The 143324-nt window shown below is 52.4% G+C and overlaps 1 protein-coding gene and 1 pseudogene across 1 annotated transcript; one reads left to right on the top strand and one right to left on the bottom strand.

The window, feature by feature from the left end:
- Positions 1–16587: 16587 nt before the first annotated feature.
- Positions 16588–82661, bottom strand: LOC144953763 (beta-1,4-galactosyltransferase 2-like). The gene is made up of 3 exons (XM_078884354.1): positions 82472–82661; positions 22388–22565; positions 16588–16684 (listed from the first exon to the last, which is right to left on the bottom strand). Exons 1-3 carry the CDS (start codon positions 82659–82661, stop codon positions 16588–16590), a joined length of 465 nt encoding a protein of 154 aa, XP_078740480.1.
- Positions 82662–135877: 53216 nt separating this feature from the next.
- Positions 135878–136004, top strand: LOC144953766 (5.8S ribosomal RNA; annotated as a pseudogene).
- Positions 136005–143324: the final 7320 nt, after the last annotated feature.

A 143324-nucleotide genomic window follows, 5' to 3' on the forward strand; every position in this document is an offset into this window, starting at 1 on the left:
TAGAGTGCGTGAGAGAGAGTGAGAGTGTGTCAGAGTGAGTGAGAGTGAGTGAGAATGTGTCAGAGTAAGTGAGAGTGAGTGAGAGTGCGTGAGAGTGCGTGAGAGTGAGTGAGTGAGAGTGAGAAAGAGTGAGTGAGAGTGCGTGAGTGAGAGTGTGTCAGAGTGAGTGAGAGTGTCAGAGTGAGTGAGAGTGTGTCAGAGTGAGTGAGAGTGTGTCAGAGTGAGTGAGAGTGTGTCAGAGTGTGTCAGAGTGTGTCAGAGTGTGTGAGAGTGAGTGAGAGGGAGTGAGAGTGTGTCAGAGTGAGTGAGAGTGCGTGAGAGTGTGTCAGAGTGTGTCAGTGAGTGAGTGAGAGTGTGTCAGAGTGAGTGAGAGTGTGTCAGAGTGAGTGAGAGTGTCAGTGAGTGAGTGAGAGTGTGTCAGAGTGAGTGAGAGTGTGTCAGAGTGAGTGAGAGTGCGTGAGAGTGAGTGAGTGAGAGTGAGAAAGAGTGAGTGAGAGTGCGTGAGTGAGAGTGTGTCAGAGTGAGTGAGAGTGTGTCAGAGTGAGTGAGAGTGTGTCAGAGGGAGTGAGAGTGTGTCAGAGTGAGTGAGAGTGTGTCAGAGTGTGTGAGAGTGAGTGAGAGTGTCAGAGTGAGTGAGAGTGAGTGAGAGTGAGTCAGAGTGCGTGAGAGTGAGTGAGTGAGAGTGAGAAAGAGTGAGTGAGAGTGCGTGAGTGAGAGTGTGTCAGAGTGAGTGAGAGTGTGTCAGAGTGAGTGAGAGTGTGTCAGAGTGAGTGAGAGTGAGTGAGAGTGCGTGAGAGTGTGTCAGAGTGTGTCAGTGAGTGAGTGAGAGTGTGTCAGAGTGCATGAGAGTGCGTGAGAGTGCGTGAGAGTGTGTCAGAGTGAGTGAGAGTGAGTGAGAGTGTGTCAGAGTGTGTGAGAGTGAGTGAGAGTGAGTGAGAGTGTCAGAGTGAGTGAGAGTGTGTCAGAGTGAGTGAGAGTGTGTCAGAGTGAGTGAGAGTGTGTCAGAGTGTGTGAGAGTGAGTGAGAGTGTCAGAGTGAGTGAGAGTGCGTGAGAGTGCGTGAGAGTGCGTGAGAGTGAGTGAGAGTGAGTGAGAGTGAGTGAGAGTGTGTGAGAGTGAGTCAGAGTGCGTGAGAGTGCGTGAGTAAGTGTGTCAGAGTGAGTGAGTGAGTGAGAGTGAGTGAGTGAGAGTAAGTGAGAGTGTGTCAGAGTGTGAGAGTGAGTGAGTGTGTCAGAGTGTGAGAGTGAGTGAGAGTGAGTCAGAGTGAGTCAGTGCGTGAGCGTGAGTGAGAGTTTGTCGGAGTGAGTGAGAGTGTGTGAGTGAGAGTGTGTCAGAGTGAGTGAGAGTGTGTCAGAGTGAGTGAAAGTGTGTCAGAGTGAGTGAGAGTGTGTCAGAGTGTGTCAGAGTGTGTCAGAGTGTGTCAGAGTGTGTCAGAGTGTGTGAGAGTGAGTGAGAGGGAGTGAGAGTGTGTCAGAGTGAGTGAGAGTGCGTGAGTGTGTGTCAGAGTGTGTCAGTGAGTGAGTGAGAGTGTGTCAGAGTGAGTGAGAGTGCGTGAGAGTGCGTGAGAGTGTATCAGAGTGTGTGAGAGTGTCAGAGTGAGTGAGAGTGTGTCAGAGTGAGTGAGAGTGCGTTAGAGTGCGTGAGAGAGAGTGAGAGTGTGTCAGAGTGAGTGAGAGTGAGTGAGAATGTGTCAGAGTAAGTGAGAGTGAGTGAGAGTGCGTGAGAGTGCGTGAGAGTGAGTGAGAGTGTCAGAGTGAGTGAGAGTGTGTCAGAGTGTGAGAGTGCGTGAGAGTGAGTGAGTGAGAGTGAGAAAGAGTGAGTGAGAGTGCGTGAGTGAGAGTGTGTCAGAGTGAGTGAGAGTGTGTCAGAGTGAGTGAGAGTGTGTCAGAGTGAGTGAGAGTGTGTCAGAGTGAGTGAGAGTGAGTGAGAGTGTCAGAGTGAGTGAGAGTGAGTGAGAGTGTGTCAGAGTGAGTGAGAGTGAGTGAGAGTGAGTGAGTGTGAGTGAGAGTGCGTGAGTGAGAGTGTGTCTGAGTGAGAGTGAGTGAGAGTGAGTGAGAGTGAGTGAGAGTGAGTGAGAGTGCGTGAGAGTGCGTGAGAGTGTGTCAGAGTGTGTCAGTGAGTGAGTGAGAGTGTGTCAGAGTGCATGAGAGTGCGTGATAGTGCGTGAGAGTGTGTCAGAGTGAGTGAGAGTGCGTGAGTGTGTGTCAGAGTGTGTCAGTGAGTGAGTGAGAGTGTGTCAGAGTGAGTGAGAGTGCGTGAGAGTGCGTGAGAGTGTGTCAGAGTGTGTGAGAGTGTCAGAGTGAGTGAGAGTGTGTCAGAGTGAGTGAGAGTGTGTCAGAGTGAGTGAGAGTGCGTTAGAGTGCGTGAGAGAGAGTGAGAGTGTGTCAGAGTGAGTGAGAGTGAGTGAGAATGTGTCAGAGTAAGTGAGAGTGAGTGAGAGTGCGTGAGAGTGCGTGAGAGTGAGTGAGTGAGAGTGAGAAAGAGTGAGTGAGAGTGCGTGAGTGAGAGTGTGTCAGAGTGAGTGAGAGTGTGTCAGAGTGAGCGAGAGTGTGTCAGAGTGAGTGAGAGTGTGTCAGAGTGAGTGAGAGTGAGTGAGAGTGTCAGAATGAGTGAGAGTGTGTCAGAGTGAGTGAGAGTGAGTGAGAGTGAGTGAGTGTGAGTGAGAGTGCGTGAGTGAGAGTGTGTCAGAGTGAGTGAGAGTGTGTCAGAGTGAGTGAGAGTGTGTCAGAGTGAGTGAGAGTGAGTGAGAGTGAGTGAGAGTGAGTGAGAGTGAGTGAGAGTGAGTGAGAGTGCGTGAGAGTGTGTCAGATTGTGTCAGTGAGTGAGTGAGAGTGTGTCAGAGTGCATGAGAGTGCGTGATAGTGCGTGAGAGTGTGTCAGAGTGAGTGAGAGTGAGTGAGAGTGTGTCAGAGTGTGTGAGAGTGAGTGAGAGTGAGTGAGAGTGTCAGAGTGAGTCAGAGTGAGTGAGAGTGTGTCAGAGTGTGTGAGAGTGAGTGAGTGAGAGTGCGTGAGAGTGCGTGAGAGTGAGTGAGAGTGCTTCAGAGTGCGTGAGAGTGAGTGAGAGTGAGTGAGAGTGTGTGAGAGTGAGTGAGAGTGCGTGAGAGTGAGTGCGTGAGAGTGCGTGAGAGTGTGTGAGAGTGTGTCAGAGTGTGTGAGAGTGTGTCAGAGTGTGTGAGAGTGAGTGAGAGGGAGTGAGAGTGTGTCAGAGTGAGTGAGAGTGCGTGAAAGTGTGTCAGAGTGTGTCAGTGAGTGAGTGAGAGTGTGTCAGAGTGAGTGAGAGTGCGTGAGAGTGCGTGATAGTCTGTCAGAGTGAGTGAGAGTGTCAGAGTGAGTGAGAGTGTGCCAGAGTGAGTGAGAGTGTGTCAGAGTGAGTGAGAGTGCGTGAGAGTGAGTGAGTGAGAGTGAGAAAGAGTGAGTGAGAGTGCGTGAGTGAGAGTGTGTCAGAGTGAGTGAGAGTGTGTCAGAGTGAGTGAGAGTGTGTCAGAGTGAGTGAGAGTGAGTGAGAGTGAGTCAGAGTGCGTGAGAGTGAGTGAGTGAGAGTGAGAAAGAGTGAGTGAGAGTGCGTGAGTGAGAGTGTGTCAGAGTGAGTGAGAGTGTGTCAGAGTGAGTGAGAGTGTGTCAGAGTGAGTGAGAGTGTGTCAGAGTGAGTGAGAGTGAGTGAGAGTGTGTGAGAGTGTGTCAGAGTGTGTCAGTGAGTGAGTGAGAGTGTGTCAGAGTGCATGAGAGTGCGTGAGAGTGCGTTAGAGTGTGTCAGAGTGAGTGAGAGTGAGTGAGAGTGTGTCAGAGTGTGTGAGAGTGTGTCAGAGTGTGTGAGAGTGAGTGAGAGTGTGTCAGAGTGAGTGAGAGTGAGTGAGAGTGTGTCAGAGTGAGTGAGAGTATGTGAGAGTGAGTGAGAGTGCGTGAGAGTGAGTCAGAGTGCGTGAGAGTGAGTGAGAGTGCGTGAGTAAGTGTGTCAGAGTGAGTGAGAGTGAGTGAGAGTAAGTGAGAGTGTGTCAGAGTGTGAGAGTGAGTGTGTCAGAGTGTGAGAGTGAGTGAGAGTGAGTCAGAGTGAGTCAGTGCGTGAGCGTGAGTGAGAGTTCGTCGGAGTGAGTGAGAGTGTGTCAGAGTGAGTGAGAGTGTCAGAGTGAGTGAGAGTGTGTCAGAGTGAGTGAGAGTGTGTCAGAGTGAGTGAGAGTGTGTCAGAGTGAGTGAGAGTGCGTGAGAGTGTGTCAGAGTGAGTGAGAGTGTCAGAGTGAGTGAGAGTGTGTCAGAGTGAGTGAGAGTGCGTGAGAGAGAGTGAGTGAGAGTTTGTCAGAGTGAGTGAGAGTGTGTCAGAGTGAGTGAGAGTGTGTCAGAGTGAGTGAGAGTGTGTCAGAGTGAGTGAGAGTGTCAGAGTGAGTGAGAGTGTGTCAGAGTGAGTGAGAGTGTGTCAGTGTGTGAGAGTGAGTGAGAGTGTCAGAGTGAGTGAGAGTGAGTGAGAGTGTGTCAGAGTGAGTGAGAGTGAGTGAGAGTGAGTGAGAGTGAGTCAGAGTGCGTGAGAGTGAGTGAGAGTGAGTCAGAGTGCGTGAGAGTGAGTGAGTGTGAGTGAGAGTGCGTGAGTGAGAGTGTGTCAGAGTGAGTGAGAGTGTGTCAGAGTGAGTGAGAGTGAGTGAGAGTGAGTGAGAGTGAGTGAGAGTGCGTGAGAGTGTGTCAGAGTGTGTCAGTGAGTGAGTGAGAGTGTGTCAGAGTGCATGAGAGTGCGTGAGAGTGCGTGAGAGTGTGTCAGAGTGAGTGAGAGTGAGTAAGAGTGTGTCAGAGTGTGTGAGAGTGAGTGAGAGTGTCAAAATGAGTGAGAGTGTGTCAGAGTGTGTGAGAGTGAGTGAGTGAGAGTGAGTGAGAGTGCGTGAGAGTGCGTGAGAGTGCGTGAGAGTGAGTGAGAGTGCTTCAGAGTGCGTGAGAGTGAGTGAGAGTGAGTGAGAGTGAGTGCGTGAGAGTGCGTGAGAGTGTGTGAGAGTGTGTCAGAGTGTGTGAGAGTGAGTGAGAGGGAGTAAGAGTGTGTCAGAGTGAGTGAGAGTGCGTGAAAGTGTGTCAGAGTGTGTCAGTGAGTGAGTGAGAGTGTGTCAGAGTGAGTGAGAGTGCGTGAGAGTGCGTGATAGTGTGTCAGAGTGAGTGAGAGTGTCCGAGTGAGTGAGAGTGTGCCAGAGTGAGTGAGAGTGTGTCAGAGTGAGTGAGAGTGCGTGAGAGTGAGTGAGTGAGAGTGAGAAAGAGTGAGTGAGAGTGCGTGAGTGAGAGTGTGTCAGAGTGAGTGAGAGTGTGTCAGAGTGAGTGAGAGTGTGTCAGAGTGAGTGAGAGTGAGTGAGAGTGAGTGAGAATGAGTGAGAGTGCGTGAGAGTGTGTCAGAGTGTGTCAGTGAGTGAGTGAGAGTGTGTCAGAGTGAGTGAGAGTGCGTGAGAGTGAGTGAGTGAGAGTGAGAAAGAGTGAGTGAGAGTGCGTGAGTGAGAGTGTGTCAGAGTGAGTGAGAGTGTGTCAGAGTGAGTGAGAGTGTGTCAGAGTGAGTGAGAGTGCGTGAGAGTGCGTGAGAGTGAGTGAGAGTGCTTCAGAGTGCGTGAGAGTGAGTGAGAGTGAGTGAGAGTGTGTGAGAGTGAGTGAGAGTGAGTGCGTGAGAGTGCGTGAGAGTGTGTGAGAGTGTGTCAGAGTGTGTGAGAGTGAGTGAGAGGGAGTGAGAGTGTGTCAGAGTGAGTGAGAGTGCGTGAAAGTGTGTCAGAGTGTGTCAGTGAGTGAGTGAGAGTGTGTCAGAGTGAGTGAGAGTGCGTGAGAGTGCGTGATAGTGTGTCAGAGTGAGTGAGAGTGTCAGAGTGAGTGAGAGTGTGCCAGAGTGAGTGAGAGTGTGTCAGAGTGAGTGAGTGAAAGTGAGAGAGTGAGTGAGAGTGCGTGAGTGAGAGTGTGTCAGAGTGAGTGAGAGTGTGTCAGAGTGAGTGAGAGTGTGTCAGAGTGAGTGAGAGTGAGTGAGAGTGCGTGAGAGTGTGTCAGAGTGTGTCAGTGAGTGAGTGAGAGTGTGTCAGAGTGCATGAGAGTGCGTGAGAGTGCGTTAGAGTGTGTCAGAGTGAGTGAGAGTGAGTGAGAGTGTGTCAGAGTGTGTGAGAGTGAGTGAGAGTGAGTGAGAGTGTCAGAGTGAGTGAGAGTGTGTCAGAGTGAGTGAGAGTGTGTCAGAGTGTGTGAGAGTGAGTGAGAGTGTCAGAGTGTGTGAGAGTGAGTGAGAGTGTCAGAGTGCGTGAGAGTGCGTGAGAGTGCGTGAGAGTGCGTGAGAGTGAGTGAGAGTGAGTGAGAGTGTGTGAGAGTGAGTGAGAGCGCGTGAAAGTGAGTCAGAGTGCGTGAGAGTGAGTGAGAGTGCGTGAGTAAGTGTGTCAGAGTGAGTGAGTGAGTGAGAGTGAGTGAGAGTAAGTGAGTGTGTCAGTGTGAGAGTGAGTGATTGTGTCAGAGTGTGAGAGTGAGTGAGAGTGAGTCAGAGTGAGTCAGTGCGTGAGCGTGAGTGAGAGTTTGTCGGAGTGAGTGAGAGTGTGTCAGAGTGAGTGAGAGTGTCAGAGTGAGTGAGAGTGTGTCAGAGTGAGTGAGAGTGTGTCAGAGTGAGTGAGAGTGTGTCAGAGTGTGTCAGAGTGTGTCAGAGTGTGTGAGAGTGTGTCAGAGTGAGTGAGAGTGTGTCAGAGTGAGTGAGAGTGCGTGAGAGTGAGTGAGTGAGAGTGAGAAAGAGTGAGTGAGAGTGCGTGAGTGAGAGTGTGTCAGAGTGAGTGAGAGTGTGTCAGAGTGAGTGAGAGTGTGTCAGAGTGAGTGAGAGTGAGTGAGAGTGAGTGAGAATGAGTGAGAGTGCGTGAGAGTGTGTCAGAGTGTGTCAGTGAGTGAGTGAGAGTGTGTCAGAGTGAGTGAGAGTGCGTGAGAGTGAGTGAGTGAGAGTGAGAAAGAGTGAGTGAGAGTGCGTGAGTGAGAGTGTGTCAGAGTGAGTGAGAGTGTGTCAGAGTGAGTGAGAGTGTGTCAGAGTGAGTGAGAGTGCGTGAGAGTGCGTGAGAGTGAGTGAGAGTGCTTCAGAGTGCGTGAGAGTGAGTGAGAGTGAGTGAGAGTGTGTGAGAGTGAGTGAGAGTGAGTGCGTGAGAGTGCGTGAGAGTGTGTGAGAGTGTGTCAGAGTGTGTGAGAGTGAGTGAGAGGGAGTGAGAGTGTGTCAGAGTGAGTGAGAGTGCGTGAAAGTGTGTCAGAGTGTGTCAGTGAGTGAGTGAGAGTGTGTCAGAGTGAGTGAGAGTGCGTGAGAGTGCGTGATAGTGTGTCAGAGTGAGTGAGAGTGTCAGAGTGAGTGAGAGTGTGCCAGAGTGAGTGAGAGTGTGTCAGAGTGAGTGAGTGAAAGTGAGAGAGTGAGTGAGAGTGCGTGAGTGAGAGTGTGTCAGAGTGAGTGAGAGTGTGTCAGAGTGAGTGAGAGTGTGTCAGAGTGAGTGAGAGTGAGTGAGAGTGCGTGAGAGTGTGTCAGAGTGTGTCAGTGAGTGAGTGAGAGTGTGTCAGAGTGCATGAGAGTGCGTGAGAGTGCGTTAGAGTGTGTCAGAGTGAGTGAGAGTGAGTGAGAGTGTGTCAGAGTGTGTGAGAGTGAGTGAGAGTGAGTGAGAGTGTCAGAGTGAGTGAGAGTGTGTCAGAGTGAGTGAGAGTGTGTCAGAGTGTGTGAGAGTGAGTGAGAGTGTCAGAGTGTGTGAGAGTGAGTGAGAGTGTCAGAGTGCGTGAGAGTGCGTGAGAGTGCGTGAGAGTGCGTGAGAGTGAGTGAGAGTGAGTGAGAGTGTGTGAGAGTGAGTGAGAGCGCGTGAAAGTGAGTCAGAGTGCGTGAGAGTGAGTGAGAGTGCGTGAGTAAGTGTGTCAGAGTGAGTGAGTGAGTGAGAGTGAGTGAGAGTAAGTGAGTGTGTCAGTGTGAGAGTGAGTGATTGTGTCAGAGTGTGAGAGTGAGTGAGAGTGAGTCAGAGTGAGTCAGTGCGTGAGCGTGAGTGAGAGTTTGTCGGAGTGAGTGAGAGTGTGTCAGAGTGAGTGAGAGTGTCAGAGTGAGTGAGAGTGTGTCAGAGTGAGTGAGAGTGTGTCAGAGTGAGTGAGAGTGTGTCAGAGTGTGTCAGAGTGTGTCAGAGTGTGTGAGAGTGTGTCAGAGTGTGTGAGAGTGAGTGAGAGGGAGTGAGAGTGTGTCAGAGTGAGTGAGAGTGCGTGAGAGTGTGTCAGAGTGTGTCAGTGAGTGAGTGAGAGTGTGTCAGAGTGAGTGAGAGTGTGTCAGAGTGAGAGTGTGTCAGAGTGAGTGAGAGTGCGTGAGAGTGAGTGAGTGAGAGTGAGAAAGAGTGAGTGAGAGTGCGTGAGTGAGAGTGTGTCAGAGTGAGTGAGAGTGTGTCAGAGTGAGTGAGAGTGTGTCAGAGTGAGTTAGAGTGTGTCAGAGTGTGTGCGAGTGAGTGAGAGTGTCAGAGTGAGTGAGAGTGATTGAGAGTGTGTCAGAGTGAGTGAGAGTGAGTGAGAGTGAGTCAGAGTGCGTGAGAGTGAGTGAGTGAGAGTGAGAAAGAGTGAGTGAGAGTGCGTGAGTGAGAGTGTGTCAGAGTGAGTGAGAGTGTGTCAGAGTGAGTGAGAGTGTGTCAGAGTGAGTGAGAGTGAGTGAGAGTGCGTGAGAGTGTGTCAGAGTGTGTCAGTGAGTGAGTGAGAGTGTGTCAGAGTGAATGAGAGTGCGTGAGAGTGCGTGAGAGTGTGTCAGAGTGAGTGAGAGTGAGTGAGAGTGTGTCAGAGTGTGTGAGAGTGAGTGAGAGTGAGTGAGAGTGTCAGAGTGAGTGAGAGTGTGTCAGAGTGAGTGAGAGTGTGTCAGAGTGTGTGAGAGTGAGTGAGAGGGTCAGAGTGAGTGAGAGTGCGTGAGAGTGCGTGAGAGTGCGTGAGAGTGAGTGAGAGTGCTTCAGAGTGCGTGAGAGTGAGTGAGAGTGAGTGAGAGTGTGTGAGAGTGAGTGAGAGTGCGTGAGAGTGAGTCAGAGTGCGTGAGAGTGAGTGAGAGTGCGTGAGTAAGTGTGTAGTGACAGAACGGTCACTACTGTGTTGGCCTGTACGAAGGCTGGGGGCCCCAAGGGGGTGCCTGGGGGGTCACGTGGTGGAGGGATCCGGACCTTCCCAGAGGTGGGGGAAGCGAGGCGTGTCCAGGGAAGGGAGGCGTGGCCTGAAGAGAGCCAGCCACGCCGGGGCGGAGCCAGCCACGCCAAACCAGATATAAGCGTGGTGTGAAAGGAGAGCGAGGCTGTTGTACTGTACTCCGAAGTGAAGACATCACGAGTCGTCAAGTCCCGAGTCGTCGTCCTGGGCCAGGCAGGCCGTTGCCTGCCTGGTCCAGTCTGTGTCGTGTTCCAGAGTGTTAGTGAGTTGAGGAAGGTGGTCACCACCTCATGTACAGCGTTATGTTATTTACCGTTTAATAAATAGTGTTGCCTCCAAGTTGCGTGTGTGTGCACCTAATTCGAACCTACTACATCTGGCGTCAGAAGGTGGAAAAATAAATATTGCTAGGTGTTATCCTAGGGAAGTAAAATGGGCACACGAAAAACAAATATAAAACTCATCTGGACGTCTTCGTACGACGGGGACGGTGTGACGACTATCCTTCGGACAGCCCCGGGGATGGCAGCCCCGGTGAGAGAGAGAGAGAGATGGCGCTGCACGTGGAGCGGCGGGACTGGCATCGCACCGCTGCTTCGCCGCCATCGGGAACGGAGCGACGGAGCCGCGGGGAGAGGACACCATCGTCGCTGCAGGGGCTGGCGGCGGAGGCCCGGGCATGCGGGCCACGCGGTGGGCCCGCCATTTCGGCGGCTCGTCGGGGCGCGGTTCCCGCCAAAGCGCCGCTCCCGCCATTTCGGCGGCGGGTCGGGGCGCTGTTCCCGCCAAAACGCCGCTCCTGCTGCCGAAATGCCGCTCCCGCCGACATCAACGCCTGCGGAGGGGGAGTTCCACACGTTCGGGTGGCGCCCCCGTCTTCTGCTCGAGCGCGAGAGGGTGGATGGGTTCGCAAGAGCAGGCCATATTCACCATGCAAGATTCTTCGGGCCGTCCCATTGCTCCACCTTGCCGCCCTCCGCTATTCACAGTTTGCCAGGCGAGTCGTGACATGACAAGCACCCGTCCCCAAGAAAAATAATAATAACTTGACCCATTTTGCGTGTGCGGGGTTGCGATCGCGGGTGTTTTTTTACTCGCTGGTTTGCGGAGCGTGTTCGTCCATTGTGTGCGTGATAAATTGACGCGGCTTCCATGCGGGTGTCTGCTTGTAACAAGTGTTGTTGTTAATTACGGCGTCGAGATCGGTATCTTCTGGGTGTAGTTAATGATTAATTCGTTGTTGGGTGTCCCGAGCTCTGTTGATATCCTGTTGGTTGCCGTGTTAATGACTCGTGTTGTTACATCGTTTTGTTGCGAAATCACCATTGTTATTGTGTATACTGTATGGAGTTTCGCTCGTGATTGTCACGTGTAACTGTAAGAAACTTTGATCGTCATTGTTGCCAAGGTACAGACCGTATGGAGCTTTGCTTGGAATTGTTAACAGTGTATGGACTGTTGGGTACTTGCTTGTGATTATTTACTATGTACGGATTGTCTGGAGTATTGATTGTGTGTGTTGCCATGTGGGGACTGGATGGAGCATTGCGCCAAATGATTGACTGTACGAATTTCATATACTGCATATACTGTATTAATCAATTCGGCGATTCTTGGGGTTTGTGTATAGTTTTTTTGCTCTCAAAATTCGAATGCCCTTAGTCCCATGATTAATGTTGAAGGGGTTTTTGAAATGACAGGTTCCGTGTGTTTCAACCTCACTGGTTGGCTCCTGTCCGTTGTTGCACAGATGATGTCGATTGTGCGGGAATGCCTCTTGTGTTCTACATCGATCGGGGGTGCGTTTCCGTTAATTGCTGTCAAATTGCGTTGCTCTCTCCATTCGGTTGGTACAGCTGCATGCTGCAATGCGAGTCTCGGAGATGATGTGTACGGATACGGGATGTGAGGTGTATTGTTGTGACCATTGAATATTCGGGATCGTCACAAATTGTGCATACCTGTTCGGCATTGGATCAGTTCTGTGGGGGATCATAATTCAAATTGTATGTGTTGTGATGGTGTTAAATTGCGATGGTGACATGCTGCCAGGGATTTGGAATTGTGGTGCTGGCTGTCACTTATCTTGGGGCGCAGATCCTGACCATGATGGCCCAGTGAGAGTTGCGTGTCTAACACGAACATTGTGGTCCCGTCATGCTGTGTCTGACGGCTTGACCTGACAGCCCGGAGATCGAGACACTCCGTGGCTTGTCTAGCCTAGTGGGCTGTGCGCTCACATGGCTCAGAGAGTGTGGTCCCGTCATGCTGTGTCTGACGGCTTGACCTGACAGCCCGGAGATCGAGACACTCCGTGGTTTGTCGAGCCTAGTGGGCTGTGTGCTCACATGGCTCAGAGAGTGTGGTCCCGTCATGCTGTGTCTGACAGCTTGACCTGACAGCCCGGAGATCGAGACACTCCGTGGCTTGTCTAGCCTAGTGGGCTGTGCGCTCACATGGCTCAGAGAGTGTGGTCCCATCATGCTGTGTCTGATGGCTTGACCTGATTGCCCGGAGAGTGAGACACTCCGAGGTGCGTTGAAACAGTGGGCTGGAGATTCGTAAGGTTCAGGTGGAGTTGTCCTGTTACGTTGGGACTGTATCCCTCAGTTGTTAGGGTGCATGTTGTGCAGTGAGTGAACGATGGGTCGTCTCAGCTCGGTCGGTACAGCTATATGCTGCGATGCGAGTCTTGGAGAGAGACTGGGTCGTCTCAGCTCGGTCGGTACAGCTATATGCTGCGATGCGAGTCTTGGAGAGAGACTGGGTCGTCTCAGCTCGGTCGGTACAGCTATATGCTGCGATGCGAGTCTTGGAGAGAGACTGGGTCGTCTCAGCTCGGTCGGTACAGCTATATGCTGCGATGCGAGTCTTGGAGAGAGACTGGGTCTCAGCTCGGTCGGTACAGCTATATGCTGCGATGCGAGTCTTGGAGAGAGACTGGGTTAAAATCCCCCCGATATGGCCAATGCGTGCTACTGGTTGTGACGCCGCGTCGGAAAGGCGGTGGGGTGGTAACATGGAAATTCCCCAACCGATATGGCCGACGCGTGCTACTGGTTGTGACGCCGCGTCGGAAAGGCGGTGGGGTGGTAACATGGAAATTCTTCCCCCCGATATGGCCGCCGCGTGCTACTGGTTGTGACGCCACGTCGGAAAGGCGGGGGGGGGGGGGGTGCTAACGGGTGACTGTCATGTCCGAAGAGCGGAGGCGAGTGTTCGTTGAGTGATGCCTCAGGAGGGTTTGGTTCTTGTCACAGGAGGCAGTATCTACCTGGCACCTTGGAGTCGCCGGTTATGCCGACCGGCTATGGACTGGGGGGGGGGGGGAGTGGAGCATGCGTCAGCTACTCCTGTTCTGACTCCTGGGGGGAGGGGCCGTGCCCTTTGGGCCGCTTCTGGTTCCCCAGGCCCGGCCACATGGACTCGTTGAAGACTGGCTGCACTACATGCCTCTCAGACTCCTTGCTCATTGCCTACGCCGTCGTTCCAATGGCCACACTCACATGTCAGTGCATGCGTGATTCTCACGGGGGGGGGGGGGGGGGGCTGTGCTGGAGCGTAAGTGGGTTAGCCAGTTTTCATGTATATTTGTTGTTAATTCCCCGTTTTCTATGCAGTTCCCTTTTACCCTCGTCGATTCTGTATATATTATGTGATTGTATTTCTTATCGGTCGCCGGTCATTTATTGATGTTGCTGGTTCAGAGGCACACCTTTTCGATGTTTCACAGTTGTGTTACAGCCGGGGACGGCTGTGTGTTTATACAGGGGGGGGGGGGGGGGGTGATGTAGTGACATAGAACGGTCACTACTGTGTCTGGGGGGTCACGTGGTGGAGGGATCCGGACCTTCCCAGAGGTGGGGGAAGTGAGGCGTGTCCTGGGAAGGGAGGCGTGGCCTGAAGAGAGCCAGCCACGCCGGGGCGGAGCCAGCCACGCCAAAGCAGATATAAGCGTGGTGTGAACGCAGAGCGAGGCTGTTGTACTCTACTCCGAAGTGAAGACATCATGGGTCGTCGTCCTGGGCCAGGCAGGCCGTTGCCTGCCTGGTCCAGTCTTTGTCGCGTTCCAGAGTGTTAGTGAGTTGAGGAAGGTGGTCACCACCTCATGTACAGCGTTATGTTACTTACCGTTAATAAATAGTGTTGCCTCCAAGCTGCGTGTGTGTGCACCTAATTCGAACCCACTACACGAGTACTGCCGTACACCGCAGTTACCCTTTTCCACCAGCAGCCAGCGCTATACCCCTACATATACATAACATGCGGCCATCGTTGTCGTGAAGCCATATTCAATGTACAGGTGCCAGTGTCAATCTGGTACCTGAAGGGCGTCTGTCATCAACGTACAACACGATGCACTGTCTGCCATCAAGTCGCCTTCTTTCAGTGACGATACTTGTGTAGTGAGTTCAACTGAGTCGCAGACGTACTCTTTTGAGGCAACACATTGATTTGTACCAACACACTTAACACAAAGGGGTAACTGCCCCTTTATCAGATAATAGCCTCTGGTGGTGGATCACCAGGCTAACCACACTAATTACACTGGGAGTAGCTACAATGGACAGGACCCCGGCTTGGGTCCAGGTCCACGTGTTGGTGACTCTTCTCGGATGTAGATGACAACAGCAACGCTGAACCCCGGTCCCTCTGGGGACCTGGTTCAAATGATCACTGGTCGTGGCTGGCCCCGCCCTTGGCCACGACAACCTCCTTGAATCCTCTAGGAGGATCTTACCCTGACACGTGACCACCCAGTGCCCCCACCGGGGGCCCCTGTGTAGACTTTACCCGTCACGTGTCTTCTAGGGTCAACCAGAGTGCCATGGCCTTTATTAACCCCCTTCATGGCTGACAATCACACACCCCATCCTGTAGGGGTCGGCACTGTACGCCGAGCTTGGTACCACTCAGCGCTTTGACTAAGCGCTCACCAAGCCCCTCTAGGGCTGGTACTACACCCACATGTACGGGGTGTCCGTGATGTCGAGACATCGCACGGCGTGCCTCACTAGAGCCGGCATTACCCAGTGAAATCCACGATGTGACTACACACGTGATGTCCGCGATGTGACTAAATCGCACGCCGTGCCTCTCTAGGGCCGGCACCACACAGTGACATTTGCGATGTCACTACACTTGGACTGCCACTGTCCCTTCACTTGCTGTCGCTTATGTTATGGTTAATGCGCACCGCAGTAGTAACCAGGGCATATTTTTGGGCTTGAACCATGAACCTCTGCAACAAGCGGCGCACGGGATACCACAAAAATGTCTCCGATTTCTATAGAAAACTGATCAGGTGACTGAAAAATACCGTTTAGGCTCACTCCAGCTGATGAGAAAGGGTTGGGGTTGAGGTGGGGGGGGTTAGAAAACTGAGTAGGCGTGTGTCAACTTTACAACCATATCCCTCGCGATTAAAACTGGGGCACGTTGTGCTCAACTTGGCTTTAGCGCATTTGTCAACTCTTCGTGAAGCAGCGCTCCTGTCTAGTCAATCATTACTCTTATTCGCAGGAAGCAAAATTATACATACATTTTCTTGTTTCTTTCGGTAAAGTCACGTAGAATGGAAATAATAAAATAATAAAAATTTAACATAATAAAATAATTCTCACGACGTTTCGGCCACAACGCAAGCAGCCGTCCTCAGGTGAAGACCAGGTCTGTCGGGGAGACAGCGTCTGAATGAAACACCACCACGCTTGGAGCGTATATTTAAGCTGGGTTGGAAGGGGGGAAGGGCGCCTTGACAAAATAATTTGCATATCAAGAGGAATTTAGCATATTTATGGGAAATGCAGGAATGTGATTAGTACTACTTGTGAAATGCGTAGGAGGTGGGGGGGGGGGTTCAAAGTCATATTATGCCCGTGCATTATGCAGTATGCAGGATTAGCAGCATCAAAAAATATACTCTCCAATAAGCTGAGCTACTAACAGTAAGTCATACATTACAATTCTACGTCGCAAAAAATATAATATGCCTCCAGCTAAACTTTTTTCTCTTACATCACACGGGTCTACCCTGTACTATATACTGCCATAGACAAACCCAACATTAAATGATATACTGCATTACTATACACCACCTTAGACTATACATTGTAATATTACACTATGTATTATTCTACCCACTATACAATTACGATACTATATATTACCTTATACATTATATTAAACATTACACTTTTATACTATTTATTATTATTATACAATCTGCTATACACTATACCATTGACCGTCGCGTGAAAGGTACTAAGAGGAAGCAATTGACAAGCATCTGCTGAAGCAGTCACACTGCCGCACACCATTGTTCCAAGACATTTTGTTAAATGCATAATCTTACCGATGAATTCATTGACGTATACTTTTGCCTCCGGGATATGTTTCTTTATTGCCGTTCGTATGAATATCTTCGCATGCATGTTTAAGGACTTTTTCCTATCGCCGTGTATGCTCGCGTTACTCCGAGGAATTAATCGATTTTTCTGTTACCCAGTTTAACAACGTAATCATTGAGGGTTAAATGTATGGATCAATGAGGAGAACATCGCCAGGAATACTGTGTTGACAATTCCAAGTGTTATGTTTTTGTTTAGAAATTAAAGTTGCTTAACACAGAAGTGTCTGAGTGGTTCCTTCCTGAGTTCATGCATAATAATCTTAATTATGAGAACTGTATCCTGCGGTGAGATCTGAATTTGGAGACCTGACATAAAACACACTAAGACATAATCAGTAAATGTTAAAGAGAGAATAATTGTATCATCCCGATTGATAATACAACCTTAGACAACGAGGCAGAGGCTAATGATCATAACGGCATGCATTAGCATAACCGAATGCATTTGTATAACGTAATACAATTACACCTTCATAACTAGCATAATTTATGCGCATAATTACACAAATCAGTATACATTTGAATAATTACGCTTTTTTTCTTTCATTTTTTAAAATAAAAATTTCAAAACCCGACATATACAACAGTAGTTTATAGTGTAGTGTATAGTGTAGTGTATAGTGTAGTGTAGAGTGTAGTGTAGTGTATAGTGTAGAGTATAGTGTAGTGTAGAGAGTAGTGTAGAGTGTATTGTATAGTGTATTGTATAGTGTAGTGTAGAGTGTAGTGTATAGTGTAGTGTAGAGTGGAGTGTAGAGTGTATTGTATAGTGTATTGTATAGTGTATTGTATAGTGTAGTGTAGAGTGTAGTGTATAGTGTAGTGTAGAGTGTAGTGTATAGTGTAGTGTATAGTGTAGTGTATAGTGTAGTGTAGAGTGTAGTGTAGAGTGTAGTGTATAGTGTAGTGTGTAGTGTGAGTAGTAGTGGTGGTGAGTAGTAGCGGTGAGTCGTAGTGGTGAGTAGTAGCGGTGAGTAGTAGTGGTGAGTAGTAGTGGTGAGTAGTAGTGGTGAGTAGTAGTGGTGAGTCGTAGTGGTGAGTAGTAGCGGTGAATGTTGCTCACCTCGTGTAGAAGTCGTCATCCCCACCGCCTCAGCTCCAGTAGAGGTTTGAGAATCCGTTCACTTTCTCAAACTGAGCCCTCGTTAGGGCAGAACCCCCCCCCCCAAAGCACTGCAGATACGGCAGCCTGTGGGCAGATACATCACGACCACTACCACTAAACAAGTACCATTACCACTACTACTATAACTACTATAACTACTTCAACTACTACTACTACCACTATCACTACTACAACTACCACTACTACAACTACCACTAACACTATCACTACTACTACCACTACTACTCATACAACTACCACTACTACTATAACTACTAGAACTACTTCAACTATCACTACTACAACTACCACTATCACTACAACAACTAACACTACCACTCATACAACTACTATAACTACTTCAACTACCACTACAACTACCACTGTCACTACTACAACTATTACTCACCCACTCAACCACCCACCCACCCACACAGTGACCCACCCACACAGTGACCCACCCACTCAACCACCCACCCACCCACTCAACCACCCACCCACTCACACAGTGACCCACCCACTCAAACATTCACCCACCCACTCACACAGTAATCTACCTATTAAACCATTTACCCACCCACCCACCCACACAGTGACCCACCCACTCAACCATTCACCCACTCACCCACACAGTGACCAACCCACTGAACCATTCACCCACCCACACATTCACACAGTGACCCACCCACTCAACCATTCACCCACCGACCTACACAGTCACCCACCCACTCAACCATTCACCCACCCACACAGTGACCCACCCACTCAACCATTCACCCACCGACCCACACAGTGACCAACCCACTCAACCATTCACCCACCCACACACTCACACAGTGACACACCCACTCAACCATTCACCCACCCACACAGTGACCCATCCACTCAACCATTCACGCACCCACCCACACAGTGACCCACCCACTCAGTGACCCACCCACTCAACCATTCACCCACCCACCTACACAGTGACTCACCCACTCAACCATTCACCCACCCACCCACACAATGACCCACCCACTCAACCATTCACCCACTCACACAATGACCCACCCACTCAACCATTCACCCACTCACCTACACAGTGACCCACCCACTCAACCATTCAACCACTCACCCACTCACTCAGTCACCCACATAGTGATCTACCCACTCAACCATTCACCCACTCACACAGTGACCCACACACTCAACCATTTACCAACTCACACAGTGACCAACCCACTCAACCATTCACACACTCACCCACTCACCCACATAGTGATCTACCCACTCACCCATTCACCCACTTACTCACACAGTGACCTACCCACTCAATCATTCACAAATTCTCCCACCCACTCACCCACCCACCCACACAGTGACCCACCGACTCGACCATTCACCAACTCACTAACCCACCCACTCACTCACCCACACAGTGACCCACTCACTCAGTCATTCACCCACCCACAGTGACACACCCACTCAACCATTCACCCACTCACTCACACAATGACCCACCCACTCAACCATTCACCCACCCACCTACACAGTGACCCACCCACTCAACCATTTGTTGTATCTATGCCCTGTTTTCCGTTATTAATATAAAGAATAATTAGGCCAAAAAAAATGTTTTTATATCTATATATTTTTAAAACTACTCCTCACAAGCACACCAGGAATATGTGAAACGGGGAGGGCCATTAAATGGCAAGATTTCAGAGCACAGAGAGGTCAGAGACATCCAGATGGACAAAAGGTCGATGGCCTAACCTTCCCAAGACGTCTGGAGATGCACAGAAAAGGTGCAGAGCAGAGAAAAACAACTATTGCAACTCGCGTTTTCTTTAACGTTTTCCTTAACGAAAAGTAGAAACTTAACAAAAAGAATTAACCAGCAAACAATAGGGGCTTGTTATTAGATATTCCCTTATATTACTCGTATTCACCACTCATATATTATCTTGTATTGTATGTTTCTATCTACATGACCTTCCTAAAAAACTAAAGAATACGAATTCCAGAAAGCTTAAGTGGAAACTTAGTTACACTTAACCTCAGGACATTAAAATATAACTCAGAATAAAACACCAATCCCTGGAGACAAACGCATAACCAAACTTGGCAAAGCCCTCAAAATAATGATGTAACGAGGATCATTACGAATATTCATTAAACATAGACCGAATAATGACCATGAGATACTAAGACCGAGGGAACTCATAAGAAATATCAAGAATAAATGTAACACACAGGACCACATAAATGTATTGCATAAATCTCCTCGGCCACTTTTGTCTTCCAACGATTTGGCACAAACACATACCAGCCTGAATACGTATTGGGGGTCTGGCCTCGGAATGACCCACTCAGAGGGAGGAGGGGTCAAAGGGTCGCGAGGGGGGGGGGGGTCTGTGCTGGCATAGCTGGGACGTCTGTTTTTCGGTTGTTGTTTTCTCTCGCAAGAGACGCGCAGAGAGGAGAGGGTGTTCACGTTTTGAGTTTAAGCACAAGCGCACATCACGAATGAGCAGTCTGGTTCGAGTCGCGCTCAGTCTTGCAACTCGTCTTGCGACGCGGCGTTGCGACGGGGCTCGCAAGGGAGCTGGGGCGGATCGTGCCTCGAGGAGAGATGGGACGACGAGGGGTCGTTAGAGTGACAGTCTGAGAGCAGTCTGGTTCGAGTCGTGCTCAGTCTCGCAACTCGGCTTGCGACGCAGCGTTGCGACGGGGCTCGCAAGGAAGCTGGGGCGAGTCGTGCCTCGAAGAGAGATGGAACGAGGAGGGGTCGTTCGAGTCGCAGAAATCTGAGTTCAGCCTAGGTCGAGGCTGGGTTCAGCCGTGCTCCGGCTGGCGGAGCGTCGTGAGGGAGCAAACACCGATACCGATGGCAGGTGTCGCTTCTCGCAGAACGAAGTGATGATGTGTGGTTAAGTGCGAGTGAAGCTGGCAGCTGCGCGAACAAAGGAAAGCACGGAGAAGAGAGAGTGACGAGTGACAAGCAATCAACCTGTAGAAAGGGCGGAAATCGCCAAGCGTCGACCAAGCGAGCATCGAAAAGGACGAGCAGCAGCGGATGAGCAACAAGAGCCATCGTTCATCGCCAGAGCGCTCCAAGCCGGTGAGCGCGCACAGCCGCGTCGTCCAGAGCCTGAGCCAACACAGCCCGAAGTAAGGGCGAGTGTCCGTGTGAAGTTGGCAGCGATCAAGGAGAGAGCGACGACAATATCATCGCACACCGCCGAAGGCGAGCATCGTGCCGACTCAACAATCATCCAGCAGTGGAGAAGCCTGGAGCTGCCACCAAGAGAGAGAGAGCGCCATCGAATGCGCCGTGTGTTTGATACACACACACCGACCAACACCCAGTGAAAACAGACAAGACGTCCAGCAGCGACGACGGAATCATCGCGCGCCACGACGGCGAGCGTCGTGCCAACGCCGCTCAATCGAGCAGTGGAGAGAGAAAGCAAGACGGGCTCGCTGCGGCCACGCCCAAGCGAGAAGGAATCTCTGGCCGCTGGTTGTATCCTCCCCCACCCCACAAGCTCCGACACAGCGCCCTGCCTCTACTTAAAATATTAATCATCAAGGGAACAATACAACGCACACACAACACGCACACGAATAAGACTTTCAAAAAGTTATCTTGTGTTTCAAAAATGGTTGCCATTTCAAGGTGGTGCGTTCAATATCAACTGATCATGCAAAGCAGTTGCTGCCATCGAGTTACATGAATAAGAAGTGTTTTAGTCATTCATTTTCGTTAATTGCATAATCTTGCTCATGAATCTATTGACGTATTGTTTTGCCTTTGCATGTTAGAGTATCACATGTTTGTTTAGAATAAAATTGTTAACACAGAAGTATCTCGAGTGTTTCTTTCCAAGTCCATGCAAAACTGTCTTATTCATAAGAACTGTTACCTGCGATGAGATATGAATTTGGAGACCTAACATAACACAAACACACTAAGATAATCAGTAAATGTTTAATCAAAGATAATCGTTTTATCCCGATTGATACAACTCTGGATAACGAAGCTAAGCCTAATTATCATAACTGCAAACATTAACATAATCGCAAACATTCACATAAATGACTACAATTATCTACGCGATTATCATAATTATGCATATAATTTTTATATTTCATTATTTTTTTTATTATTTTTTCAAAATTTCAAAATCCGGCTTATACAACACATTCAACCCACCCACCTACACAGTGACCCACTGACTCAAACATTCACCCACCCACTCACACAGTGACCCACCCACTCAACCATTCACTCACCCACACAGTTATCCACCCACCCACTCACCCATTCACCCACTCGCTCACACAGTAACCCACCCACTCAACCATTCACCCACTCAACCATTCACCCACTCACCCACACAGTGACCTACCCACTCAACCATTCACTCACTCACAAAGTGACACACCCACTCAACCATTCACCCACTCACACAGAGACACACCCACTCAACCATTCACCCACCCACTCACACAGTGACACACTCACTCAACCATTCTTCCACTCACCAACACAGTCACCCACCCACTCAACCATTCACCCACTCACTCACACAGTGATCCACCCACTCTACCATTCACTCACCCACACAGTGAACCACCCACCCACTCACCCATTCACCCACTCACTCACACAGTAACCCACCCACTCAACCATTCACCCACTCACCCACACAGTGACCTACCCACTCAACCATTCACCCACTCACACAGTGACACACCCACTCAGCCATTCACCCACTCACACAGTGACACACCCACTCAACCATCCACCCACCCACTCACACAGTGACACACTCACTCAACCATTCATCCACTCACCCACACAGTGACCCACCCACTCAACTATTCACCCACCCACCCAAACTGTGACCCACCCACCCACTGAACCACCCACACAGTGTCCCAACCACTCAACCATTCACCCACCCACTCACACAGTGACCCACCCACTCAACCATTCACTCACTCACACAGTGATCCACCCACTCAACCATTCACACACTCACCCACTCACTCACTCACCCACACAGTGATCTACCGACTCAACCATTCACCCACTCACTCACACAGTGACCAACCCACTCAACCATTCACCCACCCACTCACACAATGACCAACCCACTCAACCATTCACCCACCCACTTACACAGTGACCCACCCACTCAACCATTCACCCACCAACTCACACAGTGACCCACCCACTCAACCATTCACCCACCTACATAGTGACCCATCCACTCAACCATTCACCCACTTACTCACACAATGACCCACCGACTCAGCCAACCACCCACCCACACAGTGACCCACCCACTCAACCATTCACACACTCACACATACAGTGACCAACCCACTCAACCATTCACCCACCCACACTGACCAACCCACTCAACTATTCAGCCACTCACTCACACAGTGACCCACCCACTCAACCATTCACCCACCCACCTACACAGTGACCCACCCACTCAACCATTCACCCACTCACTCACCCACACAGTGACCCACCCACTCAACCATTCACACATTCACACACTCACCCACTCACCCATATAGTGATCTACCCACTCAATCATTCACCAATTATCCCACCAACTCACCAACCCACCCACCCACTCACTCACACAGTGACCCACTCACTCAGTCATTCACCCACCCACCCACTCACACAGTGACACTCCCACTCAACCATTCACCCACCCACTCACACAGTGACCCACCCACTCACTAACCCACCCACCCACACAGTGACCCAGCCACCTGAAGTTGAACTTATCCACGGCAACTGAGAGGTGCCTTGGCTGGCTGCCACAGCGGTAGAGGTTGCGGTCGTCCAGGGACAGGAGATCGACATCCGAGAAGACGAAGCAGTCAAAGGGCGCCTCCCTCAGCGCCTCCACGAAGCCCACGTTCATGAGCTTGGCCCGGTTAAACTTGCCTAGTCCAGCCTGGTGGTGGTGGAGGTGGTGGTGGATGTGGAGGTGGTGGTGGGTGTGGGTGGTGGGGGTGGGGTGGAGGTGGTGGTGGTGGTGGTGGTGATGGGGGTGGTGGTGCAGTGGTTGTCGCACTGTATGTGTGTGTTAGTGGGGAGTGGTGGTGCAGTGGTTAGCGCACTGTGTGTGTTGGGAGTGGTGGTGCATTGGTTAGCGCACTGTGCGTGTGAGTGAGTGGAGAGTGGTGGTGCAGTGGTTGTCGCACTGTATGTGTGTTAGTGGGGAGTGGTGGTGCAGTGGTTAGCGCACTGTGTGTGTGTTGGGAGTGGTGGTGCAGTGGTTAGCGCACTGTGTGTGTGAGTGGGGAGTGGTGGTGCAGTGGTTAGCGCACTGTGTGTGGGGGGGAGTGGTGGTGCAGTGGTTAGCGCACTGTGTGTTTGTGGGGAGTGGTGGTGCAGTGGTTAGCGCACTGTGTGTGTGGGGGGAGTGGTGGTGCAGTGGTAAGCGCACTGTGTGTGTGTGGGGAGTGATGGTGCAGTGGTTAGCGCACTGTGTGTGTGTGAGTGGGGAGTGGTGGTGTAGTGGTTAGCGCACTGTGTGTGAGTGGGGAGTGGTGGTGCAGTGGTTAGCGCACTGTGTGTGTGAGTGGGGAGTGGTGGTGCAGTGGTTAGCGCACTGTGTGTGTGAGTGGGGAGTGGTTGTGCAGTGGTTAGCGCACTGTGTGTGTGTGGGGAGTGGTGGTGCAGTGGTTAGCGCACTGTGTGTGTGGGGAGTGGTGGTGCAGTGGTTAGCGCACTGTGTGTGTGTGAGTGGGGAGTGGTGGTGCAGTGGTTAGCGCTCTGTGTGTGTGGGGAGTGGTGGTGCAGTGGTTAGCGCACTGTGTGTGTGTGGGGAGTGGTGGTGCAGTGGTTAGCGCACTGTGTGTGTGGGGAGTGGTGGTGCAGTGGTTAGCGCACTGTGTGTGTGTGAGTGGGGAGTGGTGGTGCAGTGGTTAGCGCTCTGTGTGTGTGGGGAGTGGTGGTGCAGTGGTTAGCGCACTGTGTGTTTGTGGGGAGTGGTGGTGCAGTGGTTAGCGCACTGTGTGTGTGTGAGTGGGGAGTGGTGGTGCAGTGGTTAGCGCTCTGTGTGTGTGGGGAGTGGTGGTGCAGTGGTTAACGCACTGTGTGTGTGTGGGGAGTGGTGGTGCAGTGGTTAGCGCACTGTGTGTGTGGGGAGTGGTGGTGCAGTGGTTAGCGCACTGTGTGTGTGTGAGTGGGGAGTGGTGGTGCAGTGGTTAGCGCTCTGTGTGTGTGGGGAGTGGTGGTGCAGTGGTTAGCGCACTGTGTGTTTGTGGGGAGTGGTGGTGCAGTGGTTAGCGCACTGTGTGTGTGGGGGGAGTGGTGGTGCAGTGGTAAGCGCACTGTGTGTGTGTGGGGAGTGATGGTGCAGTGGTTAGCGCACTGTGTGTGTGTGAGTGGGGAGTGGTGGTGTAGTGGTTAGCGCACTGTGTGTGAGTGGGGAGTGGTGGTGCAGTGGTTAGCGCACTGTGTGTGTGAGTGGGGAGTGGTGGTGCAGTGGTTAGCGCACTGTGTGTGTGAGTGGGGAGTGGTTGTGCAGTGGTTAGCGCACTGTGTGTGTGTGGGGAGTGGTGGTGCAGTGGTTAGCGCACTGTGTGTGTGGGGAGTGGTGGTGCAGTGGTTAGCGCACTGTGTGTGTGTGAGTGGGGAGTGGTGGTGCAGTGGTTAGCGCTCTGTGTGTGTGGGGAGTGGTGGTGCAGTGGTTAGCGCACTGTGTGTGTGTGGGGAGTGGTGGTGCAGTGGTTAGCGCACTGTGTGTGTGGGGAGTGGTGGTGCAGTGGTTAGCGCACTGTGTGTGTGTGAGTGGGGAGTGGTGGTGCAGTGGTTAGCGCTCTGTGTGTGTGGGGAGTGGTGGTGCAGTGGTTAGCGCACTGTGTGTGAGTGGGGAGTGGTGGTGCAGTGGCTAGCGCAATGTGTGCGTGTGAGTGGGGAATGGTGGTGCAATGGTTAGCGGACTGTGTGTGTGTGAGTGGGGAGTGGTGGTGCAGTGGTTAGCGCACTGTGTGTGTGAGTGGGGAGTGGTGGTGCAGTGGTTAGCGCACTGTGTGTGAGTGGGGAGTGGTTGTGCAGTGGTTAGCGCACTGTGTGTGTGTGAGTGGGGAGTGGTGGTGCATTGGTTAGCGCACTGTGTGTGTGTGGGGAGTGGTGGGGCAGTGGTTAGCGCACTGTGTGTGTGTGAGTGGGAAATGGTGGTGCAATGGTTAGCGGACTGTGTGTGTGAGTGGGGAGTGGTGGTGCAGTGGTTAGCGCACTGTGTGTGTGAGTGGGGAGTGGTTGTGCAGTGGTTAGCGCACTGTGTGTGTGTGGGGAGTGGTGGTGCAGTGGTTAGCGCACTGTGTGTGTGGGGAGTGGTGGTGCAGTGGTTAGCGCACTGTGTGTGTGTGAGTGGGGAGTGGTGGTGCAGTGGTTAGCGCTCTGTGTGTGTGGGGAGTGGTGGTGCAGTGGTTAGCGCACTGTGTGTGAGTGGGGAGTGGTGGTGCAGTGGCTAGCGCAATGTGTGCGTGTGAGTGGGGAATGGTGGTGCAATGGTTAGCGGACTGTGTGTGTGTGAGTGGGGAGTGGTGGTGCAGTGGTTAGCGCACTGTGTGTGTGAGTGGGGAGTGGTGGTGCAGTGGTTAGCGCACTGTGTGTGAGTGGGGAGTGGTTGTGCAGTGGTTAGCGCACTGTGTGTGTGTGAGTGGGGAGTGGTGGTGCATTGGTTAGCGCACTGTGTATGTGTGGGGAGTGGTGGGGCAGTGGTTAGCGCACTGTGTGTGTGTGAGTGGGAAATGGTGGTGCAATGGTTAGCGGACTGTGTGTGTGAGTGGGGAGTGGTGGTGCAGTGGTTAGCGCACTGTGTGTGTGAGTGGGGAGTGGTGGTGCAGTGGTTAGCGCACTGTGTGTGTGACTGGGGAGTGGTGGTGCAGTGGTTAGCGCACTGTGTGTGTGTGAGTGGGGAGTGGTGGTGCAGTGGTTAGCGCACTGTGTGTGTGAGTGGGGAGTGGTGGTGCAGTGGTTAGCGCACTGTGTGTGTGAGTGGGGAGTGGTGGTGCAGTGGTTAGCGCACTGTGTGTGAGTGGGGAGTGGTGGTGCAGTGGTTAGCGCACTGTGTGTGTGAGTGGCGAGTGGTGGTGCAGTGGTTAGCGCACTGTGTGTGTGTGAGTGGGGAGTCGTGGTGCAGTGGTTAGGGCACTGTGTGTGTATGAGTGGGGAGTGGTGGTGCAGTGGTTAGCGCACTGTGTGTGTGAGTGGGGAGTGGTGGTGCAGTGGTTAGCGCACTTTGTGTGCGTGAGTGAGGAGTGGTGGTGCAGTGGTTAGGGCACTGTGTGTATGTGAGTGATGAGTGGTGGTGCAGTGATTATCGCACTGTGTGTGTGTGAGTGGGGTGTGGTGGGGCAGTGGTTAGCGCACTTTGTGTGTGTGAGTGGGGTGTGGTGGTGCAGTGGTTAGCGCACTGTGTGTGTGAGTGGGGAGTGGTGGTGCAGTGGTTAGCACACTGTGTGTGAGGGGAGTGGTGGTGCAGTGGTTAGCGCCCTGTGTGTGTGTGTGTTGGGAGTGGTGGTGCAGTGTTTAGCGCACTGTGTGTGTGTGAGTGGGGAGTGGCGGTGCAGTGGTTAACGCACTGTGTGTGTGAGTGGGGAGTGGTGGTGTAGTGGTTAGCGCATTGTGTGTGTGTGTGTGTGGGGAGTGGTGGTGCAGTGGTTAGCACACTGTATGTGTGGGGAGTGGTGGGGCAGTGGTTTGCGCACTGTGTGTGTGTGAGTGGGTAGTGGTGGTACAGTGGTTAGCGCACTTTGTGTGTGTGAGTGGGGAGTGGTGGTGCAGTGATTATCGCACTGTGTGTGTGTGAGTGGGGAGTGGTGGTGCAGTGGTTAGCGCACTGTGTGTGTGAGTGGGGAATGGTGGTGCAGTGGTTAGCACACTGTGTGTGAGGGGAGTGGTGGTGCAGTGGTTAGCGCCCTGTGTGTGTGTGTGTTGGGAGTGGTGGTGCAGTGGTTAACGCACTGTGTGTGTGAGTGGGGAGTGGTGGTGTAGTGGTTAGCGCATTGTGTGTGTGTGTTGGGAGATGGTGGTGCAGTGGTTAGCGCACTGTGTGTGTGGGGAGTGGTGGTGCAGTGGTTAGCGCACTGTGTGTGTGTGAGTGGGGAGTGGTGGTGCATTGGTTAGCGCACTGTGTGTGTGTGGGGAGTGGTGGGGCAGTGGTTAGCGCACTGTGTGTGTGTGAGTGGGGAATGGTGGTGCAATGGTTAGCGGTCTGTGTGTGTGTGTGTGAGTGGGGAGTGGTGGTGCAGTGGTTAGCGCACTGTGTGTGAGTGGGGAGTGGTGGTGCAGTGGTTAGCGCACTGTGTGTGGGGGGGAGTGTTGGTGCAGTGGTTAGCGCACTGTCTGTTTGTGGGGAGTGGTGGTGCAGTGGTTAGCGCACTGTGTGTGTGGGGGGAGTGGTGGTGCAGTGGTAAGCGCACTGTGTGTGTGTGGGGAGTGATGGTGCAGTGGGTAGCGCTCTGTGTGTGTGTGAGTGGGGAGTGGTGGTGCAGTGGTTAGCGCACTGTGTGTGAGTGGGGAGTGGTGGTGCAGTGGTTAGCGCACTGTGTGTGTGAGTGGGGAGTGGTGGTGCAGTGGTTAGCGCACTGTGTGTGTGAGTGGGGAGTGGTTGTGCAGTGGTTAGCGCACTGTGTGTGTGTGGGGAGTGGTGGTGCAGTGGTTAGCGCACTGTGTGTGTGGGGAGTGGTGGTGCAGTGATTAGCGCACTGTGTGTGAGTGGGGAGTGGTGGTGCAGTGGCTAGCGCAATGTGTGCGTGTGAGTGGGGAATGGTGGTGCAATGGTTAGCGGACTGTGTGTGTGTGAGTGGGGAGTGGTGGTGCAGTGGTTAGCGCACTGTGTGTGTGAGTGGGGAGTGGTGGTGCAGTGGTTAGCGCACTGTGTGTGTGAGTGGGGAGTGGTGGTGCAGTGGTTAGCGCACTGTATGTGAGTGGGGAGTGGTGGTGCAGTGGTTAGCGCACTGTGTGTGTGTGAGTGGGGAGTGGTGGTGCAGTGGTTAGCGCACTGTGTGTGTGTGAGTGGGGAGTCGTGGTGCAGTGGTTAGGGCACTGTGTGTGTATGAGTGGGGAGTGGTGGTGCAGTGGTTAGCGCATTGTGTGTGTGTGAGTGGGGAGTGGTGGTGCATTGGTTAGCGCACTGTGTGTGTGTGGGGAGTGGTGGGGCAGTGGTTAGCGCACTGTGTGTGTGTGAGTGGGGAATGGTGGTGCAATGGTTAGCGGACTGTGTGTGTGTGTGAGTGGGGAGTGGTGGTGCAGTGGTTAGCGCACTGTGTGTGAGTGGGGAATGGTGGTGCAGTGGTTAGCGCACTGTGTGTGGGGGGGAGTGGTGGTGCAGTGGTTAGCGCACTGTGTGTTTGTGGGGAGTGGTGGTGCAGTGGTTAGCGCACTGTGTGTGTGGGGGGAGTGGTGGTGCAGTGGTAAGCGCACTGTGTGTGTGTGGGGAGTGATGGTGCAGTGGTTAGCGCTCTGTGTGTGTGTGAGTGGGGAGTGGTGGTGCAGTGGTTAGCGCACTGTGTGTGAGTGGGGAGTGGTGGTGCAGTGGTTAGCGCACTGTGTGTGTGAGTGGGGAGTGGTTGTGCAGTGGTTAGCGCACTGTGTGTGTGTGGGGAGTGATGGTGCAGTGGTTAGCGCTCTGTGTGTGTGTGAGTGGGGAGTGGTGGTGCAGTGGTTAGCGCACTGTGTGTGAGTGGGGAGTGGTGGTGCAGTGGTTAGCGCACTGTGTGTGTGAGTGGGGAGTGGTTGTGCAGTGGTTAGCGCACTGTGTGTGTGTGGGGAGTGGTGGTGCAGTGGTTAGCGCACTGTGTGTGTGGGGAGTGGTGGTGCAGTGGTTAGCGCACTGTGTGTGTGTGAGTGGGGAGTGGTGGTGCAGTGGTTAGCGCTCTGTGTGTGTGGGGAGTGGTGGTGCAGTGGTTAGCACACTGTGTGTGAGTGGGGAGTGGTGGTGCAGTGGCTAGCGCAATGTGTGTGTAGTGGTGGTATTGACGTGCGCCGACTGTGACAGTGATGGATCACGGGGCGGCGCTGGGTGCGGGGTTGGGCACGCGTTGTGGGCGTGGTGTGGACGCGCGCGCCGGGAGTGACAGATGACGGGGCGGCGCGGCGTGGGTGGTGAGGCACGATGCGATGTGGGAAAAGAGGATCGTAGCCAGCGCCCAGCGATTGGTCGAATAAGTGGGTGCTCGCAGCGACGTCCGCAGGTGGGGTATAAAGGGGGACGCGCGAGAGCACTCGGGGAGAGTTACCCAGTTGAAGACCCGAAGACGGAGCTGAAGACCTAGTGCCCCGAGACCCCTAGTCCCGCCGTCCTTGTGGGGACCGGGGCCCTGTGTGGCTCGGAGGCGAGGCTGTGGGACCCGGGGTCCGACGCCCCCGTGGGTCGGGCTGGGGACCCACAGTCGAGACGGATACCCCGGGCAGGGAGTGTCCCGAGTAGCTCAGTGGCGTTAGTCGCCGAGTAGCTAAGTGGATGTTGGTCATCCGAGTAGCTCAGTGGCGTTAGTCGCCGAGTAGCTAAGTGGGTGGTTGTCACCCGAGATACTAAGTGGATGTTGGTCATCCGAGTAGCTCAGTGGGCGTTAGTCGCCAAGTAGCTAAGTGGGTGGTTGTCACCCGAGATACTAAGTGGGTGTTTGTCACCCGAGATACTAAGTGGGTGTTTGTCACCCGAGATACAAAGTAGGTGTTAGTCCCCTGTGAACGAGTTTGATAAAATAAAGAGTGTGTTACCCGTGAAGTCGTCTCCCGCCGAGTTACTACATTACAACTGGCGTCAGAAGTGAACCTGTCTTCAAGAAGTATGGACACGAGGAAGACTACCCGTACCCACGAGCGAGGTCGGGACGACGACGGCGTACCGGGGACACCAACCTCGGGAGGAGAGGACGAGGAGTGGCCGCCGATGCAGCACCTCGCGGTGATGGCCGATGCTCTGCTTGCCTCCGACACCAGCCTCCAAGACACACACTCCCGGTTGGCGGAGTTGCTGCTCGCCGCCGCTGCAATCTTGGCGGAGATCTCCGTTCCAGCGGGCGAGAAAACGGCTGCGGGGTTGGAGGAAGGAGCGAGGCTGGCGGGATCCCGCCAAAAGGCGCTTCGCGCCAAAAGTCTGGAAGTTCCCGCCGTTTTTGAGGGGCCGCCATTGATTGGCGGGAAACACGGACACCACGTGACCGGAGACCTCCGCTCAGCGCAGCCCACATCATCAGCGCGCACCGGAGCTCTCCATTTTGCGCCTGACAACCGAGCCGACATTTTACACAACTACAGCGGAGCGCGGGAAAATCTCTCCGACGTCGACGACGATCGGGTCCTCCAGCAAAGATTGCCCGCGCTGTCGGCGTTCAAGGCGGATGGGGGCGACTGGGGAGCCTTCCAACGAAGGTTCCTCGCTCATCAGGAGATGTCGGGGTGGTCCGACACCACTGCCCTGCGTGCGTTGCCAGCGATGCTCGACGACGACACGCTTGCAGCCTTCACATCTGCTGCAAGGTCGTCCCGCTCTACGCTCCAGGCCACACTACACCTGATGGCGAAGGTGTTCGGGCCGCCCTCCACGTGTCGCCACCAGTTCTACGATCGGCGGAAGGTGGCTGGAGAAACGACGCTCGCCTATCGCACGGCACTACTCGCCTTGGCGGACGCAGCTTTTCCCCGCATGGATAAGGAGGGGAAGGACGCCATGGTGACGGAGCAGCTGCTGGTGTTGGCCCACGAGTTGGGGGTCCCCATCAACGTGGCGGACGAGATGGATATCTGCTCCCTGGCGATCGCCACGAGCATTCACGCGTACGAGGTCCTCAAACGCAGGCCGGGGGTCGTCTGCAATTTGGCGGGGAACGCGGTACTGGCAGCCACGATCGCCGAACCTCAGCCAGCTGCGGATCAGGAGCAGGCCTTCGCTGCATCGCGTCCGGGGGAGTGGAGAACGGGAGGTCGTTCGCCCACACGTTCACCCCGCAAGCTGGAGCAACCGAAACCAACGACGTCCGTCGTCTGCTACAACTGCGGCCTTCGGGGTCACGTCGCAGCCGGGTGCCGGGCCCCGCGTCAGCGCGCCACAGGACCACGTCGGGACGACGACCAGGCCCACAAGTCATCCCAACAAAACCCGGCAAGTCGCGGCACCTCACACGTTCGGTCCACAAACACGGCACATTCGGGTCGCCGCTTGGAGGTGGGGGGTTCGCGGCTGGGTGCCGGGGGTTCATTTCGGCGAGGGGGGTCCGTACGCGGCCCGCAAGCAGTCGAGTGGTCCGAATTGGCCCACAGGATCGTGGCTGCGTCGGCCGGGTCGTCCGTGGTAACGGGCTTCATTGACGGGGTTGAGGTCCGGGTGCTTGTTGACACGGGTGCGTCGGCCACCATCATCTCGGACCTTATTTATAACATTCTTCCCGTCCAAAGTAGACCCCTTCTGCCAGTAGACGTGCCATTTAATGCGGCGAATGGGGGATCCCTGGGGATCATCGGCCAGATTCGGGCGACTATTTGCATTGGTGACATCAAATTGGCGGGCCCTATTTTTGTATCATCATCGCTGGCCGTTCCCTGTTTGCTAGGTACGGACTTTTTGTCCAAAATGCCCATCAAAATTCTCATAGATCAGGCCTGCATTGAGCTTCCGTCAGGTCGGCGGCTTGCGTTCTTGACGAGCCCTACCAAAATACGCACGGTTTGTGCGACGGTGCAGGCGCTGGCAACTCAGACTGTAAGGGTGCCCCCGGGATCGAAAATGTTGGTACCCCGTCGGTTGAGGAAGCCACTCGAGGTGGGCGCGGTGGCACAGGGGGTGCCGTTGGGGCCGTCTAACAGGGCCAGAAGGGGCCTCGACTTAGCGGTTGCTCAAACCATGGTGAGAGGGGACAGTGAGCCGTTCGTAAGGGTCCTGAATACGGGGGCGCGGCCGGCCAAAATTGCGCAGGGAACGGTGCTGGCTCACGCCGCGCCGCTACCCGTTGAGGAACGGCTCGTGTCTCAAGCGGATTTCACTGTCGAGTCGCATCCTCCAAGTGATAAGGGGACAGAGTGGTTGGACTCGTTGTGTGCCGGTTCTGCTAACTTGTCCAAAGTGCAATTGGGAGTCGACGCTCCCACGGGGAGGGATTCGCTGTTGTCATTGCCCCTCATTGAGTGGGGCCGTCTCCAAATGTCCGACAGCTCCCTACTTACGCTACGTCGAAAAGTTGGCGCTCCCGAGGTAGGGGATGCGCGGGTCGGTTCCTGGGTGTGCAGACAGGGCCTTTTGATGAAGTGGGACAACATGTCCCGGGGTCACGTGCTCGTTGTGCCTGTTGCTATGCGGGGTAAGGTCGTTCATGAACGGCTCATGCATCTGGGTTTTCAAAAAACGCTCGCCCTAATCCAGCGAGACTATTATTGGCCGGGGATGGGTAACGACGTGGCGAACATTCTTAAGGGATGCGTAGGGTGCGCCGAAAGAAAACCGCCACCATTGGCAGCTAATCCACCGCTGCAATCCATTCAAGTTTCGCGCACAAACGAATTGGTTGCGTTGGACATCTTGGGGCCCTTTCCTGCTACACCGAGGGGAAATAGGTTCCTGCTGGTTGGCGTAGAATACTTCACCCGATGGCCCATGGCATGGCCACTCGCCAACCAGTCGGCTGCAGCGGTGGCGGACGCCTTCGTCCAGGGTTATGTTTTGGACAAGGGCGCCCCCGAACGCTTGCTGACGGATCAAGGAAATAATTTTTCGAGCGGTTTGTTGCGCGAGGTGTGCGACCTGTTGGGTACAATGAAAGTGCGTACTTCCCCCTACCACCCGCAGACTGACGGGATGGTTGAGCGTCTGAACAGGACGATTACGTCTATGTTGTGCCAACAGGTCTGCGACGATCAGGTTGATTGGGACTTACAGGTGCCGGGGGTACTCGCGGCCTATCGAATGGCCCCTCATGCGGCGACGGGGTTTTCCCCATTTTTTCTTATGTATGGGCGGGAGGCCGATCCGGCCATGGACGTCCAACTGGGGATTTCCCAGCCACGTGCAAAATCTTAATTGGCAGACCACATCAAATTTAATATCGCAAAATTGACTGAAGCACGGGAGGCGGCGAGGTTGAATTCGCGGTCGCGGCAAATTGCGAACGAGAGATTGCATGAGCGGAGGGTGCATACGCATGATTGGAAACCAGGCGATAAGGCCTGGCTGCATTGTCGACATGCACCGTTGGCTACGTCCCCCAAGTTGTTGAGACCTTGGAGGGGACCGGTGGAAATTGTGCGGGTTGCACGACCCCAGAGTATACAGATTAAATGGGAAAAACGCCGTTGGTACGTGCACCCCTCCCGACTGAAGCCCTATACGGCACCGTGTGACCCCGTTCTGTGCCGTAACGACCGGGCGTGTGATGTGACCGTCGACTCGGGGAGGGAGGTGTCGCAGGCTGCTCCTCACGTGTTTCCACCTGACCCACCCCCAGGTGCCTCGGGCTTGACGGCTGCTAACCGTCGGGAGCCTGAACCCCGCGGCACGCACGGGTCCTCGGTGCCTGGCCGATGTCTTTCTGAACCGCTGGCACCACCGGACGTTCAACCGCGTCTGGTGCCGTACGACGGACCAGCAAGGCGGACTCGGGCTAGGGCACAACAATTTTCATGAAGACGTTTTTTTTCTCAACACCGAGCTCGCCCGGTGTTCCCCTCTGCCGGGGTAATGTCCCGTTGTAGGGACGCTCGGAAAGGATGGGACACTGCACGAGTCGAAAGAAAAAAAAAAATTTTCCATTTATTTTCCTTTCGGCATACACATTGCTATTGTCACTCGCCGGTGTGTATATATTGTTCTATTGTCGCGGTGGCATTGGTTGATGGTAGTGTTCGCGTCGTGTTGTGTTGTTACGTTAGTTGTTGTGTTGTGTTACGGGGCACACAGGGCGGTTTGTATATTTTATAGCAGCCGGGTCGGCTGCGAGCTATGTGGTAGGGGGTGATGTAGTGGTGGTATTGACGTGCGCCGACTGTGACAGTGATGGATCACGGGGCGGCGCGGGGTGCGGGGTTGGGCACGCGTTGTGGGCGTGGTGTGGACGCGCGCGCCGGGAGTGACAGATGACGGGGCGGCGCGGCGTGGGTGGTGAGGCACGATGCGATGTGGGAAAAGAGGATCGTAGCCAGCGCCCAGCGATTGGTCGAATAAGTGGGTGCTCGCAGCGACGTCCGCAGGTGGGGTATAAAGGGGGACGCGCGAGAGCACTCGGGGAGAGTTACCCAGTTGAAGACCCGAAGACGGAGCTGAAGACCTAGTGCCCCGAGACCCCTAGTCCCGCCGTCCTTGTGGGGACCGGGGCCCTGTGTGGCTCGGAGGCGAGGCTGTGGGACCCGGGGTCCGACGCCCCCGTGGGTCGGGCTGGGGACCCACAGTCGAGACGGATACCCCGGGCAGGGAGTGTCCCGAGTAGCTCAGTGGCGTTAGTCGCCGAGTAGCTAAGTGGATGTTGGTCATCCGAGTAGCTCAGTGGCGTTAGTCGCCGAGTAGCTAAGTGGGTGGTTGTCACCCGAGATACTAAGTGGATGTTGGTCATCCGAGTAGCTCAGTGGGCGTTAGTCGCCAAGTAGCTAAGTGGGTGGTTGTCACCCGAGATACTAAGTGGGTGTTTGTCACCCGAGATACTAAGTGGGTGTTTGTCACCCGAGATACAAAGTAGGTGTTAGTCCCCTGTGAACGAGTTTGATAAAATAAAGAGTGTGTTACCCGTGAAGTCGTCTCCCGCCGAGTTACTACATTACATGTGCGTGTGAGTGGGGAATGGTGGTGCAATGGTTAGCGGACTGTGTGTGTGTGAGTGGGGAGTGGTGGTGCAGTGGTTAGCGCACTGTGTGTGTGAGTGGGGAGTGGTGGTGCAGTGGTTAGCGCACTGTGTGTGTGAGTGGGGAGTGGTGGTGCAGTGGTTAGCGCACTGTATGTGAGTGGGGAGTGGTGGTGCAGTGGTTAGCGCACTGTGTGTGTGTGAGTGGGGAGTGGTGGTGCAGTGGTTAGCGCACTGTGTGTGTGTGAGTGGGGAGTGGTGGTGCAGTGGTTAGCGCACTGTGTGTGTGAGTGGGGAGTGGTGGTGCAGTGGTTAGCGCACTGTGTGTGTGAGTGGGGAGTGGTGGTGCAGTGGTTAGCGCACTGTATGTGAGTGGGGAGTGGTGGTGCAGTGGTTAGCGCACTGTGTGTGTGTGAGTGGGGAGTGGTGGTGCAGTGGTTAGCGCACTGTGTGTGTGAGTGGGGAGTGGTGGTGCAGTGGTTAGCGCACTTTGTGTGCGTGAGTGAGGAGTGGTGGTGCAGTGGTTAGGGCACTGTGTGTATGTGAGTGATGAGTGGTGGTGCAGTGATTATCGCACTGTGTGTGTGTGAGTGGGGTGTGGTGGGGCAGTGGTTAGCGCACTGTGTGTGAGTGGGGAGTGGTGGTACAGTGGTTAGCGCACTTTGTGTGTGTGAGTGGGGAGTGGTGGTGCAGTGATTATCGCAATGTGTGTGTGTGAGTGGGGTGTGGTGGTGCAGTGGTTAGCGCACTGTGTGTGTGAGTGGGGAGTGGTGGTGCAGTGGTTAGCACACTGTGTGTGAGGGGAGTGGTGGTGCAGTGGTTAGCGCCCTGTGTGTGTGTGTGTTGGGAGTGGTGGTGCAGTGTTTAGCGTACTGTGTGTGTGTGAGTGGGGAGTGGCGGTGCAGTGGTTAACGCACTGTGTGTGTGAGTGGGGAGTGGTGGTGTAGTGGTTAGCGCATTGTGTGTGTGTGTGGGGAGTGGTGGTGCAGTGGTTAGCACACTGTATGTGTGGGGAGTGGTGGGGCAGTGGTTTGCGCACTGTGTGTGTGTGAGTGGGGAGTGGTGGTACAGTGGTTAGCGCACTTTGTGTGTGTGAGTGGGGAGTGGTGGTGCAGTGATTATCGCACTGTGTGTGTGTGAGTGGGGAGTGGTGGTGCAGTGGTTAGCGCACTGTGTGTGTGAGTGGGGATTGGTGGTGCAGTGGTTAGCACACTGTGTGTGAGGGGAGTGGTGGTGCAGTGGTTAGCGCCCTGTGTGTGTGTGTGTGTTGGGAGTGGTGGTGCAGTGGTTAACGCACTGTGTGTGTGAGTGGGGAGTGGTGGTGTAGTGGTTAGCGCATTGTGTGTGTGTGTTGGGAGATGGTGGTGCAGTGGTTAGCGCACTGTGTGTGTGGGGAGTGGTGGTGCAGTGGTTAGCGCACTGTGTGTGTGTGAGTGGAGAGTGGTGGTGCAGTGGTTAGCGCACTGTGTGTGAGTAGGGAGTGGTGGTGCAGTGGTTAGCGCACTGTGTGTGTGAGTGGGGAGTGGTGGTGCAGTGGTTAGCGCACTGTATGTGAGTGGGGAGTGGTGGTGCAGTGGTTAGCGCACTGTGTGTGTGTGAGTGGGGAGTGGTGGTGCAGTGGTTAGCGCACTGTGTGTGTGTGAGTGGGGAGTGGTGGTGCAGTGGTTAGCGCACTGTGTGTGTGAGTGGGGAGTGGTGGTGCAGTGGTTAGCGCACTGTGTGTGTGAGTGGGGAGTGGTGGTGCAGTGGTTAGCGCACTGTATGTGAGTGGGGAGTGGTGGTGCAGTGGTTAGCGCACTGTGTGTGTGTGAGTGGGGAGTGGTGGTGCAGTGGTTAGCGCACTGTGTGTGTGAGTGGGGAGTGGTGGTGCAGTGGTTAGCGCACTTTGTGTGCGTGAGTGAGGAGTGGTGGTGCAGTGGTTAGGGCACTGTGTGTATGTGAGTGATGAGTGGTGGTGCAGTGATTATCGCACTGTGTGTGTGTGAGTGGGGTGTGGTGGGGCAGTGGTTAGCGCACTGTGTGTGAGTGGGGAGTGGTGGTACAGAGGTTAGCGCACTTTGTGTGTGTGAGTGGGGAGTGGTGGTGCAGTGATTATCGCACTGTGTGTGTGTGAGTGGGGTGTGGTGGTGCAGTGGTTAGCGCACTGTGTGTGTGAGTGGGGAGTGGTGGTGCAGTGGTTAGCACACTGTGTGTGAGGGGAGTGGTGGTGCAGTGGTTAGCGCCCTGTGTGTGTGTGTGTGTTGGGAGTGGTGGTGCAGTGTTTAGCGCACTGTGTGTGTGTGAGTGGGGAGTGGCGGTGCAGTGGTTAACGCACTGTGTGTGTGAGTGGGGAGTGGTGGTGTAGTGGTTAGCGCATTGTGTGTGTGTGTGGGGAGTGGTGGTGCAGTGGTTAGCACACTGTATGTGTGGGGAGTGGTGGGGCAGTGGTTTGCGCACTGTGTGTGTGTGAGTGGGGAGTGGTGGTACAGTGGTTAGCGCACTTTGTGTGTGTGAGTGGGGAGTGGTGGTGCAGTGATTATCGCACTGTGTGTGTGTGAGTGGGGAGTGGTGGTGCAGTGGTTAGCGCACTGTGTGTGTGAGTGGGGATTGGTGGTGCAGTGGTTAGCACACTGTGTGTGAGGGGAGTGGTGGTGCAGTGGTTAGCGCCCTGTGTGTGTGTGTGTTGGGAGTGGTGGTGCAGTGGTTAACGCACTGTGTGTGTGAGTGGGGAGTGGTGGTGTAGTGGTTAGCGCATTGTGTGTGTGTGTTGGGAGATGGTGGTGCAGTGGTTAGCGCACTGTGTGTGTGGGGAGTGGTGGTGCAGTGGTTAGCGCACTGTGTGTGTGTGAGTGGGGAGTGGTGGTGCATTGGTTAGCGCACTGTGTGTGTGTGGGGAGTGGTGGGGCAGTGGTTAGCGCACTGTGTGTGTGTGAGTGGGGAATGGTGGTGCAATGGTTAGCGGACTGTGTGTGTGTGTGTGAGTGGGGAGTGGTGGTGCAGTGGTTAGCGCACTGTGTGTGAGTGGGGAGTGGTGGTGCAGTGGTTAGCGCACTGTGTGTGGGGGGGAGTGTTGGTGCAGTGGTTAGCGCACTGTCTGTTTGTGGGGAGTGGTGGTGCAGTGGTTAGCGCACTGTGTGTGTGGGGGGAGTGGTGGTGCAGTGGTAAGCGCACTGTGTGTGTGTGGGGAGTGATGGTGCAGTGGTTAGCGCTCTGTGTGTGTGTGAGTGGGGAGTGGTGGTGCAGTGGTTACCGCACTGTGTGTGAGTGGGGAGTGGTGGTGCAGTGGTTAGCGCACTGTGTGTGTGAGTGGGGAGTGGTGGTGCAGTGGTTAGCGCACTGTGTGTGTGAGTGGGGAGTGGTTGTGCAGTGGTTAGCGCACTGTGTGTGTGTGGGGAGTGGTGGTGCAGTGGTTAGCGCACTGTGTGTGTGGGGAGTGGTGGTGCAGTGGTTAGCGCACTGTGTGTGAGTGGGGAGTGGTGGTGCAGTGGCTAGCGCAATGTGTGCGTGTGAGTGGGGAATGGTGGTGCAAAGGTTAGCGGACTGTGTGTGTGTGAGTGGGGAGTGGTGGTGCAGTGGTTAGCGCACTGTGTGTGTGAGTGGGGAGTGGTGGTGCAGTGGTTAGCGCACTGTGTGTGTGAGTGGGGAGTGGTGGTGCAGTGGTTAGCGCACTGTATGTGAGTGGGGAGTGGTGGTGCAGTGGTTAGCGCACTGTGTGTGTGTGAGTGGGGAGTGGTGGTGCAGTGGTTAGCGCACTGTGTGTGTGTGAGTGGGGAGTCGTGGTGCAGTGGTTAGGGCACTGTGTGTGTATGAGTGGGGAGTGGTGGTGCAGTGGTTAGCGCATTGTGTGTGTGTGAGTGGGGAGTGGTGGTGCATTGGTTAGCGCACTGTGTGTGTGTGGGGAGTGGTGGGGCAGTGGTTAGCGCACTGTGTGTGTGTGAGTGGGGAATGGTGGTGCAATGGTTAGCGGACTGTGTGTGTGTGTGAGTGGGGAGTGGTGGTGCAGTGGTTAGCGCACTGTGTGTGAGTGGGGAGTGGTGGTGCAGTGGTTAGCGCACTGTGTGTGGGGGGGAGTGGTGGTGCAGTGGTTAGCGCACTGTGTGTTTGTGGGGAGTGGTGGTGCAGTGGTTAGCGCACTGTGTGTGTGGGGGGAGTGGTGGTGCAGTGGTAAGCACACTGTGTGTGTGTGGGGAGTGATGGTGCAGTGGTTAGCGCTCTGTGTGTGTGTGAGTGGGGAGTGGTGGTGCAGTGGTTAGCGCACTGTGTGTGAGTGGGGAGTGGTGGTGCAGTGGTTAGCGCACTGTGTGTGTGAGTGGGGAGTGGTGGTGCAGTGGTTAGCGCACTGTGTGTGTGAGTGGGGAGTGGTTGTGCAGTGGTTAGCGCACTGTGTGTGTGTGGGGAGTGGTGGTGCAGTGGTTAGCGCACTGTGTGTGTGGGGAGTGGTGGTGCAGTGGTTAGCGCACTGTGTGTGTGTGAGTGGGGAGTGGTGGTGCAGTGTTTAGCGCTCTGTGTGTGTGGGGAGTGGTGGTGCAGTGGTTAGCGCACTGTGTGTGAGTGGGGAGTGGTGGTGCAGTGGCTAGCGCAATGTGTGCGTGTGAGTGGGGAATGGTGGTGCAATGGTTAGCGGACTGTGTGTGTGTGAGTGGGGAGTGGTGGTGCAGTGGTTAGCGCACTGTGTGTGTGAGTGGGGAGTGGTGGTGCAGTGGTTAGCGCACTGTGTGTGTGAGTGGGGAGTGGTGGTGCAGTGGTTAGCGCACTGTATGTGAGTGGGGAGTGGTGGTGCAGTGGTTAGCGCACTGTGTGTGAGTGGGGAGTGGTGGTGCAGTGGTTAGCGCACTGTGTGTGTGTGAGTGGGGATTCGTGGTGCAGTGGTTAGGGCACTGTGTGTGTATGAGTGGGGAGTGGTGGTGCAGTGGTTAGCGCACTGTGTGTGTGAGTGGGGAGTGGTGGTGCAGTGGTTAGCGCACTTTGTGTGCGTGAGTGAGGAGTGGTGGGGCAGTGGTTAGGGCACTGTGTGTGTGTGAGTGGGGAGTGGTGGTGCAGTGGTTAGCGCACTTTGTGTGCGTGAGTGAGGAGTGGTGGGGCAGTGGTTAGCGCACTGTGTGTGTGAGTGGGGAGTGGTGGTACAGTGGTTAGCGCACTTTGTGTGTGTGAGTGGGGAGTGGTGGTGCAGTGATTATCGCACTGTGTGTGTGTGAGTGGGGAGTGGTGGTGCAGTGGTTAGCGCACTGTGTGTGTGAGTGGGGATTGGTGGTGCAGTGGTTAGCACACTGTGTGTGAGGGGAGTGGTGGTGCAGTGGTTAGCGCCCTGTGTGTGTGTGTGTGTTGGGAGTGGTGGTGCAGTGGTTAACGCACTGTGTGTGTGAGTGGGGAGTGGTGGTGTAGTGGTTAGCGCATTGTGTGTGTGTGGGGAGTGGTGGTGCAGTGGTTAGCGCACTGTGTGTGTGGGGAGTGGTGGTGCAGTGGTTAGCGCACTGTGTGTGTGTGAGTGGGGAGTGGTGGTGCATTGGTTAGCGCACTGTGTGTGTGTGGGGAGTGGTGGGGCAGTGGTTAGCGCACGGTGTGTGTGTGAGTGGGGAATGGTGGTGCAATGGTTAGCGGACTGTGTGTGTGTGTGAGTGGGGAGTGGTTGTGCAGTGGTTAGCGCACTGTGTGTGTGAGTGGGGAGTGGTGGTGCAGTTGTTAGCGCACTGTGTGTGTGAGTGGGGAGTGGTGGTGCAGTGGTTAGCGCACTGTGTGTGTGTGAGTGGGGAGTGGTGGTGCAGTGGTTAGCGCACTGTGTGTGTGAGTGGGGAGTGGTGGTGCAGTGGTTAGCGCACTGTGTGTGTGAGTGGGGAGTGGTGGTGCAGTGGTTAGCGCACTGTGTGTGAGTGGGGAGTGGTGGTGCAGTGGTTAGCACACTGTGTGTGTGTGAGTGGGGAGTGGTGGTGCAGTGGTTAGGGCACTGTGTGTATGTGAGTGGGGAGTGGTGGTGCAGTGATTATCGCACTGTGTGTGTGTGAGTGGGGAGTGGTGGTACAGTGGTTAGCGCACTTTGTGTGTGGGGAGTGGTGGTGCAGTGGTTAGCGCCCTGTGTGTGTGTGAGTGGGGAGTGGCGGTGCAGTGGTTAACGCACTGTGTGTGTGTTGGGAGTGGTGGTGCAGTGGTTAGCGCACTGTGTGTGTGGGGAGTGGTGGTGCAGTGGTTAGCGCACTGTGTGTGAGTGGGGAGTGGTGGTGCAGTGGCTAGCGCAATGTGTGCGTGTGAGTGGGGAATGGTGGTGCAATGGTTAGCGGACTGTGTGTGTGTGAGTGGGGAGTGGTGGTGCAGTGGTTAGCGCACTGTGTGTGTGAGTGGGGAGTGGTGGTGCAGTGGTTAGCGCACTGTGTGTGTGAGTGGGGAGTGGTGGTGCAGTGGTTAGCGCACTGTATGTGAGTGGGGAGTGGTGGTGCAGTGGTTAGCGCACTGTGTGTGTGTGAGTGGGGAGTGGTGGTGCAGTGGTTAGCGCACTGTGTGTGTGTGAGTGGGGAGTCGTGGTGCAGTGGTTAGGGCACTGTGTGTGTATGAGTGGGGAGTGGTGGTGCAGTGGTTAGCGCATTGTGTGTGTGTGAGTGGGGAGTGGTGGTGCATTGGTTAGCGCACTGTGTGTGTGTGGGGAGTGGTGGGGCAGTGGTTAGCGCACTGTGTGTGTGTGAGTGGGGAATGGTGGTGCAATGGTTAGCGGACTGTGTGTGTGTGTGAGTGGGGAGTGGTGGTGCAGTGGTTAGCGCACTGTGTGTGAGTGGGGAGTGGTGGTGCAGTGGTTAGCGCACTGTGTGTGGGGGGGAGTGGTGGTGCAGTGGTTAGCGCACTGTGTGTTTGTGGGGAGTGGTGGTGCAGTGGTTAGCGCACTGTGTGTGTGGGGAGAGTGGTGGTGCAGTGGTAAGCACACTGTGTGTGTGTGGGGAGTGATGGTGCAGTGGTTAGCGCTCTGTGTGTGTGTGAGTGGGGAGTGGTGGTGCAGTGGTTAGCGCATTGTGTGTGAGTGGGGAGTGGTGGTGCAGTGGTTAGCGCACTGTGTGTGTGAGTGGGGAGTGGTGGTGCAGTGGTTAGCGCACTGTGTGTGTGAGTGGGGAGTGGTTGTGCAGTGGTTAGCGCACTGTGTGTGTGTGGGGAGTGGTGGTGCAGTGGTTAGCGCACTGTGTGTGTGGGGAGTGGTGGTGCAGTGGTTAGCGCACTGTGTGTGTGTGAGTGGGGAGTGGTGGTGCAGTGGTTAGCGCTCTGTGTGTGTGGGGAGTGGTGGTGCAGTGGTTAGCGCACTGTGTGTGAGTGGGGAGTGGTGGTGCAGTGGCTAGCGCAATGTGTGCGTGTGAGTGGGGAATGGTGGTGCAATGGTTAGCGGACTGTGTGTGTGTGAGTGGGGAGTGGTGGTGCAGTGGTTAGCGCACTGTGTGTGTGAGTGGGGAGTGGTGGTGCAGTGGTTAGCGCACTGTGTGTGGGGGGGAGTGGTGGTGCAGTGGTTAGCGCACTGTGTGTTTGTGGGGAGTGGTGGTGCAGTGGTTAGCGCACTGTGTGTGTGGGGGGAGTGGTGGTGCAGTGGTAAGCACACTGTGTGTGTGTGGGGAGTGATGGTGCAGTGGTTAGCGCTCTGTGTGTGTGTGAGTGGGGAGTGGTGGTGCAGTGGTTAGCGCACTGTGTGTGAGTGGGGAGTGGTGGTGCAGTGGTTAGCGCACTGTGTGTGTGAGTGGGGAGTGGTGGTGCAGTGGTTAGCGCACTGTGTGTGTGAGTGGGGAGTGGTTGTGCAGTGGTTAGCGCACTGTGTGTGTGTGGGGAGTGGTGGTGCAGTGGTTAGCGCACTGTGTGTGTGGGGAGTGGTGGTGCAGTGGTTAGCGCACTGTGTGTGTGTGAGTGGGGAGTGGTGGTGCAGTGGTTAGCGCTCTGTGTGTGTGGGGAGTGGTGGTGCAGTGGTTAGCGCACTGTGTGTGAGTGGGGAGTGGTGGTGCAGTGGCTAGCGCAATGTGTGCGTGTGAGTGGGGAATGGTGGTGCAATGGTTAGCGGACTGTGTGTGTGTGAGTGGGGAGTGGTGGTGCAGTGGTTAGCGCACTGTGTGTGTGAGTGGGGAGTGGTGGTGCAGTGGTTAGCGCACTGTGTGTATGAGTGGGGAGTGGTGGTGCAGTGGTTAGCGCACTGTATGTGAGTGGGGAGTGGTGGTGCAGTGGTTAGCGCACTGTGTGTGTGTGAGTGGGGAGTGGTGGTGCAGTGGTTAGCGCACTGTGTGTGTGTGAGTGGGGAGTCGTGGTGCAGTGGTTAGGGCACTGTGTGTGTATGAGTGGGGAGTGGTGGTGCAGTGGTTAGCGCACTGTGTGTGTGAGTGGGGAGTGGTGGTGCAGTGGTTAGCGCACTTTGTGTGCGTGAGTGAGGAGTGGTGGGGCAGTGGTTAGGGCACTGTGTGTGTGTGAGTGGGGAGTGGTGGTGCAGTGGTTAGCGCACTTTGTGTGCGTGAGTGAGGAGTGGTGGGGCAGTGGTTAGCGCACTGTGTGTGTGAGTGGGGAGTGGTGGTACAGTGGTTAGCGCACTTTGTGTGTGTGAGTGGGGAGTGGTGGTGCAGTGATTATCGCACTGTGTGTGTGTGAGTGGGGAGTGGTGGTGCAGTGGTTAGCGCACTGTGTGTGTGAGTGGGGATTGGTGGTGCAGTGGTTAGCACACTGTGTGTGAGGGGAGTGGTGGTGCAGTGGTTAGCGCCCTGTGTGTGTGTGTGTGTTGGGAGTGGTGGTGCAGTGGTTAACGCACTGTGTGTGTGAGTGGGGAGTGGTGGTGTAGTGGTTAGCGCATTGTGTGTGTGTGGGGAGTGGTGGTGCAGTGGTTAGCGCACTGTGTGTGTGGGGAGTGGTGGTGCAGTTGTTAGCGCACTGTGTGTGTGTGAGTGGGGAGTGGTGGTGCATTGGTTAGCGCACTGTGTGTGTGTGGGGAGTGGTGGGGCAGTGGTTAGCGCACGGTGTGTGTGTGAGTGGGGAATGGTGGTGCAATGGTTAGCGGACTGTGTGTGTGTGTGAGTGGGAAGTGGTTGTGCAGTGGTTAGCGCACTGTGTGTGTGAGTGGGGAGTGGTGGTGCAGTGGTTAGCGCACTGTGTGTGTGTGAGTGGGGAGTGGTGGTGCAGTGGTTAGCGCACTGTGTGTGTGAGTGGGGAGTGGTGGTGCAGTGGTTAGCGCACTGTGTGTGTGAGTGGGGAGTGGTGGTGCAGTGGTTAGCGCACTGTGTGTGAGTGGGGAGTGGTGGTGCAGTGGTTAGCGCACTGTGTGTGTGTGAGTGGGGAGTGGTGGTGCAGTGGTTAGCGCACTGTGTGTGTGTGAGTGGGGAGTCGTGGTGCAGTGGTTAGGGCACTGTGTGTGTATGAGTAGGGAGTGGTGGTGCAGTGGTTAGCGCACTGTGTGTGTGAGTGGGGAGTGGTGGTGCAGTGGTTAGCGCACTTTGTGTGCGTGAGTGAGGAGTGGTGGTGCAGTGGTTAGGGCACTGTGTGTATGTGAGTGGGGAGTGGTGGTGCAGTGATTATCGCACTGTGTGTGTGTGAGTGGGGAGTGGTGGTACAGTGGTTAGCGCACTTTGTGTGAGGGGAGTGGTGGTGCAGTGGTTAGCGCCCTGTGTGTGTGTGAGTGGGGATTGGTTGTGCAGTGGTTAGCGCACTGTGTGTGTGTGGGGAGTGGTGGTGCAGTGGTTAGCGCACTGTGTGTGTGGGGAGTGGTGGTGCAGTGGTTAGCGCACTGTGTGTGTGTGAGTGGGGAGTGGTGGTGCAGTGGTTAGCGCTCTGTGTGTGTGGGGAGTGGTGGTGCAGTGGTTAGCGCACTGTGTGTGAGTGGGGAGTGGTGGTGCAGTGGCTAGCGCAATGTGTGCGTGTGAGTGGGGAATGGTGGTGCAATGGTTAGCGGACTGTGTGTGTGTGAGTGGGGAGTGGTGGTGCAGTGGTTAGCGCCCTGTGTGTGTGAGTGGGGAGTGGTGGTGCAGTGGTTAGCGCACTGTGTGTGTGAGTGGGGAGTGGTGGTGCAGTGGTTAGCGCACTGTATGTGAGTGGGGAGTGGTGGTGCAGTGGTTAGCGCACTGTGTGTGTGTGAGTGGGGAGTGGTGGTGCAGTGGTTAGCGCACTGTGTGTGTGTGAGTGGGGAGTGGTGGTGCAGTGGTTAGCGCACTGTGTGTGTGAGTGGGGAGTGGTGGTGCAGTGGTTAGCGCACTGTGTGTATGAGTGGGGAGTGGTGGTGCAGTGGTTAGCGCACTGTATGTGAGTGGGGAGTGGTGGTGCAGTGGTTAGCGCACTGTGTGTGTGTGAGTGGGGAGTGGTGGTGCAGTGGTTAGCGCACTGTGTGTGTGAGTGGGGAGTGGTGGTGCAGTGGTTAGCGCACTTTGTGTGCGTGAGTGAGGAGTGGTGGTGCAGTGGTTAGGGCACTGTGTGTATGTGAGTGATGAGTGGTGGTGCAGTGATTATCGCACTGTGTGTGTGTGAGTGGGGTGTGGTGGGGCAGTGGTTAGCGCACTGTGTGTGAGTGGGGAGTGGTGGTACAGTGGTTAGCGCACTTTGTGTGTGTGAGTGGGGAGTGGTGGTGCAGTGGTTAGCGCACTGTGTGTGTGTGAGTGGGGTGTGGTGGTGCAGTGGTTAGCGCAATGTGTGTGTGTGAGTGGGGAGTGGTGGTGCAGTGGTTAGCGCACTGTGTGTGTGTGAGTGGGGAGTGGTGGTACAGTGATTATCGCAATGTGTGTGTGTGAGTGGGGTGTGGTGGTGCAGTGGTTAGCGCACTGTGTGTGTGAGTGGGGAGTGGTGGTGCAGTGGTTAGCACACTGTGTGTGAGGGGAGTGGTGGTGCAGTGGTTAGCGCCCTGTGTGTGTGTGTGTTGGGAGTGGTGGTGCAGTGTTTAGCGCACTGTGTGTGTGTGAGTGGGGAGTGGCGGTGCAGTGGTTAACGCACTGTGTGTGTGAGTAACGAGTGGTGGTGTAGTGGTTAGCGCATTGTGTGTGTGTGTGGGGAGTGGTGGTGCAGTGGTTAGCACACTGTATGTGTGGGGAGTGGTGGGGCAGTGGTTTGCGCACTGTGTGTGTGTGAGTGGGGAGTGGTGGTACAGTGGTTAGCGCACTTTGTGTGTGTGAGTGGGGAGTGGTGGTGCAGTGATTATCGCACTGTGTGTGTGTGAGTGGGGAGTGGTGGTGCAGTGGTTAGCGCACTGTGTGTGTGAGTGGGGATTGGTGGTGCAGTGGTTAGCACACTGTGTGTGAGGGGAGTGGTGGTGCAGTGGTTAGCGCCCTGTGTGTGTGTGTGTTGGGAGTGGTGGTGCAGTGGTTAACGCACTGTGTGTGTGAGTGGGGAGTGGTGGTGTAGTAGTTAGCGCATTGTGTGTGTGTGTTGGGAGATGGTGGTGCAGTGGTTAGCGCACTGTGTGTGTGGGGAGTGGTGGTGCAGTGGTTAGCGCACTGTGTGTGTGTGAGTGGAGAGTGGTGGTGCAGTGGTTAGCGCACTGTGTGTGAGTGGGGAGTGGTGGTGCAGTGGTTAGCGCACTGTGTGTGTTAGTGGGGAGTGGTGGTGCAGTGGTTAGCGCACTGTATGTGAGTGGGGAGTGGTGGTGCAGTGGTTAGCGCACTGTGTGTGTGTGAGTGGGGAGTGGTGGTGCAGTGGTTAGCGCACTGTGTGTGTGTGAGTGGGGAGTGGTGGTGCAGTGGTTAGCGCACTGTGTGTGTGAGTGGGGAGTGGTGGTGCAGTGGTTAGCGCACTGTGTGTGTGAGTGGGGAGTGGTGGTGCAGTGGTTAGCGCACTGTATGTGAGTGGGGAGTGGTGGTGCAGTGGTTAGCGCACTGTGTGTGTGTGAGTGGGGATTGGTGGTGCAGTGGTTAGCGCACTGTCTGTGTGAGTGGGGAGTGGTGGTGCAGTGGTTAGCGCACTTTGTGTGCGTGAGTGAGGAGTGGTGGTGCAGTGGTTAGGGCACTGTGTGTATGTGAGTGATGAGTGGTGGTGCAGTGATTATCGCACTGTGTGTGTGTGAGTGGGGTGTGGTGGGGCAGTGGTTAGCGCACTGTGTGTGAGTGGGGAGTGGTGGTACAGTGGTTAGCGCACTTTGTGTGTGTGAGTGGGGAGTGGCGGTGCAGTGATTATCGCACTGTGTGTGTGTGAGTGGGGTGTGGTGGTGCAGTGGTTAGCGCACTGTGTGTGTGAGTGGGGAGTGGTGGTGCAGTGGTTAGCACACTGTGTGTGAGGGGAGTGGTGGTGCAGTGGTTAGCGCCCTGTGTGTGTGTGTGTGTTGGGAGTGGTGGTGCAGTGTTTAGCGCACTGTGTGTGTGTGAGTGGGGAGTGGCGGTGCAGTGGTTAGCGCATTGTGTGTGTGTGTGGGGAGTGGTGGTGCAGTGGTTAGCACACTGTATGTGTGGGGAGTGGTGGGGCAGTGGTTTGCGCACTGTGTGTGTGTGAGTGGGGAGTGGTGGTACAGTGGTTAGCGCACTTTGTGTGTGTGAGTGGGGAGTGGTGGTGCAGTGATTATCGCACTGTGTGTGTGTGAGTGGGGAGTGGTGGTGCAGTGGTTAGCGCACTGTGTGTGTGAGTGGGGATTGGTGGTGCAGTGGTTAGCACACTGTGTGTGAGGGGAGTGGTGGTGCAGTGGTTAGCGCCCTGTGTGTGTGTGTGTTGGGAGTGGTGGTGCAGTGGTTAACGCACTGTGTGTGTGAGTGGGGAGTGGTGGTGTAGTGGTTAGCGCATTGTGTGTGTGTGTTGGGAGATGGTGGTGCAGTGGTTAGCGCACTGTGTGTGTGGGGAGTGGTGGTGCAGTGGTTAGCGCACTGTGTGTGTGCGAGTGGGGAGTGGTGGTGCATTGGTTAGCGCACTGTGTGTGTGTGGGGAGTGGTGGGGCAGTGGTTAGCGCACTGTGTGTGTGTGAGTGGGGAATGGTGGTGCAATGGTTAGCGGACTGTGTGTGTGTGTGTGAGTGGGGAGTGGTGGTGCAGTGGTTAGCGCACTGTGTGTGAGTGGGGAGTGGTGGTGCAGTGGTTAGCGCACTGTGTGTGGGGGGGAGTGTTGGTGCAGTGGTTAGCGCACTGTCTGTTTGTGGGGAGTGGTGGTGCAGTGGTTAGCGCACTGTGTGTGTGGGGGGAGTGGTGGTGCAGTGGTAAGCGCACTGTGTGTGTGTGGGGAGTGATGGTGCAGTGGTTAGCGCTCTGTGTGTGTGTGAGTGGGGAGTGGTGGTGCAGTGGTTAGCGCACTGTGTGTGAGTGGAGAGTGGTGGTGCAGTGGTTAGCGCACTGTGTGTGTGAGTGGGGAGTGGTGGTGCAGTGGTTAGCGCACTGTGTGTGTGAGTGGGGAGTGGTTGTGCAGTGGTTAGCGCACTGTGTGTGTGTGTGGGGAGTGGTGGTGCAGTGGTTAGCGCACTGTGTGTGTGGGGAGTGGTGGTGCAGTGGTTAGCGCACTGTGTGTGAGTGGGGAGTGGTGGTGCAGTGGTTAGCGCACTGTGTGTGTGTGAGTGGGGAGTCGTGGTGCAGTGGTTAGGGCACTGTGTGTGTATGAGTGGGGAGTGGTGGTGCAGTGGTTAGCGCATTGTGTGTGTGTGAGTGGGGAGTGGTGGTGCATTGGTTAGCGCACTGTGTGTGTGTGGGGAGTGGTGGGGCAGTGGTTAGCGCACTGTGTGTGTGTGAGTGGGGAATGGTGGTGCAATGGTTAGCGGACTGTGTGTGTGTGTGAGTGGGGAGTGGTGGTGCAGTGGTTAGCGCACTGTGTGTGAGTGGGGAGTGGTGGTGCAGTGGTTAGCGCACTGTGTGTGGGGGGGAGTGGTGGTGCAGTGGTTAGCGCACTGTGTGTTTGTGGGGAGTGGTGGTGCAGTGGTTAGCGCACTGTGTGTGTGGGGGGAGTGGTGGTGCAGTGGTAAGCACACTGTGTGTGTGTGGGGAGTGATGGTGCAGTGGTTAGCGCTCTGTGTGTGTGTGAGTGGGGAGTGGTGGTGCAGTGGTTAGCGCACTGTGTGTGAGTGGGGAGTGGTGGTGCAGTGGTTAGCGCACTGTGTGTGTGAGTGGGGAGTGGTGGTGCAGTGGTTAGCGCACTGTGTGTGTGAGTGGGGAGTGGTTGTGCAGTGGTTAGCGCACTGTGTGTGTGTGGGGAGTGGTGGTGCAGTGGTTAGCGCACTGTGTGTGTGGGGAGTGGTGGTGCAGTGGTTAGCGCACTGTGTGTGTGTGAGTGGGGAGTGGTGGTGCAGTGGTTAGCGCTCTGTGTGTGTGGGGAGTGGTGGTGCAGTGGTTAGCGCACTGTGTGTGAGTGGGGAGTGGTGGTGCAGTGGCTAGCGCAATGTGTGCGTGTGAGTGGGGAATGGTGGTGCAATGGTTAGCGGACTGTGTGTGTGTGAGTGGGGAGTGGTGGTGCAGTGGTTAGCGCACTGTGTGTGTGAGTGGGGAGTGGTGGTGCAGTGGTTAGCGCACTGTGTGTGTGAGTGGGGAGTGGTGGTGCAGTGGTTAGCGCACTGTATGTGAGTGGGGAGTGGTGGTGCAGTGGTTAGCGCACTGTGTGTGTGTGAGTGGGGAGTGGTGGTGCAGTGGTTAGCGCACTGTGTGTGTGTGAGTGGGGAGTCGTGGTGCAGTGGTTAGGGCACTGTGTGTGTATGAGTGGGGAGTGGTGGTGCAGTGGTTAGCGCACTGTGTGTGTGAGTGGGGAGTGGTGGTGCAGTGGTTAGCGCACTTTGTGTGCGTGAGTGAGGAGTGGTGGGGCAGTGGTTAGGGCACTGTGTGTGTGTGAGTGGGGAGTGGTGGTGCAGTGGTTAGCGCACTTTGTGTGCGTGAGTGAGGAGTGGTGGGGCAGTGGTTAGCGCACTGTGTGTGTGAGTGGGGAGTGGTGGTACAGTGGTTAGCGCACTTTGTGTGTGTGAGTGGGGAGTGGTGGTGCAGTGATTATCGCACTGTGTGTGTGTGAGTGGGGAGTGGTGGTGCAGTGGTTAGCGCACTGTGTGTGTGAGTGGGGATTGGTGGTGCAGTGGTTAGCACACTGTGTGTGAGGGGAGTGGTGGTGCAGTGGTTAGCGCCCTGTGTGTGTGTGTGTGTGTTGGGAGTGGTGGTGCAGTGGTTAACGCACTGTGTGTGTGAGTGGGGAGTGGTGGTGTAGTGGTTAGCGCATTGTGTGTGTGTGGGGAGTGGTGGTGCAGTGGTTAGCGCACTGTGTGTGTGGGGAGTGGTGGTGCAGTGGTTAGCGCACTGTGTGTGTGTGAGTGGGGAGTGGTGGTGCATTGGTTAGCGCACTGTGTGTGTGTGGGGAGTGGTGGGGCAGTGGTTAGCGCACGGTGTGTGTGTGAGTGGGGAATGGTGGTGCAATGGTTAGCGGACTGTGTGTGTGTGTGAGTGGGGAGTGGTTGTGCAGTGGTTAGCGCACTGTGTGTGTGAGTGGGGAGTGGTGGTGCAGTTGTTAGCGCACTGTGTGTGTGAGTGGGGAGTGGTGGTGCAGTGGTTAGCGCACTGTGTGTGTGTGAGTGGGGAGTGGTGGTGCAGTGGTTAGCGCACTGTGTGTGTGAGTGGGGAGTGGTGGTGCAGTGGTTAGCGCACTGTGTGTGTGAGTGGGGAGTGGTGGTGCAGTGGTTAGCGCACTGTGTGTGAGTGGGGAGTGGTGGTGCAGTGGTTAGCGCACTGTGTGTGTGTGAGTGGGGAGTGGTGGTGCAGTGGTTAGCGCACTGTGTGTGTGTGAGTGGGGAGTCGTGGTGCAGTGGTTAGGGCACTGTGTGTGTATGAGTAGGGAGTGGTGGTGCAGTGGTTAGCGCACTGTGTGTGTGAGTGGGGAGTGGTGGTGCAGTGGTTAGCGCACTTTGTGTGCGTGAGTGAGGAGTGGTGGTGCAGTGGTTAGGGCACTGTGTGTATGTGAGTGGGGAGTGGTGGTGCAGTGATTATCGCACTGTGTGTGTGTGAGTGGGGAGTGGTGGTACAGTGGTTAGCGCACTTTGTGTGAGGGGAGTGGTGGTGCAGTGGTTAGCGCCCTGTGTGTGTGTGAGTGGGGAGTGGCGGTGCAGTGGTTAGCGCCCTGTGTGTGTGTGTGTGTGTTGGGAGTGGTGGTGCAGTGGTTAACGCACTGTGTGTGTGAGTGGGGAGTGGTGGTGTAGTGGTTAGCGCATTGTGTGTGTGTGGGGAGTGGTGGTGCAGTGGTTAGCGCACTGTGTGTGTGGGGAGTGGTGGTGCAGTGGTTAGCGCACTGTGTGTGTGTGAGTGGGGAGTGGTGGTGCATTGGTTAGCGCACTGTGTGTGTGTGGGGAGTGGTGGGGCAGTGGTTAGCGCACGGTGTGTGTGTGAGTGGGGAATGGTGGTGCAATGGTTAGCGGACTGTGTGTGTGTGTGAGTGGGGAGTGGTTGTGCAGTGGTTAGCGCACTGTGTGTGTGAGTGGGGAGTGGTGGTGCAGTTGTTAGCGCACTGTGTGTGTGAGTGGGGAGTGGTGGTGCAGTGGTTAGCGCACTGTGTGTGTGTGAGTGGGGAGTGGTGGTGCAGTGGTTAGCGCACTGTGTGTGTGAGTGGGGAGTGGTGGTGCAGTGGTTAGCGCACTGTGTGTGTGAGTGGGGAGTGGTGGTGCAGTGGTTAGCGCACTGTGTGTGAGTGGGGAGTGGTGGTGCAGTGGTTAGCGCACTGTGTGTGTGTGAGTGGGGAGTGGTGGTGCAGTGGTTAGCGCACTGTGTGTGTGTGAGTGGGGAGTCGTGGTGCAGTGGTTAGGGCACTGTGTGTGTATGAGTAGGGAGTGGTGGTGCAGTGGTTAGCGCACTGTGTGTGTGAGTGGGGAGTGGTGGTGCAGTGGTTAGCGCACTTTGTGTGCGTGAGTGAGGAGTGGTGGTGCAGTGGTTAGGGCACTGTGTGTATGTGAGTGGGGAGTGGTGGTGCAGTGATTATCGCACTGTGTGTGTGTGAGTGGGGAGTGGTGGTACAGTGGTTAGCGCACTTTGTGTGAGGGGAGTGGTGGTGCAGTGGTTAGCGCCCTGTGTGTGTGTGAGTGGGGAGTGGCGGTGCAGTGGTTAACGCACTGTGTGTGTGTTGGGAGTGGTGGTGCAGTGGTTAGCGCACTGTGTGTGTGGGGAGTGGTGGTGCAGTGGTTAGCGCACTGTGTGTGAGTGGGGAGTGGTGGTGCAGTGGCTAGCGCAATGTGTGCGTGTGAGTGGGGAATGGTGGTGCAATGGTTAGCGGACTGTGTGTGTGTGAGTGGGGAGTGGTGGTGCAGTGGTTAGCGCACTGTGTGTGTGAGTGGGGAGTGGTGGTGCAGTGGTTAGCGCACTGTGTGTGTGAGTGGGGAGTGGTGGTGCAGTGGTTAGCGCACTGTATGTGAGTGGGGAGTGGTGGTGCAGTGGTTAGCGCACTGTGTGTGTGTGAGTGGGGAGTGGTGGTGCAGTGGTTAGCGCACTGTGTGTGTGTGAGTGGGGAGTCGTGGTGCAGTGGTTAGGGCACTGTGTGTGTATGAGTGGGGAGTGGTGGTGCAGTGGTTAGCGCATTGTGTGTGTGTGAGTGGGGAGTGGTGGTGCATTGGTTAGCGCACTGTGTGTGTGTGGGGAGTGGTGGGGCAGTGGTTAGCGCACTGTGTGTGTGTGAGTGGGGAATGGTGGTGCAATGGTTAGCGGACTGTGTGTGTGTGTGAGTGGGGAGTGGTGGTGCAGTGGTTAGCGCACTGTGTGTGAGTGGGGAGTGGTGGTGCAGTGGTTAGCGCACTGTGTGTGGGGGGGAGTGGTGGTGCAGTGGTTAGCGCACTGTGTGTTTGTGGGGAGTGGTGGTGCAGTGGTTAGCGCACTGTGTGTGTGGGGGGAGTGGTGGTGCAGTGGTAAGCACACTGTGTGTGTGTGGGGAGTGATGGTGCAGTGGTTAGCGCTCTGTGTGTGTGTGAGTGGGGAGTGGTGGTGCAGTGGTTAGCGCACTGTGTGTGAGTGGGGAGTGGTGGTGCAGTGGTTAGCGCACTGTGTGTGTGAGTGGGGAGTGGTGGTGCAGTGGTTAGCGCACTGTGTGTGTGAGTGGGGAGTGGTTGTGCAGTGGTTAGCGCACTGTGTGTGTGTGGGGAGTGGTGGTGCAGTGGTTAGCGCACTGTGTGTGTGGGGAGTGGTGGTGCAGTGGTTAGCGCACTGTGTGTGTGTGAGTGGGGAGTGGTGGTGCAGTGGTTAGCGCTCTGTGTGTGTGGGGAGTGGTGGTGCAGTGGTTAGCGCACTGTGTGTGAGTGGGGAGTGGTGGTGCAGTGGCTAGCGCAATGTGTGCGTGTGAGTGGGGAATGGTGGTGCAATGGTTAGCGGACTGTGTGTGTGTGAGTGGGGAGTGGTGGTGCAGTGGTTAGCGCACTGTGTGTGTGAGTGGGGAGTGGTGGTGCAGTGGTTAGCGCACTGTGTGTGTGAGTGGGGAGTGGTGGTGCAGTGGTTAGCGCACTGTATGTGAGTGGGGAGTGGTGGTGCAGTGGTTAGCGCACTGTGTGTGTGTGAGTGGGGAGTGGTGGTGCAGTGGTTAGCGCACTGTGTGTGTGTGAGTGGGGAGTCGTGGTGCAGTGGTTAGGGCACTGTGTGTGTATGAGTGGGGAGTGGTGGTGCAGTGGTTAGCGCACTGTGTGTGTGAGTGGGGAGTGGTGGTGCAGTGGTTAGCGCACTTTGTGTGCGTGAGTGAGGAGTGGTGGGGCAGTGGTTAGGGCACTGTGTGTGTGTGAGTGGGGAGTGGTGGTGCAGTGGTTAGCGCACTTTGTGTGCGTGAGTGAGGAGTGGTGGGGCAGTGGTTAGCGCACTGTGTGTGTGAGTGGGGAGTGGTGGTACAGTGGTTAGCGCACTTTGTGTGTGTGAGTGGGGAGTGGTGGTGCAGTGATTATCGCACTGTGTGTGTGTGAGTGGGGAGTGGTGGTGCAGTGGTTAGCGCACTGTGTGTGTGAGTGGGGATTGGTGGTGCAGTGGTTAGCACACTGTGTGTGAGGGGAGTGGTGGTGCAGTGGTTAGCGCCCTGTGTGTGTGTGTGTGTTGGGAGTGGTGGTGCAGTGGTTAACGCACTGTGTGTGTGAGTGGGGAGTGGTGGTGTAGTGGTTAGCGCATTGTGTGTGTGTGGGGAGTGGTGGTGCAGTGGTTAGCGCACTGTGTGTGTGGGGAGTGGTGGTGCAGTGGTTAGCGCACTGTGTGTGTGTGAGTGGGGAGTGGTGGTGCATTGGTTAGCGCACTGTGTGTGTGTGGGGAGTGGTGGGGCAGTGGTTAGCGCACGGTGTGTGTGTGAGTGGGGAATGGTGGTGCAATGGTTAGCGGACTGTGTGTGTGTGTGAGTGGGAAGTGGTTGTGCAGTGGTTAGCGCACTGTGTGTGTGAGTGGGGAGTGGTGGTGCAGTTGTTAGCGCACTGTGTGTGTGAGTGGGGAGTGGTGGTGTAGTGGTTAGCGCACTGTGTGTGTGTGAGTGGGGAGTGGTGGTGCAGTGGTTAGCGCACTGTGTGTGTGAGTGTGGAGTGGTGGTGCAGTGGTTAGCGCACTGTGTGTGTGAGTGGGGAGTGGTGGTGCAGTGGTTAGCGCACTGTGTGTGAGTGGGGAGTGGTGGTGCAGTGGTTAGCGCACTGTGTGTGTGTGAGTGGGGAGTGGTGGTGCAGTGGTTAGCGCACTGTGTGTGTGTGAGTGGGGAGTCGTGGTGCAGTGGTTAGGGCACTGTGTGTGTATGAGTAGGGAGTGGTGGTGCAGTGGTTAGCGCACTGTGTGTGTGAGTGGGGAGTGGTGGTGCAGTGGTTAGCGCACTTTGTGTGCGTGAGTGAGGAGTGGTGGTGCAGTGGTTAGGGCACTGTGTGTATGTGAGTGGGGAGTGGTGGTGCAGTGATTATCGCACTGTGTGTGTGTGAGTGGGGAGTGGTGGTACAGTGGTTAGCGCACTTTGTGTGAGGGGAGTGGTGGTGCAGTGGTTAGCGCCCTGTGTGTGTGTGAGTGGGGAGTGGCGGTGCAGTGGTTAACGCACTGTGTGTGTGTTGGGAGTGGTGGTGCAGTGGTTAGCACACTGTGTGTGTGGGGAGTGGTGGTGCAGTGGTTAGCGCACTGTGTGTGAGTGGGGAGTGGTGGTGTAGTGGCTAGCGCAATGTGTGCGTGTGAGTGGGGAATGGTGGTGCAATGGTTAGCGGACTGTGTGTGTGTGAGTGGGGAGTGGTGGTGCAGTGGTTGTCGCACTGTATGTGTGTGTTAGTGGGGAGTGGTGGTGCAGTGGTTAGCGCACTGTGTGTGTGTTGGGAGTGGTGGTGCAGTGGTTAGCGCACTGTGTGTGTGAGTGAGTGGAGAGTGGTGGTGCAGTGGTTGTCGCTCTGTATGTGTGTGTTAGTGGGGAGTGGTTGTGCAGTGGTTAGCGCACTGTGTGTGTGTGTTGGGAGTGGTGGTGCAGTGGTTAGCGCACTGTGTGTGTGAGTGGGGAGTGGTGGTGCAGTGGTTAGCGCATTGTGTGTGTGTGTGGGGAGTGGTGGAGCAGTGGTTAGCACACTGTATGTGTGGGGAGTGGTGGGGCAGTGGTTAGCGCACTGTGTGTGTGTGAGTGGGGAGTGGTGGTACAGTGGTTAGCGCACTTTGTGTGTGTGAGTGGGGAGTGGTGGTGCAGTGATTATCGCACTGTGTGTGTGTGAGTGGAAAGTGGTGGTGCAGTGGTTAGCGCACTGTGTGTGTGAGTGGTGGTGCAGTGGTTAGCACACTGTGTGTGAGGGGAGTGGTGGTGAAGTGGTTAGCGCCCTGTGTGTGTGTGTGTTGGGAGTGGTGGTGCAGTGTTTAGCGCACTGTGTGTGTGTGAGTGGGGAGTGGCGGTGCAGTGGTTAACGCACTGTGTGTGTGAATGGGGAGTGGTGGTGTAGTGGTTAGCGCATTGTGTGTGTGTTGGGAGATGGTGGTGCAGTGGTTAGCACACTGTGTGTGTGGGGAGTGGTGGTGCAGTGGTTAGAGCACTGTGTTTATGGGGAGTGGTGGTGCAGTGGTTAGCGCACTATGTGTGAGTGGGGAGTGGTGGTGCAGTGGTTATCGCACTGTGTGTGTGTGGGTGGGAGTGGTGGTGCAGTGGTTAGCATACTGTGTGTGTGAGTGGAGAGTGGTGGTGCAGTGGTTGTCGCACTGTATGTGTGTGTTAGTGGGGAGTGGTGGTGCAGTGGTTAGCGCACTGTGTGTGTGTTGGGAGTGGTGGTGCAGTGGTTAGCGCACTGTGTGTGTGAGTGAGTGGAGAGTGGTGGTGCAGTGGTTGTCGCACTGTATGTGTGTGTTAGTGGGGAGTGGTTGTGCAGTGGATAGCGCACTGTGTGTGTGTGTGTTGGGAGTGGTGGTGCAGTGGTTAGCGCACTGTGTGTGTGAGTGGGGAGTGGTGGTGCAGTGGTTAGCGCACTGTGTGTGGGGGGGAGTGGTGGTGCAGTGGTTAGCGCACTGTGTGTGTGTGAGTGGAGAGTGGTTGTGCATTGGTTAGCGCACTGCGTGTATGTGTGTGTGTTTTTTGGGAGTGGTGGTGCAGTGGTTAGCGCACTGTGTGTGTGTGTGTGTAAGAGTGCGGAGTGGTGGTGCAGTGATTATCGCACTGTGTGTGTGTGTGAGTGGGGAGTGGTGGTGCAGTGGTTAGCGCACTGTGTGTGTGAGTGGGGAGTGGTGGTGCAGTGGTTATCACACTATGTGTGAGAGGAGTGGTGGTGCAGTGGTTAGCGCCCTGTGTGTGTGTGTGTTGGGAGTGGTGGTGCAGTGTTTAGCGCACTGTGTGTGTGTGAGTGGGGAGTGGCGGTGCAGTGGTTAACGCACTGTGTGTGTGAGTGGGGAGTGGTGGTGTAGTGGTTAGCGCATTGTGTGTGTGTGTGGGGAGTGGTGGTGCAGTGGTTAGCACACTGTATGTGTGGGGAGTGGTGGGGCAGTGGTTAGCGCACTGTGTGTGTGTGAGTGGGGAGTGGTGGTACAGTGGTTAGCGCACTTTGTGTGTGTGAGTGGGGAGTGGTGGTGCAGTGATTATCGCACTGTGTGTGTGTGAGTGGGGAGTGGTGGTGCAGTGGTTAGCGCACTGTGTGTGTGAGTGGGGAGTGGTGGTGCAGTGGTTAGCACACTGTGTGTGAGGGGAGTGGTGGTGCAGTGGTTAGCGCCCTGTGTGTGTGTGTGTTGGGAGTGGTGGTGCAGTGTTTAGCGCACTGTGTGTGTGTGAGTGGGGAGTGTCGGTGCAGTGGTTAGCGCCCTGTGTGTGTGTGTGTTGGGAGTGGTGGTGCAGTGTTTAGCGCACTTTGTGTGTGTGAGTGGGGAGTGGCGGTGCAGTGGTTAACGCACTGTGTGTGTGAGTGGGGAGTGGTGGTGTAGTGGTTAGCGCATTGTGTGTGTGTGTTGGGAGATGGTGGTGCAGTGGTTAGCACACTGTGTGTGTGTGTTGGGAGTGGTGGTGCAGTGGTTAGCGCACTGTGTGTGTGTTGGGAGTGGTGGTGCAGTGTTTTGCGCACTGTGTGTGTGTGAGTGGGGAGTGGCGGTGCAGTGGTTAACGCACTGTGTGTGTGAGTGGGGAGTGGTGGTGTAGTGGTTAGCGCATTGTGTGTGTGTTGGGAGATGGTGGTGCAGTGGTTAGCACACTGTGTGTGTGGGGAGTGGTGGTGCAGTGGTTAGAGCACTGTGTTTATGGGGAGTGGTGGTGCAGTGGTTAGCGCACTATGTGTGAGTGGGGAGTGGTGGTGCAGTGGTTATCGCACTGTGTGTGTGTGGGTGGGAGTGGTGGTGCAGTGGTTAGCATACTGTGTGTGTGAGTGGAGAGTGGTGGTGCAGTGGTTGTCGCACTGTATGTGTGTGTTAGTGGGGAGTGGTGGTGCAGTGGTTAGCGCACTGTGTGTGTGTTGGGAGTGGTGGTGCAGTGGTTAGCGCACTGTGTGTGTGAGTGAGTGGAGAGTGGTGGTGCAGTGGTTGTCGCACTGTATGTGTGTGTTAGTGGGGAGTGGTTGTGCAGTGGATAGCGCACTGTGTGTGTGTTGGGAGTGGTGGTGCAGTGGTTAGCGCGCTGTGTGTGTGAGTGGGGAGTGGTGGTGCAGTGGTTAGCGCACTGTGTGTGGGGGGGAGTGGTGGTGCATTGGTTAGCGCACTGCGTGTATGTGTGTGTGTTTTTTGGGAGTGGTGGTGCAGTGGTTAGCGCACTGTGTGTGTGTGTAAGAGTGCGGAGTGGTGGTGCAGTGATTATCGCACTGTGTGTGTGTGTGTGAGTGGGGAGTGGTGGTGTAGTGGTTAGCGCATTGTGTGTGTGTGTGGGGAGTGGTGGTGCAGTGGTTAGCACACTGTATGTGTGGGGAGTGGTGGGGCAGTGGTTAGCGCACTGTGTGTGTGTGAGTGGGGAGTGGTGGTACAGTGGTTAGCGCACTTTGTGTGTGTGAGTGGGGAGTGGTGGTGCAGTGATTATCGCACTGTGTGTGTGTGAGTGGGGAGTGGTGGTGCAGTGGTTAGCGCACTGTGTGTGTGAGTGGGGAGTGGTGGTGCAGTGGTTAGCACACTGTGTGTGAGGGGAGTGGTGGTGCAGTGGTTAGCGCCCTGTGTGTGTGTGTGTTGGGAGTGGTGGTGCAGTGTTTAGCGCACTGTGTGTGTGTGAGTGGGGAGTGGCGGTGCAGTGGTTAACGCACTGTGTGTGTGAGTGGGGAGTGGTGGTGTAGTGGTTAGCGCATTGTGTGTGTGTGTTGGGAGATGGTGGTGCAGTGGTTAGCACACTGTGTGTGTGTGTTGGGAGTGGTGGTGCAGTGGTTAGCGCACTGTGTGTGTGAGTGGAAAGTGGTGGTGCAGTGGTTAGCGCACTGTGTGTGGGGGGAGTGGTGGTGCAGTGGTTAGCGCACTGTGTGTGTGTGAGTGGAGAGTGGTTGTGCATTGGTTAGCGCACTGTGTGTATGTGTGTTTGTTTTTGGGAGTGGTGGTGCAGTGGTTAGCGCACTGTGTGTGTGTAAGAGTGGGGAGTGGTGGTGCAGTGGTGAACGCACTGTGTGTGAGTGAGTGGGGAGTGGTGGTGCAGTGGTTAGCGCACTGTGTGTGTGAGTGGGGAGTGGTGGTGCAGTGGTTAGCGCACTATGTGTGTGTGAGTGGGGAGTGGTGGTGCAGTGGTTAGCGCATTGTGTGTGTGAGTGGGGAGTGGTGGTGCAGTGGTTAGCGCACTGTGTGTGGGGGGGGGGAGTGGTGGTGCAGTTGTAATGTAGTAACTCGGCGGGAGACGACTTCACGGGTAACACACTCTTTATTTTATCAAACTCGTTCACAGGTGACTAACACCTACTTTGTATCTCGGGTGACAAACACCCACTTAGTATCTCGGGTGACAAACACCCACTTAGTATCTCGGGTGACAAACACCCACTTAGCTACTTGGCGACTAACGCCCACTGAGCTACTCGGATGACCAACATCCACTTAGTATCTCGGGTGACAAACACCCACTTAGCTACTCGGCGACTAACGCCACTGAGCTACTCGGATGACCAACATCCACTTAGCTACTCGGCGACTAACGCCACTGAGCTACTCGGGACACTCCCTGCCCGGGGTATCCGTCTCGACTGTGGGTCCCCAGCCCGACCCACGGGGGCGTCGGACCCCGGGTCCCACAGCCTCGCCTCCGAGCCACACAGGGCCCCGGTCCCCACAAGGACGGCGGGACTAGGGGTCTCGGGGCACTAGGTCTTCAGCTCCGTCTTCGGGTCTTCAACTGGGTAACTCTCCCCGAGTGCTCTCGCGCGTCCCCCTTTATACCCCACCTGCGGACGTCGCTGCGAGCACCCACTTATTCGACCAATCGCCGGGCGCTGGCTACGATCCTGTTTTCCCACATCTCATCGTGCCTCACCACCCACGCCGCGCCGCCCCGTCATCTGTCACTCCCGGCGCGCGCGTCCACACCACGCCCACAACGCGTGCCCAACCCCGCACCCCGCGCCGCCCCGTGATCCATCACTGTCACAGTCGGCGCACGTCAATACCACCACTACATCACCCCCTACCACATAGCTCGCAGCCGACCCGGCTGCTATAAAAATATACAAACTGCCCTGTGTGCCCCGTAACACAACACAACAACAAGAACAACAACTAACTTAACAACACAACACGACGCGAACACTACCATCCGCAACCCTCAACCAATGCCACCGCGACAATAGAACAATATATACAAACCGGCGAGTGACAATAGCAATGTGTATGCAGAAAGGAAAAGAAATGGACAAAATTTTTTTTTTTTTCTTTCGACTCGTGCGGTGTCCCCTCCTTTCCGAGCGTCCCTACAACGGGACAATACCCCGGCAGAGGGGAACACCGGGCGAGCTCGGTGTAGAGAAAAAAACGTCTTCATGAAAATTGTTGAGCCCTAGCCCGAGTCCGCCTTGCCGGTCCGTCGTACGGCACCAGACGCGGTTGAACGTCCGGTGGTGCCGGCGGTTCAGAAAGACATCGGCCAGGCACCGAGGACCCGTGCGTGCCGCGGGGTTCAGGCTCCCGACGGTCAGCAGCCGTCAAGCCCGAGGCACCTGGGGGTGGGTCAGGTGGAAACACGTGAGGAGCAGCCTGCGACACCTCCCTCCCCGAGTCGACGGTCACATCACACGTCCGGTCGTTACGGCACAGAACGGGGTCACACGGTGCCGTATAGGGCTTCAGTCGGGAGGGGTGCACGTACCAACGGCGTTTTTCCCATTTAATCTGTATACTCTGGGGTCGTGCAACCCGCACAATTTCCACCGGTCCCCTCCAAGGTCTCAACAACTTGGGGGACGTAGCCAACAGTGCATGTGGACAATGCAGCCAGGCCTTATCGCCCGGTTTCCAATCATGCGTATGCACCCTCCGCTCATGCAATTTCTCGTTCGCAATTTGCCGCGACCGCGAATTCAACCTTGCCGCCTCCCGCGCTTCAGTCAATTTTGCGATATTAAATTTGATGTGGTCTGCCAATTTAGATTTTGCACGTGGCTGGGAAATCCCCAGTTGGACGTCCATGGCCGGATCGGCCTCCCGCCCATACATAAGAAAAAATGGGGAAAACCCCGTCGCCGCATGAGGGGCCATTCGATAGGCCGCGAGTACCCCCGGCACCTGTAAGTCCCAATCAACCTGATCGTCGCAGACCTGTTGGCACAACATAGACGTAATCGTCCTGTTCAGACGCTCAACCATCCCGTCAGTCTGCGGGTGGTAGGGGGAAGTACGCACTTTCTTTGTACCCAACAGGTCGCACACCTCGCGCAACAAAACGCTCGAAAAATTCTTTCCTTGATCCGTCAGCAAGCGTTCGGGGGCGCCCTTGTCCAAAACATAACCCTGGACAAAGGCGTCCGCCACCGCCGCAGCCGACTGGTTGGCGAGCGGCCATGCCATAGGCCATCGGGTGAAGTATTCCACGCCAACCAGCAGGAACCTATTTCCCCTTGGTGTAGCCGGAAAGGGCCCCAAGATGTCCAACGCTACCAATTCGTTTATACGCGAAACCTGAATGGATTGCAGCGGTGGATTAGCTGCCAATGGTGGCGGTTTCCTTTTGGCGCACCCTACGCATCCCTTAAGAATATTCGCCACGTCGTTACCCATCCCCGGCCAATAATAGTCTCGCTGGATTAGGGCGAGCGTTTTGTGAAAACCCAGATGCATGAGCCGTTCATGAGCTGCCAGAACAACCCTACCCCGCATAGCAACAGGCACAACGAGCACGTGACGCCGGGACATGTTGTCCCACTTCATCAAAAGGCCCTGTCTGCACACCCAGGAACCGACCCGCGCCTCCCCTACCTCGGGAGCGCCAACTTTCCGACGTAGCGTAAGTAGGGAGCTGTCGGACATCTGGAGGCGGCCCCACTCAATGAGGGGCAACGACAACAGCGAATCCCTCCCCGTGGGGGCGTCCTCTCCCGGGGTGTCAGTGGCGGCGAGCGCAACTCCCGGGGTGCCGGCGACCGGGGGTTTGCACCGCGCCGATCCCAACAAACATGTGCAGTCCGTGCACGGAGGCAACCGCGACAAGGCGTCCGCATTTGAGTGTCGCAACCCCTTGCGGTAAATCGTCGTGAATTGGTAGTCTTGAAGGACCTCCAACCATCGGGACAATTGGCCCGATGGCTGTGCCACGCGCATAGCGTATTGTAGAGCCGCGTGGTCCGTACGGACCGTAAAATGACGGCCGTAAAGATACGGCCTGAATTGCTGTGTAAAAAACACAATGGCTAACAATTCACGACGAGTTACGCAATAGCGTTGTTCGGCGGGGGAAAGAACTCTACTACCGTAGGCGACCACCCGTTCAACCCCCCCGACCACCTGTGAGAGCACCCCCCCGATACCCGTATTGCTGGCGTCTGTGTCAAGCAAAAACGGTTGTGTGAAATCGGGGTAACACAAGGGGGGAGCCTGCACCAAGGCGTCACGGAGGGAGCAGAACGCAGCCTCCTCTTCCGCCCCCCAGTGAAACCTCACACCCTTAGCCGTCAAAGCGTGCAGGGGCCTGGCTATGGTGGCAAATTGCTTGACAAAACGACGGTAATAGGAGGCGAAACCAATGAAACTACGAACCTCCGTGACCGAGGTTGGCGTTGGCCATGAGCTGACGCAATGCGTCTTAGCAGGGTCCGTCGAGATCCCTGAACGACTCACGATATGGCCCAAATACCTGACCGATTCCCGAAGCAGAAAACATTTAGCCGGTTTAAATTTAAGCTTAGCGGAACGCATCCTGAGGAACACCGCTCTCAGTCGCTGGAGGTGCTCCTCGAAAGTCCGACTAAAGACGATGATATCGTCGAGATAAATCAAACAGGTATCCCATTGGAGGCCCGACAAAACCAATTCCATGAGTCTCTGGAACGTGGCGGGAGCGGAATGTAAGCCCATGGGCAAACGGTTGAATTCAAATAGGCCCCCAGGTGTCCGGAAAGCAGTTTTAGGTTTAGACTCGTTATCGAGTGGCAATTGCCAAAATCCAGAAAGCAGATCGAGTGTGGAAAAAAACTGCGCTCCCGCCAAGGCATCCAGCGACTCATCCATCCTGGGGAGCGGATACGCATCCGCCATCGAGATTTTGTTTAAGCGGCGGAAATCGACACAAAACCGCAAGGACCCGTCCTGTTTCTTTACTAGGACAATAGGAGCACCCCACGGACTAGAAGAGGGCGAAATGATATCGGCCGCCAACATATCATTAACCGCCGATTGCACATGTTCCTTCTCGGCTGGGCTGAGCCGGAAGGGATTCTGACGAATAGGGGCCGCGTCCCCTGTAGCTATGTGGTGGCGCAACAGGTCAGTGCAGCCGATATCGTACTTATGTTTGCTGAACACGTCAGCAAACTCGATTAGCAAACCCCTCAATGCTCCCAATTGCACCGCGGACAAGTTAGCAGAACCGGCACACAACGAGTCCAACCACTCAGTCCCCTCATCACTTGGAGGATGCGACTTAACAGTGAAATCTGCTTGAGCCACGAGCCGTTCCTCAACGGGTAGCGGCGCGGCGTGAGCCAGCACCGTTCCCTGCGCAATTACGGCCGGCCGCGACCCCGTATTCAGGACCATTACGAACGGCTCACTGTCCCCTCTCACCATGGTTTGAGCAACCGCTAAGTCGAGGCCCCTACTGGCTCTGTTAGACGGCCCCAACAGCACCCCCTGTGCCTCCGCACCCACCTCGAGTGGCTTCCTGAACCGAAGGGGTACTAACATTTGCGATCCCGGGGGCACCCGTACAGTGTGAGTCGTCAGCGCCTGCACCGTCGCACAAACCGTGCGCATTTTGGTAGGGCTCGACAAGAACGCAACCCGCCGACCTGACGGAAGCTCTATGCAGGCCTGATCTATAAGAATTTTGATGGGCATTTTGGACAAAAAGTCCGTACCTAGCAAACAGGGAACGGCCAGCGATGATGATACAAAAATAGGGCCCGCCAATTTGATGTCACCAATGCAAATAGTCGCCCGAATCTGGCCGATGATCCCCAGGGATCCCCCATTCGCCGCATAAAATGGCACGTCTACTGGCAGAAGGGGTCTACTTTGGACGGGAAGAATGTTATAAATAAGGTCCGAGATGATGGTGGCCGACGCACCCGTGTCAACAAGCACCCGGACCTCAACCCCGTCAATGAACCCCGTTACCACGGACGACCCGGCCGACGCAGCCACGATCCTGTGGGCCAATTCGGACCACTCGACTGCTTGCGGGCCGCGTACGGACCCCCCTCGCCGAAATGAACCCCCGGCACCCAGCCGCGAACCCCCCACCGCGAAGCGGCGACCCGAATGTGCCGTGTTTGTGGACCGAACGTGTGAGGTGCCGCGACTTGCCGGGTTTTGTTGGGATGACTTGTGGCCCTGGTCGTCGACCCGACGTGGTCCTGTGGCGCGCTGACGCGGGGCCCGGCACCCGGCTGCGACGTGACCCCGAAGGCCGCAGTTGTAGCAGACGACGGACGTCGTAGGTTTCGGTTGCTCCAGCTTGCGGGGCGAACGTGTGGGCGAACGACCTCCCGTTCTCCACTCCCCCGGACGCGATGCAGCGAAGGCCTGCTCCTGCACCGCAGCTGGCTGAGGTTCGGCGATCGTGGCGGCCAGTGCCGCGTTCCCCGCCCATTTGCAGACGACCCCCGGCTTGCGTTTGAGGACCTCGTACGCGTGGATGCTCGTGGCGATCGCCAGGGAGCAGATATCCATCTCGTCCGCCACGTTGATGGGGACCCCCAACTCGTGGGCCAACACCAGCAGCTGCTCCGTCACCATGGCGTCCTTCCCCTCCTTATCCATGCGGGGAAAAGCTGCGTCCGCCAAGGCGAGTAGTGCCGTGCGATAGGCGAGCGTCGTTTCTCCAGCCACCTTCCGCCGATCGTAGAACTGGTGGCGACACGTGGAGGGCGGCCCGAACACCTTCGCCATCAGGTGTAGTGCGGCCTGGAGCGTAGAGCGGGACGACCTTGCAGCAGATGTGAAGGCTGCAAGCGCGTCGTCGTCAAGCATCGCTGGCAACGCACGCAGGGCAGTGGTGTCGGACCACCCCGACATCTCCTGATGAGCGAGGAACCTTCGTTGGAAGGCTCCCCAGTCGCCCCCATCCGCCTTGAACGCCGACAGCGCGGGCAATCTTTGCTGGAGGACCCGATCGTCGTCGACGTCGGAGAGATTTTCCCGCGCTCCGCTGTAGTTGTGTAAAATGTCGGCTCGGTTGTCAGGCGCAAAATGGAGAGCTCCGGTGCGCGCTGATGATGTGGGCTGCGCTGAGCGGAGGTCTCCGGTCACGTGGTGTCCGTGTTTCCCGCCAATCAATGGCGGCCCCTCAAAAACGGCGGGAACTCCCAGACTTTTGGCGCGAAGCGCCTTTTGGCGGGATCCCGCCAGCCTCGCTCCTTCCTCCAACCCCGCAGCCGTTTTCCCGCCCGCTGGAACGGAGATCTCGGCCAAGATTGCAGCGGCGGCGAGCAGCAACTCCGCCAACCGGGAGTGTGCGTCTTGGAGGCTGGTGTCGGAGGCAAGCAGAGCGTCGGCCATCACCGCGAGGTGCTGCATCGGCGGCCACTCCTCGTCCTCTCCTCCCGAGGTTGGTGTCCCCGGTACGCCGTCGTCGTCCCGACCTCGCTCGTGGGTACGGGTAGTCTTCCTTGTGTCCATACTTCTTGAAGACAGGTTCACTTCTGACGCCAGTTGTAATGTAGTAACTCGGCGGGAGACGACTTCATGGGTAACACACTCTTTATTTTATCAAACTCGTTCACAGGTGACTAACACCTACTTTGTATCTCGGGTGACAAACACCCACTTAGTATCTCGGGTGACAAACACCCACTTAGTATCTCGGGTGACAAACACCCACTTAGCTACTTGGCGACTAACGCCCACTGAGCTACTCGGATGACCAACATCCACTTAGTATCTCGGGTGACAAACACCCACTTAGCTACTCGGCGACTAACGCCACTGAGCTACTCGGATGACCAACATCCACTTAGCTACTCGGCGACTAACGCCACTGAGCTACTCGGGACACTCCCTGCCCGGGGTATCCGTCTCGACTGTGGGTCCCCAGCCCGACCCACGGGGGCGTCGGACCCCGGGTCCCACAGCCTCGCCTCCGAGCCACACAGGGCCCCGGTCCCCACAAGGACGGCGGGACTAGGGGTCTCGGGGCACTAGGTCTTCAGCTCCGTCTTCGGGTCTTCAACTGGGTAACTCTCCCCGAGTGCTATCGCGCGTCCCCCTTTATACCCCACCTGCGGACGTCGCTGCGAGCACCCACTTATTCGACCAATCGCCGGGCGCTGGCTACGATCCTGTTTTCCCACATCTCATCGTGCCTCACCACCCACGCCGCGCCGCCCCGTCATCTGTCACTCCCGGCGCGCGCGTCCACACCACGCCCACAACGCGTGCCCAACCCCGCACCCCGCGCCGCCCCGTGATCCATCACTGTCACAGTCGGCGCACGTCAATACCACCACTACACAGTGGTTAGCGCACTGTATGTGTGTGTGTGAGGAATGGTGGTGCAGTGGTTAGCGCACTGAGGTTGCTCTCTCTCCGCAGGTTCGCTCTCCTGCAGGGAGCGGCACAGCGGATGTCCCGTGACGGCCTCAGCTCCCTGAGCCGCACCGCCAACCCCCTCTACACCAACCTCACGGTCGACATGGACAGTGCTGATCCCTAGAACTACCACTCAGACCCCCTTGATGATCCCCTGGACGCGGCGTTGATGATATTCACTAAGTATTTCTCAACTGAACTATTTAAAATATGAGATAAAAACTTTTTTTTTCATATTTCTTTTACCAGCTGCAGGTCTCCACTGAGCTATCATATCAAGTTGATTTGTATTTTTTTCACAAGCCACCCTCTGGCGATCACACCACGCCGTGTCGACTGGGTGTTTAAGGTTAGCGATGTGCCATACTGGTAGGAATCTCCTGGTTACACCAGCCTACAGGGGATTGTTGTGTCCGTCCGTTGTGCATTCAAAAATGGGAGGGGTGGGGCTGAGTGGAGAGGGGAGGGTGGGGATAAGCTGGATGGGGAGGGTGGTGAGGGGCTGGGTGGGGATGGTGGGGCTCGGTGGGGGGTGGGAGTGGTGGGGCTGGGTGGGGAGGGGCTGGTCACCCCGTGGTGCCCTTATAAAACTCAACGTTTAACCTACTCACGCCGGCTTGTGCCCGCCCTCACAGTGGGGCATATTTGCGGAATACACCACGCCGCCGTTGACCCTGGCCATTGACCGAGCAACCCAACGTTACTACCAGCTCCCTCCGCAGGAATGTGTTATTATCTGGCTGTATTGCTCATGAAACAATAAAATTATTTTACTATGAAATTAAGTTTAAACCTTTTTTTTAGTTTAGGGACCCATAATAACATAAACTACAGGCCCTCCACTCGCTTAATCCGGCACTGGGTGAGTGGTTGAGTGGGTGAGTGATTGAGTGGGTGAGTGATTGGTTGATTGATTGGGTGAGTGGGTGAGTGGTTGAGTGATTGAGTGGGTGAGTGATTGAGTGGATAAGTGATTGGTTGATTGATTGGGTGAGTGAGTGATTGAGTGGGCGAGTGAATGATTGATTGATTGGGTGAGTGGGTGAATGATTGAGTGATTGAGTGGGTGAGTGATTGAGTGGATCAGTGGGTTAGTTATTGATTTGTCTTTGTGCACCTAGCCTGGCACCGGGTAATATGGGTGCATTCTATTGTTGTTCAGTCTTTAAATATGTATATTTGTGTGTGCGTGTCTGTTATGTGTGTCTGTGTCAGTTGACGTTCCTGTGTGTGTAGCTGTGTGTCTGTCTGTTAGTTTATGATGGGTGGTGTTGATGATGGGTGGTGGTTATGACGATGGGTGGTGGTGATGATGATGGGTGGTGGTCATTATGATGGGTGATAATGATTATGATAGCTGATGATAATGATGATGATGGGTGGGTGGTTGTGGTTATGATGGGTTGTGGTTATGATGGGTGGTGGTGATGATCGGTGGTGATGACAATGATAAGGGGTGATGATGTGATGGATGGTGGTGATGACGATGATAATGGGTTACCATGTGATTGGCGGTGGTGATGATAGGTGGTGGTGATGATGGGTAATGATGGTGATGATGGTTAATGATGGTGCTGATGGTGATGGATGGATGGTGATGATGATCCGTGGTCATGATGATGATTATGATGGGTGTGTGATGGTGATGAGTGGTGATGATGGATGCTGATGATTATGATAGCTGATGATGATGGGTGGGTGGTTGTGATTATGATGGGTGGGTGGTGATGATGGGTGATGATGGTTGATGATGGTTCATGATGGGTGGTAGTGATTATGATGAGTAGTGATGATGGGTAGATGATTATGTTGGGTGCTGATGATGATAGGTGATGTGATGCGTTGTAAAAATGGGTGGTGGTGGTGATGATGGTTGGTGATTATGATAGCTGATAATAATGATGGTGGGTGATGATAATCGGTGATGTTGTGATGGGTGGTGGTGACAATGGGTGGTAATTGATGGCTGATGATAACGATAATGATGGGTGATGATCCATAAGAGGTTTTTTTTGGGTTAGATCGCGTAAATATCTAAATGTGTCGTTAAACCCGCCTTCACCCGACACAGCCAACTAGTCAGGGTTGTCACGTAAACAGAACGTGCCAATTCGTCACTAGTACAGCACTAGTGCATAGTGTAGTGTATAGTAGTGTAGTATATAGTGTAGTGTATAGTGTAGTGTATAGTGTAGTGTATAGTGTAGTGTATAGTGTAGTGTTCAGTGTAGTGTATAGTGTAGTGTAAATTAGTGTAGTGTATAGTGTAGTGTATAGCAGTGTAGTGTATAGTGTAGTGTATAGTGTGTTGTGTATAGTGTAGTGTATAGTGTGTCGTGTATCGTATAGTGTATAGTGTGTAGTGTATAGTGTGTAGTGTAGTTTATAGTAGTGTAGCGTATAGTGTATAGTGTAGTGTATAGTATATAGTAGTGTAGTGTATAGTGTAGTTTATAGTGTGTTGTGTTTAGTGTAGTGTATAGTGTAGTGTATAGTGTAGTGTATAGTGTGTAGTGTATAGTGTATAGTATATAGTAGTGTAGTGTATAGTGTAGTGTATAGTGTAGTGTATAGTGTAGTTTATAGTGTGTTGTGTTTAGTGTAGTGTATAGTGTAGTGTATAGTGTAATATACTAGTACAGCATGCCAGTGTGTTGGAGAGCCAAGCCACAACATTTACAATCTGAGTGACGAATTGGCCACGTTCTGTTTACGTGACAACCCTTACTAGTTGGCTGTGTCGGGTGGTGTCGTGTTTAAAGACGCAACATTTATATATTTACGCGATCTCACTCAAAAAAAACCTCTTATGGATCATATTGGTCGTGAAGCCTACGTGCTAAAATGTGTAATGATGATCGGTGATGATGTGATGGGTGGTGGTGTTGATGGTTGTTTGATGATGGGTTGTGCTGATATTGGATTGTCGTGGTGATGATGATGGGTGCTAGTGATAATGATGATGATGATGAGTGCTTAGGATGATGGGTGTTGAGTATGATGATAACGATGACGATGGGTGGTGGTGATAATTCTGGTGATGATGGGTGGTGGTGGTGGTGATGATGGGTGGTGGTGGTGGTGGTGGTGATAATGATGAGTGGTGAGGATGATGGGTGGTGAGCATGGTGGGTGGTTATGATGGCTGATGATGATAAGTGGTGATGAAGATAAGTGTTGATGATTGTTGGTTGATGATCATGGGTGGTGGTGATGTCCCTTGACCTGGGCATTGACGTTCAATACTCTGGCTCGGCAGCAGAATGCAGTCCAGAAAAGTGTGGACTGATATAAATATATCCCTTCTGTCAGGGATAGAGTGTTTCCCCCTCGCATGCATGGCTTTTCACTGGCAGCTCTGGTTTATAAAGAACTGCATTGCAATTATTGGTGGCCACCCACCACCTGGCAGCCTACCAGCTTGGTATGTAGCTCCGCAGCGGTTGTGAGATTCAATTATTCACGAAGGATGCAACGTTAAACGAATCATTAGAACTTGGTTTTTTTCAGATCAGAGAATTCACCAACTGACCCCAGGGAGTGCACTAACGACAGAGGCATGAGACTGACTTTTACAGGTGAATAAAGTCTAAAATAGCTTTCCGATGTGATTTCGAGTTGCACCACGTGTTGCACGACACGATGTCCGACGTTTACCTCCACTCACTGGGAGCTTCTTCAGGAACTGAATTTTTGTCAATCGACACAAACTACAATCCGAAAACACGTTGAAGAGCTACACAGGATACATGCCAAAACACATGCAATGATATGTCATAAGTGTTACATTCATTGTCGCTATTGTGTGTGGTAAATACGTTTGCCAGACTATGTGAAGACCACGGTGGAGACAATTATGCAAAATTCACAGCGATAACCTGAACTGAATGTGAACACACTCCATGTTAAGGATTCGTGAGAGTGTGACAGAGTGCTTGAGAGTGTGACAGTGACTGAGAGTGTGGCAGAGTGATAGAGAGTGAGTTAGTGAGAGTGATGATTGGTGGTGATCATAAGAAGTGATCGTGATGGTGATGATGCGTGAGTGGGCGGTGGGTGGTGGTGGTGATGGGTTTGTAGTGATGATGATGGTTGGTGATAATAATGATGGGTAGTGATCATGATGGGTGGTTGAGGATTTTTGTTAACTTTTTCGGCCAGTTTAATAATGCTTGTTCACGTGCATGTGGGAGGAAACCAGAGTGCCTAGAGAAACCCCACCTGTGATAGAGGATGAGACAAACACACCCTGTACAGATGGGTCAGCAACCTACTCCACACTTCTTTCTCCCGACAACCTTGCAGCCATGCAGCATTGGAGCATCACAAAAATCTGTTCGATCCACAAACCCTGCCACCATGCCCCCATTGTGCGCTTGCAGGCTCGCCAGCGGCATCAGTCTGCGGTGGAAGGGGGACTTTGTGTGGTGGTGCTGGACGTGTTTGAGGCATTCGTCAAGGCGAGCTCTCACTGCCGCTATTCACAGCGTGCCCTCGTCATGGGCCTATATACACACTCGGGACTAGGCCTCGGCAAGGTAAGGTAAATGTGGTATCGACTGCAAACTTGGTATACTTATGTCATACTGATGACAACACTATATTCTATCATAAAAACATTTTTTAGATGTTATGTTTCGGCTTGGGTCAAATTGTCCACGGTCAACTGACGTTGGCTGTAAATCACCACGGCCCCTTACGTTATGGCAAGCTTCGGGGCCACTTCCTGGAGTCGTGGAGTTCTGCCATTACTAGTACATTTAATAAAAGCGTGTTTTTAAGAAAGTTTGTTTAAATATTACTTATTAAATGGAGGCCACGGACTGCGCCACGGAGCTTTTAGTGGTAAACAAGGTACCGTATTTACCAGAGGTGTGGACTCGAGTCATGTGACTTGGACTCGAGTCAGACTCGAGTCATGAATTTGATGACTTGCGACTCGACTTGGACTTGCATAACAATGACTTTGTCCCACCTATGAGATGTGGACTCGAGTCATGTGACTTGGACTCGAGTCAGACTCGAGTCATGAATTTGATGACTTGCGACTCGACTTGGACTTGCATAACAATGACTTTGTCCCACCTCTGGTATTTACCGGGTAATACTTCGCGCTACCTTTACCCTACCGGGGTAATTCTTCCGAGCTACCTTTACCCTACCATTTACCTTACCTCTTGGCATTTCGACACCTTTACCCTTTACCTTTACCCTTTTACCCGGTAAAAAGGGTAAATTACCTTACCTTGCCGAGGCCTACTTGGGACGCAGCTTGTGTTTGTCCTGCAGGAGTGATGGCTGCATGACATTTAGAATGTGTCCAGGCTTTTATGAGCAGAATCTAGAGAATATGACGTGTGTAGTGGTGGATTCAACTGAGTCGCAGACGTTCTTCTTGGAGGCACCACATTTATTTGTACCAACACACTAACACAAAGGGGTAGCTGCCCCTCTACCAGATAACAACCTACGGTGGTGGACCACCAGGTTAACTACACTAACTACACTAACTACACTAACTACACTATTTACACAAACTATACTAACACACTAATTACACGAACTACACTAGTTACACTAACTACACAAACACACTAACTATACTAATTACACAAACTACACTAACTACACTAACTACACTAACTAAACAAACTACACTAACTACACAACACACTAACTACACTAATTACACTAACTACACTATCTACACTAACACACTAACTACACTAACACACTAACACACTAACTACACTAACACACTAACTACACTAACTACACTAACACACTAACTACACTAACTACACTAACTACACTAATCACACTGGGAGTAGCTACCATGGACAAGACCCCGACTGGGTTCCAGGTCCACATGTTGGTGATTCTTCTTGGACGTAGAACGTCACTCTTCAGATGACGGCAGCAACGCTGAACCCCGTTCCCTGTGGGGACCCGGGTTTATATGCTCCTGGGTCATGGCTGGCTCCGCCCTTGGCCACGCCCTTGGCCACGCCCACCTTCGAGAGAGCTTCAACCATCTCTCGGCCCTTCCCGTAGGATCTTTCCCCAGACACGTGACCACCCCCCCCTAGCCCCCACCTGGGGGCCCCATGGAGACTTTACTGGTCACATGTCCGTTGGGGAGTCAACCAAAGTGCCATGGCACATTAATTCTAGATTTACTCTTCAGTTTTTTCGGTAAAGTCACGTAGGTAAAAAATAAAAGTAAAAATAATAAAAGTAAAAGAAAAAAATATTTATATTTTGTATTTATTTTTATTTATTTATTCTTATTATTTATATATATATATATTTTTTACTTTTATTCATTTTAATTTTAATTTTTACCTACCTGACTTTACCGACAAAACCTAAGAGTATGAATCCTTGCAGTCACGAAAGCTTAAAATCTAGAATTCTAGATTCGGTTTTTTCTATAAAGTCACGTAGGTAAAAAATAAAATTAAAATTCATCAAAGTAATAATAGAAACAAAATAAAATAATAAATCACGACGTTTCGGAGGCAACACAAGTCTCCGTCATCAGGTGGGACCGTCACAGCTAGATTTACTGTATCAAGTGAGGCAAAAAATTCCAAGATACAAGTTCTTAAATACAGTAACCTCGTTCCGGTGGCCTGCACTCTCACGCCCTACCCTGTAGGGGTCGGTGGTGCCACTCAACGCTGTAGCCCAGCGCTTACCGAGCCCCCTCCAGGGCCGGTACTACACCCACATGTACGGGGTGTCCGCGATGTCAGTACATCGCACTGCGTGCCTCACTAGAGCCGGCATTACCCAGTGACATCCACGATGTGACTACACAGGTGCTGTCTGCGATGTGACGACATCGCACGCCATGCCCGTCTAGGGCCGGCACCACTCAATGACTTCCGAAATGTCAATAAATATGTAATGTGTTTCGATTTGAAGCTTTCGTGACTGCAGGGATTCATCTTCTTGGTTCTTTCGGTAAAGTCACGTAGAAGGGAAATAATAAAATAATAAAAATAAAACATAATAAAATACAATTCTCACAATTGTCACGTAGAAGGGAAATAATAAAATAATAAAAATAAAACATAATAAAATACAATTCTCACAATTGTATTTTATTGTTTTATTTTTATTATTTTATTATTTCCCTTCTACGTGACTTTACCGAAAGAACCAAGAAGATGTAATGTGTTGTTGAAAAATTATGAAATAAAAAAAAAGTTCAATAATGGACATTTCTGAAATTATGCACATTTACGAAATTGCATGTAATTGTAATAAAGGACTCCTTCACACGATGTCACTCTCCATTGGTCCTTTATTTATGTTCTTCTCCTCCGCACCCCGCTGGCCTCCTCCTCGGCCCAGCGTCGTCTCTCCTCGCGCCCCACGCACTCTGCAGCCACCCCGCTGCTCCATGTGCTCCCGCACACTCTGCAGCCACTCTGCTGCCCGTGCACTCCGCACGCTCGCTAGCCCTCTGCCAGCCCCGTGCAACCCGCACGGTCCCGCTAGCCACTCTGCTAGCCCCGTGCAACCTCGCACGCCCTGTGCGCCCCGCACACTCCGCTCTCTCTCCGCACACCGCTAGCTGGCGGTGTGCCAGCCCTATCAGCCACGTGGCTGATGGCACGGCGGCCACCCAACGTGGTCTCGCCTCTTTACTCCATCGACTGCCCCTGATCTCTTCCGGGCTCCTTCCTATAACCTCTCTCCCACGTGACCCTGACTCCTCCCTCTCACATGACCCTGACTCCGCCCCCACTCACCCCGACGACCAGGCTCCGCCTCCCTTATACTCCGGCCCGTGTGAGTGGTGCGGAGGCAGCGCCCACCCTGTCCTTGCTCGTGTAGGGGTGTTACGGAGGGGCTGTTATACAGTGGTATCAGACGGTAAACAAACACAGTGGGCGGGGCTATGTCTGTGCACAGGGGGGTGCTCACAGCGACGTCCGCACCGGGCAGCCTGGGGGGCTGACTCGGAGCTGGGATCCCCCGGGGCCCCACCCCTCAGCGGGGGAGTTGGTATATAAGGGGGTGAGCCGGAGGGCTCGGGGCAGAAGGTATGAAGCTTAACCAGTGAAGAAGGAAGATCTGCTAGATAGAGCCCTGGACTCCCCTGGATCGCCGCCCTTGTCAGGGCCGACCAGGACCGAGCCAGTGGCGTGGCCCCGAGAGCCAGAGCCGGTGCTCTTGTCAGAGCTGGTCTGGGGACTCCGGGCGCCGTAAGCCCAGTTGGCCAGTGCTGGGCTAGCTAGCCTCCCCTAGCCCGATAGTGGAGGACCGAGAGGTAGGCTAGGGGTAGCCTAGAGTGTGTCTCCCCAGTTAGACGGGTGAAGGGGCCGACACCCCTTCCAGTGTTGTATGTCCCGGTCTGTATTGCGCCTTGTACGGAATAAATAAGTGTGCCTCCAACCCCGGCGTCCAAGTCCTCCTGAACGTTATTACACTCGCATTACATCATTATGAAAATTATGTAAAGTTAATTAAATAAATGCGTGTGTATTTCATGTCAATTGATGTAAATTGAGTAAGTGTAATGTGATTCATCGTATGTGTGATTAAATGTGTATAAAATATTACATGAAAATGTATGTATATGATATATGTGTGTGTGTGTGTATAGGAGTATTATGAATGTGTGTGTGTTAGTTTGTTTTATGATCAATAGGTGTGCATGTAGTTGTTTGTATTATTATTATTATTGGCTCAGCTTCGTTGTCTAGGGGTGTATTCGGTGTGTGTAGTTATTTGTGATTGATGTTGTCTAGGGGTGTATTACCAATCGTGATAAAACAATAATTCTCACTTTCACTTTTACTTATCATGATTTTTACACGCTTTTTATTTAACTCACTTCGTCTGTTGTATCCTCAAAAAATAAATCTTGTAATTCAATTTTTACACACTTCACAATGTGCTATCGACTGCAAACTTCGTATAGCTATGTCATACTGATGACAACACGATATTCTATCATTAAAACAAATCCAAAACATCTATTTTACAACTTTTTACACACTTTTATTTAACTTACTGTATGTGTTGTATCCAAAAATCTTGTAACTCAATTTCAATCGTATTCCCAATGTCGTATCGACTGCAAACTTGGTATAGGTGTGTCATACTGATGACAATACTATATTCTATCATTGAAATTTTAAAATATATATATTTTTAAACAATCTTTTTATTGGCTCTAAATGTCCACGCTCAACTGACGTTGCCTGTAAATCACCGCGGTCCCTTACGTCACGGCAAGCCTCGGGGAGCCACGCCCAGGGGGGGCGGGGGATGTGGAAGGAGGGGGGAGGGGCGATAGGGGCAGGGGGGGGGCAGCTCGGACAGGACATTTGGTTAAAGCGTGTTTTTAAAATATTTTATAGTGTGATTATGTCCGGTCTCAGGATTCAGAACTCGCCACAGGATACAGTTCTTATAATTAAGATTATTTTGCATGAAATAGGAATGAACCACTCAGACTCTTCTGTGTTAAGCAACTTTAATATCTAAAAACACTCTAATAAGCAAACACACTTACGATCGGAATTGCCACAATAGTACTCCCGCAGATATCCTCCTCATCGATACGTCCAATTAAACCTCAATGGTTACGTTGTTAACCTGGTCAATAGTACATTAGGCTAGCTCCTTATAGTAGCACGACAATCAATACACGATGCTAGGAAAGTCCTTAAAAATTACAACATTCATATGGAACCGTGTTAAAGAATGTGCCCAATGGCAAAAGTTGGCATCAATGAATTAATTGTGGACGTGTAGGTTGCGCTAATATATGCTTATCAGTTGGCAAGTAGGGCATCAATGAATTCGCAGGCAAGATAGTGTGCTAATTCTACTTCCTCCATTTATTACTGCTAATCCTACATAATGCACGGGCATGATATGAATTTGAGACCCCCCCCCCCACACACATTCCACAAGTAGTGACTAATCCCATATCTGCATTTTCCATAAATATGCTAAATTCATTTGTTGATATGGAAATTCCTTTGTCAAGGCTCTCTCCTCCTCTAACCCAGCTTAAATATACGCTGCCAAGCCTGGTGGTGTTCATTCAGACGCTGTCTTTCCGACAGCCCTGTTCTTCACCTGAGGACGGCTGCTTGCGTTGTGGCCAAAACGTCGTGAGAATTGTATTTTATTATATTTTATGTTTTATTATTTTATTATTTCCCTTCTACGTGACGACTTTACCGAAAGAACCAGGAAGAAGATAGTGTGATTAAGATATCTCCAAACAATAATATTCATGCGAGTGTGTATACTTGTAACGTAGATGCTTATAAATGTTTAGTGTGACAACAATTAATTCATCGTAAAGATTATGCAATTAAAGCAATATCCCAAAACACATTGTACATTCGAGTGTGTTGGTTTGGCTAATAGATGCTTATAAATGTTTAACGTGACATCAATTAATTAATTGGTAAGATTACGTGATGAAAAGAAAACGAATGACTAAAACACTTCTAAACGGCCGTAACATTCAACTCAAGAGACAGAACAATGCTTTTCACGACCAACTAATAGTTAACACACCACCTTGGAATGGCAACCCTTTGCGAAACACGCAAAAAACCTCTTGGAACAATCTTATTCGTACCGATATGCACGTTGTGTGTGTGTGTTGGATGGCAATCACGACGTCCAATTACACTGGTCAACAAAAAAAACATTCTGGCCTGGACTTTTGCAGCTGTTCTAGACTAATTTCAGTGTGCTGATTCCAAATGTGATCTCAGATTTGCTCTATCACATCTCATTTTTATGCTATCAGCATACCCCATTTTCATTGATTTTACCCGAAATTAACTCTGTCACTTATGATTGCAAGTTGTTGCGAGTCAGTGACTGCTTTAGTGTTAAAATATGGTGCTGTATTTTTAGGATAGTGTGTTTATAATATCATTTATGTAGAAATCCACATTTATTTAATATTTTTCTTCTGCAGTTTTTATTGAAAATGCAATATTTGATATCCGTTGGAATACCTCATGCCAGAAAAAGTGTGTTGACAAGTGTAATTATAGCAGGCAGTATGGTTTGAAGTTGTCCATGGACTATCTCTGCTAGTTGTGGCTTTGGGCGCCAGATGGCGCAACGCCGTAATGCAGCGTTTTTCCTTGTTCCGAAAATACCTCAGGTCCCCAGCAGGGGACGCTGGGTCGGCGGGTGTGTGTGTCGATCACACGGCAGAGGTCGCAAACGGGTTTTGATTCCTTACCCGTACCCGGCCGCACCAGGGTCGCAAACGGGTACCCGTACCCTACCCAATACCCAGCTACCCGTACCCGGCCGGGTATCGGGTAGGGTACGGGTACGAGTACCCGATTGCGACCTCTGGGATGAAGCAATGTTGCAGGCGCGGGTGGGTTGATTCTAGGAACTTGAATTGTGAGAAGAGACAAGACGTTGGGAAATGAGTGACAAACGGTGACTCACCAGTGACTCACGGTCTACCCGTCCCCGTACCCGGCCGCACCAGGGTCGCAAACGGGTACCCGTACCCAGCCGGGTACGGGTAGCCAGGTATCGGGTAGGGTACGGGTATCGGGTACCCGGTTGCGACCTCTGTCACACGGCGCTCTCGGTTGCAACGTCAGGCTCTGTCCACCGCTGTAGTGGTTTCCGTGTTGTGAACCGCACCTACATTCTAGCACCTACCCAATAACGAGCAACAGCAACAACCATCATTCACCACTAAGTGACAGTGACATCACCTTGCGCCAGGCTATCTGCACTTGTAGGCCATGAGAAGAGCCAAACACCTGCTGGCACAGGCATGTCCACGTACACGTGCACCTCGTGTTCTCTTTTAGCCCCGCCCCCCCCTTCCAATACGTTCCATTCATTGGCTACCACATTCTGATAAGCTCCTCCCCCCCTCTCCTCCCCCTTAACTTGTATTTAAGAACTTGCATCTTGGAATCCCTGCCTCACTTGATACAGCAAATCTGGCTGTGACGGTCCCACCTGATGACGGAGACTTGTGTTGCCTCCGAAACGTCGTGATTTTTTATTATTTTATTTTTTATTATTTTTACTTTCATTTTTTACCTACGTGACTTTACCGAAAAAACTAAGAGTATGGCAGGAGGTTGTCAGCATCGCTCATCCGCCCTCCGTTGATGTTGGAGGGCGACTGCCTTCAACTGCCCAGCAGCAGCGTCCTTCACTAGCCTCCTCGACAGAGGCCGATTTGACACCGCTGGTACCAGTCATCGGCAAGTCCACTCAGCCCCACATCCTCCTGTACCACATCACCCCATCTCTTCTCTAGCCCGTGCCGCGCCCAGTTTAGCTCCCTTGAATCCAGCTGAACAAAAGGCATGCAGTGGCTCAGCATGTCCAGATCTTTCAAAGATGGGTGAGCTCCTCGCACAATCCAGCCTGGTTGAACTCAGGATGGGTCATAGGCAGGCCAGCCTAAATGTTTCTAACCAACATTAGGGGGCTCCACGTTTCGCCTGTCCCCCCGGGGCCTCCGACACAAGCTCAATTACGTATGCATCACAGGTCGCAACTGGGTACCCATACCCTACCCGATACCCGGCTACCCGTACCCGGCCGGGTACGGGTACGGGTAGGCCGTGAGTCACCGGTCAGTAACCGTTTGTCACTAATTTCCCAACGTCTTGTCTCTTCTCACAATTCAAGTTCCTAGAATCAACCCACCCGCGCCTGCAACATGGCTTGATCCCAGAGGTCGCAATCAGGTCGCAATCAGGTATCCGATACCCGTACCCTACCCGTACCCGGCCGGGTAGGGTACGGGTACGGCCGGGTACGGGTACCCGTTTGCGACCCTGGTGCGGCCGGGTACGGGTACGGGTAATACCACAATTCCTGCAGTCATAATGCAAACAAAAAACAAAACTCTGATAATGTATGCACTGTCCTTGAAGTTGATTGGTCCACACCCGAGACAGTTTTCTTTAGAGCCTAGTCTCACATGGTGTTGGACCAGATGATGCCAAAAGGCAGTACATACATTATCATAATTATGTTTTTTTTTCCATTATGACTGCAGGTATTGTGGTCTATGTAAACATGACTCCTTGTAAAAAAGGTGTCAGTTTTGTTGCTAGATAAAAGGGTAATAACCAATTATCATATTTTTTACTGGCAAATGAGGTTCCAACACTTTCTCTGCAACACCGCCTTCTAGGTCTTAGTAAAAGCCCACTTCATGACAACCTTGGGTCCCCTAGAATTTACTCGAAAAACTAACTCTGGATTGCAAGTCTGGTTTGTTAACCATTTAGACCGCGATTCCAGCTCACTTAATATCTCAGTTAAAACATTAAACGTGTTGTTTACATTACACTTATATACGTGCGGCAAAATGGTGACCTTGAAATTATCCCGTTTTGCATTTGGTTCATGGTAATGTAAAAGAGAGGTATTAACAATATGAGAATTGGGATGGGCAGCGGATTAACTCTGACCTCTAGATTTGGCACTCCCAGATTGCTCCAGTATTGGTCACAAGCAGAAGTGTGGAGCCGGTTATGGAAATTGAGAGAAATAATCTTCCAGGGAAAAGCTCAATCCAGGCGGTAATGTTGATATTGCTGAAAACCATAACACACGCAGACGCAGACAAAACACTTAATTGTAAAGTAATTTTAAAAAATATAATTCTGGTCAGGCACACTCACTCTGCAAAACATGGAGAGAACATATCAACTATACAAAGACAGGCACGCGGGTTACTCAAGAACGAGTCTTTACAAATCCGTCTTCTTTCGTTTAAGCATGTATCCAAGGTGGTCCAGAGAGGCTACAGCTGACGTAGGGAATTGTTTTATGGCATTCAGAATAGGAGTTCATGGGATTTCCACGTGTTCAGTTTCGTAATATATGCCACTACATAACATGCTTGGAGTAATGCGTTTTGACTTAGATTGCAGTTTAATATTTAGAAGTTAAGCATCTGGTTAACAGTGATATTTAATATCTAGAAGTGATGCTTCTCGTTGGCAGTGATGTTTGTATTGTTAATTTTGTGGTGATGAATGGGGGGGGGGGGGCGGGGGTGGGTGGTTGGCTGATAAGTCTCTATCTTTGTTGATTGCACTTGTGGTTTGTAGGTATCTGAAAAAAGTTGAGTCGGGCACATTGTGTTTGGCTCTGATGCGTTAAAAATACTTATCTTAGTTTATCCCATGAGTTAGTCTCCAAACTTCATGGGTAATTGCATTCATCCAGGAGGGCCAGTTCAGACATTTGTTGTGGAAGGATAGATTTCCCCAATTAGCCGAGTGTGGCTGGATGCTAGTGGGGGACATTGTTGGTCTGGGTGTTCACATCAATAACACTGGTCAACACACGTTTTCTGGCATAAGGTATTCCAACGGGTTTAAGGTAATTTTGGGGTGCTGATTCCAAATTTAGCATCAGTTTGTGTCTATCACATCAGGTTTTTGAGATATAAAATATAGCATTTTCAATCAAAACTGCAAAGAAAAAATATTAAATAAATGTGATATCTACATTAAATGATATTATAAACACACTATCCTAAAAATACAGCACCATACTTTAATTCTAAAGCAGTCACTGACTCGCAACAACTTGCAATCATAAGTGACAGAGTTAATTTCGGGTAAAATAAATGAAAATGGGGTATGCCGATAGCATAAAAATGAGATGTGATAGAGCAAATCTGAGATCAGATTTGGAATCAGCACCCTGAAATTAGTCTAACACAGCTGCAAAAGTCCAGGCCAGAATGCCACAGTGATTTGGGGTGGGAAAAAAAGGTTATTCATGCCAAGGTCCAGGGGACTATTAAAATGTGTTCCCATTCCTCCCAAGTGCCTGAGACTGCTGGATTCAATGACTTTTATTACACGCTTTCTATTAACTCACTCTGTCTGTTGTTGTATCCTCAAATCTTGTAACTCACTTCCCAATGTGGTATCGACTGAAAACTTGGTATACTTATGTCATGCTGATGACAATACTATATTCTATCATAAAAAATACATATTTCTAAACAATATTTTTTACATGTTATTTTTTCGGCTAGGGCTCTAATTGTCCATGCTCAACTGACGTTGGCTGTAAATCACCACGGTCCCTTACGTCATGGCAAGCTTCGGGGCCACTTCCTGGAGTCGTGGAGTTCTTCCATTACTAGTGGGGTACATTTAATTAAAGCGTGTTAAAAAACGTTTCTTTGAATATATATTTTTTTATAATGAGAATTCCTATAGCCAAGTAATATTTATACAAGTCAGATGCCATAAGACCTCTTCTTCTCTTTGCTGAGGACATAGTCTATTAGTCTGTTCTGGAAAGGTTTTGGCCCCACATGAATGAAAAACATGTGACAGTGTAGTTATTTTAAAGAACGTCTTAGGGGTTCCTGTGGGAATTATTTTCAGCGTACAGGTTGATGTTATGTTCTTTCGCACCAAATGCAATTCCCCTGATCTATTTTGTGGCTCTAATAATTGCTGCAGGGGGTTGAATTGCTTTTGCAATCAATTCCCTTGTCATTGCTTCTATTTTCGACGTAATTAATAAAAAAACAATTCTTATCTGGCATTGGCTTTAAGCTCCACTCTGGATGTGTTTCTTTGAATGTTTGTTTTGCACGCTTCACCACTGTCTGCCTGCACGTGTTTTCCATTACACTTATTTAAATTCCCCTACACTGTGCACAATTCGTATGAGCTCATTTTAACCCTTCATAACTGGTAACTACATATCGATGGTGCGCCGTGCTGACCTGAGCATTTGCTTGCTAGCAGTCTGTTGAAAAGGTTATATGGGGCATATTTTTCTTTGTCTATTTGTAAAAGTGCATGTCCGTGTGATTGTGCATGTGTTGGGTGTTTGTGAGAGTGTAGCATCGTGTGAATGCGTGTCTCTTGCTCTGGTTCCAGTTAATGTGACTGGAGCCAGAGCTAGTCCACCGGACCTCCTGAATGCGGCAGAGAACCAGTCGGTACCAGTCCAGCTCCCGACAAGGGAGTATAGAAAATGGCTATTATTCCCCATAAACTTTGCTTTTGTGACCAGAGCTTTAAGTGAAGGAATGACACAAATGTGCACGTCTTCTCATTGAAAATTGGTAAATTTCAAAATATCACTGTCCTGGTCACAAAATCAAAGTTTGTTTGGAATAAAAACCATTTTCTGTACCTTTGAGGCATTAGCAATTGTGTAGTGACAGAGAAAGGTCACTACTGTGTCGGCCCGTACGAAGGCTGGGGGCCCCAAGGGGGTGCCTGGGGGGTCACGTGGTGGAGGGATCCGGACCCTCCCAGAGGTGGGGGAAGTGAGGCGTGTCCTGGGAAGGGAGGCGTGGCCTGAAGAGAGCCAGCCACGCCGGGGCGGAGCCAGCCACGCCAAACCAAATATAAGCGTGGTGTGAACGCAGAGCGAGGCGGCTGTTGTACTGTACTCCAAGGTGAAGACATCTTCGGTCGTCAAGTCCCGAGTCGTCGTCCTGGGCCAGGCAGGCCGTTGCCTGCCTGGTCCAGTCTGTGTCGTGTTCCAGAGTGTTAGTGAGTTGAGGAAGGTGGTCACCACCTCATGTAGAGTGTTATATTATTTACCGTTTAATAAATAGTGTTGCCTCCAAGTTGCGTGTGTGTGCACCTAATTCGGTCTTACTACATTTGGTGTAGAAGTGGTCATCGAACTTTCGCTGATTAATTTGAAGAAGCTGTACCCTTCGCTGCCATGGTGTAAAAGCTGGCAGCGGAGTGCAAGACCCAACCGAAGGTGCGGATGGACGGTGTGGGTTGCACCTGGCCTCTCCCTGCGACGACCACGGAGTCTGGGGCCCCGGGGATGTGCCCCGGGGGATGGGCGACTGCAGCCTGCATGGGAGGAGGCTGCGAGCCCGGGCTGGTCGCCATCGACGGCGAGTTGGAGCGACGTCGCTCGTCAACTCGACCAGCTGCTGGTGGCAAGGGAGTGGCCGGGTGTTGGTGAGTGATGGCGAAATTGCAAGATAACGCAGCTGTGGCGTTCGCGCCGTTTCGGCGGTGCCGGCGTTCCCGCCAGTTTCACAGCGCCGGCGTTCCCGCCATTTGCACCATGCCGGGGGTTTCCCGCCACTTCAACGTGCCGGCGTTCCCGCCATTTTTTTTTTACGTGCCAGCGTTCCCGCGGCGACGGCGTTCCCGCCATTTCAACGTGTGGGCGTTCCCGCACTTCCCACAGCGGCGTTCCCGCCATTTTCACCGCGGCAGTGTTTTCGCGATGGCGGCGTTCCCGCCTTTTGCGCCTTGTGCGCTGCGCCGGCCTGGCGGCGCGCCGCTGCAGCCCTGTGATTACGGGCCTCCCTCCCCACATTGAAGTAAGAAGAGCGGGGGAGGGCATCGGTGGTGAAAGCGAGAGGGGCCCGTGATTGAAAAGAGGGTTTCGACGTTGGAGACACTGCTGGGAGGGACTTTTTCAGTTTGACTCTCCGGTTTTGTGTTCCTCGCGGACGGTTTTTCCCTCTGTTCTTTTTGCATTTTGGCTTGTGCGAGTGTTATGTGGTGTTATATTGTTATTGTGTATACTGTATGGAGTTTCGCTCGTGATTGTCACGTGTAACTGTCAGAAACTTTGATCGTCATTGTTGCCAAGGTACAGACCGTATGGAGCTTTGCTTGGAATTGTTAACAGTGTAGGGACTGTTGGGTACTTGCTTGTGATTATTTACTATGTACGGATTGTCTGGAGTATTGATTGTGTGTGTTGCCATGTGGGGACTGGATGGAGCATTGCGCCAAATGATTCACTGTACGAATTTCATATACTGCATATACTGTATTAATCAATTTGGCGATTCTTGGGGTTTGTGTATAGTTTTTTTGCTCTCAAAATTCGAATGCCCTGAGTCCCATGGTTAATGTTGAAGGAGATTTTGAAATGACAGGTTCGATTTGTTTCAAACTCACTGGTTGGTTCCTGTCCGTTGTTGCACAGATGATGTATTTTGTGCGAGAATGCTCCTTGTGTTCTACATGGATCGGGGGTGCGTTTCCGTTAATTGCCGTCAAATTGCGTTGCTCTCCACTCGGTTGGTACAGCTGCATGCTGCAATGCGAGTCTCGGAGATGATGTGTACGGATACGGGATGTGAGGTGTATTGTTGTGACCCATTGAATATTCGGGATCGTCACAAATTGTGCGTACCTGTTCGGCATTGGATCAGTTCTGTGGGGGATCATAATTCAAATTGTATGTGTTGTGATGGTGTTAAATTGCGATGGTGACATGCGGCCAGGGATTTGGAATTGTGCTGCTGGCTGTCACCTATCTTGGGGCGCAGGTCCTGACCAGGATGGCCCAGTGAGTGTTGCGTGTCTAACATGAACGTTGTGGTCCCGTCATGCAATGGCTGACGGCTTGACCTGACAGCCCGGAGATTGAAACACTCCGTGGCATGTCTAGCCTAGTGGGCTGTGCGCTCACATGGCTCGGAGAGTGTGGTCCCGTCATGCAATGGCTGACGGCTTGACCTGACAGCCCGGAGATTGAAACACTCCGTGGTATGTCTAGCCTAGTGGGCTGTGCGCTCACAGGGCTCGGAGAGTGTGGTCCCGTCATGCAATGGCTGACGGCTTGACCTGACAGCCCGGAGATTGAAACACTCCGTGGCATGTCTAGCCTAGTGGGCTGTGCGCTCACAGGGCTCGGAGAGTGTGGTCCCGTCATGCAATGGCTGACGGCTTGACCTGACAGCCCGGAGATTGAAACACTCCGTGTGTAATGCGGGCGAAAGCGACCTTCCGGATGTGACGTCACGAAGAGGCGGAGCCAGGTGACGTGGGTGAAAGGTTGGGGTCCTTAAGCGGGTAAACCGGAAAGAGAAGTCAGTCGGGTTGTGAATGGAAAAGGGTGAGGCCACGAGGGCGAATGAGAGGAGGGGGGCACCGCCGGCGAGCGGGAGCCGACCCCAGAGTACAGCCAGGAAGGCTGTGTGTTAGAGGCAGCGGTGTGGCTGCAGAGAGTCGCAGGAGCGACGAAGAGAGAGAAGAGTACAGCCAGGAAGGCTGTGTGTTAGAGGCAGCGGTGTGGCTGCAGAGAGTCGCAGGAGCGACGAAGAGAGAGAGACAGCACGAGTCTGTCAGAGCGCTGCGGAGTAAGCAAGAGCGAGAAGAGCAGCAGCGATTACAGCCAAGGGGGCTGAGAGTGAGTAACAGCAGCGGAGCTGCTGTGGGGCTGCAAGAGCGACAAAGAACAGCAGCGGGGCTGCTGATGGTGACTGGAGTGACATCGGAACCAGCACTGAGAGAATAAGAGAGACAGCCGTGTGGGAATGCAGTACGGACCAAATAAAGGACACTGAGCCAGAGATCGTGGTCAAGTCTTTTATTACACTGGTGTCAGAAGTGAAACGGCTTGTCAAGACGGCTCGGAAGAAAGAATATTCCTGTGCCATCATCTGCTACATCATCCGACTTACGATTGAGACAGATGGCGCAGCTGGAGACCTGGAAAATCGTGCTGGCGAAACCGTGTGAGCTCACCACGCCGACGACGGCAGTGGGGAGAGCCGATGGTGGTCTGCAGGCCGACGCCTTGCCTGCGCTGCCAGCGCCATCTGCCACGCGGCACGAAGACGCCATCTTGGGCGTGGCAGGGGAGAAACGGCGGGAAGCCGCCATCTTGTCTTCACCGCGGCGGGGAGACGCCGCCATCTTCAACATCGCGGCGGAGAGGCAGCCTTGTGCTGCCATCTGGAGGTGCCGCGGGGAGAGCAGCCTGCTGTGAGCTGCTGTTTTGCGAGGGGGAGCTGCGAGGAGAGGACGACGACGCTACAGCTGCTGGGGCGGGAGTTCTCCCGTCCTGGCTCGGGTGCGTGACAACGGAGCAGTCAAGTCGCCGAACGAGTTCTGCGAGACGACTCAAGTTGCCGCCCTGCCGTCCTCTTCTTGCTGCAGCCCCGGGCGGGTCGTAACAATACGCACCCGGCCTTTACACACACCTCACCCATCTTTCGAGGGCCGGGTGGGGCCGATTTTGTTTTCTCTCATGACTCGATTGTGCGGAGCGCGGTTCGGACTGTGGGTATGTCTGTGTAATAACGATGAACGCGCTATCTGCTTGTTGCTCGGTGTCAATTAAAGTGTGTACGTGTGTTGAGAATGGACGGAGAGTATGCTGTGCTTGCTGAGTGTTAAATTGTGTGTGTGCGCTGCGGTGTGGAGTTGTTATATTGATGGCGAAGTTAATTATTAACTCGGGAGCGTCGGGTATCTTGCGCTGTATCATCTCGTGGGTTACCTTGTGCGATGTGCTTAATTGGAAAATATATATATATTTTTTGGTGTATTGTGCTGCGAGGTGCTATGTGCGATGTGGTTGTTGCAAGAGAGAGAATATTTGTGTTGTTGCTGCAATGTTACGACTGGATTAATGGTGTGTTGGTTACCTGCAGATCGGCTTGCTATTGTGCTTAAATGTGCGCGTGTGATCGCGATATGCTGACTGTATGTGCTGTTACACCGTTCTGTACGGTTATGGGGTGCGATGCATTGATTGACTATTGGGGTTGGGATGTTATTAATTGTGCGTACCTGTTTGGAAATTGGTAACAAATTCGAGGGGGACCCTATTATTTGGTCGTATGGATGTTATGTACACGCGATTTTGTGTATATTATGGGTAACGGCGCTTTGTGAGAGAGAGAGCGCGCTTTGAGGGTGCGTGATGACGCCGTTGTGGGTGTCTCAAGGGTTAATGCTAATGGGACCGTAAATTGGCGCCAAGTTGCGGCGCGTATTCGGTTGGTCGCATACAGCCACGAGTTGCTTTGCGAGTTGGGTTGTGTAACCAATGTGGTTGGTAAAATATTGGTTAAAAATTCCCCGATATGACTGCTGCGCGCAGCAAGCTGGGGCTGTGCGTCTATCGTTGTTGGGATTGTTACAATAAGACGGGGGAAGCAATTTGTGACCCCCAGCAAAGGGAAGCTGGGGTGCACGAATGGAGAAAACTGGCCACGTGTTCGCACGTTGGGCCGCCATTTTGCGCACACGCGGGGTATGGCGTCGATGCGCTTTGCGGAAAGGGCCGCCATTTTGAGTGCGCGCGAGATATTGCGCGAACGCGCTGAGCGAAGGGGGCCGCCATTTTGAGCGCGCGGGAAAAACCTCGGTGGGGCAAATATTCCATCTGTTATGCCTGCCATTGTTGATTGGGTGATGCACGAGTGGTGGTCACGTCGGCCTATGGCTGATGGCTGACCTGACAGCCCGGGGCGAAACCTCCGTGGTATGTCTTAAACTAATGGGCCGTGTGCTCATATGGCTCGGGGAGTCATGGTTCAGTTGTGCGGTGGCAGACTGAACCTGGTGTGCCGGGGGCTCACGGGTTTTGGGTTAGGGCGTTATTGTCTCTATAAGAGAACATTACCCCGTGGGGGGGGTCGTTGATATCTGGCCTTGCCGAGGGATTGATCTTCCCTTGGCTATGAAGCACATTTCAAAGATTGATGGAGCTCGTCTGACGGGGTTGCAGTGGCAGACGTGTCTTATATATTTGGACGATATCATTGTCTTCAGCCGCACATTTGAGGAACATTTAACACGGCTGGAGACAGTGTTCACGAGGATGCGCTCTGCGAATTTAAAATTTAAACCAAAGAAATGCCACCTACTGCAACGGTCCGTCCGTTATCTGGGGCACATTGTGAGTGCTGAGGGGGTGTCCACGGATCCGGAAAAGACGGCGTGCGTCCGGGATTGGCCGACTCCGGCCACCGTGGGGGATGTTCGGCGGTTTTTGGGATTTGCCTCGTATTACCGAAGATTTGTGCCGGGTTTTGCGACGATTGCGAGGCCCTTGCATCTCCTTACGGGTAAAGGACGGAAATTTGTTTGGGGACAGCCGGAAGAGGCGGCCTTTCGGAGTCTGCGTGATCTATTGGCTACGGCTCCGACATTGGATTATCCCGATTTTGATCGCCCTTTCATTCTTGATACGGACGCGAGTGACACAGGTAATGGGGCGGTATTATCACAGTCTAAAGGGGGCGTAGAGCGCGTCGTGGCGTATGGTAGCCGAGTCTTGTCGCCTGCGGAAACACGCTACTGTGTCACTCGTACAGAACTTTTGGCGGTTGGTTTTTCCTACGGCAATTTCGACCGTACCTTTACGGTCGTTCTTTTATTGTGCGTACGGATCATGCGGCCTTGCAATATGCACTTAAAATGGACCAGCCATCGGGACAGTGGGCACGTTGGTTGGACACGCTACAGGCATTTTCCTTCCAAATTCAACATCGAAAGGGAGTGCGCCATGCGAACGCTGACGCACTTTCCAGATTACCAGGGCGCGCCCCTTGTAAATGTGCGTCGGGGACGCATAGGTGTTCGCCGATTCTAAACCCCCCTCAGCCGCTTACGTTGGCCGTCGAGAAGTCGGATACTCCGATGGAACCGGGACCGACTGACGGGGTTTTGAATCTGCCGCGGTCTGTCTGGATTCGGGAACAAATGATGGATGAGTTGTTGTTGTCCATGCGGAAGCGGTCTATGAGGGACAATGGGAGTCCGAGTACGGCTGTGGGGCCGCGAACCGCTCTCCGAGATGGTCTGCTTATGTGGCGAGAAGGGTTCCAGGAAAGCTGGCGTGTGGTGCTACCAACGTCCTTGCGATTCGAGTTGATGAGAACTCTCCATTGTGACACACTATTGCATTTAGGGGTGCAGAAGACTTTGTTGACGTTGCAACGTCATTATTTTTGGCAAGGCTGGTGTGTGTCCATCGCTGATGGGATAGTAAGGGAGGAGCATGGCCGAGTGCTGCTCATCCCCGAAATGGCACTAGCTGAGAGTATGGTAAATGGATGTTGCCGTGGGTTGACGACCACGGTGAGGGTTACGGCGAATTAAACGTTACCGCTGGGGAGCGTGGCTCTCTCCACGCGAGGGTGTGCGATTAGGGGTTTTGTTGGTTTGTTGAGAGTGACTGTGGGTACATGCTGTGTACGTCTGAGGTCTGTGCTGGTCCTCAAGGGAGGACTGCTGGTGGGTAAGAGCAGAAATTTTTTTGTTGTTGTTGTTTTCACGTGTAAATAATATTGCTGTTAAAATGTAAATACTGGGGCGTCCATCGCGGTTATTTGGGTAATTATTGGGGTTTTCTTAAGCGGCCCGGAATTACATCATCTCCACTACCCTGGGGCCGGGTGGCTGTCGTGTACGACATGCGGATGTGCGTTGTTGTGCTTTGTGCTGTTGTTGTTCTTGTTGTTATATTATATGCTTAGTGTCCTTTAAGGGGGAAGGTCGGTTCACCGCATTACGCTTTGGTATTGTTCAGCCGAGGTCGGCTGGGTTTTTTCTATGGGGGAGGGTGGTGTAATGCGGGTGAAAGCGACCTTCCGGATGTGACGTCACGAAGAGGCGGAGCCAGGTGACGTGGGTGAAAGGTTGGGGTCCTTAAGCGGGTAAACCGGAAAGAGAAGTCAGTCGGGTTGTGAATGGAAAAGGGTGAGGCCACGAGGGCGAATGAGAGGAGGGGGGCACCGCCGGCGAGCGGGAGCCGACCCCAGAGTACAGCCAGGAAGGCTGTGTGTTAGAGGCAGCGGTGTGGCTGCAGAGAGTCGCAGGAGCGACGAAGAGAGAGAAGAGTACAGCCAGGAAGGCTGTGTGTTAGAGGCAGCGGTGTGGCTGCAGAGAGTCGCAGGAGCGACGAAGAGAGAGAGACAGCACGAGTCTGTCAGAGCGCTGCGGAGTAAGCAAGAGCGAGAAGAGCAGCAGCGATTACAGCCAAGGGGGCTGAGAGTGAGTAACAGCAGCGGAGCTGCTGTGGGGCTGCAAGAGCGACAAAGAACAGCAGCGGGGCTGCTGATGGTGACTGGAGTGACATCGGAACCAGCACTGAGAGAATAAGAGAGACAGCCGTGTGGGAATGCAGTACGGACCAAATAAAGGACACTGAGCCAGAGATCGTGGTCAAGTCTTTTATTACACGTGGTATGTCTAGCCTAGTGGGCTGTGCGCTCACATGGCTCTGAGAGTGTGGTCCCGTCATGCAATGGCTGACGGCTTGACCTGACAGCCCGGAGATCGAGACACTCTGTGGCTTGTCTAGCCTTGTGGGCTGTGCGCTCACATGGCTCAGAGAGTGTGGTCCCGTCATGCTATGGCTGACAGCTTGACCTGACGGCTCGGAGGTTGAGACCCTCCGAGGCGCGTTGAAACAGTGGGCTGGAGATTCGTAAGGTTCAGGTGGAGTTGTCCTGTTACGTTGAGACTGTATCCCTCAGTTGTTAGGGTGCATGTTGTGCAATGAGTGAACGATGGGTCGTCTCAGCTCGGTCGGTACAGTTATATGCTGCGATGCGAGTCTTCGAGAGAGACTGGCTCGTCTCAGCTTGGTCGGTACAGCTATATGCTGCGATGCGAGTCTTGGAGAGAGACTGGGTCGTCTCAGCTCGGTCGGTACAGCTATATGCTGCGATGCGAGTCTTGGAGAGAGACTGGGTCGTCTCAGCTCGGTCGGTACAGCTATATGCTGCGATGCGAGTCTTGGAGAGAGACTGGGTCTCAGCTCGGTCGGTACAGCTATATGCTGCGATGCGAGTCTTGGAGAGAGACTGGGTTAAAATCCCACCGATATGGCCGACGTGTGCTACTGGTTGTGACGCCGCGTCGGAAAGGCGGTGGGGTGGTAACATGGAAATCCCCCCCCCCCGATATGGCCGACGCGTGCTACTGGTTGTGACGCCGCGTCGGAAAGGCGGTGGGGTGGTAACATGGAAATTCCCCCCCCGATATGGCCGACGCGTGCTACTAGTTGTGACGCCACGTCGGAAAGGTGGGGGGGTGCTAACGGGTGACTGTCATTGCATGCGTGATTCTAACGGGGGGGGGGGGCTGTGCTGGAGCGTAAGTGGGTTAGCCAGTTTTCATGTATATTTGTTGTTAATTCCCCATTTTCTATGCGGTTCCCTTTTACCCTCGTCGATTCTGTATATATTACGTGATTGTATTTCTTATCGGTCGCCGGTCATTTATTGATGTTGTTGGTTCGGAGGCACACCTTTTCGATGTTTCACAGTTGTGTTACAGCCGGGGACGGCTGTGTGTTTATACAGGGGGGGGTGATGTAGTGACAGAGAAAGGTCACTACTGTGTCGGCCCGTACAAAGGCTGGGGCCCCAAGGGGGTGCCTGGGGGGTCACGTGGTGGAGGGATCCGGACCCTCCCAGAGGTGGGGGAAGTGAGGCGTGTCCTGGGAAGGGAGGCGTGGCCTGAAGAGAGCCAGCCACGCCGGGGCGGAGCCAGCCACGCCAAACCAAATATAAGCGTGGTGTGAACGCAGAGCGAGGCGGCTGTTGTACTGTACTCCAAGGTGAAGACATCTTCGGTCGTCAAGTCCCGAGTCGTCGTCCTGGGCCAGGCAGGCCGTTGCCTGCCTGGTCCAGTCTGTGTCGTGTTCCAGAGTGTTAGTGAGTTGAGGAAGGTGGTCACCACCTCATGTAGAGTGTTATATTATTTACCGTTTAATAAATAGTGTTGCCTCCAAGTTGCGTGTGTGTGCACCTAATTCAGTCTTACTACAATTGGAAAATAACACTACCCAGGAACATTTTTTTCGTGTAACACATGGACCCCGTTGTCGAACCCATGAAATTGAAGACGTCCATATAATTGCCTTTTAACTATCCCAAGAACAAGAATTAGAATGAGTGAGACGACCTTTGCCATTGCAGCACCAACGTTTCGGAGCAGCCATTTTCCTCTCTTAACGTCGTAAATCTTCCTTTAAAAATATTTGAAGCAGAAAATTAGCGCTGGTTACAACCACATTTGCCAATGTGATTTGTAACTTTGATCCTCACCCATGAATCGATAGTTACATTTTAATGTGCAATTTTATTTAGGTACTGTGTGATATCGTGGTGTGGTCGGGAAGCTTGTGTTGCCTCCGAAACGTCGTGATTTTTATTTTTATTTTTATTTTATTTTACTTTTATTAATTTTATTTTTTACCTACATGACTTTACCGAAAAAAACCTAAGAATATTAATCCTTGCAGTCACGAAAGCTTCAAATCTGGAGTTTTTGTTTGTGTTTTTCTGCCTTGCCCAAGATTGCATTTGGTGTTGACAAATCGCCAGAAATTGATGTACTTATGCAATTTGTACATGCAACTTAAAAAAATTAATATTTGGTGACTTGTAAGAATAGGTTAGACCCTTTCTGACTTGTTTATCTAGCCTATATTTTGCATTCCTATTTGTGTTTGTTGTTTCAACTTTTTGTCCTTTGGTTGTTAACTAAATTGTCTTATGGTTGTTATTGTTTGACTTGCATCCGACTGGGATTTTTGCACACAGCGTTGAAATACGCCGTTTTTTCTGGAAGATTTTGCTGTTTTTTCCTGGACTTTTCTGTTGCGTGTAGTCACTTTAAGATGTTTCTTGTTCATGTTTTTGTTTGTTGCGGTTGCACCCGAGTCAAGAGCCGCATGGCTCACAGGGTTACACCTAATAAATGATACTGAAAACTTTCTGCTGCGCACCTACTGAACATGTGTGAAAACTATCTAAACAGCTCATCGGGTTCTTCTCGTCTAAATAAAGATTGTGAATCTGCAATTTTTTAGGAGGGTCCTGTCAAATTTTCGTAGTAGGCGTTGATGCTGCTATGTAATCCCAATTGACCAACTTTTGGTGAATGTTTTTCCCCCCGTGATATTGGCACACAATAGCGTACTCTTTGCAAATTAGATCACAGGATCTTTACCATCCTATGTGAAGCAGATGGCGCAAATTTTATGGTGAGCATATGTGCAAGTATTAACCAGGGAAACTGCCGAATTCAAACCGTAAATACGTGATACAAGCAGATAATTCGATACAGCTATACCATGTCCCCAAGATAGGATCATTAAAGTGTACAATCGGACTCGGGCTTTTGTGTGACGAGACGAAAATTACGGTAAAATTTAGGTAAAATTGATGTATTTTATCACCGATACTTTATTTTAATGTCGTGTTTGACTGCACACTATCATCTCTACCTTGTCAAAAGCTAAGGCAGAGATGGAAAAAAACAGGGATCACAATGGATAATACGACCGCACGTTCATATTTTCATTTAGTGGTTTAGACAATTAGAACATTCAAAGATTAACCAAAAGCCACATTTATTTTTTTCTGTAAAATCTCAAAAGTACTTACATGTACAGCAAAACGAGATTATTGCTGATGACATAAAGTCCTTGAGAATCGTCCACTGCCATCTTGATGGGGACTCCAGGAAATGTCGGGAGAGCTGTAATTACCCAATCAGTGCTGGAGCAGTGAATGTCAGCTTTATATAAAGTTTTCAAATTTCCGTCAATAGCCCAACAACCCGTGCCTGTGCAATGGACGATGTGCATCGTGTATGGGTTAGTCCACAGGTTTCTCGTTAGTGTGAATGAGGCTAGATCACTCGGATCGATCAGGCCACAGGTCACTCTCCACATTTTATTCAGAGATTTAATGGCGTACAGGTCGTCGGTCACTCCACTTGACATTTTCACAACTTGATCTGTCAGTACAAGACGTGTGAGAATTAGTATTTTAAAAACTTGGAGCCATATCGGTCATTAACTCTGTGTAAGATTCGAGATAACATTTTCAAATATATTATTTCTGTTGGTGGGGAAATACATCGTGTTGGATTGTATGGCTATTGACAAGTGTTTTGAACTGGGGGGTGGGGGGGGGGGGGACATTGGAATATTTAGTTAAGAGAGAGCTGGGGCAGTAATATGGCCACGCTTCAGAGCGTGTAAAACTTGTTACCGAACTTCGTGGTCCAGTGGGTGCCTGTCACTGTGGGTCTATTAACCTCAACACTGCGTGCTGTCTGCTTCACAGTGATTGTTACAGATCGTGTGACATCATTCACAAGACTAGGCCATTGTGTCTCCACGTCATGGCCCAAAGTATAACACACATTTGATAATTACCTGCGAATTTCTGAATTGAAAGGAACAAAGCAATGACGATCCCTTACTAAAAACACCTACCAGGAACCTCCTTACACATTCCTGCGGAAGGAGCTGGAAGGAACGTTGGGTTGCTCGGTCAATGGCCAGGGTCAACAGCGGCGTGGTGTATTCCGCAAATATGCCCGACTGTGAGGGCGGGCACAAGCCGGCGTGAGTAGGTTAAACGTTGAGTTTTATAAGGGCACCACGGGGTGACCAGCCCCTGCCCACCCAGACCCACCCCTCCCACTCCCCACCCAGCCCCTCCCCACTCTCCCCACCCAGCCCCTCCCCATCCTCCCCACCCAGCCCCTCCCCACCCTCTCCACCCAGCCCCTCCCCACCCTCCCCACCCAGCCCCTCCCCACCCTCTTCACCCAGCCCCACCCAACTCTCCCCACCCTCCCCACCCAGCCCCTCCCCACTCTCCCCACCCTCCCCACCCAGCCCCTCCCCACTCTCCTCACCCAGCCCCTCCCCACCCAGCCCCTCCCCACCCTCCCCACCCAGCCCCTCCCCACCCTCTTCACCCAGCCCCACCCCACCTTCCCCACCCAGCCCCTCCCCACCCTCCCCACCCAGCCTCTCCCCACTCTACTCACCCAGCCCCTCCCCACCCTCCCCACCCAGCCCCTCCCCACCCTCCCCACTCTCCCCACCCAGCCCCTCCCCACCCTCCCAACCCAGCCCCTCCCCACCCTCTCCACCCAGCCCCACCCCTCCCATTTTTGGATGCACGACGGATGGACACAATAATCCCCTGTGGGCTGGTGTAACCAGGAGGTTACTATCAGTAAAAAAGTCACAATAATCCGTGAGGCTTTCCTGGATAAACAATTGCCGCGGTGGGGAAATGTTATCTCCTTCTCCGGGTCTACAGGAGGTCGTGGATTGGATCCCTACCCTGACACCTGTATATTTGGAATATTTTAATCTTCTCTCTCCCCGTGGTCGGGTGGATTTTTCTCCGGGTCCTCAGTGATTTTCCCTCCACATTTATAAACATGCGTTTAGAGCAATTTGGCTCCTATAGATTTCCAAAGGATAATACGCAGTCATTGAGCTATCATTTGTGGCCACGTCGCTTCTCAAAAAGGACGAATAGCTCAGTGGCCGTACCTGGTAAAAAAAAAATAGACTTTCTGATTAGTTTACAAGCGTGATAATCTTCTTTTTATTATTTTATTATTTTCATTCTACGTGATTTTACCGAAAGAACCAAGAAGATGAATCCCTGCTGTCACGAAAGCTTTAAATCGAAATTTAAGCGTGATAATAATATCACTGAGAGCAACGCACAGGGGGGAGGAGAGCGATTGAGAGACAGACGTGGTGAAAAGTGGAATCAGAGACGCGTCGAGTGATATACATGTGTATGGGACTGCATAGAGAAACGTTAAGAATGTATAAAAGTGTAATAAAGGTCGTTGAGGCGACTTCTGGAATCCGTTTTTTATTCAACTTGTATTACAGCTTTCCTTCACACTGCTAGCAGGCAGCGTGAGAGGGATAGATAGAGAGAGACGCACCGCCACGTGGCAACCTGTAGCCCCGCTCCCGCGTGGCCCCCTTCCTCTGTTCGTTCCCGTTCTGACCACGTGTCGTTCGTCTCCACCCCTATTTAATACCCGGGTCACATGGTACGTTTCCACCAATCCTGGTTAGCCTCCATGGAATATTCCAGGACCCCTCGTAAGCTGCTGGGACCACGCCCCTGACTCATCTCCCCATTGGCTGTGGCCAAAGCCAGCAGAACCAATCCCCTACTTACAGCTGTCACCTTTCCATTACGTCAGGGCCACGCCCCTAGGCTTCCCCCCATTGGCTATGGACCAGGACCAGCAAAGCCAATCATCGTGACGAGTTGTAATCCGTCAACGACCCGGATATAACCTCACATTACAGATGTATAGACTGTTTTGAGGTGTGAGATATGCTAAACGGGAGAGCGAAGCCATCTACACCGACGCAAATTAAACTTGCCAACCTCTTTAGGGACGTCTCCAGGGAGCTTCATTACACATGTGCAGGGGTGTTACAGGAGAGCAAACAAACACACAGGGTGTCTACATCCACACACAGGGGTGTCTACATCCACACACACAGGGGTGTCTACACCCACACACAGGGTGTCTACACACACACACAGGGGTGTCTACATCCACACACAGGGTGTCTACACACACACACAGGGGTGTCTACACACACACACAGGGGTGTCTACATCCACACACACAGGGGTGTCTACACCCACACACACAGGGGTGTCTACATCCACACACAGGGGTGTCTACATCAACGTCACGTAGGTAAAAAATTAAAATTAATAAAAGTAAAATATAAATCAAAATCACGACGTTTCGGAGGCAACACAAGCTTCCGTCTTCATGTGGAACCGTCACAGCACGATAGCTGTATCAAGTAAGATAAATTCCAAGAAAACAGTCCTTAACAACTCTTGGAACCTCCCATTTCAACCAGTCTACACAACAAAGGCTCATTCCTAGCAGCGTGCTTCAGCCGAACCTCACCTCACAATAATAATATCCAGGTGTCTGCCTTGGCTCCTCCCACCCTCAACCAGTATATATACAAGGACTGTTTTCTTGGAATTTCTCTTACTTGATGCAGCAATCGTGCTGTGACGGTTCCACCTGAAGACAGAAGCTTGTGTTTCCTCCGAAACGTCGTGATTTTTTTTATTTTTTTTATTTTACTTTTATTAATTTAAAATTTTTACCTACGTGACTTTACCGAAAAAACCTCACTGTCTCTTGACCCCCCTCCTACCTGGCTCCCTCACTAGCAGTTGTCTCGCTCTGTCAACTGACCCCCCTCCTACCTGGCTCCCTCACTAGCAGTTGTCTTGCTCTGTCTACTGACCCCCCTACTAGTTGGCTCCCTCACTAGCAGACGTCTCACTCTGTCTACTGACCCCCCTCCTACCTGGCTCCCCCACCAGCAGTCGTCTCACTCTGTCTACTGACCCCCCCCCCCTCCTACCTGGCTCCCTCACTAGCAGACGTCTCGCTCTGTCTACTGACCCCCCTACGACCTGGCTCCCTCACTAGCAGACGTCTCACTCTGTCTACTGACCCCCCTCCTACCTGGCTCCCTCACTAGCAGACGTCTCACACTGTCTACTGACCCCCCTCCTACCTGGCTCCCTCACTAGCAGACGTCTCACTCTGTCTACTGACCCCCCTACTAGTTGGCTCCCTCACTAGCAGACGTCTCACTCTGTCTACTGACCCCCCTCCTACCTGGCTCCCCCACCAGCAGTCGTCTCACTCTGTCTACTGACCCCCCCCCCTCCTACCTGGCTCCCTCACTAGCAGACGTCTCGCTCTGTCTACTGACCCCCCTACGACCTGGCTCCCTCACTAGCAGACGTCTCACTCTGTCTACTGACCCCCCTCCTACCTGGCTCCCTCACTAGCAGACGTCTCACACTGTCTACTGACCCCCCTCCTACCTGGCTCCCTCACTAGCAGACGTCTCACTCTGTCTAATGACCCCCCTACTACCTGGCTCCCTCACTAGCAGACGTCTCACTCTGTCTACTGACCCCCCTCCTACCTGGCTCCCTCACTAGCAGACGTCTCACTCTGTCTACTGACCCCCCTACGACCTGGCTCTCTCACTAGCAGACGTCTCACTCTGTCTACTGACCCCCCTACGACCTGGCTCCCTCACTAGCAGACGTCTCACTCTGTCTACTGACCCCCCTACGACCTGGCTCCCCCACTAGCAGTCGTCTCACTCTGTCTACTGACCCCCCTCCTACCTGGCTCCCCCACCACTAGCAGACGTCTCACTCTGTCTACTGACCCCCCTACTACCTGGCTCCCCCACCAGCAGTCGTCTCACTCTGTCTACTGACCTCCCTCCTACCTGGCTCCCTCACTAGCAGACGTCTCGCTCTGTCTACTGACCCCCCTACGACCTGGCTCCCTCACTAGCAGACGTCTCACTCTGTCTACTGACCCCCCTCCTACCTGGCTCCCTCACTAGCAGACGTCTCACTCTGTCTACTGACCCCCCTCCTACCTGGCTCCCCCACTAGCAGACGTCTCGCTCTGTCTACTGACACCCCTACTACCTGGCTCCCTCACTAGCAGACGTCTCGCTCTGTCTACTGACCCCCCTCCTACCTGGCTCCCCCACTAGCAGACGTCTCACTCTGTCTACTGACCCCCCTACTACCTGGCTCCCCCACTAGCAGTCGTCTCACTGTCTACTGACCCCCCTCCTACCTGGCTCCCCCACTAGCAGACGTCTCACTCTGTCTACTGACCCCCCTCCTACCTGGCTCCCTCATTAGAGGACGTCTCACTCTGTCTACTGACCCCCTCCTACCTGGCTCCCTCACTAGCAGTCGTCTCACTCTGTCTACTGACCCCCCTACTACCTGGCTCCCCCACCAGCAGTCGTCTCAGTCTCTCTACTGACCCTCCTCTCTCGCCCTTCTGGCACTCCTCTTTTTGCTTGGACCCCTTTCCGTGGTTGCCGCTCGTTGGGTCCCCGCAGTACTCCTCTACGTCTGTAATGAAACGACTTCCGAGACACAACTTGTAGAGGGTTTCTTATTTATATCTCGTTACTTTAAGGACAGGGTCACGGAATAACATAAGCACTGAGTTACTTCTAGCTTAGTCACCCATACAGCCACATTGGCGACGTACACTATATTGCTGACTGACTATATAGCGACGACGACGATGAATACTGTAAAGCCAGCTAGCTATGCAGCAACAATGATGACGTAGAGATGGCAGCGATGACAGTGACGAGAGCCAGGACCCGATACCACACGACCGCCCCAAAACCCCGTTTGCCTTTCCCTTATATCCCTCCAGAGTGACCAGGCCCCGTTCTATAACGCACCTATACCCGTAGTTAACCCCCATGGTCAGCAGATGGCACCCTGTCACTACATTACCCCCCTATGTTTAAAAGAGAGCCGTCCCGGCTAATACCAACAATAACACTGGTCAACACACTTTTTCTGGCTTGAGGTATTCCAACGGTTTTGAGGTAATTTTGGGGTGCTGATTCCAAATCTGGCATCAGTTTTTGTCTATCACATCAGGTTTTTGAGATATCAAATATTGCATTTTCAATAAAAACTGCGGAAGAAAAATATTAAATAAATTTGGATATCTACAAAAAATGATATTATAAACACACTATCCTAAAAATACAGCACCATATTTTAACACTAAAGCAGTCACTGACTCGCAACAACTTGCAATCATTAGTGATAAAGTTAATTTCTGCTAAAATCAATGAAAATGGGGTATGCCGATAGCATAAAAATGAGATGTGATAGAGCAAATCTGAGATCAGATTTGTAATCAGCACCCTGAAATTAGTCTAAAACAGCTGCAAAAGTCAGGCCAGAGAAACTCTTTTTTGTTGTTGTTGACCAGTGGAATTTATTTCACATCGTATGTATCCAACTGTGCTAATGGGAGGTGCGTGTGGATTACCTTGAACAAAGATCCATTGTTGCTTGTAAGAAAAATATAATTTTCTGTCACTGTTGAGTCCCCAAACACGATTGCCCGTGATTGCAATTTCTCTGAGACGTCCGAACATTCGATTCCATGTGCAATTGCACCAGGCATACACAATGCTCTCATTCTTCACTGCAAGTGACAAGGAGGAGTTGGATGCTATGTGTGTGAAATCTGACCACTGCTCAGCTGAACACTGCAGACCTGCATCGATATGAAAAAGCAATTGATTAAATTACATGATAGAATGGAGCTTACAATACGTATTTTTAAATATAATTTTACAAAGTAATTTACGAAAATATAAAATATGTAAATGACGAGAAAATTAGTGCAGAGTATAAACAAATAGCTTATCAAAACACAAGTGTGCCTTGCATGTGCAATTCTCTCAGCCGTATTCAAACCACCAACTTCCCAGAAGTAATGTTGTGACCATTTGTCATTTATATTGGATGCAACGCTGATGACTAAACTTCCTAGTGAACCCTACTGAGGACAAACGCAGTATAAAGTTGCGTCTTTGTTTCACTGCTGCCTGTTGATGAAAGCTTCACCTTTACCTCGCCATAGCCTAACATTCATTTCACTGAATGAACGCCTCACTTTTACATGAAACATAGTTTTATTATTAAGTGATCGAAATACCTTTTCCATTTGTAGGTGAATATAGAATGTACCTCCTTTTGGAACACATTTGTTTGCATAACACATTTGGTTTATAATAACAATGCTAATCTGTGTAGAGAAGTCCCGACGGACGCACTCGGAGACTGCGATATGTTAAGGGCTTTCACCAGGGTTTATTAAAGGTGAACAATAACACACAAGGGTACACAATTCCCAGGGGCTAGGGGTCCTACTCTGAGTCCTGGTCCCTGCCCGGCTAGCTCCGGTCTCTCTCTCTCTCGTGTCGGATCGTGAACTCTGCCGACTCCACCGACCGGAGAGAGAAGCACCTCTACGGCTACCACCGGCTTCTCTCCAGACTCACAACTCGATCCCTCTCTCTACCCCTGGTCCCCTCTTCACCCTGCTCACTCTACCCGTTCCCACAGTGACCCCGCTTACGTCACGGGGTCTCCCTTAAGTACCCCAAGAGACGTGACGTCATCGCACTGAACGGCACACCTAACGTCACGTCCACATTTTACTCCTCTACATCTGTAACGTGCACAGTTTCCACTTGCCCGAAGGCAAGTGACCCTGAGGCGCGGAGCCCAGCTCAGAGATCCGCTCAGTAAAAGTCGAATAAAAAGATGTTGTAGTAATAGATTTTTACCCTTTCAACTGGTACAAAACTGACACCTTTATACAAGGCATCATGTTTGCAATAACCACAACACAAGCAGTCAAAATGCAAACAAAAATAAACAACTCTGATGATGATGATGATGATAATGATATGCACTGCCCTTGAAGTTGATTGATCCACACCCGAGACAGCTTTTCTTAGAGCCTAGTCTCCATTGGTGTTGGACCAAATGACGCCAAAAGGCATACAACTCAAAGACAGCGCACTATCAGAGTATTGAGAGCACGGGGTAAGAATTTACACTATGAGACATCTCCTTTACCAGTGGCAAAATATAGTAGTTGGTTTTTACCCTTTCAACTGGTACTAAAATTTCTGGCGGTGGTTTGGGAGAAAGGCGTCAGGAGGTCCGAGTGTTATGGAGGGCAACCGGTCCTTTAGGCAGTGTAACAGAGGCAGGCGATTTTTAAGGTGATTCTGATGGGGATTGGGAGCTAGTGGAGTGGCTATGGGGGGAAGTCGGAGGTCAGACCCAGTTAGTGGGAGGTGGGTACAGTGTGTGCGAGGTGGTTGTGTAGACGCTGGAGTTTCTTTAGGTTGTTTTGTGGAGACTGAGTGAGTACTGAGTTGCAGTAGTCAATGCGTGAACCGATGATGCTGCATGCTAGTGTGTTTGTGGTGATGAGTCGGTGAAGATGACGAAGGGCTCTAAGGAGGTAGTTGCAGTTTCTGATGACCAGGTTGGTGTGAGTATTGAACATCAAGGTGGAGTCCATCGTGACACCGAGAAATGTGAGATGCTCAATGAATTTAACAGCAGACCCAGCGAATATGATGGTTGTATATTCTTAGGTTTTTTCGGTAAAGTCACGTAGGTAAAAATTTCAAATTAAGATTAATAAAAGTTAAATAAAAAATAAAATAAGAAATCACGACGTTTCGGAGGCAACACAAGCTTCCGTCTTCAGGTGGAACCGTCACAGCACGATTGCTGTATCAAGTGAGAGAAATTCCAAGAAAACAGTTCTTGTATATATACTGGTTGAGGGTGGGAGGAGCCAAGATAGGCCCTGAATATTATTTTTGTGAGGTTCGGTGCGGCTGAAATCGCTGCCAGGAATGAGTCTTTGTTGTGTAGAATGTTTGAACTGGGAGGTTCTAAGAGTTGTTAATGTTTTACCTACGTGACTTTACCGAAAAAACCTAAGCATATGAATCCTTGCAGTCACAAAAGCTTCAAATCTAGAATGATGGTTGTAGGTGGTGAAACGCTTTTGTCTGGTACTGATGCGGATGGCTTAAAATTTCGAAGGGTTGAGTGAGAGAGCGTGATACCAGAACCAGTGCTGGAGTGCGATAGATCAGTCAGACAGGTGCGCAGGGCCAGAGGTACCAGATGGGGTGAAATCGGCAAAAATAAGGGTGTCGTCGGCGTGTGAGTGATGGTGCATTCCAAAACTATCGCTGAGCCATCCGATGGGTCATGTGAATTCACAGAAAAAAATGGTCCGAGAACGGATCCCTGACGGACGCCACAGCCTGTCGTGAAATAAGGGAATGAAAAGTTGCCAAACTTAGTGGTGGAATACTTGTCAGAAATGAAAGATTTTAACTGTACCAGTGATGCCGAAATCGGAGGTAAAAATGTCTATTAGGGTGTTGTAGTTCATGGTGTCGAAAACGGATGAGATGTCGAGGGCAATGACAGCGACTATTGAACCAGAGTTAATTATGTGCAGAATGCGGTCGAGTCGAGGTTGCAAGTGAGGGCGGTCTCAGCAGAGTATGTTTTGCAATAAGCTGATTGATGAGGACAGAAGTTTGGAGATGAGGTGTTGTGGGGTGTTAGCTGTGCGAGCGCTTGGCGCTCGAGGAGCTTGAAGGAAGTGGACAGGTTCGTGATGGGACGATAATTTAATAAAGATGGTTACCGCATCGCTCACTTTCAGGTATGCTTCTGCGGCAATTGTGAATGCTCTTTCTTCAAATATTTAAAAAACTATTGGAGCTATGCACTTTTACATCTAGATTCAAAACTAATTTCTTTAGCACTGCTTTTGGAGTTTAGTTTGTTTTCATTCCCCGCACCTCCGATTAGCATGGTTGGCTACGTACAGTTTGAAAGAAGTTCAACAAACATACGTACATACACTAATGTAACCATTCACATGCCAATGTTAAAGCTGTACTTTCCGGGAAAGTATCGAAATGTAAATCTAATCAGGCCTCATGGTGTACAGAGCATTCTCCATCTCTTACACTGGTCAACAAAAAAAATAAAAAAAATGTATGGCCTGGACTTTTGCAGCTGTTCTAGTCTAATTTCAGGGTGCTGATTTCAAATCTGATCTCAGATTTGCTCTATCGCATCTAATTTTTATGCTATCGGCATACCCCATTTTCATTGATTTTACCCGAAATTAACTCTGTCACTTATGATTGCAAGTTGTTGCGAGTCAGTGACTGCTTTAGTGTTAAAATATGGTGCTGTATTTTTAAGATAGTGTGTTTATAATGTCATTTTATGTAGATATCCACATTTATTTAATATTTTTCTTCTGCAGTTATTTTTTTAAAATGCAATATTTGATATCTCAAATGTGATAGACAAAAACTGATGCCAGATTTGGAATCAGCACCCCAAAATTATCTTAAGACCGTTGGAATAACTCATGCCAGAAAAAGTGTGTTGACCAGTGTTATCCTTTCTATTTCTTTGTCCACTCAATGTGTGTGCAATAAAGAAGGGTCACTGCCCTAAACGTCACTGATTATATACTTTTCCTTTTAAGGCCATGGTATTATTTATGAAGAGTTGAGTTTGTTTTGTTCATGATCTAAACAGACATTCAGCAACATCATCTAAATATGTGATTGGCGTCTCTTCAATGTTTTTGTTTCTTGAACCACTAAGAACTTCAACAATACAAAGGAGCCGCCGAAGCAATTCAAAGCAAATCAACTGAGGCAATTTCCTGGCTTATCTGGAGACAGATGTTATATTTATCCACACAAATTCAACGACATCGGTCATCCATGCCTCCAGTTTAGGTGGGAACAATTCCTAAAATTATGAATGGTGACATGGCCCAGCAGAAACACATTCACCGTTTGTTGCAGGGATCCACAGTTAGAATCCAGCAGGCCAATTTGATTAATACTGCGGTGTATATAAAATTGGATTACACTTACTCTTTGGTTATTTCGGTAAAGTCACGTATAAAGAGAAAGTAATAAATTAAATACTAGCATACGACGTTTCGATTGCAACACAAGCAATCATCATCAGGTATAAATGAAATAGAAACACAAATCTAGTATACTTAGAAATGTAATGTAATAACAACAGAGAGTCGGATAACATAACAGTCAACACCCTACCTGATTACGTTCTTCCTGAGAATGCTACATTTGAGAGAGAGATAAAACACAGAACCAGATACATATAGACAGACATATAAGCAGAGACAGATATCACAGAGATACATAGAGAGAGAAAGACGTACATAGGCACACAGAGAAACCACGCCTCTGTCTCGAGGCCTGGTTGATTACGTTCTTCCTGAGAATGCTAAATTTGAGAGAAAGATAAAACACAGAACCAGAGACATAGACAGATATTTATGCAGACAGATATCACAGAGATACATAGAGAGAGACAAACATAGGCATACATTATTTATCTTTATACGTGACTTTACCGAAAAAACCAAATAGTAATTCCTGCAGTCACGAAAGCTACAAATTAAGGGATTACACTTAGCAACCATCATCCCTGTGTAATAAACGACTGGACCACGATGTCTGGCTCAGTGTCCTTTATTATTCGGTTCGTGCTGTACACCCACACGGCTGTCTTTACTCTGTAGCTTCTCCACGGTGCTGACTCCAATGTCGGCCCGATCCACAACAGCAGCTCCGCTGCTGTTTCTCTCACACAGCCCCCCTTGGCTGTACTCGCTGCTGCTCTTCTCCCTCCGCAGCTCTCACAGCTTCTTGCTCTCTCTCTCTCTCTCTGCAGCTCCTCCTGGCAGCCACACCGCTGCCTCTAACAAGCAGCCCCCTCTCTCTCTCTCTCTCCGCAGCTAATCCTGGCAGCCACACCGCTGCCTCTAACACGCAGCCCTCCTGGCTGTCTCCTCTGCAGCTGCACACCACTCCGCAGCTTCCTCTTATCTTCGGGGTTGGCTCCCGATGGCCGTCGGCGCCCCCCCTCTCCACACTTGCCCGCGTGGCCTCACTCTTTTCCGCTCACACCCCGACTGCCTTCCCCTTCCGGTTTACCCGCTTAAGGCCCCGAACCTTCCCCCCACGTCACATGACTCCACCCCCCGTGACGTCACATCCGGAAGGTCGCTTACGCCCGCATTACACCACCCTCCCCCGTAGAAAAATCCCAGCCGACCTCGGCTGACCAATAGCAAATCGTAATGCGGCGAACCGAGCTTCCCCCCCTAAAGGACACTAAGCATACAATGTAACAGCAAGAACAACAACAACAACGCAATTAACATCATCGAACGTACAAAAAGCATGCAATAAATACAACTGTAAGAAGAAAATAACAAGACAACAACAATCAACGAAACGTAAGCGATTTGGAACGTGTGCGGGTCGCCGGCCCGTCCCGGACGGTCGGCGGCCCACTCGCAGAACGGGAACGCGATGAAAGTCGAGGAACGACAGGGGGTAATCCCCCTGTCGCAGCTGGAAGTCCACCGCCGTCCCGTGTCTCTAAAGAGTTAGTCTTGGGCTTGTCCTGTGACCGTGCCCGCAGCTGGGTCGGAAGGGCTGCAGGGCTCGAAGGTCCCGCAGACCTGGCAGGCGTCCTCCGAGCAGGGCCCCTCGTCCCCCGCAATGTCACGGCCGGCCTGTCTGGAACAGGTACGACAGGCGCTCTAGCAAAATCAATGGACGCAGGCAGGGGAGAGTCAGCAGCAACAGACCCCGGCAAGGCAACATTGGGGGATGACGCATCATGTAAGGGAGCAACATATGGTTTCAAGCGCGACGTATGCACAACCCAGCGACGAGACCCAATCTGGACGCGTGCCGACTGTGGGTTGGGACCCGCAATGAGGCGTACGGGACCATGCCAGGGTTTGTGCAATTTCGGCGAGGTCCCCGGACGTACCTGTGGACAATGAAGCCAGGCTAGGTCCCCAACCTTCCAAGGGCACTCCCCCGCAGACCGTCGCGCATATCGCTCGTTCCGGGCCTGGGCTTTGGCCGTAGCCACGCGGGCATTCTCCCGCGCCTCCGTGACTCGGCGAACCGTGTCCTGAATGTATTCAGGAAGTGGTTTCCGAGGTCCCTTCACCCCAGTTCCCAATTGCACATCCACCGGCGGCACGTTTTCCCGACCATACATAAGGTAAAACGGCGAATATCCTGTAGCCGCATGAGGCGTCATCCTGTACGCCGAAAGCACCCCGGGGATGTGCAGATCCCAATCCGATTGTTGTTCACTCACGGTATGGCAAAGCATGGCAGACAATGTCCTGTTCAGCCGTTCAACCATACCATCCGTCTGCGGATGGTATGGGGATGTCCGTACTTTCTTAGTCCCAAGGCCCGCGCACACTTCCGCCAATAATTTAGAAGAGAAATTCCTGCCCTGGTCCGTGAGGAGTCTCTCAGGCGCCCCCTTATCCATAATATACCCAAACAAAAAGGCGTCGGTAATGGCCGCGGCCGACTGATCGGGCAACGGCCAGGCCATCGGCCAACAGGAGAGGTACTCAACCCCTACCAGCAAATATTTATTACCCCTCGCCGATGGTGGAAAAGGTCCCAATATGTCCAGCGCCACCAATTCATTGACTCGAGACACCTGAATCGACTGGAGAGGCGGCACGTAAGGATGTTTCGGCGGCTTACGTTGTGCACACGCAGGGCACGCACGCACGTGCCCTACGACATCTGTCGCCATGCCGTGCCAAAAATAATGACGTTGCAACGTCAACAAGGTCTTCTGCACCCCTAAATGTAAGAGAGTGTCACAATGGAGGGTTCTAATCAACTCGAACCGCAAGGACGTTGGTACCACCAGGCGCCAACGTTCCTGGAATTCCTCCCGCCACATAAGCAGACCATCTCGGAGAGCGGTTTGCGGCCCCACAGCCGTACTCGGACTCCCATTGTCCTTAGCAGACCGCTTCCGCAAGGACACCAATGACTCATCCATCATCTGTTCCCGGATCCAGACAGACCGCGGCAGATTCAAAACCCCGTCAGCCGGTCCCGGTTCCATCGGAGTGTCCGACTTCTCGACGGCCAACGTGAGCGGCTGAGGGGGGTTTGGAATCGGCGAACACCTATGCGTCCCCGACTCACATTTACAAGGGGCGCGCCGCGGTAATCTGGAAAGTGCGTCAGCGTTCGCATGGCGCACTCCCTTCCGATGTTGAATTTGGAAGGAAAATTCCTGTAGCGTGTCCAACCAACGTGCCAACTGTCCGGATGGCTGGTCAATTTTAAGGGCATATTGCAAGGCCGCATGATCCGTACGCACAATAAAAGAACGACCATAGAGGTATGGTCGAAATTGCCGTAGGAAAAAAACAACCGCCAATAGTTCTCTGCGAGTGACACAGTAGCGGGTTTCCGCAGGAGACAAGACTCGGCTACCATACGCCACGACACGCTCTACACCCCCTTTAGACTGTGATAACACCGCCCCAATACCTGTGTCACTCGCGTCCGTATCAAGAATGAATGGGTGATCGAAATCGGGATAATCCAATGTTGGGGCCGTGGCCAATAGATCACGCAGACTCCGAAAGGCCGCCTCCTCCGGCTGTCCCCAAACAAACTTCCGTCCTTTACCCGTAAGGAGATGCAAAGGCCTCGCAATCGTCGCAAAACCCGGCACGAATCTTCGGTAATACGAGGCAAATCCCAAAAACCGCCGAACATCCCCCACGGTGGCCGGAGTCGGCCAATCCCGGACGCACGCCGTCTTTTCCGGATCCGTGGACACTCCCTCAGCGCTCACAATGTGGCCCAAATAGCGGACGGACCGTTGCAGTAGGTGACATTTCTTTGGTTTGAATTTCAATTTGGCAGAACGCATCCTCGTGAACACTGTCTCCAGCCGCGTCAAATGTTCATCAAACGTGCGGCTGAAGACAATGATATCGTCCAAATATATAAGACATGTCTCCCACTGCAACCCCGTCAAAACGAGCTCCATCAATCTTTGAAATGTAGCAGGGGCCGCATTCAATCCCATCGGGAGACAGTTGAATTGAAATAACCCCTGCGGCGTACGGAATGCGGTTTTCTCCCGTGAGGACTCGTCAAGGGGAAGCTGCCAAAATCCCGAAGAGAGGTCCAGTGTGGAAAAGAACTTAGCCCCCGACAATGCGTCGAGGGAGTCATCCATACGCGGCAGGGGGTACGCATCTGCCACCGATATCTTATTCAATTTGCGGAAATCAACACAAAATCGCAATTTGCCATCCTTCTTCTTAACCAAGACGACTGGAGCGCCCCATGGGCTGTTAGATGGCGATATAATGTCCGCAGCCAACATGTCTTCCACTGCCCCCCGTACGTGGTCTCGCTCCGCAGGACTCATCCGATGCGAATTTAATCGAATAGGGGCAGCATCGCCCGTCTCAATGTGATGGTAAAGCAAGGAAGTGCGGCCCAAATCCAAATCATCGGAGCTGAACACATCGGAATATGTCAACAACAATTTACGCAGCGCACCACGTTGCTCCATGGACAGGGAAGAATTTTCGTCACATAATTGAGCAACCCAACGATCATCCGAACTCCTTGGCTCGGAAACCCCAGCAACAACTCCCCGGCTATGTGGACAATCATGGGTCGCAAACGCCGTAGTGGCATGTGCCACAACCGTACCGGCCGGGACACGGACGTTTTCTCCCCCCGCATTAAGCACCTGTAAAAACGGTAATTGATCCGGCCGGACGATGGTCTGTGCCCCCACTAACGCCAACCCGGTTGTTATCGTGGCGGACGGTGACAACAAGACCCCTACTGCTCCTAGCCGATCAGGCAGGGGCTTCCGATACCGCAAGGGTATAAGCATCTGTGTACCAGGTGGGATGTCCACAGATGCGACGGACAGCGCCTGCACTTGTACGGCCGAAGCAGGTCGCCCCCAGGGCGACGGCAGAAACGAGATTTGACGGCCCCCCGGCAGTTCAATACAATTCTCATTGATTTTGATCAAAATGGGCATCTTAGCCAAAAAATCGGTGCCTAACAAACAAGGAACCGCCAAAGATCTCGATATCAACACAACACCCGAGGCCGACACATCCCCAATAGATATCTTAGCATCCACCTGACCCACGATACCCATGCTACCCCCGTTCGCAGCGACGCACGACCCATAAACCGGACGCACAGCCCCCGACGGAATGCCCAACAGATGGAAAATGACATCCGATATAATAGTCGCAGACGCCCCCGAGTCGACCAAAATGCGCACGTCCACACCTTGTATGGACCCCGGTACAGTGGACGAACCCGTAGCGGCCGCGACAACTCTCCGTGCCAATTTGCGCCACTGCGTAACTGAATGACAAGGCCCCGTCGATGGCCTTTCTTTAACAACAACAATAGGATCGCGCAACACAGGTGGTGGGTGAGGTGGAAAGCCTTGCCGAGTGTCTGGTGCGTGCCGACATGCCTGTTTCGGAGGATCTTTAGCCGACTTGACCGGTGCCGAGGCCTCCTGCTGCGGCGGAGCCGGGAAGCGGGCCCAGCAGTCTCTGGCGTAGTGGCCCCTACGCCCGCAGCGGAAACATTCGGCCTCGTTGCGCCGAAGCGCAGGCCTCGCCTCCTGATGGCCCCGTTCTGGTAGCACCGCGCGCGGTCTCGGCCCGCCGCGTCCCGTCCATGGAGCGGAGGCGGCCGTCAGTTGTTGAGGGCCCCGGTCATCCGGAACATAGACGGCCTGCGCCGGGTTCCACCCCAGCGCATCCCCTTCTTTGACGGGCCCCCCCGTCCACGCCGTCACTTGTTTCCAGCGACGGAGGTTGAATTGCGCATCGAGACACTTAGCAGCCGTCCGGGAAGTTAGCTTCTCATGCCCACACACAGGCATGGGGATCCCTAGATCCCGAGACAGCTCCAACATTTTCCCTAATATGAGAGGCTCGAGCAGGTCCTGTGGCGTCTCAGGATAAGCTGCCATGGCCAGCTCCAGCACCGCACCCCTGAACGCCACGGGCGACTCCTCTGGTGCTCGTTGTCGTTGAGCGAATCGCCGATGCGCATCATCTGGTGGCTCATAAGCATCGGCCATTTCTTGAAAAACACCACATAAAGTTGCCTTCTTATCGGTCGTTATGGAACGGAAGAATCGGACAGATTCGTCGTCCAGGAGAGTCGGCAACACCTCCAAAGCCTCCGCATCGGTCCATCTTGCTGTGCGTACCGCCGCCAAGAAACGGCAGGCGAACGCGCTCCAGTCCCCACCGACGGAAAATTCTTTAACCGTTGTAAGGTGGCGACTCCGACTCCTCTTCCCGCCGTCTTCCAATGGTGGTGGTTGTGATGGCAAATTCAAAATGGCGTCGGCCCGCGGCGTGGCCAAGATGGCGGTTTGGCGCCACGGAGCGCGCAAAATGGCGGCCTCTTGCCGCGTGGGCAATGGCGGCGGCAGGACAGGCAACGTGGCGGCCCGCGGAGCACCACTTGCATCATCCATCGTCCCTGGCGCGACGAGATGGCATAGATGCGCCAGGACGTCCTTAAGTGCCTCCAGTTGTACCGCCATCGCTTGCCATCGTTGATCCGCGTCTGATGATGTCGACGGACCCGCCACCGCGCCAACATCCTCCACTCCCGTTCCCGTGGTCGCCTCAGCCGGGCTCTCCTCCACCACCCCAACAGGATCCGTGGTTGGGGGGAGTTCGTCGTCGTCGGACGAAGAAGCCGATGCAGGCGCCGGATTAACTTTCTTCCTCACTTGTTTCGACATGCCGTTGCACTTCCGACACCAGTGTAATAAACGACTGGACCACGATGTCTGGCTCAGTGTCCTTTATTATTCGGTTCGTGCTGTACACCCACACGGCTGTCTTTACTCTGTAGCTTCTCCACGGTGCTGACTCCAATGTCGGCCCGATCCACAACAGCAGCTCCGCTGCTGTTTCTCTCACACAGCCCCCCTTGGCTGTACTCGCTGCTGCTCTTCTCCCTCCGCAGCTCTCACAGCTTCTTGCTCTCTCTCTCTCTCTCTGCAGCTCCTCCTGGCAGCCACACCGCTGCCTCTAACAAGCAGCCCCCTCTCTCTCTCTCTCTCCGCAGCTAATCCTGGCAGCCACACCGCTGCCTCTAACACGCAGCCCTCCTGGCTGTCTCCTCTGCAGCTGCACACCACTCCGCAGCTTCCTCTTATCTTCGGGGTTGGCTCCCGATGGCCGTCGGCGCCCCCCCTCTCCACACTTGCCCGCGTGGCCTCACTCTTTTCCGCTCACACCCCGACTGCCTTCCCCTTCCGGTTTACCCGCTTAAGGCCCCGAACCTTCCCCCCACGTCACATGACTCCACCCCCCGTGACGTCACATCCGGAAGGTCGCTTACGCCCGCATTACACCTGTACTGCATAAACTTTGGCAGGACCCTCAAGAAAAAATGGCATAAGACTCGGTGAGGTTTTACTGAGTAAACGGCGTAATAACAATCACGATAACGGGCAAGGAAACTGCTGCTAATCCACAGATAATTTTGAAATAGCTGCAAAATTTCAGTGCCTTTAGCGATTTTCACATTTATATTTAACCCATAGTTCTACAACTGCACAGTTTCCTCTCTGATCGTTTAAACAATTTGTTTGAATAGTTGAACAGACTTTACGTTTAAAACAGGACAAATTATGTAACGTTTTTCTGGAACTTAATGCAGCAGCCTAGATACAACATACGTATTGAAGCATTTCAAGTGCAATATGAATCATTTATCGTTTGACCAGAATAAGCAACAGTAAACAACAGTGTTTGTCATCAATTTGAAACTATTAAGCAGTGCTATGCAACACAGTGATGCATACATACATACTTACTATAAATGCCAGCAACATGTGTAAATAGCACCAAAACAATGATGCAAACTGACTGCATCATTAATATAAATGTTTTTAAAATATTACTACAATGTTTGTATAATTTTGGTTCCTGCGAATAAGAGTAATGTTTAACTAGACAGGAGCGCTGCGTCATGAAGAGTTGACAAATGCGCTTAAGCCAAGTTGAGCACAGCGTACCCCAGTTTTATTCGCGAGGGATATGGGTTGTAAAGTTGACACACGCCTACTCAGTTTTCCACCCCCCCCACCTCAACCCCAACCCTTTTTCATCAGCTGGAGTGAGCCTAAACGGTATTTTCAGTCACCTGATCAGTTTTCTATAGAAATCGGAAACATTTCGGTGGTATCGCGTTCGCCGCTTGTTTCAGAGGTTCGTGGTTCAAGCCCAAAAGGATGTCCTGGTTACTACTGCGGTGCGCATTAACCATAACATAAGCGACAGTAAGTGAAGGGACAGTGGCAGTCCAAGTGTAGCGACATCGCGGATGTCACTGTGTGGTGCCGGCTCTAGTGAGGCACGCCGTGCGATGTACTCACATCGCAGACACCCCGTACATGTGGGTGTAGTGCCAGCCCTAGAGGGGCTTGGTGAGAGCTGAGTCAAAGCGCTGATTGGCACCACGCTCGGCGTGCAGTGCCGACCCCTACAGGATGGGGTGTGTGATTGTCAGCCATGAAGGGGGTTAATAAAGGGCATGGCACTCTGGTTGACCCTGGAAGACACGTGACGGGTGAAGTCTACACAGAGGCCCAGGTGGGGGCTAGGGGTGGTCACGTGTCAGGGTGAGATACTCGTAGAGGATTCGAGAAGGTGGTCGGGGCCAAGGGCGGGGACAGCCACGACCAGTGAGTATTCACCCACGTAAGGTGTGTGTATATCCCGCTCGTGCTCGTTAAATAGAGAAGTGTCTCCAGCATTCTGACTGCGAATTCCGTCACTACATATGTGCAGTGAAACACAATATTTCACGTATGAAGAAATTGAAAGGCTATACAGTATGATAAATGGGGCAATTGAGGGAGTAAGGGAATAGACATAAAAAGGGGATAAATATTAGTAGGAGTTGAGATAAGCCTGGAGAGGAGAGGGAGAGGGTGGGTTGTGAGAGATTTATAGAAAACTAGCGGAAGTACCCGGCTTTGCCCGGGTGAAAAATATATTTCTTAAAAACCTTACATATATATGTAGTGGTGGTGTTGACGTGCGCCGACTGTGACAGTGATGGATCACGGGGCGGCGCGGGGTGCGGGGTTGGGCACGCGTTGTGGGCGTGGTGTGGACGCGCGCGCCGGGAGTGACAGATGACGGGGCGGCGCGGCGTGGGTGGTGAGGCACGCTGAGATGTGGGAAAACAGGATCGTAGCCAGCGCCCAGTGATTGGTCGAATAGGATGGGTGCTCGCAGCGACGTCCGCAGGTGGGGTATAAAGGGGGACGCGCGAGAGCACTCGGGGAGAGTTACCCAGTTGAAGACCAGAAGACGGAGCTGAAGACCTAGTGCCCCGAGACCCCTAGTCCCGCCGTCCTTGTAGGGACCGGGGCCCTGTGTGGCTCGGAGGCGAGACTGTGGGACCCGGGGTCCGACGCCCACGTGGGTCGGGCTGGGGACCCACAGACAAGACGGACACCCCGGGCAGGGAGTGTCCCGAGTAGCTCAGTGGGCGTTAGTCGCCAGGGTAGCTAAGTGGGTGTTGGTCACCCGAGTAGCTCAGGGGCGTTAGTCGCCGAGTAGCTAAGTGGGTGTTGGTCACCCGAGTAGCTCAGTGGGCGTTAGTCGCCGAGTAGCTAAGTGGGTGTTGGTCACCCGAGTAGCTCAGTGGGCGTTAGTCGCCAGGGTAGCTAAGTGGGTGTTGGTCACCCGAGTAGCTCAGTGGGCGTTAGTCGCCAGGGTAGCTAAGTGGGTGTTTGTCACCCGAGATACTAAGTGGGTGTTTGTCACCCGAGATACTAAGTGGGTGTTTGTCACCCGAGATACTAAGTGGGTGTTAGTCACCTGTGAACGAGTTTGGTAAAATAAAGAGTGTGTTACCCGTGAAGTCGTCTCCCGCCGAGTTACTACATTACAACTGGCGTCAGAAGTAAACCTGTCTTCAAGAAGAATGGACACGAGGAAGACTACCCGTACCCACGAGCGAGGTCGGGACGACGACGGCGTACCGGGGACACCAACCTCGGGAGGAGAGGACGAGGAGTTGCCGCCGATGCAGCACTTCGCGGTGATGGCCGACGCTCCGCTCGCCTCCGACACCAGCCTCCAAGACGCACACTCCCGGTTGGCGGAGTTGCTACTCGCCGCCGCCGCTGTCTTGGCGGACATCTTTGTTCCGGCGAGGGGAAAAACGGCTGCGGGGTTGGTGGAGAAAGCGACGTTGGAGGGATCCCGCCAAAAGGCGCTTCGCGCCAAAAGTCTGGAAGTTGCCGCCGTTTTTGAGGGGCCGCCATCGATCGGCGGGAAGCACGGACACCACGTGGCCGGAGACCTCCGCTCAGCGCAGCCCACGTCATCAGCGCGCGCCGGAGCTCTCCATTTTGCGCCTGACAACCGAGCCGACATTTTACACAACTACAGCGGAGCGCGGGAAAATCTCTCCGACGTCGACGACGATCGGGTCCTCCAGCAAAGATTGCCCGCGCTGTCGGCGTTCAAGGCGGATGGGGGCGACTGGGGAGCCTTCCAACGAAGGTTCCTCGCTCATCAGGAAATGTCGGGGTGGTCCGACACCACTGCCCTGCGTGCGTTGCCAGCGATGCTCGACGACGACGCGCTTGCAGCCTTCACATCTGCTGCAAGGTCGTCCCGCTCTACGCTCCAGGCCGCACTACACCTGATGGCGAAGGTGTTCGGACCGCCCTCCACCTGTCGCCACCAGTTCTACGATCGGCGGAAGGTGGCTGGAGAAACGACGCTCGCCTATCGCACGGCACTGCTCGCCTTGGCGGACGCAGCGTTTCCCCGCATGGACAAGGAGGGGAAGGACGCCATGGTGACGGAGCAGCTGCTGGCGTTGGCCCACGAGTTGGGGGTCCCCATCAATGTGGCGGACGAAATGGATATCTGCTCCCTGGCGATCGCCACGAGCATTCACGCGTACGAGGTCCTCAAACGCAAGCCGGGGGTCGTCTGCAAATGGGCGGGGAACGCGGCACTGGCCGCCACGATCGCCGAACCTCAGCCAGCTGCGGATCAGGAGCAGGCCTTCGCTGCATCGCGTCCGGGGGAGTGGAGAACGGGAGGTCGTTCGCCCACACGTTCATCCCGCAAGCTGGAGCAACCGAAACCTACGACGTCCCTCGTCGTCTGCTACAACTGCGGCCTTCGGGGTCACGTCGCAGCCGGGTGCCGGGCCCCGCGTCAGCGCGCCACAGGACCACGTCGGGACGACGACCAGGCCCACAAGTCATCCCAACAAAACCCGGTGCCTCGGGCTTGACGGCTGCTGACCGTCGGGAACCTGAACCCTGCGGCACGCACGGGTCCTCGATGCCTGGCCAATGTCTTCCTGAACTGCCGGCACCACCGGACGTTCAACCGCGTCTGGTGCCGTACGACGGACCAGCAAGGCGGACTCGGGCTAGGGCACAACAATTTTCATGAAGACATTTTTTTTCGACACCGAGCTCGCCCGGTGTTCCCCTCTGCCGGGGTAATGTCCCGTTGTAGGGACGCTTGGAAAGAATGGGACGCTGCACGAGTCGAGAGAAAAAAAAAAAAAAAAATTTCCATTTATTTTTCTTTCTGCATACACATTGCTATTGTCACTCGCCGGATTGTATATATTGTTCTATTGTCGCGGTGGCATTGGTTGATGGTTGCGGATGGTAGTGTTCGCGTCGTGTTGTGTTGTTACGTTAGTTGTTGTTCTTGTTGTTGTGTTGTGTTACGGGGCACACAGGGGGGTTTGTATATTTTTATAGCAGCCGGGTCGGCTGCGAGCTATGTGGTAGGGGGTGATGTAGTGGTGGTGTTGACGTGCGCCGACTGTGACAGTGATGGATCACGGGGCGGCGCGGGGTGCGGGGTTGGGCACGCGTTGTGGGCGTGGTGTGGACGCGCGCGCCGGGAGTGACAGATGACGGGGCGGCGCGGCGTGGGTGGTGAGGCACGCTGAGATGTGGGAAAACAGGATCGTAGCCAGCGCCCAGTGATTGGTCGAATAGGATGGGTGCTCGCAGCGACGTCCGCAGGTGGGGTATAAAGGGGGACGCGCGAGAGCACTCGGGGAGAGTTACCCAGTTGAAGACCAGAAGACGGAGCTGAAGACCTAGTGCCCCGAGACCCCTAGTCCCGCCGTCCTTGTAGGGACCGGGGCCCTGTGTGGCTCGGAGGCGAGACTGTGGACCCGGGGTCCGACGCCCACGTGGGTCGGGCTGGGGACCCACAGTCAAGACGGACACCCCGGGCAGGGAGTGTCCCGAGTAGCTCAGTGGGCGTTAGTCGCCAGGGTAGCTAAGTGGGTGTTGGTCACCCGAGTAGCTCAGGGGCGTTAGTCGCCGAGTAGCTAAGTGGGTGTTGGTCACCCGAGTAGCTCAGTGGGCGTTAGTCGCCGAGTAGCTAAGTGGGTGTTGGTCACCCGAGTAGCTCAGTGGGCGTTAGTCGCCAGGGTAGCTAAGTGGGTGTTGGTCACCCGAGTAGCTCAGTGGGCGTTAGTCGCCAGGGTAGCTAAGTGGGTGTTTGTCACCCGAGATACTAAGTGGGTGTTTGTCACCCGAGATACTAAGTGGGTGTTTGTCACCCGAGATACTAAGTGGGTGTTAGTCACCTGTGAACGAGTTTGGTAAAATAAAGAGTGTGTTACCCGTGAAGTCGTCTCCCGCCGAGTTACTACATTACATATATACACAGATAATAAGGTATTGTCAAAGCCCGGAGGGCTGTTTGTACATTTCTCCACCAACAAATATATAAGAGGCTTTCACAAGTCCAAAAAGTTGTAGAAAGTAAAGGGTAAATAGTTGATGTCAAAATGTTTCCGAAAATTGTGGTCTCCCCCCCCCCCCCCCTCAAAAAATATCTTTACCCCTCGTAGGTATATATACTAACAACACCTTACATACAACAGAGGAAGTGGTATCTATTGACTCTGTAGTAGTATCTACTGACTGTACCGTAGTATCTACTGAGCCAGTAGTAGCTACTGACTGTGTAGTAGTATTTAGTGACTGTAATAACTACTGACCATAGTAGTATTTACTGGGCCTACAGTAGTATCTACCGACTATATACTCGTAACGACTAACTGTATAGTATCTGCTGACTCTATAGTAGTATCCACTGACTATAGTAGTAACCACAAAATCTATAGCAGTATCTACTCACTCTATAATAGTATCTACTGACTCTAGTAGCTACTCACCGTGGTAGTATGTACTGACTGTATAGTAGTATATACTGACTGTAGCAGTATTGACTGACTGTAGTGGTATATACTGACTGTTTTAGTATTTACTATAGCGGTATCTACCAACTCGATAGCAGTATCTACTATCACTACAGCAGTGTATACCGACTGAGGGTTGTACCTGCTATCACTACAGCAGTGCATACTGCTGTGTTGGTACCTGCTATGATTACAGCAGTGCATACTGCTGTGTTGGTACCTGCTATGATTACAGCAGTGCATACTGCTGTGTTGGTACCTGCTATGATTACAGCAGTGCATACTGCTGTGTTGGTACCTGCAATGATTACAGCAGTGCATACTGCTGTGGTGGTATCTGCTATGATGAGAGGAGTACATATTGTGGTGGTGGTACCTGGTATGATAACAGCAGTGCATATTGACTGTACTCATCATTCACCCTCACCATTTACCACTCACAACTCACCCTTACCACTCATCCTCACCACTCACCACTCCCACTCACTATTCACCATTCACCCTCACAACTCACCACTCACCAACCTCCCTCACCAATCTCCCTCACCACTCACCCTCACCACTCACCATCACCACTCACCAATCACCACTCACCCTCACCACTCACTCTCACCACTAACCCTCACCACTAACCCTCACCACTCTCACTCACCACTCTCCCTCACCACTCACCACTCACTCTCACCATTCACCCTCAGAATTCAGCCTCACCACTCACCCTCACCACTCACCCTCACCACTCACCGTCACAACCACCACTCACCCTCACCACTCAACTTCACCCTCACTACTCACCATTCATCCTCACCAATTACCACTGACCAATCACCACTCACCACTCTCCACTAACCCTCACCACTCAACCTCACCACTCACCCTCAAAACTAACCACTCTCTCACCACTCACCCTCATCACTCAGCACTCACCCTCACCACTCACCCTCACCACTCACCCTCACCACTCACCCTCACCACTCACCCTCACCACTCACCCCTCACCACTCACCACTCACCCATCACCACTCACAACCGCCACTCACCCTCACCACTCATCCTCACCACTCACCCTCACAACAACCACTCACCCTCACCACTCACCCTGACCACTCACCACTCATCCTCACCAATCATACCCTCACCAATCACCACTCACCCCTCACTAATCACCACTCATAACCGCCACTCACCCTCACCACTCACGCTCACCCTCACCACTCACCCCTCACTAATCACCACTCATAACCGCCACTCACCCTCATCACTCAGCACTCACCCTCACCACTCACCCTCACCACTCACCCTCACCACTCACCCTCACCACTCACCCTCACCACTCACCCCTCACCACTCACCACTCACCCATCACCACTCACAACCGCCACTCACCCTCACCACTCATCCTCACCACTCACCCTCACAACAACCACTCACCCTCACCACTCACCCTGACCACTCACCACTCATCCTCACCAATCATACCCTCACCAATCACCACTCACCCCTCACTAATCACCACTCATAACCGCCACTCACCCTCACCACTCACGCTCACCCTCACCACTCACCCCTCACTAATCACCACTCATAACCGCCACTCACCCTCACCACTCACCACTCACCCTCAACACTCACCCTCACCACTCACCGTCACCACTCACCCTCACTACTCACCACTCATCCTCACCAATCACACCCTCAACAATCACCACTCACCCTCACCACTCACCCTCACCACTCACTCTCACCACTCACCACTCACCCTCACAACAACCACTCACCCTCACCGCTCAGCACTCACCCTCACTACTCACCCTCACCACTCACCACTAATCCTCACCAATCACACCCTCACCAATCACCACTCACCCTCACCACTTGCCACTCACCCTCATCACTCACCACTAATCCTCACCAATCACACCCTCACCAATCACCACTCACCCTCACCACTTGCCACTCACCCTCACCATTCACCCTCACCACTCTCCCTCACCACTCTCCCTCACCACTCACCAGTCAGGCTCACCACTCACCCTCACTACTCACCACTCACCCTCAACACTCACCTCTCACCACTCACCCTCACCACTCACCCTCACCACTCACCCTGACCACTGACCACTCATCCTCACCATTCACACCCTCAACAATCACCACTCACCCTCACCACTCACGCTCAACACTCACCCTCACCACTCATGCTCACCACTCACCCTCACCACTCACTAATCACCTCTCACAACTGTCACTCACCCTCACCACTCACTCTTACCACTCACCCTCATCACTCACCCTCACCACTCACCCTCACAACAACCACTCACCCTCACTACTCATCCTCACCAATCGCACCCTCACCAATCATCACTCACCCTCACTGCTCACCCTCACCGCTCACCACTCAACCTCACCCTCACCACTCACGCTCACCCTCACCACTCACCTCTCACTAATCACCACTCACAACTGCCACTCACCCTCCCCACTCACCCTCACCACTCACCCTCACCAATCACCACTCACCCTCACCACTCACCCTCACCATTCACCCTCACCACTCACCCTCACCATTCACCCTCACCACTTTCCCTCACCACTCTCCCTCACCACTCACCATCACCACTCACCAGTCACGCTCACCACTCACCCTCACTACTCACCACTCACCCTCAACACTCACCCTCACCGCTCACCACTCACCCTGACCACTCACCACTCATCCTCACCAATCACATCCTCACCAATCACCACCCACACTCACTGCTCACCCTCACCGCTCACCCTCACCACTCACCCTCACGCTCACCCTCACCACTCACCCCTCACTAAGCACCACTCACAACCGCCACTCACCCTCACCACTAACCCTCACCACTCACCCTCACCACTCACTAATCACCTCTCACAACCGTCACTCACCCTCACCACTCACTCTTACCACTCACCCTCACCACGCACCCTCACAACAACCACTAACCCTCACAACAACCACTCACCCTCACTACTCACCCTCACCACTCATCCTCACCAATCACCACTCACCCTCACTGCTCACCACTCAACCTCACCACTCACGCTCACCCTCACCACTCACCCCTCACTAATCACCACTAACAACCGCCACTCACCCTCCCCACTCACCTTCACCACTCACCCTCACCAATCACCACTGACCCTCACCACTCGCTACTCACCCTCACCACTCACTACTCACCCTCACCACTCTCCCTCACCACTCTCCCTCACCACTCTCCCTCACCACTCTCCCTCACCACTCTCCCTCACCACTCTCCCTCACCAATCACCACTCACCCTCACCACTTACCCTCACCACTCACTACTCACCCTCACCACTCTCCCTCACCACTCTCCCTCACCACTCTCCCTCACCACTCTCCCTCACCACTCTCCCTCACCACTCTCCCTCACCAATCACCACTCACCCTCACCACTTACCACTCACCCTCACCACTCACTACTCTCCCTCACCACTCTCCCTCACCACTCTCCCTCACCACTCTCCCTCACCACTCACCACTCACGCTCACCACTCACCCTCACTACTCACCCTAACCACTCACCACTCATCCTCACCAATCACACCCTCACCAATCACCACTCACCCTCACTGCTCACCCTCACCGCTCACCACTCACCCTAACCACTCACGCTCACCCTCACCACTCACCCCTCACTAATCACCACTCACGCTCACCCTCACCACTCACCCCTCACTAAGCACCACTCACAACCGCCACTCACCCTCACCACTAACCCTCACCACTCACCCTCACCACTCACTAATCACCTCTCACAACCGTCACTCACCCTCACCACTCACTCTTACCACTCACCCTCACCACGCACCCTCACAACAACCACTAACCCTCACAACAACCACTCACCCTCACTAATCACCCTCACCACTCATCCTCACCAATCACCACTCACCCTCACTGCTCACCACTCAACCTCACCACTCACGCTCACCCTCACCACTCACCCCTCACTAATCACCACTAACAACCGCCACTCACCCTCCCCACTCACCCTCACCACTCACCCTCACCAATCACCACTGACCCTCACCACTCGCTACTCACCCTCACCACTCACTACTCACCCTCACCACTCTCCCTCACCACTCTCCCTCACCACTCTCCCTCACCACTCTCCCTCACCACTCTCCCTCACCACTCTCCCTCACCAATCACCACTCACCCTCACCACTTACCCTCACCACTCACTACTCACCCTCACCACTCTCCCTCACCCCTCTCCCTCACCACTCTCCCTCACCACTCTCCCTCACCACTCTCCCTCACCACTCTCCCTCACCAATCACCACTCACCCTCACCACTTACCACTCACCCTCACCACTCACTACTCTCCCTCACCACTCTCCCTCACCACTCTCCCTCACCACTCTCCCTCACCACTCACCACTCACGCTCACCACTCACCCTCACTACTCACCCTAACCACTCACCACTCATCCTCACCAATCACACCCTCACCAATCACCACTCACCCTCACTGCTCACCCTCACCGCTCACCACTCACCCTAACCACTCACGCTCACCCTCACCACTCACCCCTCACTAATCACCACTCACGCTTACCCTCACCACTCACCCCTCACTAAGCACCACTCACAACCGCCACTCACCCTCACCACTAACCCTCACCACTCACCCTCACCACTCACTAATCACCTCTCACAACCGTCACTCACCCTCACCACTCACTCTTACCACTCACCCTCACCACGCACCCTCACAACAACCACTAACCCTCACAACAACCACTCACTCTCACTACTCACCCTCACCACTCATCCTCACCAATCACCACTCACCCTCACTGCTCACCACTCAACCTCACCACTCACGCTCACCCTCACCACTCACCCCTCACTAATCACCACTAACAACCGCCACTCACCCTCCCCACTCACCCTCACCACTCACCCTCACCAATCACCACTGACCCTCACCACTCGCTACTCACCCTCACCACTCACTACTCACCCTCACCACTCTCCCTCACCACTCTCCCTCACCACTCTCCCTCACCACTCTCCCTCACCACTCTCCCTCACCAATCACCACTCACCCTCACCACTTACCCTCACCACTCACTACTCACCCTCACCACTCTCCCTCACCACTCTCCCTCACCACTCTCCCTCACCACTCTCCCTCACCACTCTCCCTCACCACTCTCCCTCACCAATCACCACTCACCCTCACCACTTACCACTCACCCTCACCACTCACTACTCTCCCTCACCACTCTCCCTCACCACTCTCCCTCACCACTCTCCCTCACCACTCACCACTCACGCTCACCACTCACCCTCACTACTCACCCTAACCACTCACCACTCATCCTCACCAATCACACCCTCACCAATCACCACTCACCCTCACTGCTCACCCTCACCACTCACCACTCACCCTAACCACTCACGCTCACCCTCACCACTCACCCCTCACTAATCACCACTCACAACCGCCACTCACCCTCACCACTCACCACTCACCCTCACCACTCACCCTCACCACTCACCACTCATCCTCACCAATCACACCCTCAACAATCACCATTCACCCTCACCACTCACGCTCAACACTCACCCTCACCACTCATGCTCACCACTAACCCTCACCACTCACCCTCACCACTCACTAATCACCTCTCACAACCGTCACTCACCCTCACCACTCACTCTTACCACTCACCCTCACCACTCACCCTCACAACAACACTCACCCTTACAACAACCACTCACCCTCACTACTCACCCTCACCACTCATTACCACCAATTACACCCTCACCAATCACCACTCACCTTCACTGCTCACCACTCAACCTCACCCTCACCACTCACGCTCACCCTCACCACTCACCCCTCACTAATCACCACTAACAACCGCCACTCACCCTACCCACTCAACCTCACCCTCACCAATCACCACTCACCCTCACCACTCACCCTCACCACTCAACCTCACCCTCACCACTCACCCTCACCACTCACCACTCACCACTCACCCTCACCACTCACCACTCACCCTCACCACTCACTCTCTCCCTCGCTCACCACTCTCCCTCGCTCACCACTCTCCCTCGCTCACCACTCTCCCTCGCTCACCACTCTCCCTCGCTCACCACTCTCCCTCGCTCACCACTCTCCCTCGCTCACCACTCTCCCTCGCTCACCACTCTCCCTCGCTCACCACTCTCCCTCGCTCACCACTCTCCCTCGCTCACCACTCTCCCTCACTCACCACTCTCCCTCACTCACCACTCTCCCTCACCACATGTTAAGGGCGATTCTAAAGGAATCTACAACCTTCGATGATTCCTTTGCGCGATTCAAAGAATCGATTCCTGGCGCATAGGAGGTTTCCATTTTTAATTACAGAGTTTTATTTGCATTCGTATGTTATGTTTTAAAGTTTTCAGGAGTTTATAATTATATTTTAGCCCCGGTCAACGCCGGATATTTCCCATTCGTAGCAGTTTATATCAACTCTATAACCAACTTATATTAAACGGAAATAAGGCGATTCTAAATGAATCTACAACCGTCGATTCATTTTCGCGATTCAGAGAATCGATTCTTGGCGCGGTCGGGTTTAGAGTTTTAATTACACAGTTGTATTTTCATTGGAATGTTATGTTTTAAAGTTTTCAGAAGATTTAAATGTATTTTCCCCCCGGGCAACGCTGGGTATATCGAGTTTATACCACAAATTCGTCGCCTGACAGAGTTGCGTGTCGAGGCCTAGTACCGTGCAGAGCCTCCGGCCTCGCCTAGATTGCCCACCCGGCTGAGGCTGGGTGCTGGGGCCGTTAACCCCCCCCCCCCCCCCGCGCTACAATAATACTGTCTAATCGCTATATTTTTATTATCTACCGACCCTATAATAGTAATTGCACACATTGGGGTGGGGGGGGGGGGGAGTGAAGAGGACGTGAAACTTTGATGAATTTACCTCAGAGTCGCGTGTTAATGCGTGCACATATTTTTAACGGTAATTCAAAATGGCGTCCACCCCGCAGCGAACGCGTTGCTATCCGTTGCCAGGGACAACCGCCGTGGTCCGCGCCGGCCGGCAAGAGTAAATAAATAAATAAAGCGTTAAATAAATAAATAAAGATAAATCGCACTAAATCGATAATCGGTCCGATTTAAAGTTTAGAGACGAAAAATCGGAAATGCCTAAGTTTACCGCGGGGCCGGGGGCGTGCCCACCTGCAAAATTTTATCTCGCCGAACCCCACGGTCCGAGAGCTAAATCCCCCGGTAGGGAGCGTACGCAGACGGATGGACGGACGGACGGACAAAAAATGAATTATATAGGTTAGATTATAGAATACACAAGTATCGGAGTGTAAACAACACGTTACCGATTTTTACAGTTGTGAAGTTTCTTTTAATTAATTTGTGTTACACATTTTGTCTTCAAAATATACATTATTGTCAATCTTCTCTTACTGTTTATATATCGCAACATTTAGGCGAAGTTACATATTCTAGATTTGAAGCTTTCATGACTGCAAGGATCCATACTCTTAGTTTTTTCGGTAAAGTCACGTAGGTAAAAAATGAAATTAAAATTAATAAAAATAAAATAATAAAAATCACGACGTTTCGGAGGCAACACGAGTCTCCGTCATCAGGTGGGACCGTCACAGCCAGATTTGCTGCATCAAGTGAGGCAGGGATTCCAAGATGCAAGTTCTTAAATACAAGGTAAGGGGGAGGAGAGGGGGAGGAGCAGTTACACCTCGTGCTCTCTTTTAGCCCCGCCCCCCTCCCGATACGTTCCATTCATTGGCTACCACATTCTGATAAGCTCCTCCCCTTCTCCTCCCCCTTACCTTGTATTTAAGAACTTGCATCTTGGAATCTCTGTCTCACTTGATACAGCAAATCTGGCTGTGACGGTCCCACCTGATGACGGAAGTTACATATGTGTATGCATGTAGAACTTTTTTCACACTGTACATTGCGAACCATGCTAATGGGAGGTGCATAGGAAGGACAACAAACCAAACACAAAAACAGTTCTAAAGAAATTAATTTTCAATCTATATTTAAAATTGCATAGCTCCAGTGGCTTCCAAATCTTTGAAAGAAGAGCGTTCCAGACAGCTGCAAAAGCGTATCTGATAACACGCGATGCAGTGACCATCTTTTGTTTTGTGGTTAGCCAAAAGACACTGTTAGGATGATTGGAGTTATGCATGATGGCTTATGCTGCATGACGAGATCAGCAAGGCATTTTGGTTAATTTGTGGCAAGCACTGTGTGTGTAATGAGTGCAACTTTATGATGTATTCGTTCAGCAACTGGAAACCAATGCAACTCAGTGAGGACTGGATGGACATGGTCGGATCGTGCAGTACCCATCACCTGTGCTAAGTAATTGTGTACACACTGCTGCTTTGTACTTTTTTTTGCCAGACGTCTGGTAGAGTTGTCAGTTGCATTAATCGAGTCTTGTTGATACTATGGTACATATCATCGTGTTGGCTATGTCACGACTCAAAATTGGTTAAATATTTCGTAGAGCCCTCATATTAAAATTGCAGGACCTGACTATATTTTGCGCGTGGTGATCAAATGATATATTCAGATCGAGTATGGTGCCGAGGATATTTAGATGAGCAGACAACTAAATCGTGGAGTCTAGAACCACCACACCTGATCCTCCCACAAATGTTTTCGCCTCAGCATGGCTGCCAACCAACAGAACCTCTGATTTTTCTGGATTAAGTAGCATCTCGTTCAATGCAAACCACATTTACACCACTCGTGTGCAATATTCAAGGTTACCGAGGCTCTCCATATCTCACTATGACTTCACTGCGGAGTACAATTGTGTATCATCAGCATATTGATGCAAACTTGATGTCATACGATGAGATGACATCGGCGATCGGAGAGACGTATGTTGACAAAAGGAAGGGCCTGAGGACGGAACACTTTAGTATGCAAACTGGGCGTGGCATAGGCGATGACTGTTTGTGACTCAGCTTGGGTCACAGGGTTTTGGTAGTACATGTTGTTTATGCCATTTATTGTGAAAATTCCGTCACAGTTCCTATGTTCACTGTTTCATTGGTGTCATGGCTTTATTTTGGTGATTTCGAAAAGTGTATTGGTTTAGCCATGTTTGTTTGTTGTAGTACAGAGTTAGACTGATGGCTTTAATCTAAGTTGTCTTGTGATTGTTGTTGGTTGTTTGACTTGCATCCCACTGGGATTTTTGCACACAGCGTTGGTGTACGGTGATTTTTTCTGCAATATTTTGCTGTCTTTTCTTGGATTTTCTGTTTGCACTCAGTCACATATTCACTTAAAAAAAACATTTTGTTCATGTTTTTGTTTTTTGTTTGTTGCGGTTGCACCCTATTCAAGAGCCGAATGGCTCACAGGGCTATACCTAATAAATGAACTTGAACTGTGATTGGCCGTGGCTGCCCGATGAGAATCTCATGGTCGATGGTCTCGAATGCCGCTGAGAGATCGAGCCCAACCAAAGGTGTGGCACAGCAGTCATCCACGATCTTGAAGAGGTCATCGGTGATCTTTAGTCGAGCCATCCCATGGCTGTTGGACTTCTGGCAAACCGACTGGAATGCATTGAATCTGTCCTGCGCAGCGACGCGGAGAAGTAACTGCTTTAGTTAAAAAGGCGCTTCGTGACCTTTGAAATCATACCCAGGTTTGAGATTTTTTGCAGGGTCACTATGGCTCAAGCTAACATTTTTCCGGAGCAGTGTTACCTGTGCAATTTTGAACTGGCCTTGGAAAGTCCCCACTGAATATTTGATTTGCCAGGTGGATAATGAGCGGCTGAAGCCCTTCCAAGCATTATTTTAGAGTCGACGTGTGGATGTAGTCGAGCGGCAATATCTTATTTGGCAGCCATGTGATGAACATCGACACCTGGGCCACCAAGGTTTGTGGCAGGGTCTCGACTTTTGCATTGTTTCCAGGTTGATCAAACTCAGATGTCAGAAAGGGAGAACGCGTTGCCTTCAAGTTAGTAACTGCCATCTTGATCGTCACTATTTTATTGCCAAAAACATTCCAAGTCAATCGTGATTTGAAGCTTTCGTTACTGCAGGAATCCATACTCTTTACTTCTTTTGGTAAAATCACGTTGGTAGAAAAATAATAACGGATCACGACGTTTAGATCGCAACACAAGCAATCGTCATCAGGTGGGACAACCACAACAAGAACTAACTGTTGAAGTAGGCGAAAGATCTGCCGTGGCACGAGGTTATATAGTAGTGTATATTGTAGTGTATAATGTGGTGTATAGTGTAGTGTATAGTGTGTAGTGTAGTGTATAGTGTAGTGTATAGTGTAGTGTGTAGTGTAGTGTATAGTGTAGTGTATAGTGTGTAGTGTAGTGTATAGTGTGTAGTGTATAGTGTAGTGTATAGTGTAGTGTGTAGTGTAGTGTATAGTGTAGTGTATAGTGTAGTGTGTAGTGTAGTGTGTAGTGTATAGTGTAGTGTATAGTGTATAGTGTAGTGTACAGTGTAGTGTATAGTAGTGTATAGTGTAGTGTATAGTGTAGTGTATAGTGCAGTGTATAGTGTAGTGTATAGTTTATTGTATAGTGTAGTGTATAGTGTAGTGTATAGTGTAGTGTATAGTGTAGTGTATAGTAGGCCTCCGTAGTAGGGGGGGAGAGAGGAGGTGGGGGGAGAGAGGGGGCGGGGCAGAAAGTGGACCCCTGCAAGTACTGTGCACACACCAGATTGACGAGTTAATGTGTGGTTTGAGTGTAGCAGACCGTTCACGATGCACCACAAAGCATGGGGGTCACGAGCCGACTCATTGAAGAGCAGAGCATAGAACAATCTGCAAGACTCAATGAATGATTTGGCAGATCTGCAGGTGGTTCTGTAAGCAATTCGGACAAACTCACTCCAGCCGTATTCTTTGGGTTAGATCGCGTTATTTATAAATGTGTCGTAACCCTCCACCATCCGACACGGCCAATCAGCAAAAAAAGTGTCACGTTGACAAAAGACAAATAGTTCACGGCTTTAGCCCGCCGGTGTGTTGAAGCGTGAAACCACAACATTTACAATTTTTGCCACTGGGGAGACAATTTTTTGTTGTTGTAAATGTCGTGGTTTCACGCTTCAACACACCGGTGGGCTAAAGCAGTGAACTATTTGTCTTTTACACTATGAGACCTCCTTTACCAGTGGCAAAATATAGCAGTAGGTTTTTACCCTTTAAACTGGTACAAAAACTCACCAATGGAGACTAGGCTCTAATAAAAGCTGTTTCGGGTGTGGACCAATCAACTTCAAGGACAGTGCATATCATTATCATCATCAGAGTTGTTTTCTTTTTGTTTGCATTTTGACTGCTTGTGTTGTGGTTATTGCAAACATGATGCCTTGTATAAAGGTGTCAGTTTGTGTACCCGTTGAAAGGGTAAAAACCTATCACTATATTTGTCTTTTGTCAACGTGACACTTTTTTTGCTGATTGGCCGTGTCGGGTGGTGGAGGGTTACGACACATTTATAAATAAAGCGATCTCACCCAAAAACTTTGATTATGAATATTTGTTATTATTCTTTGACCGGATAAGTTCAAGTTCAAGTTAATTTATTAGGTGTAGCCCTGTGAGCCATTCGGCTCTTGAATCGGGTGCCACCGCAACAAACAAAAGACAAAAACATGAACAAAAAACATCTTAAAGTGAATATGTGACTGAGTGCAAACAGAAAATCCAAGAAAAGACAGCAAAATATTGCAGACAAAACACCGTACACCAACGCTGTGTGCAAAAATCCCAGTGGGATGTAAGGCCCACTGAGCTGTATAGCTCTATTTCAGAAGCGACCTGGCTACAAATGATTGTTCAACGAAGTTGTTTATTGAGTGGAAATGAATTCCATTAAATGTAAAGGGAAAAAACGGAGGACCTGGAGAAAATTCCACGCCAATATACAGACGTCAGAGTCACCTTCATGTATACCAGGCGATGTAGTTAACATCTCGTCACTGCAGCGCCCCAAACAGTTGTCTTAGTGGTTAATAGTGACAAAAAATGTTATAGTGACCCACTATTGTCAGAGATATTTGATATCTGGGTAGCAATATTGAATCAGCTATGTGTAAACAATACACTGTGAGCACATAAACTACTGTATTGGGTTCTTGTTCAATATGCACGCTGTATTAACATTGAGCAACTATAGAGTCCAGTGGCTTCTCATGTTACTGACTGTTGTTGATGCCTCCAGCTATCTTTGTAAATTTGCACAGCAGCCCTGGCCAGTCCCACTGCTTGGTATGAGCTGACATCCAGTTCGGCTTTCCATTCGTTCTTTGTGAGTATGGATTGCAAGTGCTAAAGAGTATGTGTGTGTGTCCGTATTTAATGGGGAGAGCAATAGTGTAGCGGTTAGCGCGCTGCGCTATGAACCCGGCGACACGGGTTCGATTCCCGCTCACGGCCAGCACCAGTGACGATTATCAGAACCGGTCCCGAGCCTCCCCTAGGTCGACTCAGCCTCAAATGAGTACCTGCTGCGGTGTATAAACATCGCCACTAGGGAGACAAAGGCGGACGGGCGTGGTGTTGGCCACCCACCCCCTCGTGCACCGTGCCGGCCTTTATAGGTGCTTGCTAACAGCACTTTCCCCTACAGTCTGTTAAGGCTATACGGGGAATCTTTGTCTGTATTGTGTACATGTGAGGAGTGTTAGTGCAGCGGTTAGCGCCGAGCTCGATTCCCGCTCACGGCCAACATCGGTGACAAATGTTCTGAACTGCCCCTCGGCCTTCCCTAGGTCAACTTAGCCTCAAATGAGTAATTGCCACTGGGGAGACAAAGGCGGCCGGGCGTGGTGTTGGCCACCGAGACCGTTACCACCACCATGTACGGTGATTTATTTCTTCTGGAAGACTTTGCAGTTTTTTCTTGGATTTTTATGTTTGCGCATATTCACTTTAAGATGTTTTCTTGTTCGTGTTTTTGTTTTTTATTTGTTGCGGTTGCACCCGATTCAAGAGCCGAATGGCTCACAGGGCTATACCAAATAAATGAAACCGAAAACTGAAGGGTATACGGGAGGGGGGGCTTTGTCGGTTCGGTTTGTGCATCTGGCTATTGAAATAATTCGGCCGAGTGAATCGTTGATAGAAGTCACAATATCACGTGGTGCGAGACACAGAGACCGAGAGTCGCAAGTCTTCACGTTTAAAACTGCGGCAGGGACGATTAGAGATAAGATGGAGCTGCATCATGTCAAGCAGGAAGCCTCAGCAACACAGGAGGAGGATGAGATGGTATAGCGAGTCGGTGTTTGACATTCCTCGAGTGCCATGTGAAGTTGCGACAACACGAGACGGCAAACCCCGGAGCCCCATCAAATCGTCGTGGTGTGCCTGCAGCTGACTGTGATCTACGCCTTTTAACAACGCGCCCAAACCCTCACAGGACGAAATGGAAATGGATTACACTGGTCAACAAAAAAAACATTTTTTTCTGGCCTGGACTTTTGTAGCTGTTCTAGACTAATTTCAGGGTGCTGATTCCAAATCTGATCTCAGATTTGCTCTATCACATCATTTTCAAGCTATCGGCATACCCCATTTTCATTGATTTGACCCGAAATTAACTCTGTCGCTTATGATTGCAAGTTGTTGCGAGTCAGTGACTGCTTTAGTGTTAAAATGTGGTGCTGTATTTTTAGGATAGTGTGTTTATAATATCATTTTATTTAATATTTTTCTTCTGCAGTTTTTATTGAAAATGCAATATTTGATTTCTCAAAAACCTGATGTGATAGACAAAAACTGATGCCAGATTTGGAATCAGCACCCCAAAATTACCTTAAACCGTTGGAATACCTTATGCCGGAAAAAGTGTGTTGACCAGTGTTATTCATGATTAATGCGTGCTCGCCAATGGTAAACTCTGCGCGTTCTAGTATCGCAGCTCTAAATATACGGAGGATTGTAGATTTTTCGGCCGGGTGGTTTCCTCGGCACAGCGAGCGGCTTGCATTCGGAACGTTCAAATCCTGGTTGTGGGTTGACTCAGACCATCATCCGTCCAAGGGTTGATAAAAATCAGTACTACGTTGTAGGGAGTTGCTCACGCCTGTCTCATGGACAGAATCGCCCCTGCCAAAAAATGATCGAATTTCCGATCCTGGCTCCACAGGGCTGTAAACGGAAGATGATCACCATTGAATCGATGCTTTTTTTAAAAGAGGAAATCACTTTGACTTTTTCTAAATTGGATGGGAATGTAAAATTCTCAGCCAATTTCATCAACGGATGAAGTAATTTACTCTCCGATATCATTATCACTTTAAAATTTTACCGCTTAAAGCCCATTGAGCTATACGGGGGATCTTTTTTGATTTTGTGTTTATGTTGCCACGCCCATTTAGCCCCCTCGATCCGGCTGAACAAAAGCTGTTTAGGCATGCGGTGGCTGGGCATACGGGCTACATGGCCCAGCCAACGCAGCCTTGCCTGCCAGAGGAGCTCACCAATGGCACTGTGCCCAGATCTTTCAGGGATTTGTGAGCTCCTCATACAATCCAGCCTGGTTAAACCCAGGATGGATCGTAGGCAGGCCAGCCTAAATGTTTCTAAACGGTGAAGATGTTCCATTAGGGGGGTCCACGTTTCGCAAGTGTAGAGAAGGGAAGGAATGACTGTGGCCGAGAAGACCTGAAGCTTCGTGCGGAGAGACAGACCAGGTAGCTTGCACACAGCATTACACAACCGATGAAAATATATTGCCGCTCGACTGATTCGGAGTGATACCTCTGCTATTAAACCGGAGCTGGTCATGAGCACACTGCCCATGTATGGGAAACTCTCCATTCTCTCCACAACTGCCCTATCACCAATTGGGAGTTGTGGAGGCGGAGTGTCCGATGGTACAAAATACCGAGGTAAGTGCTTAGTTTTGGTGGGGCTCCAGGTTCAGTAGCAGCGCTTCCAACTCCTCCACTGAGTGAGCAGCAATTATCAGATCATCGGCATACGTAACATGGTTGAGCAATAGGGAGACATTCCTTGACTGCACCCGGGCATCGATTAGATTCCTATTGTATCTGTACCGAATGGGAATTCCTCTGGTACAGCTATTGAAGGCTTCACGAACTACGTGGTCGAAATAGATTTTAAATAATGTGGGAGCTAAATGATATCCCTGTCGCACCCCAAGGTGTAAAGGAAATGGCTCCGACTCCAGGCCACGTAGTTTTACCTGGGCCCGCTCACCATCATGAAGGTCCTTAATGATCGTGAGCAGAGGGTCAGGGACACCGAAAGCACGAAAAACAACCCAGAGCCCAGGCCTACTGATGGTATCATCGGCCTTGACCAGGTCAATAAACAGAGATGTAGGTCTTGTTGGAATTCCGTACACCTCTGCTGTAGCAGACGGACAGAAAATATGGCATCTGTGCAGGACCACCCTTTCCAGAAACCGCATTGGGGCTCCGCAAGCCTCTCCTCAGCGTGCCTAGCAAGGCGATGTTCAATAATCCTTGCCAGGACATTTCCCTGCACACTGAGGAGTGAGATGTACCTGTAGTTGTTATAGTTTTTTGCGGTCCCCCTTCTTAAAGAGGTGGGCCACCAGGGCATCCTTCCAATCCTGCGAAACCCGTCCAGTGGTCCAGACTGTTGTTATGCTTTCATTTAGGGCAGTCTGTGCACAAACGCCACCCTCCCTCATTGTTTCGCTTCGGAGTTCATCTCTGCCTGGTGCCTTTCCTGGTTTCGGACTCTGGATCGCATTCAGTACTTCCTCAACAGATGGCACCTCAGCCAGCCACTCACAGGGGGTGACTTCTTCCTCCAATAATTGAGGCACCGCAGCCTCGGCAGGGTCATCCCCACGTTGTCCCACATTGTTATCCAGGCTGAGGGATGTCCCCTCCCCTAGAACCTCACAGAAATGCTCAGCAAATCTGAAAACCTGTTTTTGGGGGTCGGAGATTGGAACACCGTTCTTTCTCCTAATGATGGGAATAGGTGTGGCGCTGCAGGTTACTTTTTTGATGGAATTAAAAAGCCATTTGTGATCGTGGCCCATTGAGGCAGACTCCATCTCCTCAGCAACCCGCGACCACCACCCATCCTTGCAGTGCCACATGGCTCTCCGAACCTCCAAGCGAAGGCTGCAGTAAGCCTCCTCATTCTCTCATCGGCTACGATGCTGGAGCTGATGAGAGTAGGCATATCGATTTTTCTCAGCCAGCTTGAACACCTCCTCTGTCAGCCAGGGTATCTGGGGAGGTCTAGACCGTGTACCCAAAGACACCCAACAAGATGACTCTATCCCGAGGGGCCACTTTAGCTAGCACCTGTGAAAGGAGGTCATCGAAGGCATCTGACTCATCGGCCTTGCCTGCATCCCTTCGGGGACGTTTGTCTTCAGTGGGGGCATAAGTAACCATGACCACCACTCCTCGCCTCCGGTTGCTTGGAAGGCGAGCCCAAAGTAGCCTGGGGTTTACAGCTCCCAACACCTCACCGCCACGCTCCCACACCCCCTTCATTATTTTGTTCAGAAGAAGAACCATTCTCTGTTGTTTGGCAGTCTCATGCCCCGAGTAGAGGACTGTCCAACCCTCATGGTGGCAGGAGTCAGAGCCAGTCAATCGGACCTCCTGAATACCACAGAAATCCAGGCGGTACCAGTCCAGCTCCCAACAGAGGAGTGGCAGCCTCTCCTCTGCAGTGAGCATTCGAAAATTCCACGTGGTCACACTCAGTGGTTTTTTGTTGTTTCTGGAGGAGCCCCGAGGGTAAATATTTAGTTTCCTGGCTCTGCCAAATGGGGGTTGGCCAGGAGACGTCATAGACGCCTGTCCCCCCGGGGCCTCCGGCACAAGCGTATTCATAAAACATTTCCATCGTGGTTTAGTGGTATTTAATTGAATGTTACCAGCCCCTCGCACTCGTCCAGAGCCACCATTTGGCCACTGTGGTGGTCACAAACGCCATGAGGGGAAAGGCCAATTGGAATTGGTTCTCCCCCCCACAGCACTGCCCATGACAGCATTGCCTGTCCGGCACCACGAGGAGGTAGGGGTTGTTTTGGCCGGACGTGGCACAGGCTAGAGAAAAGACGGAGTGATGTGGTACAAGAGGATGTGGAGCTGAGTGGACTTGCTGATGACTGGTACCAGCGGTGTCAAGATCAGCTTCTGTGGAGGAGGCTCGTGAAGGACGCTACTGGGCAGTTGGAAGCATTCGCTCTCCAACAACAACGGAGAGCGGAAGAGCGACGTTCACAACAACGAGCGGAGCGCCGGATGGCTAAAGCACAGAAAGTTGGCACAGTAGGGGGCATAGGTAGTGTATCAGCCAGTCATCTCAGTCAGTCGACCTGTGGCATCTGAGTTTGCCCCGTGACCTCCTGTCAGCTGGCGTTCGACACTTCACCTGGTCTCAAGGTGCACATAGCCTGGCACAAGCGTTGTGGTGACGTCAACGACACTTAGTGGCGAATGGCGGTTGTTGTGTTTATGTGGGGAGTGATAGTGTAGCGATTATTGTGCTGAGCTACGAACCCGGTGACGGTCGTTCGATTCCCGCTCATGGCCAACACATACAGGAGTCAGGGTCGGGATCGTACCCACCGCCTCCTGCATACCAGGCGACAGAGATAACATCTCGGTCAGCACCAGTGACACATATCTGAACCAATCCTGAACCTCCCCTACGTCAACTCAGATTCAAATGAGTACCTGGTGTGGTGTGTAAACATCGCCACTGGAAATACAAAGGCGACCGGGGGTGGTGCTGGCAACCCACCCCCTCGTGTGCACGGGGTTCGAAACTCAATCGGAGAGCTGGCAAGTTTTGATTCAAATGCACCTCCCGCGGGGCACGTAGTTGGGCCTATGTGTAATATGAGTATATATCCGGCTCACTGACGTATCACACCTTGTCATGGTGATTGGCTCTGCCGGTCCTGGTTTACAGCCAATGGGGGGAAGCCTGAGGGCATGGCCCTGACGTGATGGAAGGGTGACAGCTATGGAGATTGGTTCTGCTGGCTTTGGCCTCAGCCAATGGGGAGATGAGTCAGGGGCGTGGTCCCGGGAGCTGACGAGGGAGCCTGGAAGATTCGATGCAGGCTAACGAGGATTGGCTGAAGCGTACCACGTGACCCGGGGATTAAATAGGGGTAGAGAGGAACGACACGGGGTCAGAACGGGAACCAATGGAGGAAGGAGCCACGCGAGAGCGGGGCTCCGAGTTGCCACGTAGCAGTGCGTCTCTCTTGGTCTTTCTGTCCCTTCACGTTGTCTCTCAGCAGCGTGAAGTAGATGTAAACCAAAGTGAATAAAAGACGGATTCCAGAAGTCGTCTCAAAGAGTCTTATTACATATGTAAATGAAAAGTATAGCAATGCGGTACTGCTTTACCAAACATCGGCTACATAATAACGGGAGTTAAATTTACGTCTCAAATCCACGTAAACTCACAACACATTAATGAATACAATTATATATACAGCTACTCAGGCATGGGGATCCCATTGAAACCCATTTGCAATAGGGATTGAGAATTGGAACTGTTACCCGTGAACAAAAAAATTCCCAGTAAGCACGAGTCATGAGCTTGCGTTGATTAAGTCCCTGTCCTTCCGCTGCGATGAGGGCCTTCAGTCTCCATGCGGCCAGGCAGAGGGGCGAGGGTGGGAAGGCATTCATCTGTCGAGTGAGATTGTCCAAACCCTGAAGCGAATACCGCCGATTGCCTGCAGTCCGTGCCTGAGGCCTCGTCAGCAGCCTGCCTGGTACCAGTCCATGCGTGCGTCATGGTGTGCTCGGGACGAGAAGGGAGGAGAATGAGCGAGGCAAGAACGACTCTTGGCGGTGTATCACTCAGCTCGTGCGTCGATGAAGAATGCAGTCAAGCTGCGAGAAGTAATGTGAATCGCAGGAGACATTGATCAGATTTCTTCGAATACATATGGCCCATCTGAGTGTCGCCAGTTGATCAATGGCCACCACCTCTAACGTGGCTTGCGTGCCACTGGATTGTCACAGCCTCCTGTGTGCTTCGTTCCTCAAAGGAATTTCTCTCACTTGATACAGCAATCGTGCTGTGACGGTTCCACCTGAAGACGGAAGCTTGTGTTGCCTTTTATTAATTTACATTTTTTACCTACGTGACTTTACCGAAAAAACTTAAGAATAAGAATATGGGAGTGAGGTGGTTGGGGCCACGCCTGTTGCTTTCGACGGTGGACAGCAGGAGAGGGGTGAAACCAATGGGCCCGGACTTGCTGTCCTCTTTTATATCTTTCCGAGCCCCCTTTATGAAAGCTTCCCTGACCCCATTTACTGCAGTCAATCTTCGGCCTCCTCCTCCAACGATTGTCAACCGTCGCACTCCCTTACACGACTTAGAGGCCTTGATTGACTTCCTAACTATCAATTATGTCAGGTAAGTGGTCTGTTGCCTCGGTCATTATACCTATAAATGTATTTTTTGTCTGTCTGTCTGTCCGTCTGTCTGTGTGTGTACACACGCTTGTGATGCTTTTAACTGACAAACTGTGGGGTTTACCTTCTTGGTTCTTTCGGTAAAGTCACGTAGAAGGGAAATAATAAAATAATAAAATTTAAACATAATAAAATAATTCTCACGACGTTTCGGCCACAACGCAAGCAGCCGTCCTCAGGTGAAGAACAGGTCTGTCGGAAAGACAGCATCTGAATGAACACCACCAGGCTTGGCAGCGTATATTTAAGCTGGGTTGGAGGGGGAAGAGCGCCTTGACAAAGGAATTTGCATATCAAGCGGAGTTTAGCATATTTATGGGAAATGCAGATATGGGATTAGTCACTACTTGTGGAATGCGTAGGAGGTGGGCGGGGGGTTTCAAAGTCATATTATGCCCATGCATTATGCAGCATGCAGGATTAGCAGCAACAAAGGGAGGGAGTAGGGTTAGCAGTAATAAATTGTAGGGACATAGAATCGGTCACTTAGCAGCATAGCGCTTGCTGCTGGCAGGGAAGGGGATCTGCACTTACAGCAGCCCTGACTGACAGCAGGTCACATGATAGACCAGAGAGAGTGATGTAGGGGGAAGGTTATAGAAGGGGCACGTGGGAGAAGCCCGGCAACCCGCTGGTAGGTTCTAGAGAGGGGGCGTGGCCGGGGCTGAGCGAGGCCACGCTGATAGCTCAGGGCTGTCGTTTGGAGTGGGATCCCGTCGTGCTGCTGCAATCTTTATTGCCATCTCTGTCTTCACCATCTCGGCGTCGTCAGTCAGGCAGTATGCCAGCTGTCCTGACTGGGAACTGTAGTTACTAAGTGTGAACTGTTAAGGCTGTTAATAAATAGAGTGCCTCCTACTCTTAGTGTCTCTGAGTCAGTCACTATACTATTGTAATGCGAGCGTAAACGGGGTTCGCTGCTGGGCTCTGGGCCATTCATACAGCCCGGGGTATTGGGGGGCGGAGCCCAGTATGGGGGCATATGGGAGGGCCCGCCGTTCACCTCGGGTACAATCGGAAGCGAGGTGAATGGGGGTAGAAACCAGCAGGGCGCTATGGGAAGGCTGGATTTGAAGGTCCGGAAGGGGAGGAGTCAGGATCACGTGGTAAAGAGGATATAGGTGGGAGCTCGGAAGGGCTCCGGGTCAGTTGTTGGAGTGAAGAAGCTGAACCACGTTGGGTGGCCAGAGGGAATCCGCGCCATCAGCCACAGGGCTGAAGGGGCTTCGGCACACCGTCGGCCAGCGGTGTGCGGAGTGGAGAAGCGGAAGGACTGACGAGGGAGCGCGTGCGGGGCGCGCGTGAGGAGACGCTGGTCCGCTGTCGGGACCAGCGGGGTGCGAGGAAGAAGTTGAATAAAGAGCAACGGAGACCAGCAGTGTGTGTGACGAAGTCCTTTATTACACTATTGTAGAGTCCGTAGATGCTACTAAAGTCAGTAGATACTATTTTAGTCGGTATATATTATTATTTTAACGCTGTGGGCTCACACAAAATTGACTTTTCCAAGACGAAGGTACTCTGCAACCCCACCGGCTATTATCAAATATTTGTTCATGAAGCCATCCAGATATATAAACACAGACACAACTTCAACCGAGAGGATGGGTACAAACTGAGCAATCATTGGAAGGACGTTATTAACCAGGTAAAGTCTTAACTGACTGTGATGTTTCCATCCTACCAGCCTATGTCAGCTGTTATTTCCGACTCTCTGTGTGTCTTTCTCTCTCTCTCTCTGTGCATCTCTCTCCAATCTCTACTCCAGTGACCCGGGTGCGGCCGTGGGGTCTACTTTCTGCCTCGTCCTCTCTCCCCCCCCTTCTCTCTCTCCCCCCATACTGCCGAGGCCTACAATACACTACACTATACACTACTATACACTACTATACACTACACTATACACTACTATACACTACACTATACACTACACTATACACTCCACTATACACTACACTATACACTACACTATACACTACACACTACATTATACACTACACTATACACTACTATACACTACACTATACACTACACTATACACTACACTACACTATACACTACACTATACACTACACTATACATTACACTATACACTACACTATACACTACACTATACACTACTATACATTACACTATACACTACACTATAAACTACACTATACACTACACTATACACTACACACTACAATATACACTACACTACACACTACACTATACACTACACTATACACTACACTACACACTACACTACACACTACTATACATTACACTATACACTACACTATACACTACTATACATTACACTATACACTACACTATAAACTACACTATACACTACACTATACACTACACACTACAATATACACTACACTACACACTACACTATACACTACACTATACACTACACTACACACTACACTACACACTACTATACATTACACTATACATTACACTATACACTACACTATACATTACATTATTCACTACACTATACACTACACACTACACTATACACTACACTATACACTACACTACACACTACTATACATTACACTATACACTACACTATACACTACTATACATTACACTATACACTACACTACACACTACACTATACACTACACTATACACTACACTACACACTACACTATACACTACTATACATTACACTATACACTACACTATACACTACACTATACATTACACTATACACTACACTATACACTGCACTACACACTACACTATACACTATACTATACACTACACTATACACTACACTACACTATACACTACTAAACATTACACTATACACTACACTATACACTACACTATACACTACTATACATAACACTATACACTACACTATACATTACACTATACACTACACCAGGGGTCCTCAAACTTTTTAAACAGGGGGCCAGTGCACTGTCCCTCAGACCGTTGGAGGGCCGGACTATAGTTAAAAAAAACTATGAACAAATTCCTATGCACACTGCATATATCTTATTTTGAAGTGAAGAAACAAAACGGGAACAAATACAATATTTAAAATGAAGAACAAATAAAGTTAAATCAACAAACTTGCCAGTATTTCAATGGGAACTATGGGACTGCTTTTGGCTAATGAGATGGTCAATGTCCGGTTCCATATTTGTCACTGCTAGTCGTAACAAGTGATGCAAGTGTAGTAAGTATCAGGAGGCTTGACGACAGGGTCGGAGGCACACTTATTTATTGACACCAACTTGTGCACAGTAATGGGTACACACAATACTTAAGGGGGTATCGTCCCCTTCACTCGGCTACAGGGATACACGACTTCTAACCCCGCTAACCTACGCCCAAGTCCTCCACTACGGAGCTAGGGGAGGCTAACTATCCCAGCCCTGGTCAAGCTGGGATCCCGGCACCCTGAGTCTCCAGACTGGCTCGTCAGTCTGGGCTCTCGGGGCCACGCCACCGGCTTGCCCTGGTCGGCCCTGATAAGGACAGCGAGCCAGGGGAGCTCCGGGGCCTATGCTAGCTGGTCTTCCGTCTTCGCTGGTTAAAGCTGATACCCCGACCACGAGCCCTCCGGCTCACCACCTTTTATAGTACTCGGCCCCCGGGAGGGGCCCATGGGGGATGCAGGTGCGGACGTCGGTGTGAGCACCTCCTATGTGTACGCACCTAACCACGCCCCTTGTGTTTGTTGGCCATCCGCTCCCATACACAATTACACCTCTACATCACCCCCCCCTGTACAGCTCGCAGCCGTCCCCGGCTGCAGCAAAATCAGAATAAAGGTGCATCCCTCCCCAAACCCGTGTGTGCCTCGCGTAACTTTAACAAGAACAATGACAATCATAACAACAACAACAACAACAGGAAACAGGTAGAAGAAGAAAGTGAAAAAAATAACCCGGCGCACCCTCCCGAATAAATACCCCATTCCGCAAAACCACCATATATATACACGCGCCCCAGGCGCCTCCCCCCCCTCGTCCGCAAAGGCCCCCCAACGGCCGACCTCACAATAGTCTGCGCGTTCTGGCGCGCGTTCTCGCGGCGGGCCCGTCACAAGGGCCCGTCCCGCCTGCTCAGTGGCGGTTGTTGACGGTCCGGGTGCGAGAGAGTCTGGTGCCGCTGCCGAGTGACCCCCGACCCCCCCGGGGGGGGTTGGTGGTCGCGGAGCCGTCACTCCAGTTGCACCTGGAGATGGCACAGTTGATGTCAGGTTAGGCGAGAGCAGCGACGTCGGGGAGTCGGCGGACCCCTCACACGTTTGGCCATGCGTGCGTGTGTGCGAACCACGGGGCGGCGCAATGAACGGTTTCAACCTTGAGGGGTGCACGTACCACCGACGCCTCCCCCATTTGACGCGTACACATTGCGGCCGCATAACCTGTACGACCTCCACGGGCCCCCGCCACGGCCGTACCAACTTTGACGAGGTCGCCAGCGGCACCTGGGGACAGTGCAACCATGCCCTGTCCCCTGGTTTCCATTTGAACACATGTACCCGCCCCAGCCGAAGCCTCTCGTTCGCCTGCTGGCGGAGTTCAGAATTTTGCACGGCCGCTTCCCGCGCCTCAGATAACTTGCCGATATTAAATTTAACGTGTTCGGACAATGTAGACTTCGCCTGAGGCGCCGAGAGCTTCAGCTGGGTCGTCACAGGGGGGTTAGCCTCGCGGCCATACATTAAAAAGAAAGGGGAAAATCCGGTGGCCGCATGGGGAGCCATCCTGTAGGCCTGCAACACACCGGCAATGCGAAGGTCCCAATCTGTCTGGGATTCCGATACCTGCTGGGACAGCATAGACGTGATGGTCCGATGCAGCCATTCCACCATCCCGTCAGTTTGTGGGTGATACGGTGAGGTCCGAATTTTCTCCGTACCCAAGAGGTCGCACACCTCGCGGAGGAGTTTTCCCGAAAAATTCTTACCCTGGTCAGTAAGCAGCCATTCCGGAGCACCCTTGTCGAGGACATAGCCCTGGACAAAGGCCTCCGCGATGGCTGCTGCCGACTGGTTGGCCAGGGGCCAGGCCATAGGCCATCTCGTGAAGTATTCGACCCCTGTCAATAAATACCTATTCCCCCTGGGTGTAGCGGGAAATGGCCCGAGAATGTCTAGAGCAACGAGCTCGTTAACCCGGGAAACCTTTATGGACTGCAGCGGAGGGTTGGACCCCCTAGCTGGTGGCTTCCGCTACGCGCATTGCGTGCACGACCCCAGGAGATCCCCCACGTCCTTTGCCATGCCCGGCCAGAAGAAATCGAGCTGGAGCGTGGCAAAGGTCTTGTGAATCCCCAAGTGCAGAAGCCGCTCATGAACAGCCCATACCACCTTACCCCTTAATGCTACAGGCACCACGAGCCGTTGGTGGCGGGATTTTCCGTCCCAGTGCATTAAAAGACCCTGGAACAACCCCCACGAGTCAACGTTCGCCACCCCCTGACCAACCCCCCCGGTGCGACGGCGCAGAGCGAGGAGGGAGGTGTCCTCCATTTGGAGGCGTCCCCATTCTGCGACCGACAACCCCAGCAACGAATCCCTCCCTTCTTGCTCGATAGGACCCGAAGCCGAAGGCGCATCGGCGGCGACTACGAGGACCGAACCGGTGGTGACGTTCGGGGGCCTACAACGCCCCGAACCCAAGAGGCAAGCGCACTCCGAAGTGGGTGGCAACCGCGACAGGGCGTCAGCGTTCGTGTGGCGGACGCCCTTACGATATGTGGTGACAAAGTCGTAGTCTTGGAGAATCTCCAACCATCGAGACAACTGGCCCGATGGTTGTTGAACCCGCAGAGCGTACTGTAGAGCCGCATGATCTGTACGGACGGTGAAACGCCGACCGTACAGATACGGGCGGTACTGCTGAATGAAATAAACAATTGCCAATAATTCCCGACGGGTAACGCAGTACCGTTGTTCCGCTGGAGACAGTACCCGACTACCGTAAGCCACCCCATGCTCTACGCCCCCAATGAGCTGGGACAGCACGCCCCCAATGCCCGTGTTACTTGCGTCTGTATCGAGCAAGAAGGGTTGTGAGAAATCGGGGTAATTCAACGGCGGAGCCCCCACCAGGGCATTCCGGAGGGCGCGAAAAGCAGCCTCCTCCTCCGGCCCCCAATGAAACCTGACTCCCTTGGACGTCAAGGCATGCAATGGTTTCGCGATCGTAGCGAAGTCAGCCACAAACCGTCGATAGTACGACGCGAACCCAATGAAACTCCTGACCTCTCCCACCGAGGTGGAAGCCGGCCAAGAGCTGACGCATTCCATTTTGGCGGGATCAGTGGATATCCCCGAGCGCCCAACAATGTGACCCAAATACCGCACCGATTCGCGGAGCAAATGGCACTTCTGCGGTTTAAATTTCAAATTGTCAGTTCGCATTTTGAGAAAAACAGCACGCAACCTCTGGAGGTGTTCCTCGAAGGATTTGCTAAAGACGATGACATCGTCCAAGTAAATTAAACACGAATCCCATTACAAGCCTGCCAAGACCAGTTCCATTAACCGCTGAAAAGTTGCCGGCGCAGAATGTAAGCCCATCGGCAAGCGGTTAAATTGGAAGAGACCTTGCGGTGTACGAAAAGCAGTCTTAAGTTTTGATTCGTCATCCAGGGGAAGCTGCCAGAATCCAGATAGTAAATCGAGGGTGGAAAAGAATCGCGCCCCCGCCAAGGCATCGAGCGACTCATCCATTCGAGGAAGCGGGTACGCTTCTGCCACAGAAATTTTGTTCAATCGCCGAAAGTCGACACAAAACCGCAGTGAGCCGTCATGTTTTTTCACCAAAACGATCGGC

This window comes from Lampetra fluviatilis, chromosome 82 (assembly GCF_964198595.1).
Source record: "Lampetra fluviatilis chromosome 82, kcLamFluv1.1, whole genome shotgun sequence".
NCBI lineage: Eukaryota > Metazoa > Chordata > Hyperoartia > Petromyzontiformes > Petromyzontidae > Lampetra > Lampetra fluviatilis.

Bases quoted from the DNA above. Each gene is read 5' to 3' on its own strand.
- LOC144953763 (XM_078884354.1), bottom strand. From the start codon at position 82,661: ATGGCGACCAGCCCGGGCTCGCAGCCTCCTCCCATGCAGGCTGCAGTC. The intron at 22,566-82,471 runs GTACAGCTTCTT...AGGCTGGACTAG, and splicing joins TTACACCATGGCAGCGAAGG to GCAAGTTTAACCGGGCCAAG. The intron at 16,685-22,387 runs GTGGCTGGGTCA...ATCTGCCCACAG, and splicing joins GTGGATAAGTTCAACTTCAG to GCTGCCGTATCTGCAGTGCT.